This window comes from Lactuca saligna, chromosome 9, assembly GCF_052625555.1.
Source record: "Lactuca saligna cultivar CGN05327 chromosome 9, ASM5262555v1, whole genome shotgun sequence".
NCBI lineage: Eukaryota > Viridiplantae > Streptophyta > Magnoliopsida > Asterales > Asteraceae > Lactuca > Lactuca saligna.
Genome location: NC_136425.1, coordinates 4,517,187 through 4,661,365, shown reverse-complemented (window position 1 = coordinate 4,661,365; position 144,179 = coordinate 4,517,187). Strand labels below are relative to the sequence as shown.

The 144,179-nt window shown below is 36.0% G+C and overlaps 8 protein-coding genes and 1 pseudogene across 13 annotated transcripts; 5 read left to right on the top strand and 4 right to left on the bottom strand.

Moving 5' to 3' along the window:
* Window positions 1–12,070: 12,070 nt before the first annotated feature.
* On the top strand, window positions 12,071–15,748 carry DAL1 (E3 Ubiquitin ligase family protein). The gene is made up of 11 exons (XM_078975052.1): window positions 12,071–12,460; window positions 12,568–12,620; window positions 12,937–13,061; window positions 13,189–13,284; window positions 13,387–13,524; window positions 13,619–13,684; window positions 14,011–14,123; window positions 14,303–14,413; window positions 14,633–14,676; window positions 14,777–14,885; window positions 15,498–15,748. The coding sequence occupies exons 1-11, from the start codon at window positions 12,387–12,389 to the stop codon at window positions 15,598–15,600; spliced, it is 1,032 nt and encodes a 343-aa protein (XP_078831178.1). The 5' UTR covers window positions 12,071–12,386; the 3' UTR covers window positions 15,601–15,748.
* Window positions 15,749–83,343: 67,595 nt separating this feature from the next.
* LOC145018533 (RNA demethylase ALKBH10B-like) lies at window positions 83,344–88,412 on the top strand. The gene is made up of 7 exons (XM_078976409.1): window positions 83,344–84,027; window positions 86,639–86,778; window positions 86,907–87,024; window positions 87,120–87,236; window positions 87,340–87,455; window positions 87,561–87,715; window positions 87,801–88,412. Exons 1-7 carry the CDS (start codon window positions 83,547–83,549, stop codon window positions 88,252–88,254), a joined length of 1,581 nt encoding a protein of 526 aa, XP_078832535.1. The 5' UTR covers window positions 83,344–83,546; the 3' UTR covers window positions 88,255–88,412.
* Window positions 87,235–90,035, bottom strand: LOC145018534 (uncharacterized). Of its 2 annotated transcripts, none has more exons than XM_078976410.1 (2): window positions 88,562–90,035; window positions 87,235–88,342 (listed from the first exon to the last, which is right to left on the bottom strand). In XM_078976410.1, the coding sequence occupies exons 1-2, from the start codon at window positions 89,877–89,879 to the stop codon at window positions 88,308–88,310; spliced, it is 1,353 nt and encodes a 450-aa protein (XP_078832536.1). In that variant the 5' UTR covers window positions 89,880–90,035; the 3' UTR covers window positions 87,235–88,307. The 2 variants fall into 2 exon arrangements, with proteins under 2 accessions (XP_078832536.1, XP_078832537.1); XM_078976411.1 differs by having other exon boundaries at window positions 87,235–88,287; window positions 88,562–90,034.
* A 10,678-nt stretch (window positions 90,036–100,713) lies between these two features.
* BSM (Mitochondrial transcription termination factor family protein) lies at window positions 100,714–104,118 on the top strand. Its single transcript, XM_078974031.1, has 2 exons — window positions 100,714–100,844; window positions 102,322–104,118. Exon 2 carries the CDS (start codon window positions 102,345–102,347, stop codon window positions 103,899–103,901), a length of 1,557 nt encoding a protein of 518 aa, XP_078830157.1. The 5' UTR covers window positions 100,714–100,844; window positions 102,322–102,344; the 3' UTR covers window positions 103,902–104,118.
* Window positions 104,119–105,938: 1,820 nt separating this feature from the next.
* Window positions 105,939–107,397, bottom strand: RPH1 (resistance to phytophthora 1). The gene is made up of 4 exons (XM_078976181.1): window positions 107,053–107,397; window positions 106,476–106,686; window positions 106,219–106,388; window positions 105,939–106,121 (listed from the first exon to the last, which is right to left on the bottom strand). Exons 1-4 carry the CDS (start codon window positions 107,314–107,316, stop codon window positions 106,095–106,097), a joined length of 672 nt encoding a protein of 223 aa, XP_078832307.1. The 5' UTR covers window positions 107,317–107,397; the 3' UTR covers window positions 105,939–106,094.
* A 914-nt stretch (window positions 107,398–108,311) lies between these two features.
* LOC145015623 (piezo-type mechanosensitive ion channel homolog) lies at window positions 108,312–120,368 on the top strand. The gene is made up of 23 exons (XM_078974092.1): window positions 108,312–108,573; window positions 109,068–109,148; window positions 109,341–109,497; window positions 109,596–109,753; window positions 109,977–110,133; window positions 110,286–110,463; window positions 110,942–111,057; window positions 111,143–111,227; window positions 111,976–112,191; window positions 112,274–112,451; window positions 112,534–112,662; window positions 112,763–112,936; window positions 113,088–113,321; window positions 113,400–114,908; window positions 115,036–117,503; window positions 117,596–117,991; window positions 118,193–118,351; window positions 118,431–118,934; window positions 119,016–119,157; window positions 119,256–119,400; window positions 119,587–119,744; window positions 119,828–119,919; window positions 119,995–120,368. Exons 1-21 carry the CDS (start codon window positions 108,525–108,527, stop codon window positions 119,726–119,728), a joined length of 7,377 nt encoding a protein of 2,458 aa, XP_078830218.1. The 5' UTR covers window positions 108,312–108,524; the 3' UTR covers window positions 119,729–119,744; window positions 119,828–119,919; window positions 119,995–120,368.
* A 10,201-nt stretch (window positions 120,369–130,569) lies between these two features.
* Window positions 130,570–131,427, top strand: LOC145014883 (scarecrow-like protein 6 pseudogene; annotated as a pseudogene).
* A 600-nt stretch (window positions 131,428–132,027) lies between these two features.
* On the bottom strand, window positions 132,028–135,566 carry LOC145017503 (Major facilitator superfamily protein). The gene is made up of 16 exons (XM_078975527.1): window positions 135,402–135,566; window positions 135,250–135,312; window positions 135,079–135,168; window positions 134,938–134,997; window positions 134,717–134,848; window positions 134,551–134,626; window positions 134,212–134,276; window positions 133,982–134,074; window positions 133,836–133,916; window positions 133,614–133,698; window positions 133,414–133,520; window positions 132,944–133,003; window positions 132,771–132,824; window positions 132,619–132,678; window positions 132,427–132,541; window positions 132,028–132,308 (listed from the first exon to the last, which is right to left on the bottom strand). Exons 1-16 carry the CDS (start codon window positions 135,540–135,542, stop codon window positions 132,193–132,195), a joined length of 1,398 nt encoding a protein of 465 aa, XP_078831653.1. The 5' UTR covers window positions 135,543–135,566; the 3' UTR covers window positions 132,028–132,192.
* A 1,636-nt stretch (window positions 135,567–137,202) lies between these two features.
* Window positions 137,203–142,401, bottom strand: RKF3 (receptor-like kinase in in flowers 3). 5 transcript variants are annotated; one of them, XM_078975524.1, is made up of 4 exons: window positions 142,065–142,401; window positions 140,261–140,367; window positions 138,033–140,008; window positions 137,203–137,344 (listed from the first exon to the last, which is right to left on the bottom strand). In XM_078975524.1, exon 3 carries the CDS (start codon window positions 139,991–139,993, stop codon window positions 138,047–138,049), a length of 1,947 nt encoding a protein of 648 aa, XP_078831650.1. In that variant the 5' UTR covers window positions 139,994–140,008; window positions 140,261–140,367; window positions 142,065–142,401; the 3' UTR covers window positions 137,203–137,344; window positions 138,033–138,046. The 5 variants fall into 5 exon arrangements, with proteins under 5 accessions (XP_078831650.1, XP_078831651.1, XP_078831649.1 ...); XM_078975525.1 differs by lacking the exon at window positions 137,203–137,344 and adding an exon at window positions 137,772–137,874; XM_078975523.1 differs by lacking the exon at window positions 137,203–137,344 and adding an exon at window positions 137,772–137,913 and having other exon boundaries at window positions 142,065–142,400.
* Window positions 142,402–144,179: the final 1,778 nt, after the last annotated feature.

Sequence of the window (144,179 nt, the reverse complement as noted above, 5' to 3'; positions counted from 1 at the left end):
CATCTCTTAACTGTACAACACTCATAACATTATTTGAGAGTATGTGTCCTTTGCGGGAAGGGAATAAAGGAAGGGATCACTCATGGGGTTAGTACTTAACGATGTGAAGAATTTTTGGATCTGTTTTGAGATTACGCATGTTGTTCTCAGACTTTCTGTATGCAAATTCAATCGGTGATTTACAGTTTGAATTTTCTTCTCTATACTCCTGAGTTTTTCTTAAGTTGATTTGCTTTAAAGACTAATTTTTGTTTTAGGATAGTTTAAATTTGCGCATTTACTTTCGTTTATCTCCTATGCACAAATTTAGGGGGAGAAATAAAAACAAAAGAAAATTAGAAAATTTTAGTTTAAAAAAAATACAAAAACATTAGAAAATCAAAAAATCAAAAATATGGTGTTAATGGAATGTGCTTGCAGTAGTTATTATTGGGATATGAAATTAGCAACTGATAACAGGCAATCTGAATCTGCGTAACGTACCTAAGTTGAATCGTCTACGCTCTGTGCTCGATGCGTTGGTAGGCACAAAATTTTTTAAATGGAATTGACTACGGAAAGTTGAACTTAATGAATTTAAGGACTTGACAAACTCTGACCTAGTTATATCCGTTTAGCCTGACATCATGACGCTCGGATAGGTTGAGCAGTGAGATATACATGGGAATCTACCAACCACATTAAATAACCTGTATCTAGAACTGTAGGTTCACTTTTCCTCGATGTGCGGATTCTGTCATTAATTCCGGTTGGATGGGGTGACTGGGGAATTCCGATAAACTACGTCTGTAGAAGGTTATTTTCTTTCTTTCTGTCTGTTAGTCATATGTTTCCTCTTTTGCGTGATCGAGAGATCCGACCTGGACTATAACATATGCAACTCTATCTCTCTGCATCTTCTATCTATGCAATTCTTTCTATCTGTTAGTCGTATACTGTCTCCTTTGCGTGACTCATAATCTGACCTGGTACACAGTATATGCAACGTTCTCTTCTCAATCCCTCTAAAACTTCAGTTAGTCATATGTTTCATCCTTTGCGTGATTGGAAGAGATCCAACCTGGATGTACAACATATGCATTCTTAATCTATCTTCTCTCTTAATAATTTTCTGCTCACCCGGTGTAAGGAGTATTTTGGAAGTCCTTGATGGCTGGAGCATATCAGGAAGCGGGAAACACGTTCTAGTACAACTAAAAATTGAACACATACAAATTGTTTGTAGATCTCGCTGCTCAATTTAGGTGGACAACAATATCCCTAGTTGTAGTCAGTTAAATGGTCATAAGAAAAATGTATTTAAGAATTAGGGCTGATAATGATAATAAAAATTATATACATATATATATATATATATGTGTGTGTGTGTGTGTGTGTGTGTGTGTCATGTCATAGGTAAACTGTCCAAATTTAGTCACAAATGTTTCGTGATTAAGTGGACTACAATACCGACGATCGATCAGACATAGACATAAAGATAAAGGTACCGACAAGTGGAATAGGATTGTCCAACAACTTTGATCCCAAATCACTCTTAAAGTTAGCTATTATTTTTGTTTTTGTTAAGTTTGTTCATAGTGTTCCTCTAATTTAAATAAAAGGGGGAGAATTAAAAAAAAAAAAACAAACAAACAAAAATCAGAAAATTCAAAATCAAAAATAGTGTTATTTCTGTTGTATTTCTTGTTCAGAAAAATCAAAAATCCAAAAATATTTTTGTCTCTATTTTATTTTTTTGTTCAGAAAATATGAACCCCCCCCCCCCCAAAAAAAAAGTATTGTGTGCTAAATTTTCTTTTAGTTTTGTTTTGTCTTGAAAAGTGAATTCAGGTGAAGATGAAACTCATGGAGTTTGTGTCGAAGATTTATGAACCAAGGCTTCGTCCGTGAGCATCGAAGAACTCCCATTCAAATGAACAAGAAATGAAGATTATTCTTTCAACATTCAATCCTTCAACCCCAGAAGCAAGGTGAAGCAGAAATTGAAGATTATGTGACGGATTGCATTGAAGCCTCCTCAATCAGTCTGTTGTTATCGTTATACTTGTTGAAGTGATACAGAAGATTTGTTCTCTCTGATGTTCTCTCTGAAGATTCTCAAGCTGGAAGCGCTATCTTTCAAGAATCAGTACATCAAACATCCTCACCCAATGTACGTTCAATGCTAAATTCTGAAGAAAAGCCCAAGTGCTCAAGATGAAGAATTTGAAGATAAATTTTGAAGCCAATCTCCCAATGAAGATTAACAAAAAAAAAACAGCTACTTTTTAGGGGGAGCTTGTTGGTTCATTTAGAAAAGAAAGTTATAAACCAAGGGGGGATTTTTGGGTCAAAAATATGGTTTATACTTTACTTTTCTAGGAAAAATGTATTTTTGTATCTTGGACTGTAAACAACTTGGTGTTTACAGCCGTATATGTGTTTACGGCTGTGTTTATGGCCGTAAACAGGTTTACGACCCATGTTATCTAACCCATGTTCCCCTTGTATATATATATATATATGTGTGTGTGGGGGGGGGGGGGGGGAGAGTAGAGATTGATGAACATAAGAGAATAGAAGAACAAGTGTGTGTTAGTGTGTGTGAATCTTGTATCCAAAACTTCATTCTAATCAATACATTCAAGATTCATCATATTCTTCTTCCCCTTCTCTTCTATTTGATCTGACATCATCCGTTTGATCTGGATTCCGCACCATCAAACGGATCTGATTAATACACATACACTTTGGGGACTTACATTGAGGAGTTACGGGTATATTGTACTATGATAATAGGTGGTGGAGCCAGTGTCAAGTGATCCGAGAGTTGGAGTTTACTTTCCGAGTCGACATATGCGAGGTGAGTTATCCTCACTATATCGATATGGTCTATGGCACCAAGGTCGACCTTTTAGTTGTTATTGTTATAGTATGATATATGTGGTTATGATCTGTTAGATCGGAATCAGGGTAGACAGTATCCTATGCTCTTATGATCCGTAGGGATTGGTATATTAGTGACCTGCTAGGTCGGTACTCTAGTTACGAGAGAATTCTATGATTTATGACGAGTGATAGATATGCTTGATGTTTACATATGCCAGTATATGGTAGTTATGCGCACATAGTATTTGCTTGTTGGTTGGGTTGAGGCGGTCTTGCTTTGTGCGGTAGGCCAACACACCCTATGAGCGGTATAGGGAGACGGTAGGCCCACGTGGTGGACTAGTCATGCTGAAGGCTCGGGATAGACCCATATAGACTATAGGCCCTGTAGGGCGGACCAGTCAGGCCGATGGCCCAGTATGCATGTTGATTGATTGATTATTACTGATATGGTATTGTTAGTGTGGTATTGGTATTTTTGGGGTAGCTCACTAAGCCCTCGGGCTTACAATTTTCAGTTTACTGTTTTAGGTACTTCAGGAGATCATGACAAGGCGAAGGCGTGACCGTACCGCTCCTCATTCTATGTTATGATTTTGTGACACTCTGATGGATACTGATTTGAAAACATTTTTGTAAACAAGGCTATTTGGTTTTTATTTACGATTGAAAAGTTTAAATTTGGTGTAAAATTTATGGATGTTACATGTTGGTAGTTTTTCAAGCACATGGTTTTTGTCTATAATATACATATATTTCTTATTTTCAATGGTCATAGTTTTTGTGTCATATCCTTTGAAATATATGTCATTGAAACTTAGTAAGTTTATATTAGACATTAGATAAAATAAGGCATTTTATATATAAAAGTGTGTACCATTTGGTAATATAAAATAGGATTTCCTAGTTCCCTTTATCACGTCTGCAGGACCTGGTATTGTATGTATGATTGTTTTTGTTGGTACTAAGTTTGAAAAATATTTCTTTGATTTCAGAATAGTATGTGTACTACCACTATCTGCTATACAAAGATCTCCAATCTTTTCTTGGTGTTGTGCTCCAGTTGGACTCATATTAAACTTCACATATGAAAGGAATAATAAGTGAATAAACATAATCATAATTATTATTAAAAAGAAAGTTCATTTATTATAGGAAAGACATTACATGAAAAACAAACGAAGGAAAAACAGTTTTACTAGAACAATAATATATATTATTTTTAGTTTATGTCTTCCATGTCATCGCAGAAATCAACAACATTTAGCGGAGTGAATTCGACATTATCAATGAGGTTTGCTTATTTTCCTTTTCCTTTAATGGACTCTTGATAAAGTTGACAAAGATTTACAGGTATGCGACAGGTCCTTGACCAATAGCATGTACTACCACATCTATAACATGAACCATCGAATTTTTGTGATGTCCCATTGTCATGCCTTGCCACTTTGGCCTTATCCTGGATGTGGACATTGTTTCTTTGTGAATATTGGTAATTATTCCTTTTCTGGCCACGACCACGATTATTATCTTGTCCACGACCAGAATTATGGTTTTGATTATGGCTTTGGTTTCGATTAATATAGCCACGGCCTCGTCCTCAGCCATGACCACGACCTCGTCCACGTGTATTGTTTCGATGGACATCAATATTTGTAGCATTTGCTTCAGGAAGGCTACTGATCCCGTTGGACGAGATTCATGGTTTTTCATCAAGAGTTCATTGTTTTTCTCTGCAACGAGCAGACATGCATTTAGGTCAGAATATCTTGTGAACTTTTGCATCCGATATTGTTGCATCAAGCTAATGTTGCATGAAATGTGGAGTAATTTTTCTCCAACATATCTTCATCAGTAACTTCTTGTCCATAATATTTGAGCTGTAAACATATTATGAATAGAGCTGAGTTGTATTCATTTACTTTTTTGAAGTATTGAAACCTCAGTGTTCTCCATTTATCTCTAGCATTTGGAAGTATAACTTTCTTTTGATGATCAAATCTTTCTTTCAAAAGATTCCAGAGAATACTTGGATTAGTAACATCAAGATATTCAAATCTCAACATTTTATCAATATGCTTACGAAGGAAAATGTGTGCTTTTGCTTTGTCTTACGCCGAACAATTATTAAATTCATATAAACTCAAGATGCATTTTTACATCTATCATCCATCGCACATAGTTTTTCCCACAAACTTCAAGTGATACAAACTCGAGCTTGCAATGTTGGACATAGTGTAACTATAAATTTTAAACAAAATTAAAATCCATTTATTTCAATAAATATTACACTAAAAAGAAGTGGTAAAGCTAACATTGCATACAAGCCTAAAAGTAGATGGATTTTCATATTATCTTCGATGTTAATGATTGGGATGAAAAGTAACATGACTATTATAGTTATGATTATCACAAAGGGTAAATCTTTTTGATAGAAAAGATAAATATTTGTTGTGGGTAAAATAAGCAGGGTAAAGATGTTTATTTATGGTAAAAAATATAACCGTTGTTTTTGCTGTTTATAACCGTTGCATATATATTCCCGTTGTGTATATATGTATATGTATTTTATAAATCATTTAAAAAGATTTATAACTAATACATAACTTTACTTTGTATAATTTTACTAATTAGAAACATTATTAAATATTAGTAAATGTTTAAATAAAATCATGAAGAGTATCTAAAACATAAATAAACATTGACATGTACAAATATATATATATATTTTAAATGTTAATATGCATAAATAAAAGTTAGTTGTCTAATATAAATAATAGTATGCATATATAAAAGTTAGTTGCATAATATAATGTTAGTATGCATAAAAATTAGAATACATAAAAAAAAAAATGTTAGTATAAGAAATAAAAATTGTTAGTAGTCCATAATGTATAAGTATTATATGATGGATGTTTTTATAATTAATAGTGTTTTTACTAAATAATACATACATTGATTAAAATAGATGTGATTTCCACTTGTTTAATAACCTTGATTAGAGTTTTCGTGCTGATAACGTGTTATGAATTAAGCGTAATTAATGTAACTTTAAACCAAACCAAGCCAATAAACTTTGATAAGAACTTTAATTGTGAACAAAGAACATTTAGAGATAATATGAAAGTTATATCTCTTATGACTTTTGGTGTATCTCATTCTTTACAATGGAGGGGTATTTATAGTACAAATTTTACTAACATATAATTGTAACTAGTTAGAAATGCTGACAAATTTACCATGCACCAATTATTATGTCACTCCCCAATTATTTACAACAGAACCAATTATTTACTATATATATATATATATATATATATATATATATATATATATATATATATATATATATATATATATATACCACACACAAAAAATCCGTAATAAGCGTTCCAGAATGAGCAGATCTAAAGCACCATCTACACGCATTTCAGACTAAATTTTCAGCATGAATTCGTCAAACCAAGTAATTTATAATCTTTAACTTACTTTGCATTTGATTTTTCTGAAACAAATTACGTATTCCGAAATGATCCGGAACACGAGGAACAACTCCAATATATATATTTTTTATTGTTGTACGTGTATGAATGTTATGTAAGTACTTTGTAATGTGTTTCTGATCGGTTGTTTTAGTTTGAAATTAGGTATTGTAGGGTTTTCGGATTGGTAATGTACGTTCGAAAACGTTGTCCAAAACATGATGATCTATTCCAAAATATGACCTGGAATACTTATAATATACATTTTTTTCCTAATTATTATTTAATAACGCATGTTGGTCCAAATACGAGTTAGCGTGTATGTCGTTAAAAAAAGTGGGTTTTACGTACGACGAAGTTGTATTCCATTTACAGGAGCTTTTGGAATTGCGCCGGATAAAGGTAAAATCGGAAAACAATAATTTTATAATTCTAATTTATGTTTTACGGTAATATATAAAAATGTCATTGGATTTTTTTTTAAATAGAAAACGACGATGTTGAGTTTCAAAATATGATAAAATACAAACCAATAAGGACAACCATGAAATTAAGAAATAAATCAGAAATGGTGTTAAAACTTAAATTAAAAGTGGATAGGACCTCGAAAGATGACACTGGAGCAGATGCAGACAAACCTGTTATGATAGACTAGTTGCAATTATGTTTTTTTTTTTTTTTTTCCTGTTATGGATATGTTTCATGAAGTGTTTTTTTTTTATTATTAAATTATTTTATGCACATTGGTTTTTAAACAATACATTAATATAATTTAGGTATATTCTATTTTTAGTCTCCAACATCGAGTGACTCGAACAATCAAGATGAGTTGCCTATAGAGTATGTTATACCACGTCTTGAAGACGAGCAACAACGTCTTGTTGATACGACTGCATTAGAAATGATTCGTGATTATCAACGTGCTAAACAACGAATGATAATACTAGAAATCCCATTACCACCTTCACCGGCCGAGGACCGGAGAAAAGTAGCACTATATAACATGCAAATGCTCATTATTGCCATGTCTGAATATATACGACAATTTGTGAACACGGTCGACATCATTGAAGAAAAACATATGTTAACTCCAACAATAGAAGATCGAGTCGAATTGACTAATAATGGTTTCGAACTAATTGAGACTTACATGATTTTTTTTGAAAATCATGTAGACATGACGAGTTTGCATCGGATGCAAGTTCCCAGTTGTTGGCCATAAATGTAATCTAGTTTTATATATGGATATTGTAATGCCTTTTCAAAATGAATTTTGTAAAACAAACAATATGATTATCTAAAAATGACAATTATCATTTTTCATTAACATTATTGCAAAAAACGTTATTTAACCTATCACATACTTAGATTAGTTTCCACAAAGGGATGCATCTTTTGTTCCCGGTTAATAAAATCTCCTATAATTGTAAAGAATACATATTATGATCTCCTTATTTGCATTTTCAATCCACTTCTTAGCTTGTTTCACTTCTTTCATCGCTTCTGCAACCTATTTTTCCTTTTCATTTACTTGTTTCAATAGATCGTTTGCACGTTGATTTAGTGTGCGATTTCTTTCAGAGTCCCTTTCGTTTGCTTCTTCAGCAGCCTTCATAGCTTGGAAACCGTCATTAGGCATTTTATTCAGTATTAGGAAATTTAGGCCTTCCGAAAAAGTGTTATTATCTGAACAAACATAACAATCATCTTCTTCACAATACCAAACACCATCATGAGATGAAGTCATTCCAATATTATTTCAACGTCGAGGATTTATGCTAGGTGCATTTTAAGGTCGAAAAACAAGTGTCCGAAATAGCTATTCCGGAAAGTGGCTTCGGAGGGTCCAAAATACTATCAGGAATCTGACATTTACTGTACGGAATGACTACACATACTGTCAGGAATCTAAGACTTTTACTGTTGGCAAATGACTACACATATGTAAGGAATCTATGACAATTTATGTTCCAAAATATCAATTCTGGAATGTGGCTCTAAAATAGCTGGTCCGGAACCTGGCTCCGAAATAGCTGGTTCGGAACGTGGCTCTGGAATAATGGTCTGAAAGGTGGTCCGAAAGACTGTCATGAATGTATGTCATTTACTGTTCGGAATGACTATACATAATGTCAGGAATCTCTGACTTTTACTATTCGAAATGACTACTCATGTGTCAGGAATCTAAGACAATTATTGTTTTGGAATTAGGGTCTGAAATATCAATTCCAGAATGTGGCTCCAAAATGTGTTTCCGAAATAGTTTCAAGAACCATAACACTACTAAATGCCATTATATAAAGAACCATAACACTACTAAATGCCATTATTAAATTTACTACTAAAAACCCATTTATCATAATATAGAGAAATGACATATTGCGATTGTGGCGCTGAATGCATTATAAGGACATCAACTACTAGAAATAACCCTGGACAGCTTTTTTACGCTTGTCCTAAAGAGGTATGTTGATTATCCTTTTATTATTTTTCTCTGAATTAATATTAATTTATACGTCATGTGTTTGATCTTAATTTTTCAAGGACCACAATCTGGGTTTATCTGTTAGGTTGACAAAACAAAAGACAATATTCAGTGATAATCAGTAACTTATTTCGACCGAAGAAGAAACTTGAAACCAAAATATGCACTTGAAGATAACGTTAATTTGTAGTTGGATTTTATTTTTTGGAATCATTGTATACAAGTTGTAAGCTTTATGTTGATCAATTAAGTTTCCCTCTTGTAACGCTTATTAATCTTTTTAATATGTAATGTTTTCTTGTTTGTTAGTATTACTATGGTGCTTGTAAATTATGTTTTTTTCTATCTTCGTAATATGTAACAAATATTAGGGCAATAATAATATTTTTCATAATACATTACAAATCAATTACAAATACAACCATAAATAATTGCAATTACATTGACAATAAAACTGCAGTCAAATGGTCTGATATTTCCCATTCATTTGGAGGGGGAAGAGGGTGCACCGTTTGTATCTGGTAGGCAGTCTGAAACACATTAGCCCAATAATATATATGAACCATATCAGCTAATTCAAGGATGTTCGAACGACGTTATGCCGCAATAGCATGACCGCAAGCTATACCCAAACTGTGTCATTTCCCACATTAACATGTATGATGGTTCAGATTAATAACACAAGTTTTCTTAAAATCAAAAACTCGATAAATTTCAGACGGGAGCGGAGACAGGATCTCTAGCGGGGTCTTTGTTGCTTGCCACCGAACGGACTTTGCATCATTTTATAAAGCACCATTTTAACATATAAGGTGAGTATGATAGTTAAACTCGATGAAAAGTATATATGATCAAATAAGGTTATTGTACAAGTAATTAAAATAAATTTAATATTTCATCCGGTATTTTACCTGCCATTAATCTACGTTCATCGAAAGTCCGTTGAATGTAGTCACGAATTGCCTCGGTAAGCATTATTATCGGTACATTGCGTTGATTTACCGATAACATAATTTTTTTTGGGAACATCAATGTTGACTACGTTCCAACGGATGTTAGGAAAATAGACTCTTTCCTATTTCGCATGACCGGTGTTGGCAAGCATTCTACGAGCATCAGGGTCAGCCGACAGAAGTTTTCTTCAAAATTAGACACAATATATAAGATGTATGGAATCTAGAACAAAGGTTGTAATGTTCTGCTAGAGACGCCTCCTGTGCGCATATACTTGAACATACTTTTAGAAGTATACCAATGATAAGAATAAGGGAATACATGCTCTATGCAAGAACTAACAACATCGTCCATATTTGTTATGAACGATATTCCCTACCCTGTCTTAGAGCTTCTATTATCCTTATAAGGAACCGGGTACAACAATACATATTATTTTCCACGGACAAACCAAATGCTATAGGGAGGGTATGATTGTTCTCGTTGATAGCAACCACTACAAACATTGTTTTTAGGCAATCTCCTCTATGAGGGACATTACCTACAAAGATGACAAACAAGAAGCAACCTATGAATGCATGAATCTGTATTTTTTTTTTTGGAGAAAAATGAATTAATTTAGATGTAGAAACATTATATATTATAAAGAAACAATAGAAAAATGCAAAAAACAAATATACCATCCATCCAATAGCCACAAAGCAAGCTTCAAAACGCCATCAAATCAATTTTGATGTGAGTGTAAGTATGTGTGTTGGTTCGTCTAAGGTTGTGAAGGTAAACATACATGTTGTTAAAGCTTTCTTCGTGATAACTCTCTGAGAAGCTCATTTTCAAACATTTTTATAAAAGATAATTACAAATTACTTGATTTAAGGTGTGTATATATATATATATATATATATATATATATATATATATATATATATATATATATATATATATATATATATATAAGACGGAAATAAAAAAAAGGCTGAGGTTATAATCAGGGCCGGTTCTCTGATTTCGAAGGCCCGGTGCGAAAACTAAAAATAGGCCCTTAATATAATTTTTTATATGTATATAAAAATATTGTTAATACTACTAAGGTGTTCTAATCGATTAAGATGGAAGAAAGTCAACTAGAAAAAAACGAAAAATAAAATGGGCCCTTTATATATATATATATATATATATATATATATATATATATATATATATATATATATATATATATATTATGTATATAAACAAATTTCAATAATACTAATCTATTAAAATGGATGAGAGTGAACTAGGAAAAAAATAATACAATTGATTGACAAAAAAATGATCAATTAAGTAGGGTGAGGACATTAAAAAGGGAAAAAAAATTGGTTAATTAAAAAAAACAATTATATAGAAATGAGGAATAAAAAAATCACTAATAAAGAAAAGTGGGAATGAAGAATAAAATTCCGATTAATAGAAACACGTTGAAGACGGGGTAAAAGAAAAAAGAACTTATCAATAAAAACACATTTAAGGTTGTGTAACAAGAATTGAAACTTGGTCATTTGTTAAAAGGGTAAAATTTATTTGTTACTAAATATGAATTAATATAAAGAAGAGGAAGAGTGCGCAAAGCAGAACATCAATTAATATAAAAAAAACTATGGAAGGTGTACAAAACAGGAATCGAACCTAGCTCAACTAAAAAGAAATTATAATATGCGGCGCTCTTGCCCAATTGAACCAAACGCTTTTTTAGAAATGGTTTTCATAAATGGCTATATATTAACATATTTACTATATAATCTAGCTAAAATCGGGTCCTATTTTTTTCGGGGCCCTGTGCGGTTGCACACCTTGCACACCCTCAGGGCCGGCCCTGGTTATAATCCAGAAGTCCTACTCCGGAACGAAGATATAGCTCCAGAATGTTATGTTCCGTAGCAAGTGATCATTTTACTAAAAAGTTATTTTTATTTAAGTAATTATTTATAAGGATTAGATTACTCCATAACCATGATGACCCTTGATTGTTTTGGAGACATGTTTATTTATTTATTTTTCTCCTTCATAGATAACACATGAAACTATTAAGTTTTTGTAAGTTTTGATATAACTCTTGAAAACTTAATACGTTTTCTATTAATCTATGATTGTATAATTTAAAACTATGTGATTATATAATTTATAACATATTTTCTATAAATCTGTGATTATGTAATATATTAAAAAAAATAAAAATACAGGAACGCCATTTTAATTTAGCCCAAGGGTTATTTTCTATCCAAACGTGGACTCAAAGTGGACCCAGCTTCTCTGTTACAGTTTCATCTACATGGATTTTGCCCAACTCCACGAGTTCATGTAGTTTCTTCCTTCCCTCCCTCCCCTCTAAGCATCGGATCCCTCTTTAACTATCTATTACCCACAAATCTTTTACCTTTTTTGCAATCAGTCGTTGGAACAAACAAGAAAAACCCTACCTGAATCACCAATTTCTTGTATTTCAATCCCCCACCTTGAAATTCACTTCATTCTCTGCCATGCCCTATGTTTGTTCTTCATTGTTTGTAGGTTAATATTCGTTACTTTCGTTGATCAGTGTTCTAATTTTACAGATCGAGATGGTTCCGTGGGGCGGAGTCACTTGTTGTTTGAGTGCCGCCGCTCTCTATCTTCTTGGACGAAGTAGCGGAAAGTAAATATATCCATCCCTATTCTATGCTCTCTTTCTTTAATTACTGATGTATCTTAATTTCTGCTCATTCAAATTTGTATTTTTTTTGGGTTATATTGATGTTGCAGGGATGCAGAGGTTCTCAAATCGGTAACTCGAGTTAATCAACTGAAAGATTTGGGTTAGTCATTCATTTACCCTACCATTTTTTTACCCCTGTTCGAAAAAAGAGCATTTAACGAGAGTTTATGTATCAACTTCAAAATTGCATGCATAATGTGTTATAATCTTCAAGTGCAGCCCTTTTTCATGTTTTGTTATCATTAGCGCGAGGTGTTTGGATGCTTAGGAAATAAAATGAGAATCAAACAATCACGAGAGTTAGGATAGTTAGACAGTATTACATTTATCTCAATAATTAGTTACAAAGGAGAGTGATAGAGATTGTGTTACGTAATTGATGCATAATGTATTTTTTTTTTTTGTTAACATTTCAGCACAATTACTGGATGCTGCAAACAAAGTGTTGCCTTTTGTCGTGACAATATCTGGTAGAGTTGGTTCAGATACTCCTATCAACTGCGAGTATAGTGGTTTGAGAGGAGTAATTGTGGAGGAAACAGTAATGAGCCTTTTGAATTGCATACACTTGTGTCTTGTTATTTCTTCCTTTTCATGTTCAAATTTCATTGCTTTATAAAGAAGTTGATGGCATGACAATATGCCACTTTCTCTATTATCATTTCTAGGCAGAGCAACACTTTTTGAAACATAATGATGCTGGTTCATGGATTCAAGACTCTGCTCTTATGCTATCTATGTGTAAAGAGGTTCCCTGGTTCTTAGTAAGTAATTATACCCCTCTAACCCGCTGGCAATAAAATATAACCCAAATTCAACCCATTTTCTCACATAAACGGATCCAAATCGCCTCCCTTTTTTATTAGGATGATGGAAGTGCTCATGTATATGTTGTTGGAGCTCGTGGTGCTGCTGGTTTGGTGTTAACTGTTGGAAGTGAAGTATTTGAGGAGTCAGGAAGATCACTTGTTCGTGGAACATTAGATTATCTACAAGGTCTGAAGGTATGGAATGTCTTGATTTGTTACATTATTTTTATGTATGCATATAAATGAATTCATGATGCTAAGTATGGCTTATTATGTCATTGTTTTGAAGATGCTTGGAGTCAAGAGAATTGAACGTGTTCTTCCAACAGGCACTCCATTAACTGTTGTTGGTGAGGTATGTTGTTTTTATACAAGTGAGAAAAGAAACATTGTCTCTTTTGTTTGACTTGTTTATTATATCCATTTGGCAGCTGACCATCTAAAATTTAACTAATAGAAAACCTTTTTTATGTGAAGAGTGAATAAGTTTTAAGTGGGTGAAGGAAGGGAGAACATTGTTAGTATCTAACGTTTATTTTTCATAATGAGTCTAACTATAACCAATAATTCTGAATCTGCTTAATATCTATTTTTATCAGAGTTGATGTTAGTTTTTGGTTTGATTCTTGTATATTTAAAAAAAAAAAAAACTATCAGTTTGAGTCTTCCCCTGAAATGCAGGCTATTAAAGATGACATTGGAACAGTTCGGATCCAACGACCCCTCAAAGGCCCATTTTATGTCTCTCACAAAACCATCGATCAACTCATTGCAAATCTTGGGAAATGGGCCAGGTTATTTAATATCAATCAGTATTTTCACATGTGTGCATATTGGTTATATATTGTTTTATTTTTAAAGAGAGTTTCTAGCATTTTATGACTAAATTCAAAACGCAGGAAGCTGCTTTCATGTTTATAATAGCATTTAAAATTTATTTCTACTTCTGTTTACTGAATGCTTCCTTTTCCAGATGGTACAAGTATGCTTCAATGAGTTTTGCTGCATTTGGTTTTTATCTGATTGCTAAGCATGCTTTTCAATACATAATGGAAAGAAAACGTCATTGGGAATTGAAGAAAAGGTATGGGTAGTGACTAGTGGTAGTTAATTTAATTTGCAATGCTTGTAATGGTTACCAGTTTTACCCCAAGTAGGCCCATTTTTAAATAATTAAACTGAGAACTCTCATTCATTCCACTTCACCACAATTGTTGTTGATCCTTTGTATTTTTGCTCAACCCAAATTTTGTTGATATTACAATGAAATGAGCAGTTGTTTTCTTCCAAATTTTGTATGCAGAGTTCGTGATGCTGCAGCCAAAAGAGCAGCTCCAGATAACGAAGGTCAGTTGCTCTTTTTGCTATGCATCAATTTGGATTCTTCAGAACTTCATTGCTATGTCCTAACAACAATGTTCACTCTTTGCTACTAAAAAAATTTCAGGTTCAAATGGTAAAGCAGAAAATGGATTAAGTGGCACCCGAAAGGATGTGCAAATGCCTGATATATGTGTCATATGTCTTGAACATGAGTACAATTCTGTTTTTGTCCCGTAAGTTTTCTGAAATTATCCCTCCTTAGTCTTATAAAAACTCAAAAGAGGTGGTTACATCATACATGGGCATTTTAGATATGTAGGTAATTTTATGTATATATTTTTTTTAAATAATAAACTTTCCACATGCTTCTCCAAATCTGATCATTTTGACCCTAAACCATCAGACAATCAGACCTATAGTATAATCACTTTTACATGTATTTCAATAATAGCAAAGTAATTTTGTTGATTTGTTTATTATAGCATCCTATTGTTTTCATTTCTTTCTGTTACAAATTACCCAATTATAGCAATGCCATACAAATACAAGCTGCTGTAGCTGGTTAGATTTTTCAAAGTATAATGTCCTTACAAGAAAAAAAAGTGAACTTACAACAAAAGATAAGCCCAATCGACCCATTTCTATAGAAACGTGTTGAGATTGCCCCCTCTATCTTTTCACATTCATAATAATTTAAAGCTCCCAAAACAAGAAGTCAAAACTCAAAAGTTTATTCAACATATAACATACACACTTGTTGGCCTTTTTATTCGTTTTAGATCCTTATTATTATTATTATTATATTCAGAAAATATGAATTGAAGAAAAAGAAATATGGTTTTCAGGTGTGGTCATATGTGCTGTTGTGTGACATGTTCTTCACACCTAACGAGCTGTCCGCTATGTCGATGTCGAATTGGACAGGTGGTGAAGACCTTCCGTCATTGAGAACTGCATTTGTATGCATATCAATAACTGTGATTTTAAACTCAAACTCATAATTTTGTCATTGAGAACTCTATGTATCATGTATGTATGTATGCATGTATGAATAATTATGAGTTCTTAGCATTAGTTCTACATTAGAAGTTACATATTCTCTGTTCTGCTCGGTTTATTTTCAATTTTCTTTACCCGAAGGTGTAAATATATGTACTTCACCATCTAGTTTACTGTAATTTTCAACCATTGGAGTGAATCACAAGCCATGTTTATGACATTTTTTTTCTGTTGATGTGCGTTTGTTTGAGAACCCATCTCTAACTCAATAGAGTGTGCTACCAACATAGGGCAATGTACTTTTTTTATATACATAATAATAACAACGTACTTACATTTCTTTACCCATGGTAACAATGTACTTACATTTGTTTCAACAAATATACCCAATTCCCACAAAGATGTAGGTTTGTAAGGGGAAAGTTGAGATGTGGACAAATCATACTTCCACCCAAAACCATCATGATAGGATAGAAGAAAATGATTTAAGAAAATACGATACTATGAATAATAATGCAAGAAGAAATCAATGGCATACATGAGTAGAATTAACCGGATCTAAAATACTCCACTTCCTTAGTTTTATGTACTTACATTTGTTTATCCACATTTATTGATAATGGCAATATGTGACCTTTGCAAGCTATGTATCGGTATTATGTGTAAAACATAAGTATGTTGCTATCATGGGTAAAGAATGGAAGTACATTGTTATTATGGGTAAAAATTAACAAATATTTATCAAGTTTTGGTAAAGAAATCTAAGTGCGTTGCTATTATGGGTAAAAAAATAAAGTACATCGTCTATATTGGCAGCCAGAGTATAGTACGATCCTATTCCCTACAATATCCCTTTCATAGTTTGCAAGCTCTATTCATAAAGTAATTAACATTTGTGTGTGTGTGTGTGTGTGTGTGTGCGCGCGTATTCTGACATATGATCTGTATTGTAAATTTGTAATCATACTAGCGAAAAGTAGCAATGATATTATTACCATAAATAACTAGCTATATGTACATGAGAATAGTGGAAATTGGAGAATAGAAGACATGCTTGATGTGATACAGATTCTAGGGTTCGATTAAGCATCTTTAAAGAGATGTGGATCCTTCTCTCGCACCATGCATGCATGTACCATCCACATAGTATTTCAATTCGGCAAAAACATTTTTTTTACCTTGGAATCTGCTAAAATTTTGCACATGTGAATATTGACAGCGCTTCACCATACTCTAGGCTATAATTGGTCTATATGAATAAACTTCCATAGAGGTTTCCCACTTTTAAACAATATTCCTCCAACTTTGGTGGTTAATTTCTTTCTGACTTGGAAAGCTTTCCAAGAATCTGATTCTACACACTTGATAACTGATCACTAACAGGTTGTAGCACCATATATAAAAGCAGGTAATGGAATGTGATCCCCTACCAATAACACAATATAAAAACATTACTTAATGCAATTATGTGCCGAATATATCATGCATGCCCTTAAAGAATCCTAGTCTAACCTCTTTTAACCGTTTATTATTGATTGACTGGACATGATTGAACAAGTTGTATTCTTGAGACAAAAATTGTGATTTTTTGTCATATCCAACAAAAATGTACCAGGATCGGGTAATTACTCAACTATTGATCTTTTGTTTGTGCAAAATTTCAATATATCGTCTGTGCAAAACATGTGGATTCTCTCATCTACATCATTGAAAATAACTCTAGATAGTTTGTCTAGTATGACGTTTACTATGTAACAATAACAACCTCGATCAACCAATTAATCTCTAAAAGGACATTTAGTTCGTAGAATGTTTTTGGAAGATAAATTTAAAGCATTGTAATATAAAATGTCACATATATTTTTTTGAACAACTTATTAGTGGTTAGACGTTAGTATCACCAAGATAGTCAAATCGTCAATGTCGGGATTAAAACCCGATACCTCCAAATCTAAGAGACAAAACATTTACCAAGTGGCTAGTCATCGGGTTAAACGGAAATAAAATGAAACTCATTAAAAACAGTTTAAAGATTTTAATTTTTTTCTTGTATTTACTTTTTTTTTGTTACTGTAATTTGTATATATATAATTTTAATTTTTCTATATTTTTTATATTAGTTTTTTAGTGAGAAAATAAAGGATAACTCCTATGCAATAATCCTTCAAAACCCAAAACATGAAATTTGAAGGACTCCAACGGAATTGAATTCCAATTCCGTTCTTCGCAGTCAAACACGCCATAAAGTATAAAAACGGAATCTCAAAATTCCAATTCCCACTAACGAAATGCACATTTTCTAGTTACCAAATCAGGCAAATTCGTTTTCAATTCCTTGTTAAATAGCCACAAATTGGTTATTAGTTTTGAAGTTACCAAATACCCCCAAATCTGAACCTGATGGCGAAAGATCAATCAAGCAAAAGCCTTGCCAGAAGTTCATATGAGAAGATATCCAAAGTCACTTTTGGCTCTTTACGTCGAATTTCACACTGTCCTAAGAACACTAACATTCCAAATCCTTCACTGACAACCACTGATGCTCCCCAAATCCCATCACTCCCTCTTCACCAACCTGTTTCAGGCGAAGCGCTGCAGAATCAAATCCCATGCGAGTCCATTCCTCCCCCCGTAGTAAAACCCTCTAAAAAGTTTGTGCGTTTCTCTTCGAGTAACATCAAGAAAACTAGAGATGGTGATGGTGGTGCAGGAGGGAAGGAGTTGACCGGGCAGACGACTTTTAGTGAGCAAAACGTCAATGGTTATATCGATCGTACGAAAATGAAGATGAGAGCTCCTTCAGATGTTTCTATTTCTAGGCGTGAAAGCTTCAACGACAAGTTTTCAAGTTATATTAGCCGAACCAAGTTCAGGTTGAGAACTACTTCAACTGTGGGTGCTGATGGGAAGACTGTGTCCTCTGGATGAACGTGTAGATCGACACTTGAGCTGAGCCCCATCAAAATAAGCCTGGGCGGCTCTAGTATTTTAATATAACAACGAGTGTGAGTGTGTGAATGTGTGTATTTTGAATTTTATTCTATAGTTGTAGGTACTAGGTAGGGGTTTTATTCTCTGGGGTTATTTTATTTTATTTTATTTTTATTTTTATTTATTATTATTATTATTTTTCAATTTAATCGGTAAGGTTTTTTACAGTTTTTTTTTTATAGCTTAAAGCTACTCATAACCAAATCAAATAAGGTTCGGTTTACTCAGTTTTGGTTAACTCGGTTATAGTTTATTCGGTTCGGTTTACACTACTGGAAAATTGGTAATACTACACACTGTAATCTAATACGATTGTAGTAAAATCCGTATGAAAAAAGATGTAGTTACACAATTCATATACCAATAAACATATTTTATTAGGTTTTTATAAATATTTTAATTTCGTTGTCCTTTTTTTTTTTGGTGTAATCAAACGGGCGCAAAAGGAAAAAAGCGCTCGTCTTTTCGCCTCAACTTCATATCTCTCTGCAAAGCAACCACTCCTCTCCTCCTCCCGGCGACCCCCACACCACCATCTCTCCCCCTCCCGACGTTTACCAGAGCATCGCCTCTTTCCTTTTTTTTTCTGTGCAAACAGAAACCACCAGAACTTTCGCCCTAATACCGAGGCTTTCATTTTTCGGATATCAGATTTGATCTGATGTATGATAGATTATTGGAATACGATTGAATATGTAAGGGAAAAAGGATCATATGTACAACATATCAGAGCAGGACCGAGGCTACTCTCACTCAATGTTGATCGACACAGGTGAAGACGTGAAGCTTTGGTTGTTACGTGATCACTAAACTGGCAATCACTTTTGATTTCTCTTATCTATTGCACCGATGTACCACCATTGCTGAACCAGTAGCTTCTTGAAGGTATTTTATTCATATGCTCTTAATCGATTCTCAGTTTTTATTATCAATTTATACTTTACAATCCAGTTTGCTCTTATCGATTCTCAATTTTATGCATTTAATTGATTCTCAACTAGTATGCTATCCGATTCTTTTATTTTGTTTATTTTGTCTGCTTTTGATTTCTTAGAAATTGACTCTTAGTTTTCTAATACCACTAGTTTAACACTCTATTTATACAAACATGTTCTAACTTAGGAATTATTGACTTTTCTTTGTGAAAGTTGTCATTTATATGTAGTAATTGATTCTTGAGACATGTATCTCACAGTATAGTGATTCCGGTTTTTGATGCTCTGTCATCCTCTTTCTTTTAATCAGTAGAACTTAGTATATTGATTCACGGTTTTTTGTATGTTGTAGCAGTAGTACTTGTATTCTTTTTTGCTTTATCATTCTTAGCTTCTAATTTGTATTATCTATTCTTAGTTTTTGATTTAAATTATTTAATCAGTAGAAGGGCAGAACTTATTTGAGTTATAATGCACGGATTTAGTTGATGAGGCATTGAAGGCCTTAACGAGGGTTAACCGATATCTACATGTGAGGCGACAAGTTACATATTTGGTTTTGCTCTATTTACAAGATCATAACTTTCTTTCAATTCTGTTTGATGTCATATCTTTCAAATTATTGACCACTTGCAATGATGATTATGGTTTTCCTGATCATTTGCATACATTATCTAAATACAAATCTTACTCTGTACAATGCGGTACTGAAAGCTAATCAACATCAGACTCGAACAAGCTATGCAGCCAAAAGTTGCACGGGATATTCACATTGATTTTGAAAGGGTGGAATTCATCTATCTGCAGGTTATTTTCTTCACTATGATTTATAAGTACTACTATCTTAGCAAGTGTATTCACTAACTACACATTGTTATATGACTTGACTTCACAAAAAAGAAAGATCGAGTGAGTCAACTTAATATTGAAATCGCCAAATGCTTTGCATAGTAAGTAAATGTGATTTATATGATGATATACTTTTATATTCTAATGAACCACATATAATTTTTTGTTAGGTATAATGAAAATAAAGCCAAGGATCCATGCCATGTGGATATATATATATATATATATATATATATATATATATATATATATATATATATATATATATATCCAAGTAACATTATGTATACCATATAACTTACACCATCTTGTTAAGCCTATTAAATAGTAACACAACACGTTTTGAAATGATTGAGAATCCTAACAAAACCAAACATTGTGTCGGCTGCTTTGCAATGGGCATATGATGACGAGGTTCAATATTACTATTGTCACACCCCAAAACTAGGAACGGTGGAAACGTTCTGGGGCGGAGGACGTTATGTACAGTATCACAACACAATATAATAGTAAACAAGTAAACAACATCATCTATTGCATTAAACATATAATTTTAATACAAGAGTCTTCTGTAGTATATAAGACACCAAAACATGAATCAAAATATAAGATGAGTCTTGTATGCGCTCCATCTTCTTAAAAGTTGGCACCGGTACCTGTCTACTAATGACCTGAGAATACAAGTTATTTTGAAAGCGAGTATCAACATTAAAGCTGGTGAGTTCATAAGTATTTAGCGTCTATGTTTGTATGAAAATGTTTGAAACAATGTTTGAAGTACGAGTTTGTAACCGTTTGTAGTAAAAGTATGTGAATGTTTGTAAGTGTTTGTAAAAGTTTGTAACTCCTAGAAAATCCTATATTTTCTACCAAAAGTAGCCATCTACCAAGATACAGCTGTTTTGTATGTTTGCTTCTTGTAAAAGTGTGTAATTTCCCCAAGTGTAAGTATCATTATCAAAATATAGTTTGTACATTAATGTTTAGGTGAAGTGATCACCAAATATATGTAACGGGTAAATTAATGTAGTATTATAGTGTTGTATTATAGGAACTACTGCTGTACTAACCACCTTAAACTGGATTTATATCAAGGTATTATGTGATTAATCGTACCATACTATCGACTGGAAAACACAACAATGTAAGTCGTCAAAAGGTATGACATTTGGCACCCGAAGACCTGCAGGTCCCGCTGTAGCTAGCAGCAAGGTGTAGGATAGTCAATCTAGTATAGATCTATACGCAAACTCACGCTCTCCCTCCAGGAGATTCTGGTTACAACTCGGGACATGAAAATGAAGGCATGCTCCGATACAGTGGATCACATAAATGTTAAAGTATACTTGTATATGTAATGTATTGTTTCTCAACATAGTATCGTTGCATATGTTCTCATCCTAGTATAGTTGTATATGTTCTCATATTAATAAGTAATGACTCATGAAGGAACTGACTCTTGTATGATTCATTGGACTAGAAGTAGTAAGTAGTATAACTTTAAACTATACCTATTATAGTTTATTAGTAGACTTGTTTGTATGACTGAATGTACTGCACTAAGATAAAAGTCTTTATATCTATACATATATACAGAAAATATAACTAAGGATTCAACGACACTCGGACAAACAACCGGGTACTTTAAGATCACAACTAAACAAGGATAGGAAGTAAAGTAGGTTATCTCTCCTAAGTCCTTCAAACCTTATTCATATAACTATATATGTAGTAGACATGGTTTTAACAATATATAAGTTTGAAAACTGTAAAAGAAAGGTTTAGTATACAAAAGTGAATTTGATAAAGAGTTTGACATGTAAAATAGTTTGATAAACAGTTTGAAGTCATTTGTTTGGTAAAACAGTTTAAAGTATGATAAATCCATTTGTATGCTAGTTATTAATCACATGTGATTGATCTAATAACTAACCTAATTCAACTTGTATTTCCCCCATAAAGCATTTAAAAACATTTAAAAGCATTTCAAAGGTTAATTAAGGGGTATGAACTCACCTGTAGTGAATGATGCAACGGTAGGATTGGTTTAGGAGGTTGAGTGTCAATTGCGGACTTGAATACAAACGAATCTTATTAACCATATAATGACATATATGTGTACAATTAGTTCTTGTAACAACTAATGATTGAATTGGGACCACCTTAGGGACTAGTAAACACTTATTATGAAGTGTTACAACTATATAAGATTATATATGAGTGGTATATGACTATACAAGGGAGTGTATGGTCAAAATGCACAACAAATGTGTGTGTGCAGCCGCACACTCCTTATGGAATGTGTCAAAACGTGATTTTAAGCTATAAGGGACATCTAGTAAGGTTTCATTCTTCATGCCTTAGCCTTAAATGAAGTTTGTTGCCATTTTGGGACCTAAAAAGGGTGTGTGTGGCCACCATGGAGGTGTGTGTGGCCGCACACACTTGAAGATCATATGAAATGATGTTTTTCATGTATAATTTCAAGTGTTCTTAGCATATATCTAGTTGTGATAAGTGTATACACGTTATAGAGGCTTGAAAGGGGGTGATTATGGTCCAAAACTTAGTGTGTGTTCTTGGTGTTCTTGGAGATTTAACACCAAAAATGTGATTTCATGGATCAAAGTAGGGAAGAAGGCTAGTTAAGTTAAAGTATCAACAAATCAAAGGAAGTATTACATACTTTTTATGAAGAACAAGACGAAGATGTGGATGATACTTGAGAGAAAACGTGTTCCAACTTTGAAGGAGTGGGAATAGGGTTCAAAAATGACTAAGGCTGACTTATGTAGGTAGGAGTGTGTGGCTAGGGGGTGTGCGATCGGCTGTGTGCGGCTGGTTGGCCGCACACACCTTGCTTGGTGTGTTTGGCCCGTTTTTGCGATGTTACACACATTATAACCCTTCCTAAGACTCCTATCTTGATTATACTAAGCCTAATACACTTATATAGAACCAAAACTACATTGTAAAATAGCAAAATGAGGCTAAATTTGATAAGATGGAGGATGTAAAAGTTAGAAATTTCGGGTTGTCACAATTACTCTGTATTTTCAAATTAAAATGTCAAGGTTGACTATTTCTATGTTTTTTTAATGTTTATTTTTCATTCAGGTAAAGAAAATGACATATATTAAAAGTAATTATGTAACACACACAAATGTTGGAGTTCTTGATAACCTAATTGTTGCGCATCACGAAATTTCTTAGGTTATTGTTACTTATGTTTTTTAGGAGAGTTATTTTTTTCCTTTGTATATTTAATATGTCTATTAAATGTTTTTAATTTTCCCTCTTATGTATGCATGCAAATAATGGGGTATAGATTTTATGCTGACTATGCTTTTAATTCAAATATGGCTTCATCTTCGAATGTTGTATTATCGTTTTTAGTTGAGTTGAGTAAATCTGTACAGCCGAAAGCAGTGGAGATACTATCTTGTATAATGTTATTTTTAAAGTGAATTACATTTTTAGTCCATGAGTATAACTGATGTTTTTAATTTTGGTCCCATAAAGTTCTATTATGCAGTTTTGTTCCTCATTTGAAGTTTTTGCAATGTTTTTATTCCATCCCAAGTAAAATAACTAGTTTCTGAATCAAAATTGCAAAAATCAGCTATACTTGGAGGATCAAATATTGTCACTTTACTTGGAACATGAATAAAAAAAATTAGAAGAACCTTAAATACTCAACATTTCCTGTCCTTTTTCCATGTATTGTTTTCTTATATGGAGAAGATTTACATTTAAAACTTATGGATAAATTTTCATTTCATTGACATTGGAAACCTTCATTTCATTGGCATTTTAATATGTTTATGAAGTTTTGTTTATGTATGCTAGCTATATATTGTGTGTGTGTGTGTTTTTTTTAATGGAAGTTTGTAATTTTCAGGGGTCCTAGTGGAGGTGGCTAGTCATATATATAATAGAGGGGGAATGTAATCATCAATGGGCTGGAATGGAATGCAATATGGAATGACACTGATCTGGAATGGCTGGAAGGGAATGGGAATGGGGATAATCAAGTACGGTTGTATGAGTAATCTAGTACAGTTGTATGCTGTATTAGATGGGTGTATGCGATGGTTGTATGCTTGATAGGATTCATATAGAGTATGGTTAAATAGTCGTACTCTATTAGGAAATGGAATCTAATACACCCCTCTATTAATACGGTTCAATATATGCCTTATATTTATACTTTCAATTGTATTAGATTAGCCTTTTTCTAGTAGTGTTACCGATTAAAATGAATAAAATTTTGAGGAATTTACAAAAATAACCACTTTTGCTAATCACTGTCACACCCCAAAACAAGGATGATGGAAACGTCCGAGGGTGGAGGACTTCATGTATAGTATCACAACAACGAGTATAATAGTTCTCAAAGTACATACAACCATTATAAATATAATCGAGAAAGTTACATGGTTTTATAAGAGTACATGTTTCAAAATCGATTATAATATAATGATAAAATGTTTTGTCTAACGCCGAAACGTTCCATCCTCAAAAGCTGGTAGTCACCTGTTTTTATTGATTACCTGATAATACAAGTAAATTTTGAAAGAGTGTCAACGATTACGTTGGTGAGTGCATAAGCTTTTGTATATAGAGTTGAAAACCTTTCTTTGTAAATGTAATGTATGTACAAGAAAAATCCAATATTCTCCTTATAAAATGAGTTGCAGTCTTAAGACCCAAAGACCAAAATGTACAAGTATTTTACCATACTTATAATAGTGTAAATAGTTTTATAAAAATAAACCCATTTTGAATGTAGAGATCCCCGTAAACTATGTGTGTTGTTATTTCCCTATGTGAGTTATTATAACCATATTGATTGACATAGTAACCTACGACGACGTTCTTCAGGCGTCGGAATGTTATGACATTTGTCACCCCAGACCTGCCGGTCTAGCTGTTGCATGCAGCTAAGGTGTGGGTTGTCAATCCCAATATAGATCTATATACAAGTATCACGCTCTCCCTACAAAGAGACTCTGGTTATAACTACAAGATTTTAACCAGTACTCTAAAAGTACAATGAAGTAGTGCCTCACAACTGGATATAACGAGTTTACGTGTAGTATAATTGAAAATCCTTTTTGGTAGTAGGAATATAACCTTCCTTAGTAAGTTCATCGAGTTGATGTAACATAAACTATACCTATTATAGCTTATCATGAATGTACATAGTAATGAAAAACCCGTTTGTAGTGAGAATTGAACCTTTTCATAGTAAATAATAATTTAGCAAATCATAAACTATACTTATTATACTTCATCTTGTATGTTTGAGTCGAAATCTAAATCCGTAAAATCCAGAAGTTCAGAAAATGTGTCTAGTATACTCAAAAATTTTATTATGATTTTTAATGATTCCTAACTAGTGTCAAAATGACCATTTTCACGGACTGGTCCGAAATCTTTGTTGCAGTAATAGATAGTTTTGTAAAAATCACCATAAATTGTAGAAAAATCGTATGAACATGTTAAAGTAGTCATTTGAAAGGTATAAACCAGAAATATTTGAATATTGAACAGTTTTGAAAGTTATGGAGTTTAAGATGGCCAAAACAGTTCGTGATTGAGCCTTAACTTTTCTGTTGAAAACTGTCATTTGAGTTTAAGCATGTGTTGATGTTGAAACTTGTATTCTCCCCCATACAACTAGATGAAAACGTGAAAAGAAGGGGGTATGAATTCACCTTGAGTAATTCCTTGAGATGGATGTTTGAAGAAAAGGGTTTCCAAGTCAAGAACACTTGGATAATGCTTAAAGATTTGAAGGTCCTAAGAACAAATATAACGATATTTGTGTAAGAAATCCATGATCTGAGTGAAGGAATGTAGAGTATTACGATTAATAATGAAGAACTTACCAAGAGTGAAGGAGATCTTGTGACTTGCTGGAAGGTTTGAGTTCCAGAGAAAAGGAAAAGGAAGAGAGCGAGAGAGAGAGAGAGAGAGAGAGAGAGAGGGTTTGATTTTTGGATAAAGTAAATGAGACTTTTGGGAAATGGATAGAGTATATAGTTTTATGGTGATTTGATGAAAGAAATCTGGTAGAGTGTTGGGTAGTGCATAAAAGGACAACGATTTGATTAGGTAAGGTGTGAATAGTGACATAAAGTGGATATGGGGATGACTTGGTGTCATAACTTCTTGGAAAAGTCAACAACCCCATAGATAATATCTTGTACAAAGATATGATCTATATTAAGAATTTCCCTAAAATAGAAATAAAATATGAATTTATGGGGTCTTATATCTCAAAATATGAATTTGGGTGAAAACCCCCCATCAAAATCATCAAAAACGGGCTTAAAACGCGAAAGTGGTAAAAAACCGGGCTTGAGAAGAGAACCTGCGAGGCTGAGCGGTTCAGACGTGAAAGTAGGGTTCGTGGCAGGAGGGAAGTTTCGATCCGAGAGGATTCGAAGGCGAAGGAGAGGTCTCGTTTCAGGAGGATTTGCAGGCGAAGTTTGTCGAGGTGAAGTGAATCTCGACGTCAGGAGCGAACCTTCTCGGTGTTGTCAAGCGAAAGCGTCCGGAGTGAGTGGGGGATTCGTTCCGAGGACCATGGAGAAATTTCTCATCTAGGCATAAAGGTCCTCATCAGGAGGATTCACTTCCTCTTGAGGGTTTGCCTCAGGAGGTTCTCCTCCTAAGAGGGTTCACCTCTTGAGAGGGTCTTGCTCCTATTGTGATGTTTTTCGTATTTTCTTCCCGTTTCAAGGAGTTTTCTACTAATTGAAGTGTCGGGATGGCACGAATGTTTATGAAAAAGTTGAGAGAGATTTGGGAGAGAGAGAGAGAGATAAAGTGAGAGAGATTGAGAGAGACTTTGTTGGTGGCCTTTATTAGTGTTTACCTCATCATGCCTTATTATGAGTGTTTTACACCCCCGAAGGGTATGTAATAGTGCTTTAAAGAGTTGTTAGATCACTTACCTTGGTTAGAGTTTAGAATTTTTGAACATGTGAAACTTCCGAGCGATACTTTATATTATGATAGAGAGTTGTACATAAGAAAACATAGAATATACCCTATCATAAAAGCACTAAATGAGTTTATCGATTTGACCTTTTGAATTTTGTTGACTTTGAGTTTGCCAGAATTTGACTATTGTCACAATCACTTTGTAGAAAATTTCCAAAAAAACTAAGAATACAATTTTAGCCACTAAAATCATATATGAATTAGGAATATTTACAATTGCTCCTTCATATCTGCAAATGTACAAGTTAGTAAAGCGTGGACGTGTATCGATTGTTGTACGTTAACATGAGGGTCCATCTGCGAACATCGATTTATCCCCCTATAAATACCTTTTTTAACACTCATTTTCAAGTTTTTTGTTGGGGATAACACTCTTTGTGGGAGCCATGAACGAACACATGTACTCCCTTGAAAACATGGATCTTTACTGATTTTGTGTTCTAATAATCATTTATCATGTTTATGGTAAGTTTTCTTATGAATTATCCGACAAAATAGGGAAAAAACGCAAATCAAACTTGTTGCCCCACCGATTTTCATAGATCTATGTGTTATATTCGATGTTTAGAGAATTTCATAAGTAGCATTGCGGTTTTGAGAGCATTTCATACTTGGTATTGTTAGTATATTGCAAATCTATGATTGTACAAGTACGTGATGCGTAAATCGTGCATTATGAGGTTGTATATTTGGTTTTCATAGATTATATTGGTAGTAAACTGATTTTTTATACCAAAAGGCATTTGGCCTAGCGGTAAGGAGTGATCATCTCAAATGAGAGGTCATGGGTTCAAGTCTCTTAGGAGATATTTAATAGTATGTTTAGATAGTTTTCCGTTTAAAAAAATGATAAAAAAATGATTTTTGATGCAAGTGTTATGCAAATATGTTATAGAATTGTTATATAAATATGTTTTGTGTTATAAAACTGATTTATGATGCATCTTGAAGTTTCAACCTTTGCATTTCATAATATGTTGTTATGAAATTGATTATGATGCTATTATTGCAAATGTGATGGACGATGCATTCCGTAGTTGATTTTCTCATGGTAGTATGCCACAAATATGATGCTATGTGTAGTTAGTTTGTTATGCAATTATGTTGAAAAACTAAAAATAATCTTGTTGTGTAAATCTTATTTCCGATGCATTTCATAATTTGTATTGTAGATTTATGTAAAGTACGAATTGCATTGCAACTGAATTGTCATATTTATATATTTTTTTTTGATAGTTTTATGAACTTTTAGTATAGTTAGAAATAACAACTTACTTTCCTTATAAAAAAGTTTGTTAAAGTTATTACTAGTTGTGTTGTGTGATGAATTTAATGTGTTGTTGAAAAAAATTATACATTTTTTACATCTTGTTTTATTTTAGCACAATTATAAAAATGTTAAAATTGTGGTTAATCTGAAAGGATTGGGGGTGTAATATATGGGAAACATTTGAACAATTGAATGTTGCCCGATGTGAAGCATTTAGAAGGACTATTTTTTGTTTTTTGTTGGATGTCCCTTCATTACAAGGGGATGGGTTGCTATTCCATAAAATATTTCTTCATCAGATACGACTAGATGCAATATTATCTCAAGATGGCATAAAACGATTGTATTTTAAAGTGGACGATATGAAAATGGTTTATGGCCCTAAATAGTTTTGTTTGATCACCAAATTTAATTTTGGTGTGTACATATCCAAAACAAATTGAAAATAAAAATATCCAAAAAAAGTAAACTGGTAGTAAAAAAAGGTGTTTATTGATGGAACGTTTCTTTCTGAGCAAAACAAATAGTTCGGTGGCAATATATGATTTGAAAAGTTTCATGTTAAACAATCCCTTCTTAGTTGTTGATGACAATGACGCTGTGAGAACATGACTAATATACGTTTTGTTTCAAGGGTTTTGGGGGAAAGAAGCAAATGATCATATACAACAAGAATAGTTTTTTTGGATGAGAACTTGGATGACTGGAACATGTATAAATTATGGACTTAGAACTGTTATTCTTTTGTATAGTAAAGTTTGTTATAATTAAAAATTTTATATTGTAGGTTTCCATAGGGTAGTTACTTGTGGGAGTTCACCTTCGATGATCTTCAGGAGACTTGGAAGAAAATCAATAACTATTTATCACTACCTGAGCCTTGACGACTTTTCAAATACTCGGTGTTAGGATTTATGACACCATTCTAGGTATATATATATATATATATATATATATATATGTATATATATATATGTATATATATAAATTTGTATAATTTAATAAGTATCTTTGTTGTTTTAATCATTATTATTATAATTGCAAATATTATAGATATGGATTTATGAGATGTTTCCATCTGTGAAAGGTGCTTATGTGTTGCGTAGGAACATATATATATATATATATATATATATATATATATATATATATATATATATATATATATATATATATATATGATATTATAATTTAAGCTTAACGCTAAGAAGATATTAATTAATAAGATGCATTTAGGAATAGTTTTCATTTTCTGCAGCATTATGCTCCTCATAATGAAAGTTATGTAGCAGATTCAACCACATATGCAACAACAAATGCAGGCGGCACCACCAAAATTGTAGCAGCAGACACACTGTCATTAGTGTAATGTAATGTCATTGATTTTACCTTCAATGTGACAGAATCTCTATTGTATAGCGTATTATGTTTTGTTAGATTACACTTAATGGACCAAATGGCGATGTACTTTGATGTAAAACCACTAAATAACAATGCACTTTCAATTTGCAAATTTTTAACTACAGTACATTGCTATAAACCAAAATACATTGCTATTTGTTTCGATTTTTTCATATTTAGATGGTGAAAGCACTAAATAGCAACAAAGTACATTGTCATTTGATCCATTTTCCATTTTTACATTGTACCTATACTAAATAGCAATGTACTTTGATTTTACACTTGTTTTTTTGTTGCAATTTGTTTTCAACTTTTTTTTTACCAAAAACCAAAATTTATTGCTATTTATTATATTTTTCCTATTTTTATTTTTGTTTTTGCAACTTATTTATTGTTTAACCTAACCCAAATTACATTGCTATTTGTTGCATTTTTTTTTTCATATTTAGATGATAGTTACACTAAATTGCAATGTATCTTTAGTTTAGACCTTTTTGTTTCTATTTATGAAGAAATAGAATGTAACATCCCAAAATTTAAGACCAAAAATTTCATTTTATTTAAGTTATTATAAAACCAACAGTATAAGAAAACATAATAATAACATCCCATGTCAAAACCATAGTGTCAATAATCAAAACATGATATCATAAAACAATATCAGAGTGTAATCCCAAAGATCTCATTTACGGAAAACATAGTGTGATGTTGCGATCGATCCGACTTCTATCCTTTGAAAACAAAGTACCTGAAACCAAAACTGTAAACCGTAAGCATGAAACTTAGTGAGTTCCCCCATCATACCACATAATCACATACTGCTAGACATATATGGGTGCCTGACTTACCCTGTCAGGCATATCTGGGTGCTCGACCTACCCTTTCAAGCATATCTGGGTGCTCGACCTACCCTAGCATGCATATTTGGGTGCTCGAACTACCCTGTTAAGCATATATGGGTGCTCGACCTATCCTGCCAGGAATATCTAGGTGCCCGACCTACCCTCTGGTTTAGTTCAACCGGTTACGGGGACTGTTTCACCCCTAAAACTACCACATAATAACATAGCATAAACATAAGTCTGAATCCCAAACTGGTCTATCTCCCTGACCGACTACTCTTGCACAACCATCTGTCGGTCAAATATATTTTGACAGGAGGATCAGATAATCCTTCGAGTAGAAGATTGATCCCTGCAATGGTTTGACTCCGACGAGAGCTGCACAACAGGGTCAACTCCATTACTATGAGATTATTTAATCCTGTTGTAAGTAGCTTATCACTTCCGATCCACAAGCTACTTCACACACAAGAACCCTCATGATCGCCACTTCTGCCCAAACACCATGCCGCCTCTTTCCTTCCTTTCAAAAGAATTGGGACCTCCCAGGTCCGCACCTATCTGTCCACTACCTGGAATACTGGATTCCCTCTAGTTACTGAAGCCAAGCTCAAGCTCTCAGTCGCTCCCAGCAACTTCCGAAGAAACTTCGGCTATCTAAAACTGCTCTATCTATCTTGCCACTCTGGCTCCCTAAGTCCTGGGATCCTCGATCCCCCCATCTTGACCCTATAGTCCCTACTAGATCCCACCTGCGCTGCTATAAGCACACTGGACTTGCCCACGGGTCTTACCACACCTGTATCTCGGAGTGGCCTCCCCCAAAGGTCCCACCTATCTAGGGCTATACAAGACCAAATCCATCCTGAAACTCATCAAACTATCCTTTCTATTTAGGAGATACGAGCCTCGCCCTCACTCCGCTAACTAGGAGATACGGGCCCTTGCCCACACTCCTCTAACTCACTATTAATGAAATGTTACGGTTATCCCGTAACCTTTACTACTCTTCCCGCTCTACCTACTTCTGGGGAATGCTACGGAGATCCCGTAGTCTTACATCCTGACTAACTCGCATCATGCTGAGAAAACCTCCTACATGTTTCCCAACTAGTTATCATCTACCGCGACTACACGAACCCAATGTTGGGAAGTTTCCCAAACTCCTAACTCATGCGCTCCTCTATCCAAACAGCCACTTGGGTTGCTTTCCTTCCCAACAAAGTTGCGAACTCATCCCAATTTTGCACTTACTTTTGCTCCTGACCTCTCGGACAGTTCTCCCCTACTTCGATTCAACTAGATCCTTATAGCTCCTAGCTTGGAAAGGATTCCCAATCCTTCTCCCCATCTAAAGGGTCGATCTACTGACAACCAATGCTTACCACTTGCTAGAGCTCCAAACTAACCAATACCAAATTTGAACCACTCTTCAAGACTAATAGAACACCTCCTGAGCCCCACTCACACTTGTTAGAGTGACTGCATCCTGAGAACCGACTCTCAAGGGAAACATCTTCGAACTACTAGTCTAACATCCAAGGTATGCAGATGGCATATAATCTTAATCATAAGCAGGAACAAAATTCCAAAGTTCATTAACTAACATCAATGCAGTACCATAACAAATAAATCACAAATAAAAGCCTATATGAAAGTGAAAGATATGTACCTGCCTCATCAGGGGCTGCTCGCGACTCCTCTGCAATTAAGTGGAAAGTCGTGCTCCCCGTCATAGGTGCCCCTGCCCGGCCCTAATGGCCATTGGTGATCCTCAAAGTCGTAGGGGAGGGTGCTATCATCTGTCCTGCTGAAAGCAAACTCAGTCACTGGTCCTTCTTGTAGCCCTGCTGCCTGCAATGAAAGCATATCAGGTCTGATCCATGGGTGGTGGTAGCTATACATTCTCTGCTAAAATGACCAGTCCGGCCGCACTTGAAGTAACCATAATCACCACCACTACCGCTCCTGCACGCACCCTCGTGCGTCCTGCCACACTTCTTGCATCAGCTGTGGCTCTGGTAGTCCCTCGATCTCGAGTCTAAACCCTTGGGTCTCTTTCCTGAACCTGTGGCTAGCTGAATCTTATCCGACTTCCTCTTCCCGAGGTGCTCTAGGTCAATCTCCCTCTCCCTGCCTCGATCAATCATATCCTCCAACGTCTTACACCTAGACCTGATCACAAACTCCCTGATTTCAGCCCTCAGCATCTCGTGATATCGGGCCTTCTCCATCTCCTCATCCACGACATACTGCGGAACAAGAAGATCCCTCTCCCTAAACTTGGAAGTAATCTTCACCACAGTCTTAGTCATCTGCCGGAGGTCCTGAAACTCCCACGCTAGCTGCTGCACTTCAATCATCGGTGCAGACTCAGCCTTGAACCTGGCCAAGAAATCACTCCATTCCATCGCGTCCAATGCAACATCATCCCTAATGGCATGTCTAACCTCCTCCTTCCAATCCCGTGCTCTGTCCTTTAGAAGATAGGAGGCAAGTCAGACCTTGTCCCCCTCGGGACACCGACTTTTACGGAAAGCGTTGGCAACATCGGCCAACTACTTGCTACTAGCGATGGAGTCCCGAGCCCCATGATTATATGGAGTTCCACAAGCTCTGAACTCTCGGAATTTCAAGGTACACGCCCCCATCATGGCCATCATCTCAGTAGGAAAAGCTCCTAGCTTCTCATCTAGAAGCTCTAAAATGCCCTCATTGACCGAACCAAAGATCACAAGACTCTGGTCTAGAATACTGCGCGTAACCTCTGCTGAAATAAACTCTCTCATCTGCTCCGCGAGCTGCTCGACTCCTGAGCCTGAGCCCGATCCCTCATCGGCGCCTAAATCATCAACCGGTCTACCCCTTAGCGTCACCATTCTGTAACATATCACAATAATCATCAGAATACTTATCACTACCGAGGGATCACACGCACCCTACAAGTTCCTTGATTTTATCTCAGCCCTCTTTGATTCGAATACAGATTCTCTGCTTTCAGTAGTATAAGACCCTACTACCTTCCACATTTATCCGTACTTTCCTCAAAGACTGCCTCGACTCCACCAAATCCCTTGCACTACTATTATTTCTCCCAACACTAATCTCATCCTAGGCTTACCCTAGGGAAATTTATAACCCAATCCAGTCCTTAACTACTAAAGGTATCTTCTTAATTTCAATTATCCACTACCTGAATACAATCACATGTGACGAGGCTCATATAATCCTTCGAGTAAAGGACTCATCCTTACAACGGTTAGACTCAGACAAAAGTTACGTGATAGGACCAAATCCAACACTCTGAGATTATTCAACCCTGATCACATGTGACTTGATGTATTCACCTAATGGATAACTCCAATCACTCAGAGTCCCACAAAGCACAAATCAAGTAGTATTTAGGCAAAAGGAAAATCTAACCAGAACATAATCAAGCAGTTCTATTCACATGCCAAGAATCTGTACTAGAATGCAACTCATAAAGCTCATACACATAATAGGCACATAAGGCATCATTCCTAGATCCTTACCTCTAATCTAGCATGAAATTCTCATAAGAGTATCATATCTAAACAAACATGTATGGGTAATTTGGGAGAACTTACTTGAGCCCGGCTGATTGCATGCACCACACCCTTTTCTTCTTTTTCAAAGTTCTTTTCTCTTTTCAAAACTCATTTCCTTTTTCTCGAAGCTCGTTTTTATAAAAATATTTCCTTTTGAAAATTTTCATACCCAGTCCTTAGTTTGAGTTCAGACACACTCGAGAGTGTGCCTGAATCCCTCAAACCAAGGCTCTGATACCAACTTGTAACATCCCAAAAATCCAGACCAAAATTTCATTTTAAATCATTAATAAAAACCATAGTTATCAACCATTTCATTCATAAACAACAATCGTTATATCAAATCGGATTATCATCTCAAAAAACTATTCTTTTTATTAGAGTAAACATCCCAGGCTAAAAACTTCTTGGTGTGTGCCATGCAGTCATCCCGAGCTTCTCCCTCCGCTACCAGAAGTACCTGAAACCAAAACAAAAACTATAAGCACGAAGCTTAGTGAGCACCTCATACTACCACATATCATACACATAAACACATACTGCAAACATTGGGCCTAGCCCGCTACTTCGGGCCCCTCCTGACATCAGACGAATCCAGCATTAGGCCTCGCCTGGCATCGAGCCTTGCTCGCTATACTATAATTGCTAATCTCAAGGCCCCGCCTATCTTGGGCCCCGCCCCTACTCTCCTACTAATGAGATGTAGAACCCCGTCCACACTCAGCTAGTGATGAAATATGGGCCCCCGCCCACACTCATCTCCCCACCAGGCATATACAAGTATCACAAAGACAACAAATATAACTTAACATACACTACTACCTCGGGTACTACGGATGTCAACCAGACTAAACGGGAGCAGAAATAACTGTCCCCACCCCCACCCCCAAAATCAGTTGTTACCCCCGCCCCCATATCCCCCGTTTACGTAGCCCCCGGTTACCTCCATTGCCCTCGGTCCCGCTCCCCTTTCCCTGATTCCCACGATTTATAGGCTTAAAATTCGATTTTTTCCCTAAAAAATTGCTTTGTTTTAGGCTAAAAATACTAATTTTAATAACTTTAAAATCTTAAAACTTAATCTTTTAGAAACTAAAATATTAAAAATCTAACATTATGAATCCAACATTACAAAACGACAATTCCAACAATATTGCAAGTGTAAATACGACAAATCCAACATTACAAATACAAAATACTTACATGTCCAAAAATATATGATCAATTCACTATATCTTCAATATCCATTAATTGGAAACGCAAAAGTGAAATATAACGTAAACCTAAAATTAGAAAAATCTATTTTGTATATATATTTTATACTAAATATATATTTTTTACATAAATGTACAATCGGGGACCCCGCGGTAGTACGGGACGGAAATACCGACTCGTGACCCTGATGGGTTTTGAGCATTATAACACTCATATGGTGTACATGCAACCCTAGAAACCTTGGATCTATGTTTGACTAAGATAAATGCAAATGATTATTTTTCCAAGGTTCTTATCCTATCTAGCATGGCATGGGGAACTTGAATCAAATAAAGCTAGTAGAATTACTTACCTTGTAGTGGTAGTTGATTGCTTGGAGTTTTAGAGCCTAGCACCAATAGTGTGGATGCCTCAAATGGAAATCATAAATCACCACAATCTTTGGAACCTTGAGAGAATAGTCACAACTATCTTAAAATCGGCCCTCTTACTTTACTCACCACAACTAGTGTGCTTTCAAGAACCAAAGCCTCCTTTATATAGTGTGATGGATTAGGGTTACATCCATGTAAACCCTAATACCCTTGTCTTTTCATTTCCATGAGATCCATGGGTTAAAGCTCCATGGAGTATCCATGGACTTTCCATGCAAGCCTAGTCCACACTATATAAATACAAGAGCCCATATTTAATTATTCATACTTTTGATCTCTAAATTAATCCTAGATTAATTATAGATCAATACTAATAAATAATATGATTTTATATTAATATATTAGAACTTATAATATATTAATAAATCATAACTTATACTATTCTCAAAAGATTATCCATAAATTGTTCGGGTGAAGTGCAACCCAAATGGACCATGCCGGGTCGGGTCAAATACATACCAAATATAGTATAGACTTAGACACTATATCCAACAGTCTCCCACTTGGATAAGTCTAATAACTATAGTTGCAAGTATGACTTCAGGAACCGATCAACAATCATAGCTCTTTAAACTCTGTTGAACTAGAACGCGCCATTTTATATAAGTGATCATATAATCCTCTGTTCTAGATATCAGCCGGACAAATACATGGAACATGGTCTTGCTTATTGTCCAGCATTTGTTTCCCGATTTCCAATTAGTTTGACATAGAACTTAATTGAACACATCAATTTAGTTATGACCTGGCCCGGTACATAGGTCAAAACAAAATCATCGAGGGGCGCATATATCGCTTCTAATCCTAAAAGGAACAGATAAACTTCGACTCATATGTTTGCTCAACTACTTATTGAATTACACACAAAGGTTACCAATGCGTTTTCGTACAATCAATGCATAACCAACTCATAGGAAACAAATCATATCTCTAGGTTTGAAGACTTATATGATATTACCGTCTCACGATCACTCGAGATAAATTCCATAAAATGATACAAGTGAGCGTGGGTTGAATCCAACACTCAGAACTTATGAGCACTCATGAGTGTTGTATCCCTGCTTTGTCTAACATCTTAGACCTCTACAAGCCAACCCATGACAGTCTTGATTCATATCTACTTCCAACATATGACCAATTGTGGAGATTTTGAATAATATGATATAAACCATAACCTAATTATTCTGGAAGTCAAAACATGCAAAAGAAATATAATAAACGGTTGACAAGTGATAGCAACACTTTATTCATAAATAACAACTTTTATTTATCATCAAATGTCAATTACATTTTACAAATTTCAAGATTATCTAACTACTAAAACTAATATCATCTTTCAGCCCTATGCTCCGAGCATGCTGGAGATGCTTAGCCCGAGTCAGTCCCTTCGTGAGGGGATCTGCTGGGTTCTCATCCGATGATACCCTCTTTGCCACGAGGATTCCTTCTTCTATCCGATGTCTGATGAAGTGATATTTTTCTGTCAATGTGTCTGGATCTCCCATGATCTCTTGGTTCCTTGGCTAAGGTAACCACACTATTGCTGTCACAGAAAATCTCCATTGTCTCCTTTATAGCTGGTACAACTCCAAGGTCTCCGATGAAGTTCTTTAGTCATATAGCCTCCTTTGCTGCCTCGATTGCTGCTATATACTTTGATTCACAAGTGGAATCAACCACTATCTCCTGCTTGGATTTTTTCCAAGTAATTGCCCCTCCATTTAGGGTAAAGACCCAACCCGACTGAGAGCGGATATTATCCCTATCAGTCTGGAAGCTAGCATCACTGTACCCTACAACTCTCAAGTCATCACTCCCACCGAGTATAAGGACCCAATCCTTAGTCCTCCGTAGGTACTTGAGGATATTCTTTACCGCAGTCGTGTACCTTGCAAGGGTTCCCCTGATACCTGCTAACCATGCTCAAATAAAAGGCTACACCAGGTCGAGTACACGTCATAGCATACATGATCGATCCTACAGCTGAAGCATAAGGTATTCGACTCATTTCTGCTATCTCAGCCTCAGTACTAGGGCTTTGTGTCTTACTCAATTTGGCATTACTCTAGATGGGTAACTCTCCTTTCTTGAAGTTATGCATGTTGAACCTTTTCAACACTTTGTCCACATAGGTGCTTTGACTAAGTCCAATTAGTCTTTTACTCCTGTTTCTCAAAATCCTTATCCCTAGGATATAGGTAGCTTCTCTAAGGTCCTTCATAGCGAAACACTTCCCAAGACAGGACTTTACTTCCTGCAGGGTTGGGATGTCATTTCCTATGAGTAGTAGTCATCCACATACAATACCAAAAAGCTGACTATACTCCCACTAGCCTTGATATAGACACAAGATTCATCTTCACTCCTTGAAGACAAGTTATGAACTCCATTAAAACACATAATGACCATGAATTAAACTACCAAGTAGGTTACAAACAATTCCTATGATCATCTAATCTTCATAAGTTCAAGAACATGAATATGAACATTTCAAGAATCATAAATTACTCATAAAACTTGTAATTTTTTATTATAGTCATTGTAAATGGATTAGCATAAACATTACACCATCTAAAACAAGTTTTAATACACCAAAACATTTTAGGGTAATGTTTCTAGTCCATTTCCAGCAGCAAAAGTCGAAAATCTACATTCTGAAGCTTCTACTCGTCGAGTGCACGAACCCACTCGACGAGTAGGATGAATTTGGTCATGGACTCGGCGAGTCCCCACATGGACTCGACGAGTTCATCATGCAGACAGCAAGAAAATCGACTTTTTTTTTCACTATTTTGCATCAAGTATCAAACAAACAAGCCTAGGCTCTAATACCACTGATGGGTTTTGAGCATTCTAACACTCCTATGGTGTACATGCAACCCTAGAAACCTTGGATCTATGTTTGACTAAGATACATGCAAATAATTATTTTTCCAAGGTTCTTATCCTATTTAGCATGGCATGGGGAACTTGAATCAAATAAAGTTAGTAGAATTACTTACCTTGTAGGTGTAATTGATTGCTTGGAGTTTTAGAGCCTAGCACCAATAGTGTGGATGCCTCAAATGGAAATCACAAATCACCAGAAACTTTGGAACCTTGAGAGAATAGTCACAACGATCTTGAAATCGTCTCTCTTACTTTACTCACCACAACTAGTGTGATTTCAAGAACCAAAGCCTCCTTTATATAGTGTTATGGATTAGGGTTACATCCATGTAAACCCTAATACCCTTGTCTTTTCATTTCCATGAGATCCATAGGTTAAAGCTCCATGGAGTATCCATGGACTTTCCATGCAAGCCTAGCCCACACTATATAAATACAAGAGCCCATATTTAATTAGTCATACTTTTGATCTCTAAATTAATCATATATTAATTATAGATCAATACTAATTAAATAATATAATTTTATATTAATATATTAGAACTTATAATATATTAATAAATCATAACTTATACTATTCTCAAAAGATTATCCATAAATTGTTCGGGTGAAGTGCAACCCAAATAGACCATGCCGGGTCGGGTCAAGTACGTACCAAATATAGTTATGGACTTAGACACTATATCCAACAGACCCCGGTCCTGAAAATAAACGGGGTTTAATTTCTCTCTATCTCCCCCCCTCTCCTGCTCCCCGTTTTTTTTTAAATTTAGTCCCGTACGGTATCGGGATCCCACGGGAGCGGGGTCCGACGGGGGTTTTTGACATCCCTATCAGGTACCACCCAACATCGAACCGTATCATGGAAACATACCTATAATCCTTCCTTGGGCCTCCCCCGACATCGGACTGAAATCCGGAACATATAAACTGCAACGGGCTAACCCCCGACATCGGATCTAAATCCGGTATACACTAACATACATAAACGGGCCGACATTGGTGCCTTAGACCCGTTCCTAATGGAGAAAACTCACCTCGCAAAGTTGATTGTAGAATCCTGTGAATAACTCCTCGTTGCTAGCTGGCAGATCCCCCGAACTGCTGATCTCTCGACTCCTGAGCTATCAATTCCAAAATATCTCTTAGTCCAAAAAAAATAATCCTTCTTAGGGTAAAATGACCATTTTACCCCCCGAGCTATCAATGCCAAAATAACACTGGATGGGCTTCCCAAGCCCACTAATGGCCCAATTTGCTAAATTCGGCCTAATCCCTCTAATGGGCCTTACCCTAAGCCCAAACATCATATTGGCCCACATTATCTGACTCCTAATGGCCCACTAAGGCCCAAAGGACCAAAATCCCCTGCATGGCCCAAACTGAGGCCCAAAACTCACAAGACCCATATCTGATGAGTACGTTGGGCGTACTCCTATGTACGCTAAGCGTATTAGCCAAATGGTGTGTATGTTGGGAGTACCTGCATGTACGCTCAGCGTACTCCCCTGTTAAGTCACTTTCCCATTAAGTGCTTAATACTCTGATCCAGAAGCTTAAATCACAGATCCAAGTCCTTTTTAATGTCTTAATCCATAAAGTCACTAACTTGGTGACTTTGCATGCCCCAAACAAGTCCAAACTCCAAAAATGATATTCCATTCTCATAGAAATGCTCTTAACTCATGCATGAACCCAATAAGACATTCAAGATGGAAACTTTCTATCTTATGGACTCATTTAGAGCTGAGAGTAGCAACTCCAAGTCCTAGAAATCAGATTGAACCACAAAGCTTCAACCCTTGGACCAAAATGGTCCAAAAACTCAATCTAAGAGATCTAAGAAAATAATCACCAAGTTTAGATCTTTATACCTTGAAAAGGTTAGAAATGAAGCAACAATCCTAGATCTGCAACCTCTCCTTTGAACCACCACCTTTCCCTGCTCCTTTCTTGTGTGGAAAATGGATCCACAACACCAAAATGCTTCTCTAGTGATCTTCTAAGCTCCAAGAACACTCAAATATGGTTTAGGGTTTTGTAGTAGCTCCTGTAGGGTGGAAATGGAGGGTGGCCAATGAGACATAAGGTTCTTTATATAGGGCTCAACCCTAAATTTAGGGTTTGGGAACTATGAGCGTATGATGTGCGTACTTCTCCAACACTGGGTGTACGCCCCTCTACAACCACGATCACTTAATCCTTCTACGTTGGGCATACCCCAGCTTACACTGGGCGTACTCTTGCGTTGGCCACCTTGCATGCATGGTCCTTTCTTTCCATCTTTCTCCATTAAGGACCAATATTGCCAATAACTTCAAAGTGCTATAATTCCTTCATTCTGAGTCCGTTTCCGACGAACTTGATATCCATAAAAAGGTGGCGAGAAGCCCTACGCTCCTAACTACACACTCACGCCTTAAAACCTTTAGAATAAACCCCAGGAACCATAGAAGACCAAATATATTATATAATGGGCCTCCGAAACCACAACCGAAGAACTTTTCAAAACGGGGTGTGACACCATGCTTCAAAACACAAACCCGAAATACAGGGGGCCACGTCGTGGTAACGGTCAAACCATGTCGTGGTTCCTACAACTCAGCTTATTCTTGTTCTTCGTCTGACCCCTCTACCAGCAATCTTCCAAATTTCTTCAAATCGTCATCTGAGCCATACTCCTCATCTTATTGCTTAATTTCATGTACTAATTCCTTAAGAAACGCATCAAGAACATCGATACTAGGAAAATACATAATAAATAAAAATTAAAATAAAATTAAACTAAATATAAAAGAATCAATAAATTAAAAACGATAACAATTAGCAAATAAAATTAGCTATTTGAACCGTTCCCTATGAACGACGCCAAAAACTTGATGTGTGTGTGGAATGTACTAGTTTTAATCCTACTAAATTAAACACAAAGACAAACACACGAAAGGCAGTGTACTATCGATTAGCAGTTTAATTTAGGTAAGTAGGGTATCAAACACAGGGAATGGTAAACAATTAAAATTGCTACTAATATTATCTAAATAAAAAAAGTAAAAGGGGTTTTTCTCTAGTTTTGCAAAAACTAGAAACTTAAGCAAATACTAAACACTTAAACAAAACAACAATTAACAACTAAAAGAGGAACAAAAGACAACTAAATTCAATCAAATTAAAGAGACTTCCGTTTAGATTCGATTAACTTATTCCTACAGTTGATTTCGTGGCAAGTGCAATCGATTAATATATCAATGGTTACCAATTTCTAATATGATTAGGTTCATGTTAACTATTACTAATCCTTTAGCAAACAAGTTAATTCAAACAGTTATCAGTTGATTAAACTAACAAGTTTCCTAGTGTTCAGTTCGGATCAAGTAAGACTTGTAATATTAGTTAACTAAATTTATCAATTCAATCATTTATTCTATGGTTGTTCGTCACACAAGCTTACATATTAACTTACTTATTTTCTAGTTAATCCTAAGTTCATATTCACTAATACTAGGCATAAAATATTGTTTTCACAAAAACCATATGATACAAGAAATTAAGAGATGTTCATGCAACTTAATAAACTTGATTATTAACAGAAAATAATTATTGTCAACATATAAGGGTCTTTAACAAGCTTAACAAAACAATTCAACAAATCAAATTAATCCAAGCCATAAAATCAAACCATATTCATAAGTTTATCTAGTCTAAACAAAAGTAATTAGTTTTTAGCTCATATCTACAACAAATAAAAAACTAAAAACAAAATCTAATGATTTAAACATGGTTCATGCAAAAGATTAAGATAAAATTAATGTTTGTTTGCCTTTAATCTCTTCAAAATTGACTTCCAAGTTGATTTCTCGAAAACCACAGCTCTAAGAACCCTTCTGGCCTCTAAAAATCGTCCAAAGCTTCTAGAATTAATTATGGTTCCGAATGAAAGCGTTTCTATATATAAATTCTAAAAACAGATCCAACTCAATGAGTTTTTTGACCCAAATCGTGGAGTTGTTTATTAAAACCCCGTATACAGCAAGTCAGCGTCAAGAATCGCGAACTTTCTGATCAACCCGTCAAGTTGATGGCCAAATCGTCGAGTTCTTTCGGAATCAACATTTTCTCAAAACATGAAAGTCGTCCACAATTATGTCTAGTTTTCAGAACATTTTGAATCCCATCAATTGAAGTTACGGTTCAAGCGATATGGCCAAAGCACTAACAAATGGTCAAGCTGTCTAACAACATCCTTCTTTCGTCAAAATGAGGATCCAAGCTTCCAATCGCCAATTCCGCTTCCTTTTCCTTTCGAGCATGTCTTTATTGCTGAAAATAAAATTTTAAAACTAATTAAGCATCTTTTGTTCATTAAATGAGATAAAATTAACATAAAGTATTAAGATAATGCATGAATTTTATAACTAAATATGCCCATATCAACACACACTAAGATAAACGCACACACACAACCACCCTTGTGGTGGCCAGCGGTGGCACATGGTGGCAGCCACCACCTCACGGTGGTGGTGGTTGCTTCCTTTGTTTTCCAGCCACACAAAACACCCACAAACCCTAAGATAAACACACATGCTATAGATTTACGAGATGCACCTCAGCCACCCACCTGGTGGCTTACGGCGGCGACAACAACAGATTGCGATGACAGCCACCACCTCACGGCGGTGGCGGCAGTTCTTTTGATTCCCAACTCAGCAAACACATACACACACTTCGTAAACACAAACACGGTAGCCCTTTGGGGTGGTAAGCAGTGACCGGAGCAGCAAGGGAATTGCACAGGCGGCGATGATGGCTCGTGGTTGGAATGTAGCAATCATGAGAACGGGCAACAATAGTGGCAGGAGATGGCGGTGGAACCGCTGTTGCAGTAGTGGTGGCGATAGAGAAATGCAATACGGTATCTGGCAACTAGAGAGTCATGTATCGGCGACGTAACAGGTGGCGGATGAGGGCTCCACATGGCGGTCGAGCTTCACTGTGAAAGACAGTCGGCGAGTTGCAGCACTCACGGGCCTTGTTCACCGTATCTTCTCCGACTATATTGTCGGATCCGGGCTTCTCGTCTTCAACGACAGTGGGTGAAGCGGTGGTGATCGAACCCGACCAGACAGCGGCGGTCGGAGGTTGAAGATGGAGAGGGTGGCGGCTGGATAGTGGTGACTAGGGTTAGGGTTACCGGGAGGGTAACAACTATATACCCATCACCCTTTCAAACTTCATTCCATAATGGTAGGAATGGTACCTCTCTATAAAAATCTTTTCAAACCATTGTCCATAATTTACCATTTAAACCCTGCCTCCTGAAATCCTTTACAAATTAAGTTCGAATTTTACTAAGCAACCCTCCCTCTAAAAATCCTTTTCAATTTAGGTCAGGAATTTACTCTTTTTCCCCTTCTTCCATAAATCCTTTCATATTAGGTACAAATGATACCAAACACCCTCTGTCTTCTAAAAATCTTTACAAAATAAATCCCGACACTTACACTTTTAACCCCCAACTTCTAAAATTGATAATTAACTCCTCGAAACCAACACTTTGCTTAATTATTATTGATTTTAGGGCTATTATTCATTCATTAATTTGTTTATTTTATTATTTAATAAACGGGTATTACATGATGTCAAGCGGGGCCTAATGTCGGATTCGTCTGATGTCGGGCAGGACCCGATGTAGTGAGCTAGGCCCAATGTTTATAGTATGTGATTATGTGTGTGGTATGTGGTATTTTGGGGAGACTCACTAAGCTTCGTGCTTACAGTTTTTAGTTTTGGTTTCACGTATCTCCGGTAGCAAGGGGAAGAGCTCGGGATGACTGCATGTCACACACCATAATTTTCAGCCTGGAATATTTTAGACTCTAATATTTTGATACACGGTTTTGATATGGTGTTTGAGATACACGACTTGTGCTTTTAATATGTTGTTTTATGGATTATGGGAGACATAAGGTGGCAACTGATATGGTTCCTAGGGTTAGGGTTATGGAACAGTTAAATACCCGACACTTTTTAAACTTTATTCCTTAATGGCAGAAATGGTCCCTCCCCATAAACATATTTTCAAACCAGGTCTATAATTTACTATTTATACACTGCCTTCTGAAATCTTTTTCAAATCAAGTCCAATATTTTACAAAACAACCCTTCCCTCTACAAATTATTTTCAACTAAAGTTCTTATGTTACCAAATGCCCCCTGTCTTCTAAGAATCATTACAAAACAAATCTCTAATTTACACTTCAACCCCCGAATAATCCAAATTATAACATTTGGCTCCCGAAAACCAACACCCCACTAAATATAATGGATTTTACGGCTACTATTCATATTAATTTTATCTATTTTATTTATGTAATAACCGAGGTGTTACATGGAATTATTTCACCTTTCCATCTTTTTGGATTGGGTATGATAAATTTCGAAAAAAATTTGGAGTTCAAATCCTTTATTTAATCCCTTTTGTTGCCCAACTAAAGATTGCTTGGGATTATATTGCAGAAGGTGGTTATTCAGTTTTGCTTCAAATATATCATATTTTCAAATCAATTTTTCTTAATTCAAGCTTTCATCATTGCAGATAGAACACTAACATGTAAAGCCTTTGACAATGACAATCAATGAAGGTTACAAAGCTGGACATGATGATGATGAGGATAAGGCAATTTTCCTTTCCAAGGTAACAAACAAGTCACCAATGTACTCATTTTTCATATATTTTCTCATTTTTTTTTTATTAATTTCTTTTATTTCCTTTTGGTAACTTGTTGTTCAGGAGACTAGCAGTTTCATCGTCAAAAAAGGAAATTCAAATTGGATTGGAAACTATAAACGTGTAATCAAAATACGTTTTTCAATTACTTAATATGTCCTTTTCAATAAATAAATCAATAAAATACTACTATAAACTTCTTTCGCAAACGGTTGACTTGAAATCCGACCTCCGTAAAACGAGGTTACTTTCCTAGTTTTTATTAAAATGATACATTATTTCATGAGAAAAAAATTGAATTTTCACTTAATTAAATTTGTAAATTCAAATTCCATGTATAGATGTAAATTAGTCAAAATCAGGGAAAGAAATGATTAAAAATCAAATAATGAAGAACAACTTTGCAAATCAATATGGTGTTATAACACTCACATTTGAGTGTAACTTAATGAGAATCTAACTTTCTTTGATTTTATCTTTCAGTTTCGTTTCTAAAAGACCGTAACTTAATTTTTACACCTTCAACACAATATTTGTATGAAGTGGAAGTGGCCGAAACTCAATATATTAAAGACACTGATTTGGACCGAGTCATATGTAACCTTTTCTTGGAATCAATAAAAAGTATGTCAACAATGCCTAAATATGATGTAAAAGTTTTAAAAAGACTTATAAAAAAGTTTAAATATGTTGTAAAAGAATAATTGTAAAAGAAAAAGTATAATAAAAGTTTAAAAATTATTAAAAATATTTAAAAAATGTTGCAAAAGAAAGTGGTAAAAAACATTTGATAGGTGTAAAAAGTAGTAAAAAGTTTTAAAAGTATTCATAAAAAAGTCTATAAAATGTTTGTGAAAAAGGATTTAAAAAGCCTTTAAAAGCTGTAAGAATATATATATATATATATATATATATATATATATATATATATATATATCTTTTTTTTTTTTTTTTTTTTTTTTTTTTTTTTTTTTTTTGGGGGGGGGGGGGGGGGGGGGGGGTGGGGGGGATTTAGTAAAAAAAGTTGGGTTCAAAGTAACAATGTTTAAAAACGAAATTAAATGTCTTTTATATTTTTGTTCCTATTAATATTTATACCCATTTAAATAATGATATATGTTATATTATATTAAAATATTAATATTTATACCTATTAATATTTATACCCACTCTTTTAGTTTATTTTTTATATAATATTTATTGACAAATTGAAAACAATTTAAATTGTGCTATTGCTACAGATCTCATACATATTATCACTTCAGTAGTTAATTTATGGTTAGCGGGAAGATGTCCAACAATTTTGGTGGAGTTTGTTGCGTCCTCTCCTCTCACACCTTTACTTAAACCTGGCAATGGGATCCGTCCGATTGCAGTAGGCATTATATGGAGACGTCTGGTTTCCAAGGTTGCCATGAAAGGTGTGGGTAAAGAAATGGCCAAGTACCTTAATGATTTTCAGTTCGGGGTTGGTGTATCTGGCGGTGCCGAGGCTGTGTTACACAGTGCTAATAGGGTGTTGAGTGAACACCATGCTGATGGGTCTCTTGTAATGCTGACTGTGGATTTCTCGAATGCCTTTAACCTAGTATATCGATCAGCATTGCTCCACAAGGTTAAGAAGATGTGCCCTTCCATTTCTTTATGGGTGAATTTCTTGTACGGGCAAGCAGCGAGACTTTATATCGGAGACCAACACATATGGTTTGCCACTGGGGTGCAGCAAGGTGACCCCTTGGGCCCTCTTCTTTTTTCCCTCATTTTGCACCCGTTTATGCACAATATTAGATACAATTGTAAGCTCCTTCTCCATGCTTGGTATTTAGATGATGGGACTATCATTGGGGATTCAGAGGAGGTGGCTAGAGTGTTGAACATTATTCGGTTGCATGGTCCAGGTTTGGGTCTTGAGTTGAACATCAAGAAAACGGAGATTTTTTGGCCCTCCTGTGATGGTAGGAAGCTTTGTGTTGATTTATTCCCAACGGATATAGGGAGACCTTCTTTGGGGATGAGGCTCCTTGGGGGGGCGGGGGGGGGGGGGGGGGGGGCTGTTAGCAGAGACACATGGTTTATTAGCGGGCTGGCCATGCAGAGAGCGGTCAATGTTGTTGATTTGTTTGACCTTCTTCCACAACTATGTGACCCGCATTGCAAAACTTTTCTTTGGTTTAAAGGCATGCCAGTCGGTACACATAGAAGAGACAAATTTGTTTTTTGACAAAGGATTGCGTAGGTCTAACGAGGATATGGTGTTATGTGGACGCCCTTCTTTGGAGACATTTAGTGGCGCCTGGCTTCCTTACCTATTCGTTTCGTGGTTTGGGTTTGTACTTGGAATACGGGGTTTCCTCCTACGCATTTGGCATCGAGGGCCAAATCTTAGGCATTACAAGACCACATCTTATGTGACATCCCCAATTTCACGGCCAGAAAAGACCGATTTGTTTATGCTTTGTTTTATAAAATCAGAGTAATCTTTTGATTAAAAGAGTTGCGGAATTTGTTCCCAAAATAAAATATGATAAAATTTATCAAAACATTTCTCAAAGAGAATGTATTTTCATTAAATAATAAAACCTTGGGATGTCATGTTCGATACAGACCAAAAGCATAAACAATATAAAATAAATCTTACAACAGTTATTTATGACTACAGATCTAGAATCCAAAATCTCTCGTCAAGTCCACCAACTTATACTCTTGTGCCATCACCTGTAATGTAAAGAAAACTGAGTGGGTCAAGCTTGGGAGCCTGGTGAGCATATAGGGTTTTCAACCCACAATAATATAATTAGTATTTGTAATCAGCAAACAATCAACCCAATTACCCATCCCCATTATCTCCTTAAGGTTTTACCCTAAGAACCAACTATCCTTCATTCATTTATTCGTAAGGAATTTGGCACGAATTCCATTGCTGCCAAAGCTTATTTATCAAGTACTAAATCCATAATTATCTGGCACTAACTCCATAGTCACCAAGGTTCACTTAACAAACGCTAACTCCATAGTCGCCAAGGTTTACTCAACGTGCGCTAACTCCATAGTCGCCAAGGTTTACTCAAATAGGCACGAAGTCACATCGTCGCCAAGGTTTATACAATAGGCGTTAACTCCATAGTCACCAACTATTCCATCTATCTATGTTCTACCCAACAATTTTGTAGATATAAATACTTACACAGTTTAAATCATTTAACACCTGTATAAAACTCCAATTTCCATGCCCATCTCAAATAGACAAATAACATATAAACACATAGCACGTATCTTATAGCAAATACGTCATATTTATGTGTTAGAAGAAAGTAACTACACACTCACACATATAAACAACAATAAACTTAATACACTCAAACCATACTTGTATTATTATCGTGTTTATGAAAGGTAGTATACACTCACTTGATCAGAAGATGATCGGACAGCACTACGACTTGCAGAAGTAGTATTCTTCGGTAGATCTGGAAGATCTCCACAAAAATCGAACTTCTCGCGGGCAGAGCTTCGGCTCGGGAACCGCACCTCTCGGGATCTCGGGACTTGCTTCGGGACTCGGGAATATTATCGGGGCTTCGGGGTATTTCTGGCACGCAAAACGATGCAAAACGGGAGAGAGAATGGAGAAAAATAGCAAAGAAGCCGGCTGCCCTCGCATCCTATTTATAGGAGGCTGGAGCCTCGGAGTACGCGGGGCGTACTGGTTCGAAATCGTCACTGCGTTCGTCATCCAAAGTCCTCGAGTGCGAGTGTCGACATCTTCGCTGTACGCAGGGCGTACTTCGGATCGGACCGCTGACTCCTCTTCGGATAATATCGGGGTTTAATAATTAATTATTTAATAAACTTCGGAAATTCATATCTCCTTCATACGAACTCCGTTTTCGAAGTTCTTTATATCCATGCGAAGGTGAGACTACGCTCTACAACTTTCGTTTAGATTCCGTCGGCTAGTTTTGACTTTTATTTTTATTATTTATTTTTAATAGGTCGGGACAGAAAATCTCGTTATAAATTTATAACTTCTTCGTCCGACGTCCGTTCTTGCCTAACTTTTCGTCGTTTCGCTACTAACAACGAGATATTCGATTATCGTTTAGATTGCTAAGGCTAAATATCACTCTAACGTAAATTCACTTTTTACGTCATTCAGCGTTGTGCCGGTTCTGTCGCGAAACTTTAACAAGTCATAACTTCTTCGTTATAACTCGGATTTTGGCGTTCTTTATATGCACGGAAACCTTGTAACATATACTACAACTTAGTTAGGATTATTCATCCTAAATAATCTTTTATCAAAAAGTCATTTTTGACGCTTATTGTCTCTAAATTGACTAGCCCTGATGTACTGGCGTTACATCTTATGTGACAGTGGTGTATGTGGTATGGACTCGGATTACTTATGTGCTATGACTCGTCTTTGCGATACGATTCAGGGATTTGACTGTAGCGGCTTCACTAATAAGGACACCCCCCGGCTAAATCCCAAAAAGCTTTGGTGTGTGCCCTTTTTAGCAAAATCGTCCAAGATATGAAAGTCGACTCTGACATGACTGTCAGACATAAAGCAGTCTTTGGGTGTCTGTGGTGTAACACCCCAAAGTTTGGAGAGCCAAGAAAAGAAAGAAAACCTCAAGTTTAGGGGAGACTCGGCGAGTCCATGGAGGGACTCGGCGAGTCCGAGCGGGATCCGGGTTGTGGTGAAAGCGACCGACTCGGCGAGTCGGCCAAGGAGACTCGACGAGTTGGGTCTGAACGAGGAAAACCCCAAATCCGGGAACTTGGAGCCTATTTAAGCGTCTCATTCTCCTTCCTAGGGTTCCTTTACTGCCTCTTTACCCCAGAACACCAAACCCTAGCCGCCATATCCGTTTTTGAGCTAGATCTTGCCTTGAAGAATGCACTAAAGCTTGGAGGAGGAAGAAAGACCTTGGAGGTGCAAGAAGGGACTGTAGATCTGGGATTGTGGAGTCATTTCAGAACAATTGGAGGTAATAAGCTGTTGCTTGGACTCCCTTTGTACCTAGATCTATTCTTATATGTGAGTTTTGGTCATTTTTAGTATGATATGTAACCAATCCGAGTTGGAGGTTCAGATCTGAGGTTGCTACCTCAGATCCATGTTTGTTTTGGGTCTTGAATCCCCTAAAGTATCAGCCCTTGGTATGTTGAAGAAGTATGTTTGCCATAAACCCGAATTTAGGGTGTTTTGAGCCTAGATCTCTTTATCTACACGTAAAGTTTGCCACTTTACGTGGGGAATAGTCCCTAGAAGTATGGATCTATGAGTTGGAAACTCTGTTTGGCTCGAAAAGCCACTGCATGGATTGAGGACTGGATAGACTCGGCGAGTCCTTCGAGTGGACTCGGCGAGTAGCTTGAAGATGAGGAGGAACTCGACGAGTAGGATGAACAACTCGTCGAGTCGGATGAAGTTAGGTATGGACTCGGCGAGTTGGATGAACAACCCGACGAGTTGGTTGAAGATTGTCTAGGACTCGGCGAGTCTGTTCTTGGACTCGGTGAGTCAGATCGCGAAACCCTAAACCCTTCGAGTTGAGATTCGAATCAGTGAGTCGGGTGGTGACTCAGCGAGTTGGACAGGACAGGACTTGGAACTAGTTGGACTCGGCGAGTCATCGACTGACTCGGCGAGTCGAGTCACGAATAAGAAAGACCCTGAGCATAGGAACTCAGCGAGTAGGGTTGACCTGGAAGGTTGACATTGACGAGGGTTTTGACCTTGACCAGAGTTGACCTAGTGACCTTTGGAGGTCAGTTGGACTAAGTGTTTTATTGGCTTTTGAAGCTCAAAGAGTTAGTGGAGCAGCAGTTCGGAGTCAGAGGTCAAGTAGCAGTCAAGAGGATTAGCAGCATCAGTTCAGTAGTCTCAGGTGAGTTTCCTTCCAGTAGGGACGAGTCTAAGGCCACAATGCCGGCCCGTTCAGTTAGCAGTAGTTTCCGGACTTCGGTCCGATGCAGTAGTTAGTATGTTTGATGCCTTCGTGGCTCAGACAGGATTTATGTGCTATGTTTTATGTGTTATGTGTTATGTGTTCCGGGCTACGGCCCGATGTAGTATGCAGTATATGTGTTCATGCTAGTTGATATGTTATGCTATGCTATGTTCAGTCAGTTAGCCCGGACTTCGGTCCGATGCAGGGGACAAGGTCCCAGTCAGTTTCCGGACTTCGGTCCGATGCAGGGGGCAAGGCCCCAGTTAGCCCGGACTTCGGTCCGATGCAGGGGACAAGGTCCCAGTCAGTTTCCGGACTTCGGTCTGATGCAGGCGGCAAGGCCCTAGTTAGTCCGGACTTCGGTCCGATGTAGGGGACAAGGTCCCAGTCAGTTTCCAAACTTCGGTCCGATGTAGGGGGCAAGGCCCCAGTTAGTCCGGACATTGGTCCGATGCAGTGGGCAAGGCCCAGTATGTGCTTTATATGTTGTTGTATGGTATGTGTTAGATTGGGGGAGCTCACTAAGCTTCGTGCTTACGGTTTTCAGTTTTGGTTTCAGGTACTCAGTTTTCAAAAGAGGAGCTCGGGGAGATTGCAGTGCACACACCATAGTCAGTTAGCCTGGGAATGTTTGACTCTGATAATGATATTATGTTTTGAATTAATACTCGAGAATTTATGTTATGACTTATGATACAATTTTTATAAATATGATTCTAGTAATGCTTTTAAAGAAATTTTTTGGTCGTGATTTTTGGGTCGTTTCATGTGGGCACCTCATGCTCAGGATTTTCTGCTAACTATCCCTATTAATAGTATTAGCCAACATATGTCTCTTGTAGAGTACCGAACTATCCTTCGTTACCGCCTCATGATTCCCATATTCCCAATTGACAAGATATGCCCAGTTTGACGTAAGGCATGTTTGGATACCTTTGGGGAACATGCGGTTCATTATAGAGAGCTCCCCGGTTTCAAGTACAGACATGATGTAGTTCGGGATGTTCTCTTTGATGCTTGTCGGCGTGCTGATATTTCTATCAAGAAAGAAGCGTCGATGAACTTTTTGACGGACCCGCAGGATGAAAGGTCCACACTTCGATCAGCTGATATTTTGGTCTTTGGATGGATAGGAGGGAAGCATGTGTGCGCGGATCTTACTGGGGTCGCTCCTCTGGTTGGTTTGGGGAGCGGGGGTTTCGCAGCTAGGCATGCCGCTTTGAAAGCCGTTGCGTGCAAAGTGGTAATACACAATAATGCATGTATAGAAAATCAACATGTGTTTGTACCTTTTGCATTCGATACATTTGGTTTCTCGCACCAAAGGCGGTGGAACTCCTCAATAGAATCCAACGGATCATGCATTTTAATGTCATATCTCCTAGATCCACAAATGTTGTTTTCAAAAGAATTGGTTTTATCATCCAGAAAGGACTAATGGCACAACTTGTTGTTTATTTGCCTTCAATCGATATGTATTAAATCTTTATGTTTTATTTAAAAAAGAAGATAAATAATACAACTCGACATTTTATTAAAACTTTTTAATTGTTAAAATTACTGGTAACTTATTTAGAATTAATATTTAATACTATTTTGAAATTGAATTATAGATAATAAGTAAATTCCCTACATTTGATGAGAAATAACGAGGAAATGTTAAAAACGTGGTACTTTGCTTTTGGGCAATCTAGAATCTTGCGGAAAATGATTGAATCATTTTTGGCATTACATTTAATAAAAGTAATTTCCCTAAATGGAGAAATGATAAATAAATGAAAAAATAGTGAATTTTAATACAAGTTGATATTTCTAAATTAATAATAATAATAATAATAAAAAAATAAAAAAAAAACTAAGAATCGTAAAGCTCGAATATCACAACGGAATTATCTTTTTTTTTTCCTTGTTTATTACCTTATAACATATCAAAGTTAATAATTTTTATTTTTCTATATTTTTACAACATTCACAGTTTGTTAAAAAAATTTAGTTATTTAATTAAAATTACAAAACATGTAAGTCGCGTCGCGCTTCACTGCGGTCGTTGGTGGCTTGGATGCTCTCCAGTGCTGCCAAGTGTCCTTGTGGTTGGTGCGACTCTTGGCCTCGGTGCTGCAACATATCATTCATTGTAAGTTATTTTCTCGTTTTTTTCCATAAATCATAATTTTTGCATACGACATTCGTTTTCGATGTTCTTTACATCCTTGGTTCATAATTACGAATACTACAACTTTAATTTAAGATACTTTGCCAAAAATGTAATATGTTTCACTTTTAGTTTTTTTATAAACATATATAATATTTATATAATGAAATAATCTTTAAAAATTCATAACTTCTTCATACGTGATCCGTTTTCGACGTTCTTTATATTCATGAATTTGTATTTTCATCTACTACAAATTTCATATGGAACACATTGACTAAAACGAAATGTATTTATACTTTGAAATTCGTAAATAAACATTTATACTAAATTATACTGTAAGCTAAAAACGGGGTATGACAGATCACCTAATTTAAGATTAAATCCTTATAGTTAATTAACTGTTAAAATCAATAATTGTTTCAATCAACTGGTAATAAATAACAAATAATAGATCAGTTTCGTATTGAGATTTAATTATGTTATAAACTAAAAATCATATATTTTTATACGGGCAAATGTTATATTAGCCCATCAAATTTATCGTGTTTATTTTAAAAGGTCACTCAGTTTTTTTTTATATTATGGGAATGAACTATCGTTTAACTTGTTAAAAAAGTCACTTAAACCATTATAACAAGTTTTAATCTAGGAAAAGGGCAAGGGATAGGGCTACAAATTGGGCTTTGAACCGGAGCTGGAATCACGGATTTGGTCGTGGTCGATCTCGAAGAAGAAACTCAAGGTGAAGAGACACGAGGGGAAGAAGCCTAAGGTGAAGAGCCTGGAGATTCTTCACGAAATGAAGTATTTGCGATGTTGTGGCTTCGGTTTCTCAGCGATTGAACATAGTCGTTTCCATTTTGAGGGCTTGATGTTATGATTCTTCTACTGGATACTGGCGGAGACCTTGATGATGAAATGGAATTGCTCATGCATGACTCCGATGGAGGATAAATGGAATAACAGTCGAACAACAGAAGAGGAAGTAGAAGCGATCTTACAGAAGAAAGTGAAGGCCACAACACTACGTGAAAGGGTGTTGGCTTGTGCACAAACTCAACAGGTAAAACTCCGACCACCATACCAATTACCATGTTCATCTATCTGAAAATCCTAATCCAAAACAGGGGCGTAGCTAGTATAGGGAAAGAGTGGGCCTTGTCCCACCCATAATTGAATGAGATGATTGCATTCTTTAATTGTTAAAGGTTTCTATAAAGAAACACCTTGTACATATTCAAAATTTTAAACCCATGTTCATGCAATAAGACAACCAAGAACAAGAAGAAATGTATCAAACCTTGGGCACCACGAAATTTGGGTGACCCGAGTTGGATCAAAGGGGTGGCCATAAGAATCACCATTCTACAATCTACAACCTGGATGGAGAACTTGGGAAGAATAGGAGGGAACAAAGGAAGTAAGGAATGAAGAAGGCTCGAAAACCCATAGGAATCACACATTTTACAGGTTTACCCAGTATCAGGTCACGTAAGGATATTTTAAAACAGGAAAATGAGAGTTCATTCCCTTAATATACCAAAAAAAGTTGGGTGGTCTTTTAAAACAAACATGACAAGTTAGATGGGATAATATGACATTTTCCCATTATCATGCTTGCGAGCTTGTGAGAAATATTGGATATTGTTGAGAATTTTATACTGTTTATAATGTTGCTTTTCTGATTTGATTAAGAGTTTGTTTAATTAAGTTAGTGAAACGTTAGGACTAACTAAAGAACTTGCTTTGGCTAATTAATTTGTTAAAAGAGAACTTACTAGAGTTTATTAGTAGTTTTCAGTACCAGCTTAGATGGAACACATCTTAAACAACTAGATCCTCATTTGTTGCATATTTAGGGGAGTTGCAGCAGAACTGAAACACTTTTTATTGTTGGATTATATTAAGTTTATTTTCAGTTCTATTTTTTATTTTTAATTATAAACAAAAACTCATTTTTATATTTTATACTTTCAACTAGTATGTGCTTTATGCAAAGATGCATTGATTGTTAAGTTGTGTCCTTGTAGATTCGACATTGATTTCCCGTGCTACCCATTAATGCAACCAAGAGGTGACATTTTATTTGTTTAGATGTAACTAGAACATTTAACAAATTGGCACTGTTGGCATGGATACAATACTGCTAATATTTTTTATGCCTAAATCTTTATAAACACATACATTAGTGTTAGATCAAAAAATTGAGAGGAAAGTGTTAAAGTTGAAAAAGCTAGCAAAACTTCAAAAGCAACACACGAGTTTCTCAACTCCATCATCCTCTTTACCTTCAGAAATCACTACACCACAAGGCATTCCCTTGTAGAAAGAATATGAACCCACTTTCACATCCTTCCCGAAAGCACTACCATCTTCACCCTCTTAAAGTCGACATAAAACATGTTCTTCATCATCCGAAAATTTTGAAAACACCAATCCTTATGACCCCGACTTTGACAAATCAACCATGGGAGATCCAGAAATGGAAGAGATGACTCTCAGATAGTGGGCTACATAATAGGTCACTCAACAACCTCTTTGCAATACTTTTCCCGATGCCTAAAATTTTGAACTTAAATATGGGTTCATACACATCCTTCGCACATTCTAAGGCCTCTAAAACAAAGACTCGCACAAATTCCTCAAGGAGTTTAATGTCATATGTTTAGGAATGAAGTCACATGTTATCACGGAAAATAAGATAAAGTTAAGGGCATTCCATTTTTCAATATGATATTCAGCAAAAAAAATAGTTGTATGATCTCCCATCCGACTCTATAACCACGTGGAATGAGCTCGAAAAACTATTTCTGGAAAACTATTTTCCGGAAGCGCGAGTTTCGAACCTTCACCAAGAGATCCTTAGAAATAAATAATCAAAAAAGGAGGCTTTACATACATATTGGGAGCATTTTAAAAAGTTGCTTATTTGATGCCCACAACATGGAATAAGTGATTTGTGAAGGCTTGACTCCCGTGGAATGTATATTGATAAATGATTTAAGTGGCAGACCCTTAGGCGACATGACACCGACTCAAATCCAAGAATTGATCAAGAAACTAGCCATCAAGTCAAAACATTCTGGAAATAAAGATGAGTGGTATTTTTATCAACCAAGGGGCATAAAGGAAATTAATTCGCCTCACCTTGAAGCCCAAATACCTGAACTAAAAAAATCCATTATGCTGCTCACCAAGGAAAAATGAATTGTACATGTGACAAAGGCGTGCAAAATCTGCTTAAAACTGGGCACCCGACTGATATGTGTATGTTACTACAAGAGAACATTGTTGTTGTAAAAGCTATCAGAGGTTACTAGTAGAGAAATTTTAAGTAGCCTCAAAATAATTTCTAGAATAATAATTTTCATCAAAGACAATAATTTCAGCATCTGCCTAGATTTCAGCAACCTAGTTTTCAGAATTAGCAGCAACATAATTTTCCAAATCAACAACATCAAAATTTTCAGCAACAACAACTAATTTATTAGCAATAAAATTCACAGTAACAATTTGGCAGATCCAACATAATGTTAGAGGCCATTGTAAAAATCTTGGCTATCAGTACTCACGCATTCCAAAATGAAACCAGGGCGAGCATAAAAAAAGTTGGAACAACAAATGTCTCGGCTTGCAACCTCCGTGAGTTGACTGGAATCCCAAGGTAAACCGCCAACATAAACAGAAATAATTTGAAACATAATGTGAGTGCCATTACTTTGAGAAGTGGTAAAAATTATGAAGACCCAAATAAGCCTATATATATATATATATATATATATATATATATATATATATATATATATATATATATATATATATATATATATATATGAAGTCGTGGTTGAGGAAGAAATCGAGGAAATCGTGGGTGAAATAGAAACTAAAAAGGGAGAGTAGAAAGAAGCTCCAAAGCAAGAGATGCCAATTCTAAAAGAGTACAAGCCGATCCCACCATTCTCATAAAGACTAAGATGTACGAAGCGCGATCGTGAGGCACGAAGAAATCATGGACACCTTTTCAAGGTCAATAAGTTTGGTAGTGGACTACCAATAGATTTTGGTCCAACGGTGAACCTAACAACAACTCTAAAACGATCATCTAGGTGGCTAGAAATGTATAGACCCATATAAGGGAGAAAGTTCTGGAAGTAGCTGAGGCGGGAGAGAAAAAAAAAAGCTTGAGGAATCTTCAAGGCCTGATACGATAGGAATATTCTCGAGGTCTGACCTAAATGGCAATAAGTATGGGGGTAGCGATGAAGCCAAGTGGTGTGAAAGTGCAAGAAGAATCACTTTGAAAGATGCGACGGAGAACTTACCTACTACAAAGTGCAGAATAGATGCTCATTATTCCAAGGATTGTATGTTCAATGATAGGGTACATTACGAATGTGCAGATAAGGGGCATATTTCAAGGAATTTCCCAAAGAAAAATGAAGCAACAAGGTTGAATGCGCAGCTAAGGCCAAAAGTAAGATCATTCCAAATGATCCTTGATGAAGGAGATGATGATTTAAAGAGGTCAATAATAAGAAGCTCCCTACCCAAAGTTCAAGATATAAAGTAGTCATATAGAAAGTATTATGTGATGTAGCTTGATGAACGAGTAATGGTGTATGATGAACTTGAAAATCCATTTTCAAGAAGTAATATAATCCCTAATTATGTTACACTATCTGATGTGTTAAATCGATATATGACTTTCTTGTATGGTAACTTGGAGAAATGCGAGATAATTCTTGGGACGAGTATGAGTAGGTGTGAAAGGTAGTAGAGACCTATTGTAACATCATGTTTCGAGAAATTTCTTATTTTAGGATTTTAGACAAAAAAATGGATTAAGTAAAAGCCTCGGGCTTCAAGGGAATAGGGTTTAGACTTTATTGTACGATGATAATATTGGTTATGAAATCCAAGCCCTTGGTTTGTGTTTTGGTGCCAAAGGGTAAAATGGGAAAAGTGATGTTTCAGAATTATTTCATTAAATAAGGAATTTAGTTTGGTATGTTTTAACTCAAAATTAATTAGATAGGATTGTGGGGCTCTTCAATACCTTTACGTGTATATAAAGAACGCCAAAAATGGAGTTTAAACAAAGAAGTTATAGTTGTTTGAAGTTGAAGTGAAAATTGGGGACTTTTGTTTACGCATAACGTAATTTAAAGTTACACAGGGCGTAACAAGGGTTTAATGAATTACATAAAGTGTAATTTATGTTACATATGGTATAATCTGGGCAGATCAAAACCATAAATCTTCGGTTTTGAGCCCTATTTAAGGGATCTAACATGTGGGAAACCCTCTCATTACCAGCCTCCATCACCTAAGAACATTCCTTCCCTAGCCTCATCTCACTTGTTTTTGAGCCTTGCTATCGTTTATGAGTTTATTTCTCCATTGGAAGGTTAAATCTTGAAGAGCAAGATGGAGGCAAAGTGTATAGAAGAAGAGTTCAAATATAGATCCAATAAGATTGCATCATTCCTAGACCATTCTGAGTAAAAAACTTCTAACTTGCTCATTGGTTTCATAGATATACTCATTTGTCATATTTGCCACCTTTTGGTCATTTTAGTGCACAAAGCTCAAATCTTTAAAGTTTGTGACCTTGTTATGGATAAAGTTGGAAACTTTATCCATTTAGACATCATATCGATTTAGATCAGAAGGTGGAGACTTGGACTTAACGGATTAAGCTGAAAAAGATGAATTTTTGGTGTCTTTGAGAATTAAAGCCTACATCTTGGTTTTTTGAACCATCCTAAGGGATAAATGTGGAAACTTTACCCATTATAGAGCTATTAGGAACCATATCTGAGAATTTACATGGTTAACTTTATGTATTAACCACTTAATGGGAGGTTTGGTTTCAACACGAGTATGTAGGGCGTACATATGGGTACGCAACGTGTAGCTCTGTGTTGTCCCATAAAAGCCAAGAAATACTCTATACATAGCGTAGATCTGTAGTACACATGGTGTACTCGGTCTGATGTTGACCTTTGACTTTTGATCGTTGATCGTTGACTTTTTCCGAGTTTGACTTTAGGTCATTTGGGTTAATTTGAATAGTATATTGAGGTTGGGTCCCTGTTTGATGTTTAGGTGACATGTAGAGTCGGTATTCGAATCAAGTGATCAGTTAGCTATCTTCTAGACTACGAGGTGAGTTTTCCTCATTGTACTCGTGGTTCGAAGGCACCAATGTCGGCCCACTAGGTTGTGTTATGTATCTTAGTATATATAATATTGATATGATATAATGATCTTTTACATTGGTAGATCTGTATGATTACATGTACTTGTTGGGTATATGTTTATCTGTTGCATATTTGGACATAGTGCAGTTAGGTTAAGGTGATACTGCTTTGTGTGGAAGGCAAAAAAAATAAGGAGCAATCCAGACATAAGTTGAGGGTTGGAAGGGCAATCCAGACTGATGTTGTGGGTTCGGGAGTAATCCAGACATAAGCTGAGGCCTAGGAGGGTAATCCAGACTTATTTTATGGGCTCAGGAGCAATATGGACATAAGTTGAGATTCGAGAGGGCAAACCACACTTATGTTGTGGGTTTAGGAGGAATCTAGATATAAGTTGAGGGTTGGGTGGGCAATCCAGACATATGTTGTGAGCTTAGGGGTAATCCAGTCCGATAACTGTGGACCCGGGGGTAATCCATTCCGATGACTCTAGACCCAACATGCATGTTTTTATATGTTTTATGTGTGGGGTATTTTCAGGGAACTCATGAAGCTTTGGTTTACAGTTTGATTTCATGGTTTTAGGTACTTTAGATGTTCGGGGCAAGGGAAAGGCATGATTTTGCACATCATACTTGGATATTTTATTGATAAATGATTTTGGGATACTCTAATTAACGATTATGGCTTTTGGAACAATGTTTTGAATGATTTATGGATTATTAAAATGATTTTAAAAATGAAAATTTTTACTATGAGTTTTGGGATGTTACAAGTTGGGTTTTAGGTTTATACAACCCACCCATGTGCTAACACGTGGCTCCAACCAACTACGAACACTGAGGGCCCGACACGTCTCTTACCTATAAATAGGGGTTTTAGGTTTCATTTGTTTCTCACTCAAAGTTATCATATATCTCTCTATAGTTTTGATTTCTCTTTGAATTCTTGGGATTCTGAAGAATTTTTATTTAACAAATCCCTAAATATTTAGGATTGACTAGTAGAAGCTCTAGGGTCAGAATTTTGTCTGCGTTATTTCCTGGGTTTTTCTTAAATCTCTGTAAGTTAAGCTGCAATTCAAGTGTAACTTATATTTATAGTCTTAGTTGTTATTAGGAACCTATAAATAAGATTTATCAGTAATTCCAGTCATAATAATGATTGTTCTAGTTATGGGAGAAGTGTCTAGAATGGTCACGTTGGCTTGGTTGTTGGATTTTAGAAAAGTTATATGTTGAAATGATCTTGCCTCCCAACTGTCATGCCTATCTAATCCTTATTTGATAGAATTCTCAGTATTTGTTGGGATTAGTGAGAGATCTAGCCTTTCATACTAGATTCCCATAAGGGCTAATAAGTTATAGTAATATAGTTTAATATTTGTTCGATGTGTTATCCAACAGTTGAATCGTTAACAGGATCGCCCAGATAGTTGTTAATCTTATGAATAACTGTCCAGGTTATTTATCTCAATATACCATGTAGTACAATATATACATGTGTGTTAGGATAGAGAGCTAGTAGAGTAAGAACTAATAGTATAATCTTTGTGTGCTTAATTATTGTAGAAAGTATAAATATGCATGTACTAGTAGAATCTAGAGTGCAGTCTCTATGTTCGTAATTGTTGTAATATTAGACTTAGATAGGGAATGGTGGTGGAACGGTTAAGGATGTTAGGAGCCTATAGGCCCACATGTGGATGAAATGGCATGTAGGACGTAAGTACACATAGATACATGTTAACAAAATGACATGTAGGCCATAACTGCACATAGACTCGTGTTAACGAAATGGCGTGTAGGCCGTAAGTACACATATTACTAGTAGATTGTGATCCATCGTTGTAAGCATGTATATGTATTATGGTATATGGTATTTTGGGGAACTCACTAATCCTCGTGCTTACCCAGTTGAGTAAAAATGATTTTCATGTACTTCATTGATTCGTGAGAAGGGCAAGGTTCAATTATACACACCCTCATTCGCAACATGTTTCCACACAATGTAATCATACTCTGATATATTTTAATAAATAAAAATGAAAATTTTGGGTTGAAAATTAGGATGTTACTCATTCTATGTAGACCCAAAAAACAATTTCATCCTCCACCTCCTAGCTCATCTTCTGAACCCATGTGAGTCTTCAAGATCCAACCTTTATGCTTCATGATTCATGATATAGGTTTTCTTGCCTTATTCTTCTTGTTTGAGTTGGTTGGTATGGTTGGAATCCATAAAGTTGGCAACTTCATGGATCACTGAGGTCCTCTTGTGGTTATATGTCATGGATCTGAATAATAATTGATTTTTGAATCCTTGCATGAGGTTTTAACCTCATTTTCCTCCATTTTGATCTAGTTGGAGTTCGACATGCATTGGACATGCATGTCTATAAAGCACCGACTTTTATGACTTATTGGATGAGAGAAATCCTTCTGGAAAGTATAAATGAATATTTTTAAGGATTAAGAGCTTAATGAATTAAGTTGGTCTGGACAGATCCTACGACATGGAGACATAGCCTCCACGACGTGGCGTTATGCGTTCCCACGATTATTTTGTCCTGAGGCCACCACGACATGATAGAAGCTAGACCATGATGTGGCGGCCGAATGTAAGGTCTTTAAATGTTGATTTTGATGTTGACCATTGACTTTTGACCAAGTTTGACTTTAAGTTAATTTGGGGATGTTGAGTAGGAGTTTGAGAATCTGGTCCATGATTGTTGTATAGGTGACCTATAGTGCTAGTTGTGGATTATGTGAGAGTTTTGTTGTTATCTGCTAGACTACAAGGTGATTTTTCTAACTATACTTTATACGACAGTACGTGTCCTTGTGTGTAGGATGTTGTTATGCTATAATGATCTGTTAGATTGATATATCTATATGATTACATGTACTTTATTGTTATTGTTTTGGTGCATATGTCGATATAGTATGGATGGGTTGAGGCGATATTGCTTTGTGATGTAGGACAACATACCCAAGAGCAGTCCAGTTATATGTTGCACTCTCAGGAGTGATCTAACTTTATGTTGTAGGCTTACGGGGCAGTCCAACCTTGTGTTGTAGGCCTAGTATGCATGTATTGTATATGTAACACCCCGAATCCCAGGTATAAATTTTAAAGTTTTATAATTATGTTTTTAGACCTACTCGACAATTTGGATGCCTTAACTCGTCATGTAGAGAAGGTTAAAGCCACGTGGATTCTAGAATCTACTCGAAGAGTTGGAGGACCCAACTCGATGAGTTGGATATGGAATGTGAAACCCTAATTTCAAGGGTTTTGTACCGAATTTAAAGGCACATTAGCCACCCTCTGCCTCTCTTATCCTCCCCCTCAACATCAAAATCACTAATCGTGTATTACTCCTCAACTAGGGTTTTCACGATTCTTTAAGTTCTTAAGGAACTCGACGAGTCGGTGGCTGTACTCGACGAGTTGGGTCGGCATGCACTATGAACCTTGACCATTGACTTTGACTTTGACCAAGGGTTGACCAGTTTGACTTTTGGGGGTATTTTGGTAATTTAGGTATTTGTGGAAGTGGATCATTGGTGGTTGTAGGTGTTGGTGTTTGGATCCATGTTTCGAGAGTTTGATATTTCAATTCTGATCAACATTGTGAGGTGAGTTGTCCTCACTATACCAACAGGGTCGAAGGCACCAATGTCGACCCTTCTTTTTTAGATTTGTATTCAGGTTTATTGCATGTTGATATGCTTAGTGATCTGTTAGGTAGATATCCTGGAATATAGGATGATTCTATGTTAGTGACCTGTTAGGTTGGTATCTTGGTATATATGATGATGCTATGATTAGTGATCTGTTAGATTGGTCTGACTGTTTGTATATGCTAGCAGTTGATAATTATGTGTTGATTGTGTGATTGGGGATGAGTTTAGGTGGAAGGCCAACAAACCTAGGGCGGACCAGATAGATTGAAGACCTGGTAAGGGCGTACTAGTCAGACAGGAGGCCCGACGAGCGGTCAGGATAGGCTAAAGTCCCGCCAGGCGGTTCAGACGTGTCGATGGCTCGGAGAGCGGTCCAGATAGGTTGATGGCCCTGCGAGGCAGTCTAGTCAGGCTAATGGCTCAGTATGCATGTTGTTTGTTTGCTATGATATGATTATGATTGTATGGAGTTGGTATTTTAGGGGAACTCAATAAGCTTCGGGCTTACAGTTTTGGATTTTGTTTCGGGTACTTCGGATGATGAAGGCATGATCATGCACCTCCTCGATTTGTTATGATTTGATTTATGGTATACTCTGATATGGAACTATTTTGAAAACATTTTGTAATAAATAATGGTTTTTGAATGCTTGAAAAAGTTTTAAACTTTCATGAATTTTATGGATGTTACAGCATATGTATTATTGTGTGGGGTATTGGGGGGGGGGGGGGGGGGGACTCACTAAGCTTTGGCTTATAGTTATGGATTTAAATGTTTGAGGTGCTTCTGATGATCGAGGCAAGGCGAAGGCATCATCGTACACATCATCATGTTGATTTATGTCTTGATATATTATTTTGATACTCTAATTTACATGGATTTGTTTTGAAAACAATGTTTGTTTATCTTATGGATTTATGAAAATAACTTTTAAAAAAATGAATTTTTTTTTATCATGGTTTGTGGGTCATTACAGTAATGGAGTTACATACTCGTGCAACTATAAAAATGTGTGTTTTGGATTTGAATTCTTCAGTTTCAGCAAATTCAATCTAGCTTCCAGCTTCCTTAACTGTTTTACCTCCATTAACCTCTATTAATGAATAAAAGTTACTACCAGAGTACCGTTGCCTCCAAAATATCTAATAACGACATAAGAGTATGATCATTATGGTAATTCTAGCGAAAAACATGAGTTCACTATTATTTAAATTAATGCAGACATAAATGCTAAAAATATGATCCAAAATGATGCTAAAAACTACTATAAAAGATACATAAAATGGCATCTGACAAGCATATAAAACCCTAATGAATTCAAACTTAGGGTTTATCCTTACCTTATTTGAAACTTTTTGTATCCTTACTAAAGGCTATCAAAACGATCTATACATTTTCTCTAGGAGCTTCTGGAATATTCTATTTAATCTCTATTATTTAATTAATATTTAAGCTCTTTAATTAATTAAAATAGCTTAATTAATTCCAAAATAATTTCCAATTAATTTATTAATTACTTAATAAATTAACAACTTATTTATCTTCATTTTCTTTGTAGCATCTAGTTCCTGATACGTAATTTAATTCAAGTAATTATCATGTTTTGACATGGGACTCGGCGAGTTGGAGGCCCAACTCGTTGAGTAGAATCGACTTTGGACCTGGATGTTTAGTGACCTACTCGACGAGTCGGGAGACTGACTTGACGAGTAGGAGTTGTCTCGAAAAACCCTAATATTTAGGGTTTGCACCCTATTTAAACACTTTATGAGGCCTCCATCACATCCAGACCTTGTTCAATAAACCCTAGCCAACTTTTGAGTGGTCTTGAAGCTACTTGGTGCCATTCTTTGTGTTTGAAGTTTGAAGAAGGAAGAAAAGACTTGGAGGTTCAAGAGGAATTCAGTAGATCCAGAGATTTGGTTGCATTTCCAGCTTGTTTGAGGTAAAAAGCTCATACCTTGACTTCTTACTTGTTAGATCCACTTTAGGGCTTGAAACTTGACATCTTTGGGGTATTTCTAAGCCATTTCGGGTTTCAGAGTGTAATGAAGAGTAAGGGCTTCAAATCTTGAACCTTGGAGGGTTCTCATGGTATAAAGGTGCCAACTCTATGGACATGAGAGCCCCATGCAACTTGTAGACCTCATTTTGGGTCTTTTGAGCTTAAAGACCCATGCATGGATGTAAATTTCGTGACTTAATGTGTTATATCGACCCTAGGAGGTCAGTTCTACCCTTTGGATGAGATGAGCTTAACAGAAACCGAGTTTATGGACATGGACTTTAGGGGACTCGGTGAGCTGTTCTTGGGACTCGGCGATTCGGGTATTGGTTCCCAACCTTTTCTATTTCTGAGGAATTTAGTTGAGTCTAGAAGAGGACTCAACAAGATGGACGTGATTATGGACCTGGAAATCATGGGACTCGGCAAGTGTATGAGCGGTCTCGGCGAGTCCGAGGCAATCTCCCAACCCATGAAGATGGACTCGATGATTTGTTAATATAACTTGGCGAGTCATAGAATGGACACATTCATACGATGAAGACAAACTCGACGAGTTCAAGGCTGAACTCGGTGAGTCGGTTGAAGATGGTCCTTATATTATGGTTGAAGGAGGACTCGTCGAGTTCTTGCTAAACTCAACGAGTAGAGTCGGGGGTTGTATCATTTAGAAAGAATATGGACTCGACGAGTTGATGGACCAACTCGGCGAGTCAAGTCAGCTGGAGGTTGACTTTGACCAAAGCTGACTTTGACTTTGACCCGGGTTGGAATTGACCCTTGAAGAGATGGGTCCGGGTACGAATTAGTAATCAAGGAGGGTTGTTGTGTAGGGATTGAGGAGTTGAGACGAGTTGATACTCGTGCTGAGGATTGTGTGGATACTACACGACATCGAGGTGAGTTACCTTTTAGTAGAAGTGGGTCTAAGGCACCAAGGTCGGCCCACTAGTAGTTGATTATAGTTGATATGATTGTCTTTGTGATAACTGTCTAGTTTACTACTACCTGATATGTTTATGTTCTAGCATGATTATGTTGTATGTGATAGTGGTAATAGTAGGGGACTAGTCCCCGAGTTCGGTTGTTAGAACCGAAGGGTAGGTCGGGCACCCCAGATATGCCTGACAGTATGTTTATATTATGACATATGTGGTAATAGTGATAGGGGTGAAATAGTCCCCGAAGTTCGGTTGTTAGGACCGAAGGGTAGGTCAGCACCCCATAACGGCTAGACATGGGCATGTTAGCACCCCAGAACGGCTTGACATGGGTAGGTCGGCACCCCAGAATGGCCAGATCGGTAGGTCGGGCGCCCCATAATTGCCCGAAAATATGTATGCTATGTTATTGTGGTATGATGGGAGAACTCACTAAGCTTCGTGCTTACAGTTTTCAGTTTTGTTTCAGGTACCTCTTCAGTGAAGGGGAAAAAGTAGGTGCGGTAGCTGCACATCATATTTTTGCACTATGTGATTCATGGGATTGTACTCTGGTTTTATTGTTGTTCGATGTTTTGAATTTGAGACATGTTCATGATGTTTTATGGATTGATATGATACTGACAATGTTTTTAGTAAACGATTTTATAAATTACTTAATTAAAAACAAAATTTTTGTACTCGAAATTTGGGATGTTACATTCTTATTGTTATTTGGGTCATGAGGTCAACGCAAAAGGACAATACTATTATTAGAAATATTACCAAACCTTTAATGACCTTGGATATTATTTCCAACAATTGGGACTAAAATCATTTTAGTATAAAAATCAAATGATTTTATAAATTTTTTTAAAAGTACTCTAGTGAGGGAAGTTTTATTTATTTAGTGATTTTGAAAAGACAAACAAGCAACTTAATTATATTACAAAAGGAGGAAGAATGACTTCTAGATGGATGTGAAGTAATAACCCAAAACACACACTCTCTTATGTGTCCATGTACATAAATATATTCGCAACTCGGAAGAAATGCCAATATGTATTTTAGGCGGTCTAAGTGTTTTAGATAAGATATTAGAGGTCTCTGATTATATTGGTGGCTTATGATTTTTTAAATTTATATAATAGTTAGATAGAGGTTGAGTAACTTTCCTTTTTTTTTTTTACTTTTTGTTGTCCTAGTGATGGGGAGAGTGTGTCTTTTCGATTATGTATTATTATATGACTTATTTGGTTGTTTAATTAATGTTATATATCAGTTTTCATTCTAGAAATATATTATGTATTAAAGCAATCGTTTATGATTTAATGTAAGATACTTTTTAATTACAAAATAACGAACCAACAAAGCACCTACATACCAAGGAACAAAAATATTGCATTAACATGATGGTTGTCTGTAACGTCCGGTTTCCTGGTACGCATTTAATTAAGTATTTATCTATTTATTTTGAAAGAAGGACTCGACGAGATGGTAGCCCTGACTCGTTGATTAGAAGGCAGTTTGTATGCGAGGGTTTTAGTGATCTATTCAACGATTCGCAGCGCTGACTCGATGAGTAGAACAGGCTGGATGAAACCCTAATCTTTAGGTTTTGCACCCTATATAAGCATCATATCTTGCCTCTATTCCAGCCTCCATCACCTCCAAAACTCTAACTTCGAAACCCTAATCCTCCATAAGTGATCTTGAGCTATTTCTTTCCATTTTGAGTGTTATTTTGTGCCTTTTGAAGCTTGTGGAAGAAGTAGAAGATAGAAGACTCAATAGGGAAGGAGTAGATTCAGGAACTACACTCTGTTTGCTACATTTTCTGGTAATCAAGTTTCCAACTTGATCATTCTTCTCTTAGATCTATTTGTTTCAAGTTTATGAAAGTTTTTGGTTCAAGAACCTTGGTCCTTGGAGTTGGGACGTCCCAAGTGGCTCATATCTCAGATCTAGGACTTAAGGAGGGTTCCATGGCATAAAGGTGCAAACTTTATGACCATGGAAGCCCCATGAAAGCATATGAGCAAGTTTATGGTCTTTTTAGCCCTAAAAGACTATGCATGGAAGGAAACCTCAGAACTTTATGGGTCCAACAGATGGTAAGACCCTAGATCTAGGTTTGTATGCATGGATTTGAGACTCTATGGCCTTTTGGACAAGATCCATGTCTTATAGGAATTAGGGTTTTGTCTAAACCCTTTTAGAAGAGTTATGGATAGGTAAACTTGGAAACTTTACCCTTAGAAAGGCCTTTCCAGTAGGAAAACGAACTAAGAACCTTGGATCTAGAAGACAGGGGATTAATCCATTAAGTTGACCAAACAGACAGAAGGACTCATCGAGTCCATAAGGGAACTCAACGAGTCATGTCGTGTTGTCCCGATTCATTTAGTAGAACTCGATGAGTATGTAAAAGGACATGACGAACTCGGCGCATCGAAAGGTTGACTCAGCGAGTTGGTTAACCCAGAGTGTTGACTTTGACTAGGGGTAAAACAGTCCTTTTACCCTATGAAGAGTTATTAGTTTTTGATTAAGTGTTATTATGGAATTTATAGTTGGAGAGTCGCCGGAGCAGCAGATAGAGATTCCTCACTCAGGTTTTCAGCAGTCAGTCATACGAGGTAAGTTTCCCTTCAGTAGGAACAAGTCTAAGCCACCAAGGTCGGCCCGTAGTATGATATGTTAGTAGCCGAGTATGGGCGGGGCCCGTATCTCACAGTTTAGTTGGATTATGGATATATGCATGACTAATAGAATTAGTTATACATTTTGTCTGTGTGATACCTGTATGTTTGTTTAGTAGTTGAGTATGGGCAGAGCCCGTATCTCATAACAATTGAGTATGGGCACGGCCCGTATCTCATAGTAGCCGAGTGTGGGCGGGGTCCGTATCTCATAGTAGCCAGTGTGGGTGGGGCCCGTATCTCATAGTCAGTGGAGTGTGGGCAGCCCCGTATCTTCTAGTTAGCGAAGTGTGGGCGGGGATTGTATCTCCACGAGTGTGGGCGAGTCCTTATCTCTTAGTTGCATGTTATATGTGTATGGTATGTGCTAGTTTAGGGGATCTCACTAAGCTTCCTGCTTACGGTTTTCAGTTTTGGTTTCAGGTACTTCTACTAGAAAAGGGAAGGGCTAAGGATGATCGCATGGCACACACCATAGTCTTTAGCTTGGGACTTTTACTCTAATAGTTTGATATGTGACAGATATTATGATACTTTATGATACATGATTCACGATTTTATTTATGATTATGGATGATTTAAGGTTTTAATAATGATTTTAAAATAAAATTGTTGGACCATATTTTTGGAATGTTTCATTGTCAAATAGTAAAAAATAACGAATCAACAATACATACACTATGTTTCATTGTCAAATAGTAAAAAATAACGAATCAACAATACATACACTTGTGCGAGAGTCAAGACACAACATCAGAAACCGTATGGGATTTTAGAACCATTTCATGTGCCTATGGGTAAGTGGGAAGCCATTGCTATGGATTTTGTCACTAAACTGCCCAGAACAAAGAATGGTCACGACATGATTTGGGTGGTTGTTGATCGATTCACTAAGAGTGCGCATTTCATAGCAGCCAGGGAGAAATGGTCTATGGAAAAGCTTGTGAATTCTTATGTGAAGGAAATTGTGAGACTTCACGATGTTTCGCTAACGATTGTATCGGATCGTGATAGCCGTTTCACCTCAAGGTTTTGGAAATGTCTACAAGAGGAAATGGGTACCAAGTTATGCTTAAGTACAGGTTACCATCCGCAGACCGATGGTCAGAGTGAAAGAACGATACAAACACTTGAAGATATGCTGAGAGCATGTACCTTGGAATTCCTAGGTAACTGGGATGAACATTTACCTTTGGTAGAATTTTCCTATAACAATAGTTTTCACTCGAGCATTAAGATGGCACCTTACCAAGCTTTGTATGGACAAAAGTGTCGTACGCCGTCTTGTTGGCTTGAGGCTGGGGAAAAGCAGTTTATGGGACCGGAGATGGTTCATCAAACTGCTGAAAAGTTGAAAATAATTAGGGAAAGAATGTTAGCATCTCAAGATCGTCAAAAGAGTTATGCTGACAAAAAGCGAAGACCAATGACTTTTGAAGTTGGGGATTCGGTTTTGCTTAAAGTCTCGCCGTGGAAGGGACTTATAAGATTTGGTAAAAGGGGAAAGTTGAGTCCAAGGTTTATTGGACCGTTTAAAGTTCTTCAGAGGATTGGGAACCAAGCTTACAAGCTCTAACTACCAGAAGAACTGAATGGAATTCATAACACTTTTCATGTGTGTTATTTACGAAAGTCCACGGGGGAAGTTCCCGACATGATTCCACTTTCGGAGTTGAGAATCGATGAGAACAAAAGGTTGATTGAAGAACCAGAGGCAATTGTTGACCGAAAGACTAAGAAGTTGCGACGCAAGATGGTCGAGTTAGTGCTTGTCCGATGGAAACACACGAATGGGCCAAATCTCACCCGGGAGACGGAGAGTGACATGTTGAGTTGCTATCCGCATTTGTTTGTTGATGTGTGATTCCGGGGACAGAATCATTCTAAGGTGGAGAGAATTGTAACGCCTGTGTTTTTGGGCTTGCCATTTTTAGCAATGTAATGGTCTAGGTTAACCTTTGTAACCCGTTTTGAAATAATAAGATTGTATTATTTGAGTATTATGTGTTTTGTGCTTAATTGCTTAATTATGTGGTTTGATTAATTAAGAATAAAAATAAGCGTCGAAATTTAAGTGTAAAATAAACTCGATATCTTTAGATAATGTTGTAGTAGTTGAAACAAGCTTTCCGAAGATATAAAGAATGCCGAAATCCGAGTTATAACGATGAAATTATGACCTGTCGAAGTTTCGCGACAGAACCGACAACGCTGATTAACGTAAAAAGTGAAATTTACGTTAGAGCGATATTTAGCCTTAGTGATCTAAACGAGAATCGAAGATCTCTTTGTTAGTATCAAAGCGATAAAAAGTTAGGCGAGAACGGACGTCAAACGAAGAAGTTATGAATTTATAATGAATTTTCTGTCCCGGCCTATTAAAAATAAATAATAAAAATAAAGTCAAAGTTAGCCGACGGAGTCTAAAAGAAAGTTGTAGAGCGTAGTCTCACCTTCGCGTGGATATAAAGAACGTCGAAAACGGAGTTCGTATGAAGGAGATATGAGTTTTCGAAGTTTAATAAATAATTAATAATTAAATTTAATTATTAAATACCGGCCTTATCCGAAGACGAGTCACCAGACTCATCCGGAGTACGCCCAGCGTACTCGAGTACGCCCCGCGTACGGCAAGAAGTGTCGACACTTCGGATGACGCATGCAGTGACGACTTCGGAGCCCTGTACGCCCCGCGTACTCCGAGGCTCCAGCCTCTTATAAATAGGATGCGAGGGTTCCGGGTTTATTTGCTAATTTCCTCTCGTTTTTGTGCTGAAGCTCTGCACGTAAACCCCCGAAGCCATCCCGAAGCCCCGGTAATATTCCCGAGTCCCGAAGCAAGTCCCGAGATCCCGAAGATCCCGAGAAGTGCGGTTTCCAAGCCGAAGCTCTGCCCGCGAGAAGTTCGATTTTTGTAGAGATCTTCCAGATTTGCTGAGGATTTCTACTTTTGCAAGTCGTAGTGCTGTTCGATCATCTTCTGATCAAGTGAGTGTATACTACCTTTCATAAACGCAATAATAATACAAGTATGGTTTGAGTGTATTAAGTTTATTGTCGTTTATACGTGTGGATGCGTTGTTACTTTCTCCTAACGTATAACTATAAAGTATTTTATACGAGATACGTGTTATGTGTATATTTTGTTGTTATGTGTGTGAATGTGTATTCACTTTCTTCTATCTTACAGATATGATTATTTCTATATGAAATATGTGTTATGTGTGTGTGCCTCATCTGTTATATGGAAAATGTATTGATCAAGCATGCTATACAGGTTTTGAAAATATGTATAAAAATGTATGTTTTTATCTACTAATATGTTGGGTAGAACATGGGTAGATAGTTGGTGTGTAATAAACAGATGAGAGGCCTCGTTGTTGTTTTGATCCAGTCATCTAGCGGAATTTAGATGACGACCACGAACTTTTCTAGACAGTCTAGTGGAACGCTAGCAGACTCATAACCTGTAGGTGTTAATGAACTTGGGTGTTCATTCGTTGTATTCCATCCCCCTCATGGTTGCCTTATTTGACTTATATTGTTGAGGAACCCCCGCAGCATGTGTTGTCACCCTGATGAAAATATTCTTAGATTAGGTCCCTTGTGTTAGTTATTTTAGGGACGTAAAGTGAGAATAACGGGAATGGGTAACTGGGTTATTGTTGTTTGAAAATAATTAATTTAATTATTTATTGTGGGTTGAAAACCCTATATGCTCACCAGGCTCCCAAGCCTGACCCACTCAGTTTTATTTGTATTACAGGAAGTGGCGCAAGAGCGTAAGATGGACGAACCATCAAGTTGTTTTGTTTACAAGTCTGTATATGTATATATTTGTTGAATGACTTGTAATGTTATCGTTTATGTTTGTTGGTCTATATCGGAACATGACACCCCGAGTTTTGATTATATAATGAAAAATACATTTCTTTTATGAAATGCTTTGGTAAACATTGTTTTATCATGTTTTGTTTTTGGGAACAAATTCCGCAACTCTTTCAAATCAAAAGGATTTACTCTGAATTTATTTTAAAAGCATAAATGAAAATCGGTCTTTTCTGGCCGAGATTTTGGGGATGTCACAGAATAAACATATCATTATTTGATATGATGTTTTTAAAGTTAAAAGTGAAAATAATCGCATTTTAAAAGTTAAAGGGGGGGGGGGGGGATGTGTCAAATTGGCAAAGTATGTTGACCAAAGGGTTGGCTAAATTAATGAAAGAGACTACAAAAGTTATAAAATGGACGATGAGGGACTTATTATGCTAAAACTTAAGTTAAAATCATAAATATTGAAGTTTGGTGGCTTTTAGCCAAAACAAGGAAGCTTAAAGGACTAAACATGATAAATCCGAAAATTAGAATGCATCCTCTCCATTTCAGACAAATAAGAATTATGGAAGGAGAAGAGAGGATGTTAGACGGAGATTCAGGCTCAATAAAAACCTTAGGGTCGATTTGAAGCCTTCTTGGCTCATTTGGTGCAAGTTGTGAAGAAATCAAGTGGCTGAAGGAATAATTTCTTCTCCTTTTCACCTTGAATTCGAGTTTGATAAGTAAGTTAAACCCCAATGATGATTTTTATGTGATTAAGTGATTAGGGTTTTGGTTTCTAACCTCCTTTTAGTGGTTTCCGTGGTTATAATCTCAATCCAGTCATCTTATTGATGGATTTGATGATTTTGGTAAAAAGCTCCATGAAGCCTAGAAATCTAATTTAGGGATAATGCAATTTATGAGGACATTAGACTATATTCTATGACCTAGATGATGTTTGGATGACAATGAATCCAATTGGAATGCTCAAACACATCCATGATGATGGAATCATGTATAAGTTAGGATTGAAATTGATTTGGGGACAATATGATGAAACCAATGAAATACTTTGTAGTTGAGAGATTGATGGGTAAAAGGAGTTCATAATTATCAATGGATACTATTGGAATGATTTGAAATCAAAACATAAGGTTTTTATTGATTACTATATTGATAAATAGAGTTATTAGTCATAAGGGTATTTTGGGAATTCTATAATGATTGACATCTAAGAATTAAATGACATTCATGAACATGAATTGACACTCTAGACACGTTATTGGAACATTAACATGAAGGAATTGATGGGTTTTGAGCACTATAACAACCTTAAGCTGCACATACAACCCTAATGCTTTGGATCTAAGTTTTCTCTAGTTATACATGCAATATTGTTTTCCAAAGCATGAAGCCTAAACTAGCATACAAAATTTGGTAATTGAATCATAAAACTAGTTAGATAGTTTACCTCTTGTTGTAGCTTGTTGTCTTTGGCCTTTAAGAACTTAGCACCTCAAGTTTTTTGCCTCAAATGCTTCACAAAACACCACCAACAATTGGAGGACTTGATAGAGAGATTCTAGACACTAAAATCAACTATATGAACTCCAAGAACACTAGTGTATCCGATTTTAGGCTAAAGGGAGACATATATATAGTGTAGGATTCCAAGAGTCATGTGTAAACCCTAATCCATACACTTGGCTTATGATACATAACTCATGTGGGCCAACTTTTCATGTACACTTACATAAACTTAGCCCATCATGGATCAATAGCCCAAACCATATGTATCACTAATTTACATAATCAGTCCCTGTAAATTAAATTAGTTTCTTTTAATCACTAAATTAATTCTTGATCAATACTAATTAAATAATATGATTTCATAATTAATATATTATACTTATAATATATTAATAAATCACAAGTAACATCTTTCTCAAATATCTATCCTATCAGATTGTTCTGGTGAAATGCAACCCAAATGGACCATGCTACTCTCGGGTCAAGTACATACCAATTATAGTTGTGGGCTTAGACACCTAATCCAACATGAATGTTAGTGAAGTTATATCTCTAGTGATTGTTTTGACCCAAGGGTAATTTAGGAACATCGAATGGAATTGAGGATTCCATAGTTACATTAGGTACCTACAATGATATTGGTTGTGGTTTTATGTACTTGAAAACACCTAATGATGTATTAAATGAATTGGTAATGTGTCATATTAGGTAAAGAGTGTTCTTAGTCAACTTGAGCTCTTAACTCTTTCACTTGAGTGTTTGTAAGCATTATGAACTTTACATTTTGATAAAGGTATTAATGATTAAGTCTTCATGAGGATATATGTTAATTGAGTATTTTAGAAGTTAATAACCTTAATTTAGTCCTTAATAACCATTTTGTAAAGTTTGGTGGCCATTGGAGGTCTAGGGAACAAGTTATAAAGCTTTTAGCAAAATTCGGCACAAAATGATGACCTACACTTTTGACACTAGGTGTGTCAAATGGTCTGTTAAGTGTATTGTTTTCATGGAAAACCTAGTAAACGAACACCGATTGCCCTCAAACTTTATTTATAAGCTAATAGGAAGTAAATAAGCATATAAAGAATATCTAAATGTTAAAAGTTTATAAGGGGTTTTTTGGTTATTTTTAATGACTTATGTTATAGGTGGTGATTTAGAGTGTTGCTCTAAGGAAAGGAACTAGAAGAGGATTAACTAGCCTTCTTGTGATTGGGGTGAGTACGTGTTGGAATATTCCCACTTTGGGGTACATGGCAATATGATTTTATGATAATGAAATAAAATGCTTTAATAAATGAAATGTTTTGAAATGAAAGTGTTAAATGTTTTGAAATGAATGTTTTGAAAGGATGCTTTGAAAGTAAGAATGTTTTGAAAACAAAGAATATTTTGGAAGAATGAATGTTTGATATGTGAAATGTGTCTTTTCAAAGTATATCTTCCTAATAACCTATGCTACTATAAATGATGATGTGAGTATTGTTAATGTGGAAGTGAAAGCTAAGAAGAAAGTAAAAAAGGAAAGAAAGTAAATAAATAATGAAAGATATCTGGGCCATGATACCTTATAAAAGGAACTAGAGGAATCTACTGGGGTACTACCTCCCCGTCGCGTAGTAGATGTCCTAATGGAAATGATGGATTGGTGGATTGATTTTTTCTATCTATCTTGGTCTAGACTTGGGAGTTGTTCCTTTAGAAGACGTAAACCCTAAGTATAAAAATGGCAACGGTTTAATACCAGAATTAGCCCTTAATGGAAAGACGGAAATGGAATTGGAAAAGAAGCTAATGAAATGATAAGATAATGAAATGATTTTTCATATAAATGATTGAAATGTTTTATGGTATGTATGAAAAGAGTTTCGTTGAAAATGTTTTATGGTCTAAAACTATGTTATGTCATGAATGAAATGACTTTTCATGTAAATGATTTAAAATGTTTTATGTCTCAAACCCACTTATCTCACGAGATATTTTTGTTTTACATATCTCTTTTTAATGCTATGTATAGCATGTTATATTTAATGAGAAAAATGATAGATGGAAGTAGAAGTTATGAGATAGAGAATGGAGTGGAATTTGTTAAGTTGCTTATTTATTGTATTGATGTAATTCATATTTGCTTGTTATGGTTGTATTGATGCTTAATGGTAATACCCATGTTTTAAATATAAATCTGTTTATGCGACCGGTTTTGTTAAATGTGGGTTAACACCCGAAATGATTTTCTAACTATAGATTTGAAAAGGTTTTAAAAAGTTTGAAAATCTTGGGGTGTTACAGACAATAAGGGTAGATGGGGCACCAATAATTCGAATCGTCATCATAACGATTGTTTTATGGAAAGATAATTGAATTGAGCTCATAATGTTTGGCCAACCATTTGAAGGAATCCGACAATCACATTGTAAAAATTAGACAATTACCTAAAAATAAATCTCAAAACCCTTCAATATATAGATCACATCTCGATTCTTTATAGTTAACTAATAAAATTTAACATTAATACTCAGAAAAATGAAAATATGTCTTGGTAACCATCCTCAACCTTTATCAGACTAGAAAGAGTGACGGTGTATGTTTTAGAATGCCACATCATGTATTGTCTGTCACGGAAGCATAACATAATGCTAATGAGTAGTGGTGTTTTTAGAAGGTAAAACAATTTTTTTGTCCTAAATCAAATAAATGTTTATTTAAATATTTAAATAAAACAAACTTTAACGTAGTACAAATTGTTGAGTTGAAGTTACAAACATTTAAAGCTGAAATCGTAAAATGATCAAATGGGGACCACTTGTATTCCTCTCCCTTTTCTCTTTTATCTTGCTAAGGCTATTGGGTTTGGCAACATGTTATTGTATGTTACCACACTTAAAATGTGTCACATCATCATCCTAGTCATACATGGGTGTTATAACACCCAATGTGGAAATGGACAACACCAAATAACATATGATAACACCCATTATTATTATTATTATTATTATTATTATTATTATTATTATTATTATTATTATTATTATTATTATTTTGATGTTTTTAATTTATATATTTCCAATTCGTTTTTTATTTATGTTATAATATTTATAATTATCATATAAATTACATCATAAATAAAAATAACATTTAAAAAGTGAAAATAAAATTTAATAAATCCAAAATTAAAAAAAACATTTAAAAACCTGAAAACCAAAAAGAAGATGAGAAAAATTACATTTTTTGACCTAAATTATTCATCTTCAGTACCATCTTAGATATGATCTGTCAAGTCTTCTCGAAGTTTTTGTGTTTTCCTTGGTCTTGAATGTCAACAACTCTATGTAAGTATTTTGTTGTCCTTGGTTGAAATTAAATGTGTCTAGGTTTCGTAAGCGAATACTCTGCAATGTTTCGTCATTTATCTTTAATCACAATGTTATGCATTATGATACATGCATACATAATATCTCGTAGAGTGTCCAACTCATATGGTCGTGCCGCATGTTCAACTATGTGTCATTTTGTTTTTAGAACTCCGAAAGCATGTTCCACGTCCTTACGTGCTCATTGTTTTCTCTTGAAAAAAATTGTCTCTTGGTTCTATCGGGTGTCGAAACGCCTTGACAAACATGGAATATGGTGGATATATTCCATCCGTGAGGTAATACCCGAACTTATACTCATGGCCATTTACTATGAAATGAGCATCGATGTCTTTCCTGTCAAAAGGTCCTAAAATATTGGTGATTGATCAAGAACGTTTACATCGTTGTTAGAACCCGCAACTCCGAAAGAAGCATGCCAAATCCATAAGTCTTGTGACACAACAACCCTTAATACTAACCAAAGCGATACAAGATAACCACTTGTGTATTGACCTTTCCACACCACAAGACAATTTCTCTATATCCACTTTGTGCAATCAATGTTTCCAAGCATACCTGGAAAACCATGTCGTTTTTCATGTGCCACATATAGTTGTTGCATGTCATTCAATTAAGGTTTGTGCAAGTATTTGTCACCGAAGGTTTCGATAACATCTATATCCAAATTATACAAACTTTCTCGTGCAATTCTCTCTGACATTATCATATAATCATCAATAGAATCGGGTGACTCCCCCAAAGCCATAAGCTTGATTGCAGCAACATATTTTTTCAACCCTATAAAACCTCGTTTAACTCTTGCACCATACCTCATTTGGAAATATTCATACTTAAACATATATTTAATTTGTAAAAGCGGATGTACTTGTGTTATCTAAAAAACAATTATTTACTAATCTAAAGAATATATATTTAACTAGCTGAGACACCCTGCTATGCGGGTGCGGAATTGTTCAACCAATATACAATGTATGTTGGTTTTTGGTAAAAAAATTTAAATAAACATTGCTATTTAGCATATATACCATCTAAATCTGAAAAAATGTACCAAATGGCGAACCCGTTGCCCAATTTTTTAATCAACGTAACACCCTATAGTTATTATATATTGTTGCCCTCATTATCATCACTACAAATCATATCACAACCAATACAAATCACAAAATAAGCAACTTATTCGCCCCGAGACGGGTTTTTTCTAACAACAGAAAAACTATAACCTAATTGGTTAAATTGTAATGTTATCTGAATGAAAGTAACGTTGCCATCTTAAATATAAGATTTGTGATCCACAAATCTAGATAATTTTCAAACTTGTAGTTTTATACTTAATGGGTTATTTCCAAGTCGTAAATAATTGATTTTTTTTTCTAAATCCATGGCAATAAACGTTTTACCTAATTATAGCATCATAGTTAGATCAAAATATTTGATTACCAACTTATTTTAAAAGTGTTATTGTGTCCGCTTTTGATTATATCCTTACAGTAAGCCTGCAATTTTAACCCGTAGAACTGGTTACCAAACAAGATACCATTTCATTTTTTTTTTTGCTTTTTGCTTATGTGGAAGTCCAAATGATAATGATGTGGCAAACGATTACCAAATTTTCAAATAACAACACATAAGCAAAAAACTTCAAAAAAGAAATCCAATGCATTTGATACTATAAATGGATGTAATTCGCATACTATAATGCATAATTAGTGAATATTTGAAAGTGTAATGTTATGAAAAGCGGAAAAAAGTGGAATATTATGGCATAAATTGGTAAATGTGTGAAACAGTACAACCTGTCATTTGTCGTCCACCTGGAGTATTGGTGGACCCCTGCAGCACAAACAACAAATCAACAACAACAACATTAATTTCCAACATTCACTTTAACTAAATAACATAACACTACCTACCCACCATCACAATCCAAAGTATGTATGGATTTAAGATTACAATCAGACATGAATTTCATATAAAAGTTTGGATTTTTTTTTGTTAGGGTTGCAATGCATATCAAGTTGATGATGTCTGCATGAGAAATTTAAGGTTATTAGCCATAACTTACCGAAGTTTTATTGTTTATTCGAAAGTACAAGGGTATTATGGTCAAAAAAGTAAGTATACCTGTCATTTACCAAATGACAATAACACGTGTACATACCTCTGCCCCAACAGGGATATTCTACTTTCATAAGTTCTCCTGCAATAACATTAAACCATTATAACATAAGATAACATCATAAAACAGTGAAAAAAAACTCATGTCCTGATGCTAAGACAAAAAGAAACTTACTTGAGGCAACTTTGAAGCTGTATAGAAGGTACATCAAAGATTCAGAACCACTTAAGGGTTGTTATACTAAACAATATACCTTTCAGTTCCAACATGAATTAAGAATCATATCCCAATTGTATATTGACACTTTGATCTGTAAAGAAAAGACTAATAGTTAAAATTTAAAAAAAAAAACTACAAAAACTATTTGTGTAAATTGTTGTGTGGATAATAGTTAAAATTACATTTACAGGAATTTTGTCCACAGACAAATAGTAGCTCATCCTTTTGCCTACGGACCACAATCGCTAAATACAATTTTCACTTCTCGAGGTATACAATTCTACAGCAGTAAAAAAAACCTTATTAAAAACACTGATATGCATTGAAAATTCGATTTCACAGTTAATAAATAAACAAATAAAATGCTGAGCCAATTTACGTGTATATTACATTGGGATCCTTAGCCTCATCATCTTTACCAGGAGAAAATGCAGTTGATAAAGCTAAAAATCATTCTTCTGGATCCGTGAAATTAAGCAGATACATTAGTACCTTTATTTCTTTTGGTGCTATGCTCTTTAAACGACTATTTGTTGCTTTATATAACTCATACATTATCCTTTCAAACAAAAAGCTTACAAACTTTACGTATCTATGTCTTCATCTTTCTCCCAACAGCACCTTTTCCAGATTTACTGATGATGGAAGCTGGTAGAACAACCTATAAGAAAATAGACATAATTACCAACAAAATCTAAGCACCACAAACCCTAAATGTGTAAGCAACGCGAGAAGTCAGAGAAAAAAATTTGATGGTACCCTGTAAATGCATACGTGGGTAAACTGAAACAGATGATTAGAATCATCCCCACTTAAGTCTGTGTTACTCTTGGATGCAATAAAGAATGACTTAATCGATGCAAAAGTAGAAGCAGAATGACCATCATCCACATTCTGATATTTTCGTTTGTTGAATGAAGTGGAACTAAAATACGGATTAGGTCCTCTCTTTAGTTCAGGTTGAAGGAGCTGAAGAGACAAAGCATATTATAGAAAACATACCTCCAAGCCGACATCGCCAGGGTGCAAACCATTTCTCGTCTAAGTTGGGAATTGAGTAGGCATCTGAAATAGAAGATACAAAAGAAGAAAAATCGACATGCAATTGAACAACATAGTAGTCAAAGGAGCAAAATGGATCGGTGGGTTACCTTTAGGGCTTGTGGGGGACGTCGATTCTGAAACACGCTTTGTAGGAGAATCGAAGATTGTTGCAGGGAAAGATGAACCAAGCCCTAGTGCTTCCCCGAAACGAAGAGGTGTATTTGTTCAAAGATGAATTCTAACCAACAGTGGTTGCCGCCGCTATAGGGTTGTCCACTGACTCTACCGATTGGTCCTAAAATCAGAACCGGTATTAGAGATGGTGGGCGGTGCTTCGCTGTTCAACGACGCCATCTAGGGTAGTGGACCGGAACCATCCAGAAAGCAACAAAAAGAAACAAATATTAGAAAAGAGAGATATGGGGGTTGAGAAGAACCGAGAAGCCTCTGATATGCTACGATGATAAACACGTGTCCAGAAGAATGTATATAATTCCATAAAATGCCCATGAAGCCGAAACTGCAAATAAACCTAAAATGAAAGGACCATTTTATGTCAAAACTTCGTCAGTTCACTATTCATCTTGGTGCACAACTTTAATATATATATATATATATATATATATATATATATATAATTTGTAAAAAAGTGTAATTACGGTATCTGCTTTCCATTGCATTGATTATTCGTTGAAACATATTTTTTCGCAAATAAAACCTTATTTTAAAATCGCTAGGTTGGTAGACACAATTATCTGCAAAATAATTGTGTACTAGATGTCTATACCCTTCTTCACGATTTATGTTCAACACTGCACGTTTGGTCAGTAGTGGAGTTGGCTCTGACAGTAGCATGTTTGTAGCATATCAGTACATAATACCCACGAACATATCATCCTCGTTGATATCATGATTGTATAGATGGAATGGATCAAAAAGATTCATTTTTTAATTAAATAGAATATTAGAAAAGAAAATGAAATTGAAAGAAATGTGAAATTTTGAAAGATATTGTTGAGTTTTGTAGGTAAAATTGCGATAAATATTGTGTAATTATATTAGATATAAATAGGGATTTTTTTTAAAATTTTTTGTGACTGTTTGCAAACGGTCAAAAATGTGACCGTTCCCCAAGCCAATTTCAGTCGTTTACCCGAACGCCTAAAAACACCACCCCGAAATGGTGTAGCCAGCGTTATAATGCCATGTTTAGCATGCCACGTCGGAAAAACAGGTGTGCATATTGTTTTATACATATAAAAAAATTATTTATAAAAATGTTTCATTTTATTGTATCCATAACTAAATAAAGTATAACATGTTTTTTAATGTCCGATATCGAATAACTATATATAATATATTGATAATGTTTATGCTTCCATATTAAAATTATTAGTTCCGCCACTGGGTGTGCACGTTGCCCGCTCCCACCCATCTAAGCGCTTAGCGAGACAAGCTTGGTGCAATAACTCAGCTTGTGAGTATGGACCGGTGGTGAGGAAGCCATGTAGGCTTGTCGAGGCCCCTCCTTGCAGTCTTAGATGAGTACCTTTGAATATCTATATATTCTTTCGCAAACAACAAATTAAACCATTGAAAAGAAACAATATCATACATCCAATATGATTTTTTTAGTGAACAACTTACTGTTGCGAACTTTTGATATTGTATATATTAACACCTCAGCAAAAATAACCAATGAAAAGTTGACAACTCAATATGTGAAGACACACGTACGGACATGACAGTATACGCTCCTCAGAAACCTAACCCTCGCTTTCAATATTATATATAGTCCCCTTTTTTCATTTCTGTCTTCAATCACTCTATAATAAGCACATGCATACTCTCTCTCTCTCTCTCTCTCTCTCTCTCTCTCTCTCTCTCTCTCTCAAACTCCGAATTATCAGCCGACGGGAAATCCCGATAACTGACTGAACATCGTAAGCCATTGTTTCGAGTGGCCCGAACGGGAAACAGGTTTTCGTTTAGCTATTTTTTTAGTTAGAAGAGACTAGCATGGCACCGGCAGCCGGCGTTTCTACAGCTTCCGATCTAGCCCCGGCGGTACATCCAACAGAGACGTTCGCCAAGGACGCGATTATCTCCTGGTTCCGAGGCGAGTTCGCGGCGGCGAATGCAATTATTGACGCGTTGTGTGGCCATCTGTCTCGGTTAGAAGGCGGAAGGTGCGAGTACGAGTCAGTATTCGCTGCTATACACCGCCGCCGGATTAATTGGATCCCTATTCTTCAGATGCAAAAGTATTTTTCCATCGCTGACGTAACTCTCGAGCTCCAGAAAGTGGCCGAAACGAAATCGAAAGGGGTTCAGAAGATTGAAGAAGAAGTCGATGTTTCTTCGCCGCTGAAAGTGCAGCATCATGAAATTCCAAAAGAGGATCTCAACGATATAAATAGAAATCAAGGTGTTGAGGCTGTTGACGATGATTTTACCAGACTTAATTCACCTACAAATGAGATAAAAATAACCGATACAGGTAACAACGATTATACTTGTTATTGTTGGTATAGTCATGACAACAAATTATCTGTCTCATCTGATCTCTCATACTACATAGTACATATTGTTTTCTATCAAATTGCATTTAACTCTTGCCATTTTTTCCAGATTTCTTTCTCCGTTTCTCATTATTTTTTACATGTTCTATTACGTTGACGTCAAATTTCAATGTTCTGCATAATAATTTTAGTTTTTCAATATTGGGATCTGGATGTTTAAAGGAACGGTTTCTTCGTGTCCATTAATTGGAATTGAGTGAGTTCCTATATATAAACAGAATCATCTGGTCTCTTTTCTCTCATGCATTTGCATTGTACATATCGAGAATCAGTAAAAGCTAAAATTCAGATCTGTTGACACTTGACATCTTCCCAATGACTTTTTTTTGAAGCGAGATTGTCGAGGTTCGATTTCAATAAAAACTTAAAAAGTGCGTTTAGATATTGGTATAGCTGCCTGCCTGCTCATATCGGCTAGGCCGGCTTTATTTCCAATTTTCTGGTTAAAAAGTTCTAAGCATATTAATGTATCCATAAATAATTGAACAATTTTTTTTCAACAAAACATCATCATTATTATTATTATTATTATTAAAATTATGAAACTTTACATTTTGTTTTAATGATATTTTGTGACTAAAACGATTTGATTACTTACTTTATAATATTGCCTTTTTAAATTAATGGACTTTTGTAAAAATAAAATTAGTTGGTTTGTTGTTTTATGACATTAACCTTTCTCAATAACATAACAAAATTAAAACTCAAGGTTTGAACGTTTTTCAAAAGTTTGAAATTTCCAAGTATTTAGAGACATTGTCCTAAAACAAAACTGAAGTTTATAACAATCAGAAGTATTATAAGAATTTATAATAGTTTTTTAATTAAATGATGAGTTGGTAAACTATTCTTCTTATCATCATAAATTCATAATTACACCTTTTTGAAAAGGAAAAAAAAAGAATTTTTTTATGATAAGATGAGTGTATGTATTAAAATGGAATATAATTTGGTGGCACATGGTTTGGTGTGAGCTGCAGGAGGAGATCCGTAATAACGGATGTCACCAGTCACCACCTGTGAATTGTTTGTTGGGCGGAGCCTTTGAAATTTTGTGGTTGGATTATGATCCTACTACTATTGGTAAAGTCAACTCCCTCAATATTAACTGTCCACAGTTACGATGCTTTTAATAAACGGATTTCTAAAGTTTATTTTTGGTGATTTTTGAAGTTTAGAGCATCCACCCCAAAAGTACCAAATGCCTTTTAATTCAATTCTTCATGCAAAATGACTTCAGCCAAGTCATCAATGCTCTTTCATTACCTGCAACTGCAACTCTTTTTGCAAGGCCATGTCAATTTTATTATATATATAAGTATATAATTAATTACTTATATTTATTCATATAAAATTATACAACATAAGGACCACTTTGAATTACATTGATATGAATGGTTTTAAATGATGATAATTTTAGTGCATTAGACGTGCTTCAAGGGAAAGTTAAATCTAAATGTTATATATATATATATATATATATATATATATATATATATATATATATATATATATATATAATTGAAAAAAAAGGTTTGGTTTCTTGAAGAACCAATAATTATGGTTCTCTATTGAACTTTTTCATATATATATATATATATATATATATGAAAAAGTTTAATAAAGAACCATAATTATTGGTTCTTCAAGGAATCAAATCTTTTTTTTCAATTTCTAGAGCTTATTCTTTATCGAAAAAAATCTAAAAATATCTAAATTCATATATTAACATTGTGAATGTGAAAAATATTTTTCGGATTCACATTGTGCATTTGACGTAAAAAAAATCGAATTTGATATCATTGGAAAATTGATAAAAAGTTATGAATTTCTGTATTTTTAGTTTTTTTCTAAAAGTTGAGAAAAAGATTGGTTCCTTGGTTAATTATGGTTCTCTATTGAACCTCACCTATATATATATATATATATATATATATATATATATATATATATATATATATATATATATATATATATATATATATATATATATATATATATATGTGTGCGCGCGCGCGCGCGCTCTTTTTTTCGATCGATTAATCAATAGGATAAAAAAAAACTAGATTTTTAGGAGTAGGTAATAGTATTCTTGGAAATTCCATCCAACCTCTATCGTATTCTTGTAGTGGATGAAGGAATCCTAGTGTAACTGTATAGTAGTGCATTACTCGTTGCTTTTTTACCTTTGTTAGTGGGGAGGGTGCTAGTGCTAGTGCTCAGTGCTATGCTGTGTATGCATCCAAAAGGTTTTAATACAGGTAAAAAGTGTAACAGTATCTAACCCATATTAATTTTTATCCATTTTGATCGAAATGGAAGTGCTGCTATATGTAAATTACATCTATTAATTTCACTTAAGAAAAATGTCTAACAAAATTTAATTTCAATATTTAAGTTGGATTAATCATATATGAATTCCTTAAAAAAAAAAAAAAGAAGAAGAAGAAGCTATGTCTGGCTGTTAATCTTTTATTGTGCATATATACTAAATCTAATTCCTTATATATAACTTTGGACTATGTACAGGATCTGAAGATGCGCAGGAGGCATTGGTAGAAGTAGAAAACATAAAGATATGCTCAAACCAAGAAGATTGGGAGGTCTGGAGAGCTCAGATCAAGATGACAAAAGGGTTCGTAAGCAAGGAGTCTGTAAAAGGACATATGGCGAGTTCTTTTTTTTTTTTTTTTTTTTAATTATCTTAATTATATTCAACAGAATTGATATATACCTGTTAATTACTTCAATTTGCTATATATGCACATAATAATTTCGGACTTGTGTTGGTTGACAGGTCAATGTTGTAAGAGGTTTGAAGCTGTATGAGAACATACTTACCCATACAGAGTTAACTCGGTTAAATGAGTATGTGAATAAACTCCGAGTTGCTGGAAAAAATGGACAACTCTCGGGTGAGGGGATCCTGTGCTTTATAGATTCTTTTATAGCTAAACTAGTTCATTCCTTTTGCCAACCCAAGTTCTGATATTAATAAATGTCTCATTAGGTGAGACGTTTATCATTTACAACCAGCAGTCACAGGCCATCAAGAGAGAGCTTATTCAATTTGGAGCTCCCATATTTGGACAGATAAAAGCCGAAGCTACAAGTAAATCCCAGGATAGTAAGTAATTGCTTCAAAAAAAGTTTAGCTAAAAATTGGATAAAACATGCATGTCAAAATTCAAATCCTAAATCTGTTTAGTAACATACATGTATGCGTACAGGTCATATCGAGCCAATTCCAGATCCTCTTGAAGGTGTGATTGATCACCTGATTAAGTACCATCTGATTCCCGAAAACAGACGACCAAACAGCTGCATCATAAACTTTTTTGACGAGGTATTATATATGATCTAATCTTTCTATCAAAGATCTTACATATACATGTGTGATATGTAATTACATATAGTTCACTGTGTAAAAGCCAGTTTGTTTTTCCTATAGGGAGAGTTTTCGCAGCCGTTCTTGAAGCCACCTCATCTTGATCAACCGATCTCTACCCTTGTTCTATCCGAATCAACAATGGCTTTTGGGAGAACTCTTGTTTGTGATAAGGATGGAAACTATAAAGGACCACTTATGCTTTCTCTCAACCAAGGGTAATAACCCACATACTGTTTTTACTTCTTTTATTAATTATTACCACTAATAAAACATTGTAATCCTCTGTATTCAACTCCATAGGTCGCTCTTACTGATGAGGGGAAACAGTGCTGACATGGCACGACATGTCATGTGTCAATCTCCAACTAAAAGAATCAGCCTCACATTTTTCAAAGTTCGGACAGAAGACTCATACTACGAAAAGAACGTCAGATCAGCAACAAGTTCCATCACCATGTGGCAACCTAATGGTAACGTTAACGGCTGCTACGACTCCAAGTCCAAATGGGATGTCCTTAGTGCACCACAACTAGTGATGTTAGCCCCAGTTAATCCAATGGTTCTAAGCCTAAGAAGGTGGCCTCATGGTGGTGGAAGTGGCACCGGGGTTTTCTTACCATGGAACATCGGATCACAAAAACCAACAAGACATCTACCTCCTCGTGTCCAAAGAGGCCGTGTAACTAGTGTTCTCGCACTGCCAGCCCCATCTCAACCACACACACCAGATTCCACCTCCACTTCCAGTATTTAGCTTATGCAGTCAGTCAGGTCAGCTTCACTTGGTCTACAACAAGGCCGTGGTGATTAGACTTTCCTTTCCATGTCACCAGAGTGTTTTACTAGTAAAAGTGTAATTTAAAAATTGTGAATTATTATTAGTCTTTAAAAGTGAAGATTTTAGGATCAAAACTATGACACATGGCATAGAAACAGAATGCTTTTTAAAACGACAACAAGACAAAAAGCGTAAATACAATAACAAACAGATCTGATGTTAGTAACCCACAACACACAAATCGCAATGCAAAACACCTTAGGTGCAACGAAAAACTACTTACTATTACCGGCTTTCACAGGTGGTTCATCATCGTCTTCTATATCCCAATTCAAGTCCTCATCGTTTTCACCACTATTACTATTCAACTGCTTAAACACATCAGCTTTCTTAGGGGTGTTGCCTTGCAAGATTTCCTTTTCATCGTTGTCTCCAACATCCCCAATCTCATCCCACTCGAGATCTTCCTCAGTTACATCGTCATATTTACCAGCATTAAGATTTTGACTAACTTTCACATCAGACACATGTTCACCACTCTGTTTTGGCTCCTCACTGTTTTTGCTAACATCAGCAACAATGGTCTTCTTCTCCTCATCCTCATTGACAACATCAGAACTTTTATTTTTAGATTCATCAACACCATCTTCATCTGGATTTTGCACTGATTCAGCAACATTAGAACTCACAGTTATAGATTCATTATTAGAACTCTGTTTCTTTTCAATTTCAGGCAATACAGCTTCTTCCTCTTCTTCTTCATCAACATCCCAACTCAAATCTTCTTCATCATCGACTGTTAGAGATCTCCTTACCAGATTAGCTCTCACGTCCTCCTGCTGTTTAAGCTTTTGAACTCTATAGAAATACCTACACCAAAAGCTTCCATCATCAACCTCATTCGGAACAACTTTCCTGTAAATTGCTTCTACAGATCCATTATCTCCCATCAGTTTCTCAATCTCGCTTTCCCTGTCGCTCAACACAAACCCTAGTTTCCACTTATTATAATCATCTAAATCCTCAGGATCTTTGCAATAAGTTCGAGCATCACTTTGAATCGCATTAAGTTGAGAATCGAAACGACTGTACACTTTCGAATTTAAACCACTACGATCACTGTAATTCTGTCCTGCTTCCGAGACATCAGAATCATCAACATCGGAAGGTTCAAGAAGAGCGTCTTTACCTTGTGAGATGATATCCGCAGTCGACTTCAACACTCCATCGATCGCCGATGTGCCGACCTCGATCGAAGACGGTAGCTCCTTCACTGCTCGACTCGCGACTTCACGGAACAAATCGGATTCTTTCCTCAACCCTGAACCGAATTCCTTCAGATCGCGACGGTATGTCTCAAGTACTGATTCCGATCTGGTTGTTAAATTCTTCACCAGATCACCAAAGCTCCATAAACCACCGCTGCCGCTGTCAAACTCCCCGGATGAAGAAGAATTTGAATTTAAATGCTTTTCTTCAGCTCTTTCACTTCCTTCATGCTTTGGAGATTGATTTTGCCGAAGATCAGTCTCGGAATTCACGGAACCATCCATATTTTCCGGCTCGGTGTCGCCAGATAACATAGATTTGAAGAAATTCATCTACAATTCAACTGACTGGAAAAACTGTTATTGAAGTTTCGTAAGAATGCGTGTAGTTTCCCTTTCGTCGATCACGTAACTAAAAAGTTAAGATCATCAGGGGGATTGGGGATGACTGGAGGGAGACAATGACAAGATAACTACCGATTACCGACTGTTAAGATATGCAAGTTCTTCGAATCTCAGGCATTGGGCCTTAATCTTTAAAGCCCGTTATTTACTCCATATATTTGGCCTATAATACCCCTTTTCAACAAAACTGCGGTCCCCTTCTAAAACCTGTTTCGGACTTAATGTATTATGGGCATCTACGGGTTTAGAACGATACTATCTATTCACTGTTTAAAATAAATCAATAAAAAAAAGTGGAAGATAGGCTTCGAAACTCGTGATTTATACATATTTGTTTTTATTAAAAATACAAAGGTGGTTTATTTAAAATATTTAAGATAGTTCATAACTAATATTTTACATAATAATTTATAAAAATAAAATAAAAAAATTAATGAGCTAAATGACCACCACTGATGATGCACTGCATCTACTTGATGCAATTCTAGGATGCACACAATGACGCAGAAATATCACAAATTGTCATGCGATCACAAATTGTCATGTGATGATATTGAATATTGTACGTGTTGGTTTTGTTTCTTTATTTGTCTACGTATTTTTATCAACACTTAAAATAATTTGAGGTGTGTCTTGACGGTAATATCAAAGTTAAGTCATGACGAGTCATTACGTTTTTGCGTGACTATTTTATATACATTGAAAAAAATAAATCATATAATTTTTGAATTTTTCTCAATATATCACGTTTTTAGAATTGTTATATTAATATTTAATATAAAAAAATTCAACAAAAATTCAATTATTTTATACTCGATCAGAAAAAAAAAAAAAAAAACAAAAAAACTAGCGACTTAAAAAAGACTCACGTCATAACGCGATAAGACGCGCATTAACACATTATTTGGGTGTCATACTTAACAAACACGTCTTTGACGTTTCGTAACGGCTACATCATGTCTCGTATCATTGCATGCCATGACGCACTTTTTAAAACCATGGTTTCTACGGATTACTAACCGCAAAAACTAATTATTTTTGTTAAAAGCCTCCATTTTGAGGGTTAGTTTAATTAATATCACGATAAAAAAGGATATTAATTAACTAACAATTATACACGACTTCATAAACATTTTATTTGGCTTTTAAAGAATGAAAATTTTCTCTAGAATACCACATTTTGGACTAGTTATGTTCATATCAAAGTCGGTGGATGGTTGGTTAGATGTAACGTAAAGGTATCCCGAAATTTGACATTGTACGTTTTAGATGGGGAACATATATTCTCGACTAACATATGGACATCCGAACTACAATAACATTCTATCAATATTCCATACAAACTGAATTTAGCATTTGTATTCATTTTTTGATTTATTTGATGAGTTATTTTTTCAATTATTTAGAAGATCTTGACATCTAGATTTCTATGATTGATAATGAGTATATATAAAAAATATGTGTTAGATTTTTGCAGAAAGTTACCACTTGTCCTCAATTTATTAACCATTTTTTGTTTTTTCATTCTTTAATTGTAACATCCATAAAATCACAACAAATTTAAACTTTTTAAAAACAATCCCATATCATAGAATGTTTACAAAATAATTATTTTCAAAGTATTGTTCCATATCAAAGTCTCCCAAAGATCAAAAGTACATAAAACAAAGGATGTGTATGGTTATGCTTTCGTCTTACTGCGATCATCAGAAGTACCTGAAACAATAACTAAAAAACGTAAGTCAAAGCTTAGTGACTTCCGTTAAAGTACCAGTATATAAACATATAACATATACAACAACATATCGGGTCCAATCAAACATCGGGTTGGAATACCCTAGACCCAGTCACCCTCTAGGTCCAGTCATCCTCAAGATGGAATACCCTAGGTGGAATGCCAATATACAATGGGTCCAGTCAACCAACGGGTTAGAGTGTCAATATACAACAGGTCAAGTCATCCTCGGGATGGAATACCCTCGGGACTAATCAACCATCGGGTTGCAATGCCCATGGTTTGTTGGCCCACGTACATGGCAGTAAAGCCTTAACCACCAATCAAAATATATGCACATATAACAAATAAACATATAATCAGTCAACAGACAATCAGGAAGATCTACAGATCACTAAGCATAGCATCATCCTATATACAAGGATACAGATAATTACAGTACGATAACAAATTGTCACATAACAGGATATCTAATCTAATGGGCCGACCTTGGTGCCTTCGACCCGCGAGTACATTGAGGAAAAACTCACCTGACAGTCTAGAAAAAAAGTTGATGAGGTATCGACTCCGAATCTCATCTCTAACCTTCCCCTATCCGACCAAATGACCAATCATCAATCACAATCCTAAAATACCCAAAATAACCTTAGCTTAAAGTCAAATTAGTCAAGTCAACCCAGTCGAGTTAACTCGGCCAAGTCAACACAGTGAGCGTACGCGGGGCGTACTCGAGCGTTGACTATCATCGGGGTGGTTGACCTCGTACACGATGCGTACTCCAAGTACGTGGGGCGTACTCCCAGATTTCCCAAACTCTCATTTGGAGCTTAATGGCTTAAGCTCTCACATCCATCTTTCAAATCCAAGGCTAAAATACCCTCAAGAGTCATAAGTTTCCAACTTTATGACTTTACATATCCATTAAGTGCTTAACTCAACTTCTTAATCCATTAAGACCTTATAAAGAATGCACGGAGCAAAACCAACCATTTAGACCCCATTTTTATGACTTAAGACCCTTCAAAAGGTCTGAAATGACATCTTAATGGATCAAGAACACATTATGTTTGTTGGATTAGGTTTCTAAGCCCATAACTATATAATTATTGATTTCAGGGCTACTATACATTAATTAATTTATTTATTTATAAATTTATTTAATAAACGGGGTGCTACATTGACTTTTATCACACCCCTACACCGGAACGGCGGAAACGTTCGAAGGTGGAGGTCGTCATTGTGGCCTTAGACCCACCACTACTGGAGGGTAACTCACCTCAAAGTAGCTGCTGAACTGATCGGGAACTAACTGACTGCTGCTGCTCCGGGAGTCCTCCGGCTGCAATTCCCACAACATACTCAATCAAACACTGCTAACTGTCATTTAGGTACAATGACCATTTTACCCCTGGTCTAGCTCTAAGCCAATGCTAGAGTAAATTTTCAGTTGACCCGACTCGCCGAGTGGATCACCACTCGCCGAGTCCCTAGCAAACCATTGTCCTGGATCCCTGGTTCTACTCGTCGAGTCGGGCTATGACTCGACGAGTTCACCTTCTAACTGTCATTCAACTCCTTCATCCTACTCGCCGAGTTGTATGAACAACTCGTCGAGTTCGTCTTCATCCGAAGAACACTTTATGCTAAGACTCGCCGAGTTGTATGAACAACTCACCGAGTCTGTTCTTGATCTATGAAGATTGCCTTGGACTCGCCGAGTCAGGGCATTGACTCGCCGAGTCCTAACATGGGTGAGTTCAGCTCCCAACTCACCGAGTCACCCCCTGTGACTCACGGCTCAACTCAACACATCATGAAGGGACCAAATCGGTGACTCGCGACCGGACTCACCGAGTCACCTATACGACTCGCCGAGTCGTCTCCATGCATCCACCAAATACACAGATTTACTCGATTTCAGTCCATGCCATTCATAGATCTGGACTTCTAGGACCCAAATCACACGTAAAGTTTCCAACTTTACGTGTGGATATTCACTAATGTGGATTTTAGGGTGCAAAATGCCTCAAAAGGGTAGATCTAGGATGAACAAGCCACATGGGGCCATAAAGCTCACAGATCTGAGCTCCTGGAGCTCAATCTTGCCTAGATCTAAAGGTTAATCCACTTATTACGAAACATTAAGCACAAACAAGCTTGAAGAATTGCTCAAGAGTGTCCCAAATGAAATCCTAAGCATAGAAACAGGGGAAAACAAGATATACCTCAAGGAAAATGTTGAAATGACACAAGGATGACTGATCTCCTTCTCCTCTTCTTGATCTACTCCTCTTTCTCCTCAAAACCTTCAAGAACACACCAAGAACACTTCAACCTCTTAAGGAAATAAGGGAAAACGATGTTGGGGGAGTTCTGGGGGTGAATGGGGACGAGTTGGGGCGGAATGAGGGTTTAAATAGGGTGCAAACCCTTGAAACTTAGGGTTTCATCCAGCAGCGGTGACTCGCCGAGTCCAGGATATGGACTCGCCGAGTCGCCCACTTAAACGTGTCCTGAGTTTCGTCCCTACTCGGCGAGTCGGACCTTATGACTCGCCGAGTCCAAGGCTAAAATAGGGCAATGCTTAAATAAAATTCACATACCGGAAACCAGGTGCTACAAATCTCCCCCACTTATTTTAGACTTCGTCCTCGAAGTCTGCTGCCCGGTCCTGAAACAGCTCGGGGTAATGCTCCATCATCTCGTCCATCGGTTCCCAAGTCCATTCCGAACCCTTGCGGTGCTGCCATTGCACCTTTACTAGCTCTACCCTCTTGTTTCTCAACGTCTTGGTCTTTCTGTCAAGTATTGCGACTGGGTGCTCAATGTAATTCAAGTTGTCATCAACCTGAATATCCTCCAACGGTACTACTGCTGGATCGTCCACCAGGCACTTCCGCAGCTGCGAAACATGGAAGGTGTTGTGGATCTGACTGAGCTCGGCTGGCAGATCCAGCCTATACGCCACCTTGCCCACCCGGGCTGCAACCCTGAACGGCCCGATGAACCTTGGGCCCAACTTGCCCCGCTTCCTGAATCGAATGACACCTTTCCAAGGCGACACTTTTAGGAGGACCATATCCCCGACTTGGAACTCCAAGTCGGATCGACGTCTATTGGCGTAGCTTTTCTGCCGACTCTGTGCAGTCTGAAGTCTGCTCCGAACCTGCTGGATCCTCTCGGTCGTCTCTAGCACCACCTCGGTGCTTCCCATGACTCTCTGGCCAACCTCACCCCAACATATCGGGGTTCTGCACTTCCGCCCATACAACATCTCGAACGGTGGTCGGTCAATACTCGCATGATAGCTATTGTTGTAGGAGAACTCAGCCAAAGGAAGATAGGTATCCCAGCTACCACCAAAATCCAGCACACACGCCCACAACATGTCCTCCAAGGTCTGGATGGTCCGCTCACTCTGACCATCTGTCTGCGGGTGAAAGGCGGTGCTGAAATGTAGACGAGTGCCCAACTCGTCATGAAATTTCTTCCAGAATCTGGAAGTAAAACGCACATCCCTGTCCGAGATTACCGATACTGGCACCCCATGCCGTGCCACAATCTCCCTGGTATAGATGTCGGCTAATTTTTCGGCCGATATGCTCTCCTGAATCGGAATAAAGTGAGCACTCTTGGTCAATCTATCCACGATGACCCAAATCGAATCCACTCCCCGTGCGGTCCTGGGAAGCTTTGTGATAAAATCCATCGTGATATCTTCCCATTTCCACAGTGGAATGTCCAACGGCTGCATCTTGCCATGCGGTCTCTGATGTTCGGCCTTGACCTTCCTGCAGGTCAAACACCGCTCGACGTACCATGCCACATCCCGCTTCATGCAAGGCCACCAATAATCCGGACGAAGATCCCTATACATCTTCGTCGCCCCGGGATGAATAGAAAATCGGGACTTGTGCGCCTCCTCCATCAAAATCTGACGCACGCCACCGAGATACGGCACCCACACCCTACGGTGTAATGTCAAAAGTCCTCTGCCATCATAATCAAAGGAGGAAACCTGACCCACCACACGCTCGCTCTTCCGATGCTCCTCCTTGATAGCCTCCTGTTGAGCCCCCCGAATCTGCTCCAACAGGGGAGTCACCACAGTCATCCTCAAACAAACGTCCTTGATCGGCACCGTCTTGCGGCTAAGCGCATCGGCCACCACATTGGCCTTCCCCGGGTGGTAAAGGATCTCGCAATCATAATCCTTCACCACGTCCAACCACCGCCGCTGCCTCATATTCAGATTCGGCTGGTCCATGAGGTACCTCAAACTCTTGTGGTCCGTGTAGATGGTACACCGAACCCCGTAGAGGTAGTGCCGCCAAATCTTGAGGGCAAAGACCACCGCCCCCAACTCCAAATCGTGCGTCGGGTAATTTGCCTCGATTTGAGTCCAAACACTCCCGAAGGTGTGTCCGAATCCCTCAAACCAGGGCTCTGATACCAACTTGTAACGACCCAATTTTTACGTCCGAAAATTTCATTTTAAAATATTACTTTAGAAAACATTAATAAATAAAAACATTGTTTGATCACACCATAACACATCGCAATCATGTTCTAAAAGGTCAAACCATACATCCCATCAAAATATCAGAGTACAATCCCAGTGAATCTCGTAAATGCGGAAACCGAAGAGTGTGTGTATGACGTGCCGCTACTGCGCCGGCTCCTTCCCCTTCGGTGCAGAGGTACCTGAAAACAAAACTGTAAACGTAAGCACAAAGCTTAGTGAGCTCCCCAAACGTACCACATACCACACAAACACATAACATACGTACTGCCAGGCTATTCTGGGGTGCCTGACTACCCGGTACGGCCATTCTGGGGTGCCGACCTACCCATACGGCCATTCTGAGGTGTCGTCTTACCCGTGTCAAGCCATTCTGGGGTGCTGACTGCCCATGTCAAGCCATTCTGGGGTGCTGACTACCCATGTCAAGCAGTTCTGGGGTGCTGACTACCCATGTCAAGCCATTCTGGGGTGCTGACTACCCATCGGTCCTAACAACCGATCCTCGGGGACTGGTCCCCTCCCGCTACCTCTATCGCATAACATAACAGACCAACATACAAGCATACCATCACATACAGTCAGATAATTCTGGGGTGTCTGACTACCCAGCGGTCCTAACAACCGAACTCTACTACTATTGCATATAACGTATCATGATAGCATATAACATAACAGGTAATAGCAAACCTAGATGATATCACAAGACAATCATCTATCATACGTCTCCTACTGGTGGGCCGGCATTGTGGCCTTAGACCCACCACTACTGGAGGGTAACTCACCTCAAAGTAGCTGCTGAACTGATCGGGAACTAACTGACTGCTGCTGCTCCGGGAGTCCTCCGGCTGCAATTCCCACAACATACTCAATCAAACACTGCTAACTGTCATTTAGGTACAATGACCATTTTACCCCTGGTCTAGCTCTAAGCCAATGCTAGAGTAAATTTTCAGTTGACCCGACTCGCCGAGTGGATCACCACTCGCCGAGTCCCTAGCAAACCATTGTCCTGGGTCCCTGGTTCTACTCGTCGAGTCGGGCTATGACTCGACGAGTTCACCTTCTAACTGTCATTCAACTCCTTCATCCTACTCGCCGAGTTGTATGAACAACTCGTCGAGTTCGTCTTCATCCGAAGAACACTTTATGCTAAGACTCGCCGAGTTGTATGAACAACTCGCCGAGTCTGTTCTTGATCTATGAAGATTGCCTTGGACTCGCCGAGTCAGGGCATTGACTCGCCGAGTCCTAACATGGGTGAGTTCAACTCCCAACTCACCGAGTCACCCCCTGTGACTCACGGCTCAACTCGACACATCATGAAGGGACCAAATCGGTGACTCGCGACCGGACTCGCCGAGTCACCTATACGACTCGCCGAGTCGTCTCCATGCATCCACCAAATACACATATTTACTCGATTTCAGTCCATGCCATTCATAGATCTGGACTTCTAGGACCCAAATCACACGTAAAGTTTCCAACTTTACGTGTGGATATTCACTAATGTGGATTTTAGGGTGCAAAATGCCTCAAAAGGGTAGATCTAGGATGAACAAGCCACATGGGGCCATAAAGCTCACAGATCTGAGCTCCTGGAGCTCAATCTTGCCTAGATCTAAAGGTTAATCCACTTATTACAAAACATTAAGCACAAACAAGCTTGAAGAATTGCTCAAGAGTGTCCCAAATGAAATCCTAAGAATAGAAACAGGGGAAAACGAGATATACCTCAAGGAAAATGTTGAAATGACACAAGGATGACTGATCTCCTTCTCCTCTTCTTGATCTACTCCTCTTTCTCCTCAAAACCTTCAAGAACACACCAAGAACACTTCAACCTCTCAAGGAAATAAGGGAAAACGATGTTGGGGGAGTTCTGGGGGTGAATGGGGACGAGTTGGGGCGGAATGAGGGTTTAAATAGGGTGCAAACCCTTGAAACTTAGGGTTTCATCCAGCAGCGGTGACTCGCCGAGTCGCCCACTTAAACGTGTCCTGAGTCTCGTCCCTACTCGGCGAGTCGGACCTTATGACTCGCCGAGTCCAAGGCTAAAATAGGGCAATGCTTAAATAAAATTCACATACCGGAAACCAGGTGCTACAAGTATGCTTGAAAACCCTGGCTACCACCAGTACGTAGTGTATGTTCTGTTTGAAAATCCTGGCTACCACCATTATGTATTGTAGTCTTATTACTTAAAATAAAACCAAGTGTTGTATCCCTGGAATACCCTCCAGTGTATAGAGTAGTAGTAGTTCTATTAATTAAAATAAAACTGTTGAAGAGTGAACATCCCATAAACGAATGTTAGTTTATACTATTGTGAGTTCGTATAACCATGCTACTATGACTGATGACCTCCGCGACGTTTCTTCAGGCATCGTAGGGTATGATATTTGTCACCCCAGGCATGACTGCCTAACTGTAGCTAGCAGTTTAGGTGTAGGATTATCAGTCCCGAATAGATCTATTCACAAATCTCACGCTCTCCCTCGAGGAGACTCTGGCTATACTAAGTGTAGAGGATTTAACCAGTACCCCAAAGGGTACAATGAAGAGATGTCTCACAATCCTGTATTAACTAATTTACGTGTTGTTTTGTATCGTTTCTCATGTTTGAAATCATTTGTATACTTGGTAGAGTATAAATAATTATATGCAAAATAATTATTTAGTGTCATACTCTTGTTATCTTATTGTAGTCATGAATATCATAAACTAAACTTGTCATAGTTTATATGTTTGTTCAAGCAAGTAGTTTGTATCGAGTAAAACTGGTAATGGATTCCCCAAACCATACCTATTATAGTTTGATTGAAATGTGTTATTCGTGAATTGTTCTGAAAACTATGCAATTATGTTTAGAAAACGTCCCTTATGCTCCGCATAATACAAAAGGGATAAAATATCTAAATGTTTTATGGAAATCGTTGGTTTGTATCAATTGCAAAAGTTTTAAACTATTTGAAATCCTTTTTGATTTTAGTTCACAAAATCATTTGTTTTTGGCTTGTATTCCCCTCCTGAAAACGTATAAAATCCATAAAAGTGTAGGGGTATGAACTCACTGATTGATGTGTGGTCCGAATGTAAGGTCGATAGGAATGTTGGGTGTCAAGTGAAGTCTCGAACACAAACGGATCCTATTTAACATATAATAGCACATATAGGTATTAGTTTAGGGTATAACACCACTAATTATGGAAGGAGACCACCTTAGAGACTAGGAAACACTTGAAACTAAGTGTTAGAATCATATGTGATTGAAAGAGGGAAGTTTGCGGTCACACAAAGGTGTGTATGACCATAGGTTGGCGGTCCAATGGGGTTTACGGCCCAATAGTGTACGGCCCATGGGTTTACGACCAATGGGTGTACAACCAGGGAGTTTTCGGTCGTACACTCTTGATGAAGTGTGCATTTGAGGTGTTTTAAGGTCCTTTCTAGCCTCCCAGAAGTGTTCTAGGTCCCATGTATAGCTTAAAGAAGAGTTTAAGGCCAATCCTTGACCAAAAACTAGGGTTTACGGTCCATGAGGTGTGTATGGCCGTAAACCCTTAGTGTTCATGCCTTTTGGGTTGATTTCTAGGTGAAAAACAAGCATTTCTAGTAGATAACAAGCATAGGAAGCAGTTACTTACTATTAGGAAGATTGAACTGGGTTTTTAGCCACCAAGAACTAGTGTATGTTATTGGTATTCTTGGTGAGAGATGAAGATCTAGCAAATGATGAAATCTATGACATGAAACATGAATTCATCATTAGAATAAGGAATGTAGCAACAAATCAAGGTGGGAAAATACTTACATCTTTGAGGATCTTGAAGAAAATTCGATGGATGTAGAGAGAGAGAAAGAGGAAGTTCTAGACTTGGAGTTTGTAAAATGATAAATGAACGCCAAGTATCCCTTATATAGGGAGGAGTTTTCGGCCATGATGGGTGGGGTGGGGGTATACGGCCGTAAACTCATGTTTGCGGCCGTACACTCCTCTTAAAGGAATGTTTTGCCCGAATGTTTTGTTATGACTTATAATAACTCATCCCTGAACCGAAACCTTGATTGTACTGAGCTTAGAATACCCAAATAAAACCAAAACAATGCTAAACGATGGCAGAAATAAATCTGACTTGATTGATTTTGAACGACTTACACAAAAAGAAATTTCAGGTTTTCACATCATTCCCCCGTATAGGGAATTTCGTCCCGAAATTCAAACACAGACTACAAATCACAGACTCGGAAAGGGATGCGGATATTTCTGTTTCACTATTGGTATTTCAGTGAACCTTCACTATTGGTATGCGACTTTGTTTTGCTGGTTATGTGTTTGGGTAACCATACTTATTACACGTATAAGCAATGTTTGGATCGAAACTTTAAGAAAATAGCTTGTTTTGCTCCTTAGGGCTTTATTTTGCTCCTGTAATAAGTCATTTTTGATAATTTCACCTGATTTAAGAATTGACCGGTGTGCCCCTTAACCAGATAAAACCTTACTCCTTGTAGTTCCTACTATTACAACATCGCCTCTCGCTATCTGCTCCTCACGTCGATTCTCTGTCGCCTCCCTGTGAAGCCACTGGTCGGAGACATTCGATAGCCTCAATTCCGTCGCACCCAACCCCAGGTTCCATTCTTCCTTCTTTTCCGCTTTCTTTCTTCTTTTTTCTGCTTTCTTTGAAATCACTAATTGATGTTGTTGGTCGATTTCTTTTTACCCAAAAGGTTTTCTTTTCCTCTGATTTCCTTCTTCACATACGAAATTTCTGTAGTATTTTTTTAATATCAATCGCAAAGTTCAGGTTCTTCCCTGGAATTCTGTTAGGTGATTTCTTATTTTCATTGATAATTGATTTGCTACTACTATTTTGCTGCTACTGTTTTGCTAATTGTGTTTAATGTTGAAATGTATGAAATCTGATGTGTCTAGTGTTCTGTAAAAAAATTGGAATATGTTTGATCAAATGCCTGAGAGGGATAGTACTTCGTATGCATATTTTCACTTATCAATTCTAATGTACATGTTTTAATGTTGAACTTTTGAATTTTTATGTTGTAACTTAGGAATTTATAATAGATGCTACTGAGTTGCTACTGATTTCCTCCAGGTGTTTTTGAATGATGTTCTTAAGATGCTTATATGCTTATATGTTAAAGGAACCCATTTTTGGTCATTTTACCCATATAAGCTGTTTTTTCTTTGCCAAACACTAAAAAGTGCTTATCAGCTTATAGTGTTTTGAACAGCGATAAGCTAATCCAAACACTTTTGTAAAAAGTTCATTTTGACACCGCAATTAAAAAGTGCTTATCATTTTAAATAAGCTTAGCCAAACACCCTCTTAATATCACTTCTTATCAGCAATTTGGAACAGAAATAGAAAAGAATAGAAGGGATAAACTAATAACTCAACTACAAGCTCTATCATAATCACTATTGTTGTAACCGTTACACTTCCATGTTTCTTCCAAACAATTATCCTTGAATCATCTGTTTCGTGTTTGCAGTTTCGTTCAATGTGCTGTAAATAATTGTACATTTCTGTATGTTTGATTGTTGTTCAACTTTTAAATCTTCTTGTCACTGATTATCCTTAGGGTTTTATTTTTCTGTTTGTGTTGAATTTATGCTTAAAATTTACAGTTTGGAAGAGAAATAGAAAATAATAGAAGGCATGTATGCCTATAGCATAATTTCATGTATTATCATAATCTTTCTTTTAGAAATTACATTTCCATGTTTCTTGTACACAAAGGACCTTGAACTCATCTTTACTTTTGTTCTACGTTTTTGTGAACAAACCTAATTTATGTATGTTCAATGCACAGTTCAAATTTCTCATCTTTTTTATAGTGTTTATCCTTAAGCTTCTTAGTTTTCTGTTTATATTGCATTTATACCTAATATCACTGAGTACTAACAGTTCAAGAGAAAGTTATAGGTATTATCATAAGTCCATAACTATCATCATAATTGTTAAACTAAATTTTTTGTTGTAAACAATGAACTTGAAGTTCATCTGCTCTTCTGAGTAAGCCTGATGGTTCCTCATGTAGTCCTTTTGAAGCCCTAGACTCCTAATTTTGCAAATTTTGTGGTGCAGATTCCTTTGGATGTGCAGTAAGCATGAAGATGATAAGCTATAATCATATTCCAAAATCAAGTATTTTAATCGTGCAGCATGAGATATCTACCCTTACGTTTTGCAAGCCTCTAGCACCAACTATACTGATTTCAAATCAATACCAGAAGAGAATCAATTTCATCACGAAATTACAATGTTCGGTTTCCAGTAGACCATATGCATCAAACTCAGTAGACTCCAAATCAGACTCTGTTCGTATGAACCGAAAACAGGGAGGATCCTCATCAATATACAGCCGTGCTAGCTTACTAGAAATGAAGAACGAAAGGATTGCAAATCGAGCCCGTGTTTATGATTTCTTAAAAAGTATCGGGATACAACCAGATGAGCTTGATGGGTTGGAGCTTCCTGTAACAGTTGATGTCATGAAAGAACGTGTTGATTTTCTTCACACATTAGGGTTAACAATCGAAGACATTAACAATTACCCTCTTGTCCTCGGTTGTAGTGTCAAGAAAAACATGATCCCAGTCCTTGATTATTTAGGTAAATTGGGTGTTAGGCGATCTACTTTGACAGATTTCTTGAGAAGATACCCTCAAGTTCTTCATGCCAGTGTTGTGGTAGACCTTGCACCTGTTGTTAAATATCTAGAAGGCATGGACATCAAACCAAATGACATTCCTAGAGTTCTTGAAAAGTATCCGGAAGTTTTGGGGTATAAACTTGAAGGGACAATGAGCACATCTGTAGCTTATTTGGTGGGAATTGGAGTTGCAAGAAGAGAAATTGGTGGGGTTTTGACTCGATATCCAGAGATTCTTGGAATGAGAGTTGGAAGAGTGATTAAACCCTTTGTTGATTATCTTGAAAGTTTAGGAATACCAACATTAGCTGTCGCCAGGCTAATCGAAACACGACCCCACATACTCGGGTTCGGACTTGAACAAAAAGTCAAACCAAATGTCAACTCCCTAAAACAATTTGGTGTCAGGGAGGCGTCTATTTCCTCTGTCATTGCACAGTATCCTGAAATCATAGGTTTGGACCTTGGGTCAAGGTTGCTGAAACAACAAAGCTTCCTCAATTCCATAATCAATTTCAGTCATGGAGACTTTGGGAAAATTATTGAGAAAATGCCACAGATTGTGAGCTTGAGTAACACACCGGTTATCAAGCATGTGGATTTTTTGAAAAATTGTGGCTTCTCATTAGATCAAGTGAAAAAGATGGTTGTTGGGTGTCCACAGTTGCTTGCTTTGAATATGGATATAATGAAATTAAATTTTGATTATTTTGAAAGCAAGATGGGACGAGAGTTGGATGAGTTGGTTGATTTTCCGGCTTTTTTTACTTATGGTTTGGAGTCGACTATAAGACCAAGGCATCGGATGGTTGCTAAAAAGGGACTTAAATGTTCTCTTGCTTGGCTTCTTAACTGTTCTGATGCGAAGTTTGAGGAACGGATGAATTATGACACGATAGATATGGAGGAGATGGAAGATGATTCGTCATTTGATATGAATACTTTAATGGAACCCAGAAATGATGGATCGGATTCTGATTTTGATGAGGACAGTGATGAAGAGTACTTGTAGCATCTTGATTATGCTAGCACAAGAACGAATTTAATGCTCAAAATATTATGTGGTATGTAACATATCTTACATTGTATCACTTTATTTTTGTCTCTCCCCATGTATTAGTTTTCATAATCGATGACAGAAAATAGTACTTGCAAATTAGTGAACAGTTATGCAAAAATCAATGTCTAAATCAGGTTTTAGAAGTTAAAATTGTATTGGTTTTTCTTTATGTATTTTCTTGCACTCCTGTTTTATGAATACATATTAGTATAATTTTTGTTGCCCAAAAGACTTGATCTTTATAGATCATTATAACGACGCCCTTTTAGACAAAGGATGAGAACAATAATATAGTTATATACTTATGTACTTCTACTTAGGCATGCACAAACCGGTTCATTTTTCAAACCGAACCGGTTCGGTTCACTCCCTAGCCAAGCAAAACCGGTTCAGCCTCAAACCGGTTCACTCAAAAAATTAGTTGAACCTATCTAAACCGGTTACACCGGTTCGAGTCGGTTCCATACCGGTTCCAAATCGGTTCACACGATATAAACCGGTTCTAAAACGATTTCAACGACTAAAATCTCGAACAGGTGTAAACCGGTGGTTCGGTTCTCAAACCGGTTCGGTTCACTGTGGACCGGTTCAACGTAAACCGGTTTACCGGTTCGAATTTTGAACCAGTTTTTTTGTGCATGCCTACTTCTACTTAGGTGTTACGTGTAACACCCCAGGCCCAAAGCCCAAAGTTACAGAATAACCCAATAACTTCTTGACCAACTTAAAAACATGGTGGATTGGTGGTAGCCCACAATTTAAGGCTTATAGGGGATCAAAATTATCATTTTTGGTCCTGTAATGGGAGCCAAGTAAATGAAGGGTGAAATGCTTAAAGGAAGGCCAAGGGTTTAATACTTGGCACGCCCAAAAAACTACTGTGGTACCTTACCCTCATGTGATAGGCCTTTGGGTGGGTAAATCGCGAATGTTGGGCTTCAGGTTTAAGCTTCCTTGGTGAACTTGGAAGTTGGAATCTAATTGGTTTGTGATTTTTAACCTATTTTCCTTGACCTGACTTCTACTCTCATTTATTAAGTTGACGTTCTATTAGGTATTCTATCCTAACACTTTGGATCCAAATAACACCAATTTGATGAAATTAAATCTTAAAAAGAGCAGGACTCATGAGAGTAAAACCAAAGATGTCCGAGAAATTTGTTACTATACTTATCCTTCACTCCCTATAAATGGGTTGCGTAAGATTCTTTTGTTTTTAACAGCACAAGACTGTGAACTATTATCTTAAAAGAAAACATGTCAAATAAGTAAAAGTCGTCTCATCTATGTTCAAATGCTTAAAAACTATTAATATTCGTAGAAATAATTACATTAGTATTTTAAAAACTATGTAATATATCTGTCATATTGAAAATTGGACAAAAGGTGTTTTTGGGTCGATCCAATCTCACTTTAATCCATAAAAGCAACTTAACCATTTTGGCCCCAACTTCTTGATATATAGATTATAGACCGGAGAAAAAGAAATGCCTAAAACCAACGGCTTGTAATCCTAAAGGCTAAAGATACTGGATTGGTAATTTGGTATCATGTTTTATATTTGGATAATTCATTTACACTATGAATCACAAAAGTAGAGGTGACAATTTCAGCATATCAAGGAATTAAGCTAACCTAAAAATTAAACTGATATATGTCAATTGGTGAATGGCAAATGACTCGAAGATGGAAAACGATCCAATTTGAATTTAAACTGCATGGTAACTCCAAATCGCTCTATTAAAAGAAAGTGGATTATTAAATTATTTAATTCATTAAATCATTTTTGAAATCATATTTAATTCATTAAATTATTTGTAAAGTTAATAAAAAGTGTTTGTTGGTCAACCGACTTGGCCCAACCGTATAATTACCCGTTACTGAACCCACCTTCTCACCATATACATTTCATTTCATCCCCAGTCTTAAGACACATTGTAAACATACATACAGCACCTATGCAACCACATCCATACATCACATAGGGACATGAATATCATCATATCACATATACAACATTTCCCTACCCTATTGTAAACGGGCCCTGTGCCCTTGGCTTGAACAAGCTATCAACTTCCAAAACCCCAAATCCACTTTTTTTTTTTTTTTTTTTGAATAAAGATCTTCATAGCAAGACCTAGCTAGCTAATCAGTTTTCTGTAACCACCCAAGCTGCACAAAACATTAAATCCATATACAACAAGTTAATAAACAGAGAGAGATTACAAGTAGTGGTGTGAAAGAGGTGCAGATAAAGTAATTATGGTACCTTCCATGCATACATAGCAAAAAAAGCTAAAGTATCTGCAGACCAAACGAGTGCAAAAGATTTCAAGAAGAAGGGGATTGTAACATTCAGCAATGGGACAAGGAGAAACAGATAATTCAGAGCTTCCTTCTCATTCTTTGAACAGTCTCTGGCACGAAGGGAAGGAATAGCTGCATAACAGGTCATATAATAAGATTCAAAGACAATTTACTCAATTAAAGCGCTATGAAAGAGTGAAGAGTGGTCGTGGTACTTACTGAACATCCAAATTGACCACATTCCCATTAATCTCCAGATATCAGGTTCATTTGAGGGGAATATGAGGTTAAAAGAGAGAGCTCCACCCAACAGCATTGATGCATACGCTTGAACCTCGAATACAGTGTATAGTGTTGTTCCAGGTACTGCTGGATTCTTCGAAGCTGTGGACGCCCTGGGTGCAAATGTAGCAGCAGTTTTCTGGACAACCTGTTCAAACCAAATACAATAGTTTTCCATGTTTAATTATCCCAGTAAAAAGGAAAAACTCATATATCCATTCCTTCCTTAATCACAAGGATCAACTCGTCATCATCACAACTTTCAACCACTTCAACCAAAGATGAGTAGAATCAAATGTAATTCAGTAATTGCATTCATCAATTAATCATAGAATTTTGGAACTTGGAATGAGATTGTTTCAGCTTTCAAGGTGAAAGGATTAATCATATTACTCTAATTTCGAGTGATTACCACAAAAATGTTATCTTAAATTTGTTAACCGCTCTTTTATTATGAATTCACAACCGTTCGTATACAATTTGGAACAAATTGTAGATTAGGCTTTTGTATTACCTTTTTTAGGTCTTTCTCGATCGTTGGAGTGCTCGATGTTGCTCCAACTGAAATTTTCTTTGTTTCAGCATTCGTAACTCCAATCGATTCTTGATACTCTTCTTTGCCCTCATCCACCGTTTTCGTATCTAATTCATTTGAAGATGCGTGAACGTTGAAGCTTTTGCCACGAAATCGAGGAGTTAATCTAAGAGCTGAAGGATTAATGCAGAAGAAATTCGACAATGGCGCTTTGTAGACGGACGTTGGCAGTAAAGAGTTCATGCTCTTCACTGGAGAAGCGAAAGGAGGGATAAGGAAGGGGAGGAGGAGGATGTCTATAATTCGAACGCTCTATCGACGAAACGACGCCGCAAGAGGTCCATAGTCGGGCAACCATTATCTTTGCAACAAAGCCCCTATAGTTCGAGAATTTTGTTGAAAGTTGCTTTTTACTTTAAATCTTGAGTAAACTACATTTTTGGGCCCTGTAAGAGTAGGAGATGAGCATATTCTGCAAAATGATTAATTTAGAAAAACATAAACAAATAAAATGTTAACTTGGAAGATTCAGGAACCAAAAATGTAATTTGACAATGAAATCAGAACCATAAAGATAGAAGGCAGCTCAACTTTTAACAATTTTAAACAATCAAATTATTTTTACGACGTGTCACTCAATTTAAAGGCATATGAGATTCAAACGTTAATGCGATTCCTGCAAGTCACAGTGATGGTGATAAAACACAACTCATAAAATTCAAAATAAAACAAATTGCATGGAAAAGTGTATAGAAGCAGTTTTTAATTTATGATCTATACTTTAGGATTTATGGTTCATGCTTTCAGAAAACAAATATAATTAATTAAAATGCGACTCCTCCCAAGTTTGCAACATATAAATATATGGACACTACAATGTTGATTTTGTTGGGAATTCCTAGGTGGATCCAATCGACAATCCTAGGTTATCCAAAAAATTTCAACTGATACAAAATGCATTGAAAAAAATATCAAACATTTGGTCCATAAAAAATACAAACCCGGAAACTAGATACTTATAAAATTTAGGATACAGAGCAACACAATAAAAATGTCTAGTAACACAACATAAATTATACTAATGTGTGACAACGTAAATGGGAAATAAATCAATACAAGAGATATGAGCATTTAGATAACTAATTAGCTGTCCTTTTTTAGCCACGTGGTCTTGGACATGTCTTTTCAAATCAAAATTACGTAATCACCTTCCGTGATCACACTAATCGTAATGGAGCTCGCAATTTTACGTAAATCTTCCATCAAGATCCACTCGCCTTTTCTGATTTTTGCTGTTAGTTTACAGAAATCGAACCAATACTGGGAAAAATAGCTTCTTCTGGATTCAAAATTTTCGAATTTTTTGCTCGAAAAGAGAATTTCCACTGAAAGTCTGATTAAATAATCAACTGATGATATGAACGATCTGGCTTCGACCTTACGAGCCAACAATGGGGGTATTAGTCGGAGGATATCTGTTGTCATTGCTACTATTTACAGGTAAAATTTTGTTTCTTCGTTATTTAATTGGGCAAGTTTTATATGAAGATCACCTGAAAGTTATTTACAGAACATTCGACTGTGAATTAAGGGCAAAACGATGTGTATTGTGCATGCATGGCGTTTGATTTTATTACTGTGGATTGATGTAGGTACCTAATATTTGTCGTTAAAATACAGATTATAGTATTTGTTTTCTCTACATAAGCTAGATTAGCGTGGACTTCAAAATTGAAGTGACAAAACAATGCACTGTGATCTTTGTACTTGCGACATTGTTCGTGATTATGTCAAGTTATTGTCAATTCATATGACGTTTTTCACTGAGTCCTGTCAATTGAGATTGTTGGACAACTTTTCCGTACAAACAACTGACTTAGCTCAGGGGTAAACGTTGAAATAATTTGTTATTGTAGATTGTTAAATCTTGGACAATTTCATCTGATCACTCTATTACCTTTCTACACATATGCTAATCGTTTCTGTAACTGCAGCTGCTTTACTGAATTGGAGTTTGATCTCTCTTGGGAACTTGCTAGGTTCTCTACTTATTCTATTCGTTCATCTGGAAAGAGGTATTACTCTATATTCGTTCATCAGATACAGTAGGACTGCTTAAACATCTTTAAACTCTTTGAAGACGAGCTCCAATTTCTATCTGCATTATTCATGCACTGTAAATGCATCTGTCATAACACTTCCTTATAGTGTATCTGTTAAGCAGTTGATATCATATCAAGCTTACTTGATGTAATTTTCTTTTGTAGGATTTCACTCAAAGGGGAGAATAGTACTATGGGGTATTGTTGTTTACTCACTTGTTGTTATCCTTTCACAATTGACTTTTCTTTTAGCATGGGCCATTTGGTGTGGAAGATGCAGTGCAGAAGAACCTGTGTGGGCAAAGTTTATAGGATTCATGATGTGAGATTTTAAAATTTCAATCTCATCAGCATTAGCTGCTCTTGGCTCTTGCTATGTAATTAATCTGTCAGGCATACTAATGAAGTATGTTTTTGCAGAATCAAGAGACCTAGATCACCAAAAATAATTTATTATGTGATCTTGCAACTATTAGCAGCATTCACTGCTACGACTGAACTCCATGAAATCAGATTAGGCTTGTTGACATGGTCATCTTCATTTTTGGGGGATCTTGCAGAAGCCATAGAGCGAATAGGTTAGTACAAGTTAATAAATTTAAAGCTTTGCTTGATGATTTCTTTCCAACATACTGATCCTCAACTTCACATTTCCTTATGAAACTTGACCCCCTTGACTTTTGACCGGGATTTATTTAAACAAAATTGATACAAGTCGAATGTTTGACATAACTTGAGCTCTTAGAAATTATTGTCATAAATTGACTGGAATATTTGTGTCCCCATTTGGTGGTATGGAAGGTTCACATGTGAAGGTTGCTTTCTTCTTGCTGTTGCCTGCTGTTCAGTTGGTTGTGGGTATCAGCAACACTTCTTGGGTTTCTTTACCATTTTTCGTTTCTAGCTGTGTGGGTCTTGTGGATTGGTCATTATCAAGCAACTTTCATGGTGTCTTCAGGTGACTTTATAGTACTTGTTGATTATCCTAGTACAATAAAAAAATGTCGATCCTTGTCATACAAAGTGAAGATTTCTATCATAATATTTAAACTTGTTATACAAAGTAATATATAATGAATTTTGCTTGCATTTGTTTAAATTGTTATGAAGGTGGTGGAGAGCTCTTTGGCTATACGCGGGATTCAATATTATCTTTCTGTATATGTATCAGCTCCCCACAGGATCACCGAATATGATAGGTGATTTCATCGGCCTATACAAAATTTCTTCGGAATCTGATTGGACAGAAATTTGTTCTGGTCTTTCGCTGATCATATATTTCTTCGGGGTACACCAACTTGCCAACATTTTTTTTAGATTTCTATCAACATTATACTTCCCCCTCCCCCTCCTCCTTAAAAAAACCTACTTATAAAGAAAATGCCTATGGAGTCCAACAAACTATTAGAGAAGTTTCATTTAGGCAGCTCAACTATATATATATATATATATATATATATATATATATATATATATAAATAAATAAATAAAATCAAAGACCAGCTATGCAGTCTGGTTCATTTACACAAAATGGGTCAAAATTAAGGATATTTTCGTCATTTTCATTTCGTGTTTTATAGTGGAGTGGTTAAAATGGAACTTTTTCAATAGTTTGATTGCTTCCACGGTGAAGTCATACAAAATCAATACAAAAATCTTCAGTGTTTGGTGTATTTCTACTTAGTTACCCATGTAGATAACTGCAAATTTTGCTGCTTATTGTATCAAACTTTGGTACAGTTGATAATTTTGCAGCATTTATGCAGTTATCTTTTGTCAAACTTGACTTGGAGGAAATGAATTTGATCATGTCCATGAGAGAAGGCAACTTGGCTGAACATCTTCTCCCATCTACAAATTCTTTTTTTATCCGTGAATCAAGGTATCTGAGTTAAAATATAATGCAAAATTGGTTTATATGTATCAAAGTTATCATATGATTTAATTTAAGGCAATATCATATGTAGATCCGGTGAACGAGACACCAATGTTTTACTAAGAGGTGCAGTTTTTCGGACATTCAGCATCAATTTCTTTACCTATGGTGCTCCAGTACGTACCCTTAACTGGACATACTTATAATCTCTAGCAGTATAACAAACAACTGATCAAATCTGTTTACATCAAATTGGAATTCTAGTAAATCTCGCTACCTAGTTTCTTGCATGCATAAAACGTAATCAAATTCTGTTTCTGGAAAATATCACATGCTTTTAAGTACTATGATGTAAACTGTTGTAAAAATTTCATAAACAGAAGTTCAACTTTACAATCATGACTAGGCTATACTTGCAAAACATGAATCTAACATTTGTAGTTAATCTGGTTACTAACCAAGGATTTGGTAACATATGAAAGGCCCTCCTAAGTTTTATACTGTCATGGCCCTTTTTATTATTATGCATTAATCCACAAAATCTGTTATGATATAATTTTTATTGGATATTTTTCATGAATATACTACCTCACTAATACATGATTTACCATTGAAACCTAAATAGTATGTTTGGAGGTCAAGGATATGATCTGATGGAATCTAAATATCGATAAGCACTCTTGCGGTAGTGATGTTATTTAGGCTCTTTTTTTTTTTTTTTTAATAAGTGTAGTGTGAACTGTCTTTGGATTTGTTCTGTCTAAAATCTTATATGAATCTCTATAGTTTATAAGTGCAACATTTTCTTTTCACATGATTGTTGCTTCCTTGACCTAGTCAGTGTATTTTGGTTTCAGGTTTAGTCGAGCATGTCAATTATCTTTCGGCTTATTTTTGTTAAATTTTCAGTGATGAAATTGACAGGTGTCCTTGTTTGCTCTTTCCTTATGGAGCTTCTATTATGCAAGTGTGTGTGCATTTGGGTTACTTGGATATGTCGGCTACATTATATTTGTGTTCCCATCCTTGTTCCGTTTGCACAGACTAAACGGGCTGCTCCTTGTCTTCATTCTGTTTTGGGCTGTCAGTACATATATTTTCAATGTAGTTTTCTCAAACCAGAATGGGAAGCTTGGAAAGGTAATCTCTCTCTTTTTTTCATTCTATTTCCCTTTCATGAGAAATAATCTTGCATGTTTCTTTCCTTAAATTGCATATACAGGACACACAGGTTTGGGAAATGGTGGGGTTGTGGCATTATCCCTTTCCTGGTTTCTTTATCCTTGCTCAGTTTTGTCTTGGATTTTTAGTTGCCCTTGTTAACCTTGTCAACAACTCTGTTTTCCTCTACCTCTCTGATGAGGTCCCCAGTACGTCTGATGGAGACTCTACCCCTGAAGGTCTTTTTTTTCTTTTCACATTTACTTTCTCAATTCTTACCGATTAATTTGTTATTCTTACTAAAAACAATTCTAAATGCAGTTAAAGAAGAAACAAAAGTGCTGATTGTAGCCACAATCGCTTGGGTCCTACGCAAATGTAACCGGGCAATCATGCTAGTGCAAATATTTCTCATTGCAATGAAGCCTGGTTTCATCCATGCTGTATATAGTACGTTTACTCTCTAATTAATATAATTTTACTACTAGTACTATCTGATCTGATTATGGAACAAGCCCTTATAAGTGCTACTATTTTATCTGTGCTTCAGTGATATTCTTTTTTCTGTATTTATTGAGCCACCGCATCAGCCCGAGAGTGCAAGGCGCCTTACTTCTTCTGTGTGAGATTCATTTCGCAATCTTGTACACTCTTCAGATAAATCTCGTCTCTGGGGCCTTGAGGAAAAGTGACACCATAAGTTGGGCAATTTTATCTCAGTTAGGTATTGTCTATTTCTAATCGGTTCACCAATCCTACACATAAACTCAAATAAACCTGAATCTGTAACCAATGTGGGATTAGTTATCACACATGGTTTCCTGCTTTTCTATTTATTCTGTTAAATAATAAGAATTGTAACCAAATTGATGCAGGTCTCCTTGAATGTGATAGCACCTGGGATTTTGTGGAAATAGCTTTGCTTGCAGGTTTCTGTGCCATTCAGAAGCATGGTCACAAAGTTCTGTTTTCTTTTTCAGCAATTGTGCAGCACACACCTTGCCCTCCCATTGGATTTAGTATTTTAAAAGCTGGTTTGAATAAATCAGTTTTGTTATCTGTTTATGCTGTTGCAAACTCTACACACATCGATGATAACCCCTCCCAAGGTACATTCACATTCACCACCATTTCTTCTAATTTTTATATTATCAACTTTTCTAATAACTGTGTTTTTTTTGTTTCAGAGAGAAAAGTGGCATCATATCTCAGTGCAATAGGGCAGAGGTTTCTATCGCTATATCGTTCATTTGGCACATACATTGCGTTTGTAACTATACTTATCACAGTCTACATGACTCCGCCTAATTACGTGTCATTTGGGTACCTTTTTCTTCTCCTTTTCTGGATTACTGGCAGACAACTTGTTGAGAAGACAAGAAAGCGTCTATGGTTCCCATTGAAAGCATATTCAATTGTGATGTTTATTCTCATCTATATTTTGAGCATCTTCCCAAGTTTTGAGGGATGGATATCCACAAAAGTTGATCTTTATAAATACCTTGGCTACAATTCAGAAGCAGCAGTATTTGAAAACGTTTCGGAAGCATTAGCAATAACAATCGCAATGCAACTTTATAGCTACGAGAGGAGACAAAACAGGTATCCTAACTTAGAGGACACAAATCGGCTCCAGTTTGGGGTGATTGGGTTTATTAGAAGGCTTCTAATATGGCACAGTCAAAAAATCTTGTTTGCTGCTATGTTCTACGCAGCAATATCTCCAATAAGTGCATTTGGTTTTCTCTATCTTCTTGGCACTGTCTTCTGCTCAATTTTACCAAAAGCTTCCCGGATCCCATCAAAATCATTTTTGGTTTACACGGGATTTCTCGTGACATCAGAGTATTTATTCCAGTTGTGTGGGGAACAAGCTTCAATGTTTCCTGGGCAAAAACACTCTGCTTTTTCCAACTTTCTAGGGTTAAAGGTGTATCAGCCTGGAGCTAGAGGTTTAGAAGCAGGGTTGAGGGCTAAGGTACTGGTCATTGCTGCATGCACCCTTCAGTATAATGTCTTCCATTGGTTAGAGGTGCTTCCCAGTTGGCTTTCGGGTGTAGGTCAATGGGAAGAGCCTTGCCCATTGTTTTTCTCTCAAGAAGATGTGTTACCAGTTGCCTCGATTCCAGATGAGGATAATGTTTTTTCATCTATTAAAAAGATGGGGTTGAGAAGCATCAACTCTTGGCCAGCAAACAACCAAGAATCATCTGGTGATTCAGGTTCCAAGAGTAATAACAGAAGATACATGCTTGGGTATTTTTGGGGACAGGTTAATGAGAACCATAAATGGAAAAAGAAGCAGGTTCTTTTCTTAAGAAAAGAGAGGTTTGAAATGCAGAAGACTTCCTTAAAGATATACCTAAAGTTTTGGATGGAGAACATGTTCATCCTCTTTGGCCTTGAGATTAACATGATCGCATTGCTTCTTGCGAGTTTTGCTCTTCTTAATGCCATTTCTCTGCTGTATATCGCATCACTTGCTGCTTGTGTTGTGCTTGGCCGACAACTAGTGCAAAGATCATGGTCATTATTTGTTGTCCTGTTTGCTAGTGTTCTTTTACTTGAATATTTTGCCATTTGGAAGACTGAAAGGCCTTTAAGTGAATTTGGTGAAAGTGACAACACCTTACACTGCCATGACTGCTGGAGGACTTCGGAATTTCATTTCAGCTATTGTCGTCGCTGCTGGCTAGGTACTGTTCTCTCCTCTTCATACTTTTGATGAATTCATCTAGAAATTAACATGCTGTAACTTGAATATCAAATTGGATCATGAAATCATCAACATTTGCATTCTTAATTTTTGTTTTGTGTGTGTAGGACTTACTGTTGATGACCCAAGAGTGCTGATAAGTTACTTCATAGTCTTCAAGTTTTCATGTTTCAAGCTGCGAGCCGATCGATTCTGTAGTTTCTCAGGATCATATACATATCGCCAAATGATTTCTCAACGCAAGAATGCGTTTGTTTGGAAAGACCTTTCGCTTGAAACCAAAACCATCTGGACTCTTCTTGACTATTTAAGACTATACTGCTACTGCCATCTGTTGGATCTTGTGCTTGCCTTAATTTTAATCACCGGAACTCTCGAATACGATATATTACACCTTGGATATCTCGCTTTTGCTCTAAGTCTTTTCCGACTCAGACTTACAATACTAAAGAAAAAGAACAAGATCTTTAAGTGGTTGCGGATATACAACTTTGCTGTCATTGTTCTCTCTCTTGCCTATCAATCACCATTCGTGGGTGTTTTTAACGAAGGGAAATGCGAAACCATAGACTATGTTTATGAAGTTATTGGATTTTATAAGTATGACTATGGATTCCGGATTACCTCAAGGTCTGCTTTGGTTGAGATTATCATCTTCATTCTGGTATCATTGCAGTCATACATGTTTTCCTCTCCTGAGCTAAATTACGTATTCCAATATCTCGAAGCTGAGCAAATCGGTGCGATTGTACGCGAACAAGAGAAGAAGGCTGCATGGAAAACTGAGCAGTTGCAGCATATTCGTGAAGACAAAGAGAAGAAACGCCAGAGGAATATGCAAGTGGAGAAGATGAAATCCGAAATGCTAAACTTACAGATCCAGCTTCACACTACGTGTCCTGCTCATGAACATACTCATGATGATTCACCTCGTAACGAAGGGCTACGAAGAAGGAGAGCTGTCTCTTTAAATACCGATTATACCACACAGTGTGTTGTTGTTAATAAAGAAGAAGATAATCTCAAGAAACACGCGTCAGATATTAATATGGAGATGCCATTACCATTTGAATTCCATGGAACCGAAAGTTTACCTGCATTCGAGTCGCCCGAAAACTCGCATCTTATTGAAGTTGCTGAGTTTGATGAGGATATCGCAGAGATGGATAAGAAAGGTAAAGGGCCTATGAAAGAAAGCACATTGATATCTGCTGTACAGTTGATAGGTGATGGTGTTTCTCAAGTACAGTCGATCGGGAATCGGGCAGTTTCCAACTTAGCAAATTACTTAAATATCCCTCAAGAAGATTTAGATTCGGATGACCCGACTTCGTTATCACCCACTGGTAAGAATAGTGAGACAGAAAGCCAAAACGAGAGTCACATAGCTTCGAATCGTTCATCTTCTTTGCAATCTGAAAGAAGTAGAACTGGTTCTGAGTCGGCTAGTTGTGGGATAATCTTTCAACATATATGGGGACAGATGCAATCGAATAATGACATTGTCTGCTATTGTTGCTTCCTTCTTGTCTTTCTTTGGAACTTTAGCCTGCTTTCCATGGTGTATCTTGCAGCTCTCTTCTTGTATGCTCTTTGTGTGAACACCGGACCTAGTTACATCTTCTGGGTTGTAATGCTGATCTACACGGAGTTCTATATTTTGATTCAGTATGTCTATCAAATCATCATCCAACATTGTGGGATCACTATCGATTCCGTGTCTCTTCCGGAATGGGGGTTTCCTACAAACAGAATAACCTCTTCATTCGTTGTCAGTTTGTTGCCACTATTTCTAGTTTACCTATTTACCCTCATTCAGAGCTCTATAACTGCCAAAGACAGCGAGTGGATTTTCGCAACCGAGTTCAGCAATTTCACAGGGAGAATCGTCAACCCTACGGAGGTTCTTTTTAGTTCAAGCTGGAGAGAGAACACACAAAAGGTTCTTCAGATTGTAAAAAATATTGCTAAACTGATCATCGGGAACTGTGTTAATTACTGGAAATCACTGACACAAGAAGCAGAATCTCCCCCGTATTTTATCCAGTTATCATTAGATGTTCATTCATGGCCGGAATACGGGATTCAACCAGCAAGGGTAGAATCGGGAGTCAACCAAATGCTTAGATTTGTACATAATTCAAAATGCAAGATATCAGACCCTGACACTTGCTCTTATGCGAGTACTGTCCAAGTACGTAGCATTGAAAAGAGTAAAGACAGCCCAAATGTGGCATTGGCGGTTTTTGAAGTCACGTATGCATCGCCAAGGGAGGAATGTATTATGGCTGAAAATTACAAGTCTCTCACTCCTGCAGCTGATGTGGCTAAGGAGATAATAGAAGCAGAAGATGCTGGTCTTTCTAAACATTTTGGATTTCCTTATTCTATTGTATCCGTAATAGGGGGAGGCAAAAGAGAGATCGATCTATATGCCTACATATTCGGTGCGGATTTGGCTGTTTTCTTTTTGGTAGCCATTTTCTACCAGTCTGTTATAAAGAATAAAAACGAATTTCTAGATGTTTATCAGCTGGAAGATCAGTTTCCAAAGGAGTTTGTGTTCATCTTGATGGCAAGTTTTTTTAATCATCACTTGAATGAATACCTACATTAGTTAGGGTGGGGTGGGTGTAAGCTAATTAGATTTTATATATGTATATGCAGGCTATCTTCTTCTTGATCGTGCTAGATCGTGTTCTATATCTGTGTTCATTTGCGACAGGGAAAGTGATATTTTACATATTTAACCTTGTAATTTTCACATACTCAGTGACGGAGTATGCCTGGAGCATGGAACCTTCACAGCACCATGCAGCAGGTTTAGCACTGCGTGCAATATATCTTACTAAAGCCATCTCTTTGGCCCTTCAAGCCATGCAAATACGATCAGGGGTTCCTCATAAGAGTACTTTATATAGGCAGTTTTTGACTAGCAGTATTACTAGAGTTAATTATTTGGGTTACCGACTCTACCGTGCACTCCCCTTCCTCTATGAATTAAGATGTGTTCTTGATTGGTCATGCACCACCACATCTTTGACCATGTATGACTGGCTCAAGGTAAGTTCCTTTTTTTTTTTAATCTATCAATATGTGTTAAGAACCAAGAAAGCAAGTCAAATTTTGGGTTTATTTTCAGAAATTACAAAGAAGTCAACTATCCATAGAAATCTGAAAGGATTTTTCGTTTTCATGAATGATTTTCAGCATCTGGCATGTATATAAATAAACTGATTGATGTATGTAATTTTGTGGTTATAGTTGGAGGACATAAATGCAAGTTTGTACCTTGTCAAATCTGATGCAGTTCTGAACATGGCCGGTCGTAGACAAGGAGAGAGGCAGAAGAAAGTTACTAAATTTTGCAATGGCTTATGCTTATTCTTTATATTAATCTGTGTCATATGGGCTCCTATGCTTGTAAGTTATTTCTGTTTATATATACAAGATTTTGCATGGTTGTTGATATTTTTTTTAAACAAAAATTTTTAAATTGCAGATGTATAGTAGTGGTAACCCGACAAACATAGCCAACCCTATTAATGATGTAAGTGTTCAGTTTCACATAAAGACAAACGGTGGACGATTGATGTTATACGAGACGACTCTATGTGCAATTACACCATGGAACATGTTGAAACCTTCAGCTAATCTTGATCCCAATAATTACCTGGATTCTTATAATGTGGATGATATCCAAATGATATGTTGCCAAGCCGATGCCATTAGCTTGTGGCTTGTCCCTGATGCCATTCAAAGAAAGTTCATTCAGTCTCTTGATATGGCCATGGATATGAAATTTTCTTGGGTGCTGACTCGAGACAGGCCTAAGAACAAAGAAGTTGTAAAATACGAACAAACTATACAACGCTCAGATCTTCCCACGCCTTCAGAACTTGAGCAGGTTCTTAATGGTTCCACCAATAGCTTTAGGATAAATAACACTTATCCAAGGTATTTTCGCTTGACTGGTTCCGGGGATGTCAGACTCTTCGACCAAAAGGTACATTTATCCTGTATCCCTAACCCTAACCCTAACCCTAACCCTAACCCTAATGCTGGAATTTTCATTTTACATGTACAGGCAGGTGGGGTGGATGCGAAGCTTCTCCTACATCGCGGGAGTTCAGAATGGTGGTCATTTTACGATATTGATTGGTTCAATTCAAGTGCATGTGGAGATTTGATGGGGCCCATGGCCATTGTAGTGTCAGAGGAAACGCCACGTAAGTTCGTCTTTCTTTAAATGGAACATATATATAATCAAAAAGTTAAAAAATAAAATAAAATACATATTGATAATTATTTGTTGAATCTTATTAAGAGGGTCTTCTTGGTGAGACGTTGAGCAAATCGAGTATATGGGGTCTCTACATTACTTTTGTATTAGCAGTTGGTCGCTTCATAAGGCTTCAGTGCTCTGACTTGAGAATGAGAATTCCATTCGAGAACCTTCCTTCTTGTGACAGGTACGTTTTTTCACTATTTAACTCGTTTTATTTTTAGCTAAGCTATTAAATTTGTTATAGCCCAATATCAGCTGATTTAAGGTAAATTATGATTTTCCATCATTTTGGCATTTTTGATTTTGTGGGTTGCATTTATTATTTATATGGTCTGATTCTGAAAAGTAACTTTGGTGTGTGTGTGTGTAGATTGATTGCCATATGTGAGGATATATATGCTGCTAGAGCTGAGGGCGAACTGGTAGTTGAAGAGGTCTTGTACTGGACATTGGTAAAAATATACAGGTCACCGCATATGCTGCTAGAGTACACCAACCCCGAAGCCTTTTAAGAAATCACAAAAAAGGGTGCACTTCATTTTTCATCCATCCTTCTATCTACATCTATATTTGAATTCTTAAATGACTTATTCATCCTTTCTTAAAGCTAGGGTTTTGCAACTTGAAGAATGGACATTTGGAGGGATAAAGTTGACTTGCATTTGAACAAATATAAAGTCCCCAAACCTGACTTGGAGTGCAGGTTCCTAATACTTAGTACTTACTTACTTTATAATCCTGTAAAATGGTTAAACTGAATGTTGATGATCAAATGCAGGTGTTGTATCATAATCAAGTAGGGCTGCAAACAAGTCGAGCCTTTTGTCTGATAATTCGAGCTTCAGTACGTAGAAATATGAGCTCAAAACAAGTCGAGTTCAAGTTTATAAGAACTCGACTCGTCGAGCTGTTCAAGACCTGAGTTAACATGTATGTACTTAAAGGCCGGACAATTTTTTGGTGTATATTTTTGGGCTTGCTCATTTTCAAGTTATTCGACCTTGCTTTAATGTGCCAACAATATAATCCTTGCGGATATTTCTGATCATTTGAGCTCTTGATAGGAACTTGAATATTTCTTAGGGTTTCAATCAACACACTTAGTAATAAGATGCAAGGAGATAAACAACACATAATTCTCCGTGATTGTTAGTTACGTGGAGTCATTTACATTTACACATCTACTTTTGCTTAATGGATGTCACAATTTTAAAATCAGCCTCCTTTTATCTATAATAGCCAATACGATTTTTTTTTCTTCCAGAAGAAGCACTAATTATTATTTTATTTTTTTTCATTTAAGTAATTATTTACATACTAAAATGAAAATCGTAGTCCAAAACCACTCTTAAAGAGGAAACAACCTAATGTCCACTACGAAATCTCACCAAACAGTCCAACTAGCCTGATGTGATACACTTAAGTTGGTTAGAAATTATCATAAGCATTTGTAACCCTGATTCCGTAGGTTAATATGAAATATATATATATATATATATATATATATATATATATATATATATATATATATATATATATATATATATATATATATATATATATATATATATATATATATATATATCAGTGTTTTTTATTCAAACAAAAAGAAAAAAAAAATCCAAAAGTGTTAGGATTTTTTTCTAAAATTTTCCCTGATGGATTATTGTGGATATAGGCTTGTCAACTCAAAATATGGGCTCGTTTTCAATAGGCCAGTTCGATAAAGACATTTTACCTGAAGCCCAAAATTGGTGACCCCTGAGAGTTGAGACCCATAACTCGAGTTCGACTACTTGAGTTACTTCACCTTTTCCATTAACCCAATAACGTTTGTTTATTATATTCTTTTTTCATTTGTCGAAGTTTTTCTCATTCTAAATTTCATAGTATTGTATTTAAATGTAATAATTTTAATAAATATAATAATAAATATATATTAATTTTATCAATGTAATTTTCTTTTCAATTTCAAAATTCATAAATTAAATGTCCAATTATTTTCTTTGTTTATTTATTTAAATTATATGTTTAAATTTAAAGGAAAAATAAGCATTTCAATTTCAATAATTTAATATTTTATTTTTCTTATAAATTCAAACTTTAATATTTTATTTTTCTTATAAATTCAAACTTTTAAATGTTTAGACCTTTATATTTACTTTTTTTAATAAACTCATATAGTATTAAACTCATATAATATAAAATCTTACAAGTATAACATGTATATACATATATAAACTTTTAGAGAAACCCTTCAACTTTAGCTATCTTCAACAATATAACATGTATATACATATATAAACTTTTAGAGAAACCCTTCAACTTTTCTATTGATATATATTTTTTCATATGTAACAAAATCTTCTTAAATAATATATACAATAAACGTTTGTTGCTAGTAAATAATAATCTATAAACACATCTTGTTTAATCCTTTTTAGACATGATTGTCTATATCTATTATCGAGTATCACATATTATATAAATTGATGAACGTTAGACGAACCATATGATATAGATAAAACTGTAAAAATGGTCCCGATGGTATGTATTTTTTCCGAAGTTTAGTCTAAACCTCGACTTTTTTGGCTTTGTGGTTATTTTGAGCTGGTTTTGTTGCGGATTTGGTCCATCAGTAAACTGAAATGACTTTAATACCATTGGGGTATTTATTTTCTATTTTTAAATTCATTTTTTTAAAGTTTAATAATTACTTATTCATTTTAATAATTAAAAATTTGAGCGGGCCCACCTTCTCTCTCTCTCTCTCTCTCTCCCCATTGACCCAAGATTTCTGGGTTTTCAAGAACTCAAAAATAAACACTTATTTTCATTTCTGAAGCAACCCACCACACTCCTACTCCACCAATACATTAGAAAACATCCAGATCTCAGCTTCGTTGAAGTCGGAGGCAGAGATGAAATCCATTATTTCTTTTCAGAGCAGAGAGCCACATCACCATCATGATCGTTGTTAGAGGCTATAGATCTACTTGACGGTTGACTGATGTTGCACCTTGGTCCTTCTGGTTTGTTATTGTCGGCGACGAGGAGTAGAACCACAAAGGGGTTCTCCAAAGATCAGTTATCCCATTCACCTTTGCATGTCGACACCACAACAAAACACCCCCTAAAGTCATTGACACCACATCACCACCATGATCGTTCATCAGAAACCCGCTTTGATTGAGCACTTCCCTAAAGTTTGGGTTCTTCGTTTGAGCACTTCTCAGAAAATCATCTTCTCCATCTACGATCAATGAATGTCTCTCTCTGTGTGTGTGTGTGTGTGTGTCTCTCTCTCTCTCTCACTCTCTATCCAGATTTCTTACTCCGACGGGTAAGGATTCAACATAAACGCATTCGGTGTTGGGTATTATAGAGTGAATCTGAGTTGAATGAAATAACCATTTGTTGGCAACCACGATCCGACAACCAAAGGTTGCAGACAAAACATTTGAAAATCGATATGTCTCATTTCTGTTTTGGTTATCTATTCCGCTATTGTACCTGGATTTGATTCTGAATCGACAATATTACAACGTTTCTTTTGAAAACAGAATGTCACATGGATTGGTAATAGAAGAAGGGTTTTTAGAGAGGGAAGATGAAAGATTTTGGGATGAATGGGTTTTGATTTCTTCTTTGGTTCTTGTCATTGGTGTGTATAGTTTATATGAATCTTCGGTGACGGAACAACGTTTCTTTTGAGGTTCTGTTTTATGGGTTTTGATGTTCATTGGGTTTGTTATTAAAATAGTTGTTCAAGACCAAATCCAAAAGATCGAAGAACACAAGAACCATGAAGAAGAACACATCTGGGATTTCATGAACTCAAAGGGTTTTCACTTTCATGATGTTTATCAGAAACTAATTCATGTTTTCCTTAATAATTATATTTGATATTCTACCATAGATACATACACTCACATACAGATCATATTCTACCATAGTTTCTTGGTTTCAATCAAGAACTGATGTTGGAATGAAAGATCGAGGTCGTGGTCTGGGTTTTTGGAACGAATTTTATGTTTGAAGCTGAATGATCCAACAATGGTAAAGAGAAAATGGTGAAGAAGACATAGCGTTCATTTTTTGCTGATGAGGTCACAAACCAGGAGAGAGAGAGAGAGAGAGAGAGAGAGAAAGACCCAAATTAATTATTTATTTATTTTCTTTTCCATTTAAATTAAATAGAAAAATAGAAAATATATATCATAAGGGCATTACAGTCATTTCAGTTTACCGAGTGACTAAAACCACATACAAACTATCTCAAAAGGACCATGAAGCCAAAAAAATCAATGTTTGGACTAAACCTCTGAAAATATGCGTACCAGAAGGACCGTTTTTGCAATTTTGTCTATAATATATTATATATTAATATTAATATTAATATGACTTTAGAAAGATTACGAGTTGAAAACCATATTATTAATCATATCTAATAGATTACTAATGCTAAATAGATTTATAAAAAAAAAATGCAAGAATAGTAACATTTTTATATGGTTTTCTAAATCTTTTATGAAAAAAAAATACAATTTTATAAATGAAAAACTTGGATGCATGAAAACAAGTAAACACAAGTATTAAAATATAGTAAGTGAATCATCATATTTTATTAAAAGTACATATCCATTTGGTAGATCCCAACAAGCAACTAGTAAGATTTATTTATTTGTATTTGATTGCTTTAGAAAAAAAAAGCAACTTAGATAGGTAAAAAGTGGTTTTCTTTTATGATCTTTAGAACCTAAAAAGGTTTCTTAGAAACTCATACCAAATCCATATGTGCATCTTTCAGAAGCCACATCATTACTCGACCGTTTCTTAGAGGACTCCTTACTAGCTGCGAACAGTGGTATGGTACCATGAATATCTGTAACCGTCCATTCTCTCTCACTGTCACGAGTTCAAATCTCATCCGTCCGTTAATGTTTAAAACTGATAAATTTGGAGGAAAATTGTAGACTATTTCATTGGGACTCTTGTCAACTCCGCTCTGATTAGGCGAAATCTGCACCACCTCATTGGATTTTCCTCCCACCAGTATATCAGTGACACCTCCTTTCACCACCTTATCATCTCCAAACCCTAAGAGATCAATTTTCTTCAATGTCACAAGAGTTTTCATTGCCATATTGTTTTCCTTACCTTCTTGAATATTATTGTTCTTGTGCTCAACTGATTCTGATGACCGAGGAACATCAATCGGTGGTAGATAAGAAATGACAGCGGTGGAACTCATGATGAAGAATTATGCCGTTGATATTTCAATGCTAGTTAGAGAATTAACACCAATAACTTGTTTTGATCATGCTAGTGATGAAACTCAACGATTCTTTATATAGAGATTACTTCGGTTTCATCAATGGATTGATCAACGAAAAAAGAAAGGAATCCAAAAAATTGAATACATTTCTACTAAATCAATGGATTTGTTTTAATTTATTTCATAGAAATTCGGTTCCAAATTTTGACCAATTTTGGATATTTCCATAAAGTTGAAATAAAAATAGGTTGTAAATTTTTTGAAAAATAACGGTGTATCCCCACGGTTCCATATAGTTATATCTTCATTTGATTTATGAAATTAATTAAGTACATGTTGTATATAAATTGCATTTGTTTTAATTAATTTCGAATTATGCTGTTAAATTGTCAATTGTATTGCTTTTTATTTATTATTACACACAAATAAGTTAGTAGTGTTGTTTGTTTGTTAGGTTTTATAATCCCTAAAAAGGTAGTTTTTTAAAGTTTGAAATATCATTCACAATGTAATAATAATGATTATTGGTTTATGTAAATATATTTTATGAAGAAGATTGAAAATTGTAACATCTGGTTAAAATAAAGTACACCAATAATTTTTTTTTTAACAATGTACTTCATACTAACCATTATCAAATCATTATCATTTACATCAAAAAGAAAGTTATATAGGATCATAATTAGTTTGGGTTTAAAATTTTACAAATAAAAAAAACATATCAAAAGTTTGATTATTCAAAATCACATTATGGCTACTTCATTATACTGTAACAACCAGTTATTTTGGGTGAATAAAAGTCAAAGAAAGTCAATAGTTAAAAATTAAATCAAATCAATAAGTCTTAATGCATAAAAATTTCATTCTTGCTTTTGAGGATTTCGGTTTTAGGAATCAAAAATCAAAACCTCATATGCCTTGATAGAGAACCCTCTTGGCCGAGAATATGAGAGGCCGAAATCTCAAACTTTAGACCGAGAACACTCAAGGCTGAAATCCCTCCCATGACCGAGAACCACTTGGACCGAAAACCCCTTAGACCGAGATCCTTTAGATCGAAGACCTTTATTTCAGTTGGAGCCTTACACCGAAATCATGTGATTTCGGTAAAGATAATGTCACACCCCGAAACCGGCAGCGGAAACGTTCCTGGGCGGAGGACGTCATGCGTAGTATCACAACCATTGTACATAGTAAGTATAGTAAACACAAACATTACATTACATATGAATATTTACATTTGTTTGAAAACGAAGAAAATACTTAGTTCATATACATCAGTATAAACAAAAGTATAGACGAGACTTCTATATGCTCCGTCTTCTCCAAAAGTTAACGTTGACCTGAGAAATAAGCAGTTTTTGAAATATCAGCATAAAGCCGGTGAGTTCATAAGCATGTTTTTGTATTGAAAAATAGTCACTGAGTTTGTATAAATGTTCTCTTCCATTTATAAGTAAATATCGTATGTATCGAAAATCGTTGTTACTAAGTTCTGATATATGCATGCATGCTTACCAAGAAAATCCAATATTTTCTAACATGTTTGTTGTTTTCTATATGAAAAATACGTTCTGTTTGAAAACCGTGGCTACCACTAGTATTAATGTATAATCGTTCGGAAAACCCTAGTTACCACCAGTATGTAATGTATAATCGTTCGGAAACCCTAGTCACCAGTATGTAATGTATGATCGTTCGGAAAATCTCTGGTTACCACCAGTATGTAATGTATGATCGTTAGGAAAACCCTGGTTACCACCAGTATGTATAGTAGTTTTATTACTTAGAATAAAACCATAGAAGAAAGAAATCTCGTAAACAAAGATTAGTTTATACTTATTGTGAGTCGTATAACCATACTAATGTGACTGATGACCTCCTTGATGTTTCTTCAGGCGTCGCATGATTACCAAAATTTGTCACCCCAGGCGTGCCCGCCTAACTGTAGCCAGCAGTTCAGGTGTGGGATTGTTGGTCCCGAATAAATCTATTCACAAATTTCATGCTCTCCCTCCAGGAGACTCTGGTTATACTACCGATAAGGATTTATTGGTACCCCTAGGGGGTATGACGAATATAAGTCTCACAATCTTGTATTAACTAGTTTACGTTTGGTTCGGTCGTTCCCGAGTTCAAAATCATTGAAATGATGCAGAGTATGAATAATTATACATAAAATAATTATTTAATAAGATACTCTAGGTTAGCAATGGATAAACTAAATCTGACATAGTTTATATCTTTGACTTTTCGTGAAATTCGAATCTGTAAAACAAGTAATGAAAATCCCAAATTATTCCCATAATAATTTGAATGGTTTGATAAGTTCCCACGTTGTTTTGAAAACTATGTAATTATATTTAGAAAGCGTCCCTTATGCTCCGCATATTACAAAAGGGATAAAGGTATCTAAAAGTTTGATAGAAAATCGTTATAATTACATCAGCTTTTAAATTATGAAATCCTTTATGATTTGCTTGTATTCCCCCTGAAAACATGAAAAACTCGGAAAAGTGTAGGGGTATGAACTCACCTGCAGTGAATGGATGGAAGTGTCGGGTAGAATGCTAGGTGTTAAGTAAGGACTTGAACACACCCACGGATCCTATGTAACATATAGTGATACATAATGGTATCTAATTAGTCATTTAATAACTAATTATACAAGTAAAGGCATACTAATACACGAAACACTTTACCACAAGTGCTAGGAGTACCAAGGGTTTCATATAAAGAGAGTATGACCTCACATTGGAGTTTACTCTTCAAATGGATGACCTATAGAGGTGTTTACGGCCCCAAGACCACTTCCCCCATGATTTTACGGTCGTACACTCATGGAAGTGGTGCCATTTGTTGCTTAAAAGTCCAATATCACTTAGGGAAGCAAATTAGACTCAATTATAAGGCATAGGAAGTGACTAGGGCTCCAAATGGACTTTGGGGAAGTTCACAGCTGTAAACATATGAGTTTACGGTCGTAAACTCATATTTATCCCTTCATTTCATGTCTTGGTGTTTCTAGGTTAAGCTTACAAGTTTCTAGTCATTTATACAAGCCATAGAGGGGTGTTAGTGCACCATATGACCCCTTTAGGGAGTTTACGGCCAAAGGACCATTTCCTTGGGGGTTTACGACCGTAAAATCTATAAGGACTTGGTTTCTTTGATGTTTAAGGTCCCTACTTCAATGGTGGTTGGTTCTATGTTGAGTTCTAGGCATAAGGAAGGAAGAAAGGGCAACTTTGCACCCAAAAAGGGAGTTCACGGCCCAAGAACATTCTTTGGCCGTAAACTCTCATTCATCCTTGATTCATGGTGTTTTCTAAGCCCTAAACATGTTAATCCTAGTGTACAATGAGTTAGGATAGGAATACTTACAATCTAGGAGCTTGAAATGGATGATTTAGGCCAAGAACACTAGTAGATCAACTCAACTGAATGATTTCATGGATGGAAATGGTGTAAGATTACTAGTATAAGTGTTGCATGAACAAATTAGGGAGAAAAACACTTACAATTGGTGATTCTTGATAAAATAAATAAATAAATAAATAAATAAATAAATAAAAACTCGAGTTTGAAGAGAGATAGTAGAGAGAGGGACTTTCAAGAGTGGAAAAAGAGTGCAAAGGAGGACCACTCATTCCTTATATATGGTGAGTTTACTATCCAAGAGAGTTTACCGCCCAAAGTTTATCGCCGTAAACTCCATGTTTACGGCCGTAAACTCCATCGTATGGAGTTTATGGCATGATTTTGGATGTTAGGGCTTTAGTGGTGGTTTTCTAACACTTGATCCTCAAGTGTAGTCGGCTCAGAGTACTAATACGAATTTTAAATTGGGCTAAAAGATGGCGGAAATGAATTTGATTTTCAAATGAAGTGATAGACTGCTGAAATTATATATACGAAATATTCGGGTTGTCACAGATAAGCTGGAAACAACCGACTTATCCGATGACACTCCTTTCAAGGTGATAAAATACACATTTCAATGCAAATGTCACATCACCTTTATATATATATATATATATATATATATATATATATATATATATATATATAGAGAGAGAGAGAGAGAGAGAGAGAGAGAGAGTTACGAACATCACTAAAAGGGTTCGAAATGTGCTATTTGTTTCAATTTTTGTTTTAGGGTTATCACAAGATGGTCTTTATTTTGGTTATCGAATGGATCAAATCGATTCAGATTCTGGTTGTATAATTAGTTTGGTTGGTTTTTGAAGTTCTTACACTAAAATTAAAAGTCACTTCTCCTTATGCCTAAGTTCATTTCCATATCAAGCTTCTCATGAGTTGTAGGCATCATTTTGGCTTTAATCACGTATATAAATTCCAATTATATTATAACAAATTTGCAAAAATGGTCCTAATGGTTGTTAAAAATATATGGTTTTTGTCCAAGAACTCTTAATGGTGCATCAATGGTCTAATTTTGAATACCTTGTGTGGTTTTGATCATATCGCATTAACTTTAACAACTTGACTATTAACTTTTTAAAATAATAATTTTTTCCATATATACCGTTTCTGCAGTTATGTCTTTTTAACAAACCAAATGGACCATTTCTGCATCTCTTCTTTTTAAATTTATTGAATTGTTATATGTTAATTCTTTTATTTTTTAATTTCTTTTTTATTAGATTAATTCTTTTTTATAGGATTATTATATATTAATAAATATTACTTTGTTGGATTGTTAATTCTTTTTAGTTAATTCTCTTTTTTTTCATTTTTATTGGATTAATTTTTTTTGTCGACCGAATTTTGAGACATATTTTGAAGAACACCACTACTGCCAGACCGGGTGATTGTGGTAGTATTGTCCAAAATATGTTATCTTCCAAATATTTAAAATAAATTACGAGAGGTGGGGTGTGTGAGATTTTTTTTGATTTTTTGTTTAAAATAATAAAGGTAACAAATAAAAATTTTAAAAATAACTAAAAGAGGAATTAATCCAATAAAAAGAACTAAAAAAAATAATGTATACTATTTTAATGAAATTAAAAAGAAGAGATGCAAAATTAAAAAGAATTTATTGATGTATAATAACTCAAAAAAGTGTATATATATATATATATATATATATATATATATATATATATATATATATATATATATATATATATATATATAGTAATCCAATAAAATAAATCTAATACAAAAATTAAAAATGATTAATTAAAAAAATAAATCCATTAAATAATATTTATTTATTAATATATAAATATTATGTATTAAAAATATTATTTATTAATATATAATAATCCAATTAAATAAGTTAATCCAATAAAAAGAAACTAAAAATAATTAAAAGAATTAATATATACTAATTCAATAAAAATTAAAAAGAAAAGATACATAAATGAATGGTTTGGTAAAAACACACAATTATAGAAATGACATTGAAAAGGTAAATTTGTGTCTTAAAAAAATGACAAAATTTCAAAAATTATCGTTGTGGTTTTCGAAAATATCAAGTTTAGTCCGTAAGTTCAAAAAACCTCACAGATCGTCCCTGTGGTTTCAAAACTTTTAATATTTGGTCCTTCCGGCTAACTCCGTTAGCATTTAGCCGTTAAGTCAGATATATTTTTGTCATTTCACTACACAGGGACCATTTATGAGGTTTTTAATTACTTTTTTTTAATAAATAAATATATAATATTTAATATGAAAGGGGTCCCACCCCATCTCTCTCTTTCTCTCTCTCTGCATCTTATCCCTATGGTCTTCTTCTTTATGTTCACCTGCATCTTTCACACACATACACACTTGACAAGCCTTCACAAAGCCACCGATTTAACACAATGAATCTTTGTTTAAAGCCACGATTACAAGTTCATCAGCAAAAGAATGTTCATCAAGAAGAGAATGACGAAACATCATCTCCAAAAATATTTATATGAATTCATGTTTACAGTAACAAAAACAAGGAACTAAGTTTAAATCAGTTAGGAAAATGATTTCTTGGCTAAGTAAAAAACTTTATATGTACTAGGTTTGATTTATGCTTAAGCATTTCAGCAAACACATCGTGTGCATGAACACTTGATGCCACCGCAACCCAAAAGGCACAACCCAGGAAGCCTAGAGTACAACCCTTCAATGCATAAGAACCCATTTATTGATTCGGGTCCAACTCCGAACCCACTTCAATTGCTTCAAAAATCTTCATCAATGAAGAAAATGGTAGCCATTAATCATCATCAGCAGCAACACCAGCAAGGGATCATTGACAAGCTTTTCAAAGCAGCATATTTGATCCAATCTGGGAACAATAATCATCAGCTTTCACCAGCCGGTAAGCCTTTTGAAAGGGCAACTTTTTATTTCAAAGAAGCTCTTCAATTACTCACAAACTCGATACTCAACAATATTAATCCCCAAACTACCCCTACCGCTTCACCTTTTTGTTTAATCTTCAAGATCGATGCTTATAAATCATTCTCAGAGATCTCCCCTTTCATTCAGTTCGCTAATTTCACTTGTAATCAAGCATTACTTGAATCCCTTAATGGGTTTGATCAGATTCACATCATCGATTTCGATATTGGTTATGGAGGTCAATGGGCTTCACTTATGCAAGAGCTTGCTTTACGTAACAATGGCGTTTCCTCGTTAAAAATCACAGCTTTTGCTTCACCTTCAAGCCACGACCAGCTGGAATTCGGGTTAACCCGTGAGAATTTGATCCATTTCGCTAGTAAAATCAACGTTGGATTTGACTTTGAGATTGTTAACATCGACGTTCTTGCTTCTTCTTCATGGTCGTTACCCTTTCATGTATCTGACAACGAAAGAGAGAAGCCTCGCTGCTTCGTCCATTCTCTTTTCTTCGGACCAACTAAGCAATGGAGGTGGTACCTCCTCTGTGCGATTAAATCTCTCCACGAATCCATCTGATTGGGCCTCTAGTTTCCTCTTCCCTTTTGCACAAAAGATGAACCACCGAAGGCGCACATTTGTTTCGATCGTATTCATTTTTCGCTTTCATTTCCTTCCTTTGATCGATTATTAGAGAGAGAGGGGGTGGGACCCCTTCCATATTAAATATTATTTATTTATTTATTTTAAAAAAAATAATTAAAAACCTCATAAATGGTCCCTGTGTAGTGAAATGACAAAAATATCTCTGACTTAACGGTTAAATAGTAACGGAGTTAGCCGAAAGAACCAAATGTTAAAAGTTTTGAAACCACAGGGACGTTCCGCGAGGTTATTTGAACTAAGGGACTAAACTTGATATTTTCGAAAACCACATGGATCATTTTTAAAGTTTTATCTAAAAAAAAAATTAAGAGTCAAACTATAAAGTTAATGAGATGAAACCAAAATGCATAAGATATATTGATGTTTTTAGAGCAAAACCACATTTTTTTAAGTGAAAAAACATTTTTGCAATTTTGTTCACTGAGGTTACTCATGGATTGCTCTAGCCAAAGTCTCAAAATAGACTCTTAAATTTGGAAGATTTGGATGCGTCGTCTTCGCCTAATTCCTAGATAATCAAATATGTATGGTCGCATTCAGATTGGGTGGTTCTTCTCAACATCTCCTTCACTTAATCACCCGTTTAAGGTAGAAAAATTCAAAAACTTAAAAACCTAAAAAAATAAACAAAAGCGCTGGGAAACAACAAGTCAGAACGAGGTCGATTTTATGTCGCTTCTAGCCATTAATGGCAGCTTGTATCTGCTCCAATGTTCTTCCTTTTGTTTCAGGTACCATCTTTATCACAAACACAAGGGCACACGCATTTATCGCGGCGTAAATGATGAATGTCCCTATAAAAGCAATCACACAAGAAAACACATCAATCACACACACAATCACACCTGAAAACGTGGTGTTATGTATATAACTGACTTAATTGGTATCGTGTATATTGTTGCGTAAACTTACCGTATGAACTCCAGCTCAAGAGAAAGTTGAAGGTGAATGAGATTGCCCACGCACCAAACCAGTTTACCAGAGTCGCAAGGCTTCCAGCCGCTCCTTTTATATTGATCGGGAATATCTGGATACAAATTAGCAAGAGTTGTTATTTCCATGGACCTACGTGGAATTAATTAGATATGTGAAAATTAATGGTACCTCCGACATTATAACCCATGGAATTGCTCCCATTCCAGCTGAAAATGACCCAATATATAACTGTGTGTACGTGTTCAAGAAAGCTATTTTAGAGCTCGTATATCAAATTAATAGTTTTATTTTTCAGACATATAGCCTTAGTTTAAAGTTACCAGTATGCCGGTAACAGCAAGTGCAGGTACTGCTGATAGTCCAATTTCATAAGTCTGGTAGAACAAGATGACGACGTTACACAATTCAACATTATAATTAAAGACTGAAAAATATTCATTCATTACAGAATGAATAATAATAAAAAAAAAATGAATGAAATGTGAAATGTTACCTTCAAGTAGAAAGAAAGCGCAGTTAACAGACATCCCATAACCAATCCCATTGCCGAAACCTAAAAAAAAAAAAAATATATATATATATATATATATATATATATATATATATATATATATAGTTTTACCTTAAAACGGATCATGGTTGATGGTACACCGAACATGACACATTGGGCTATTTAGTGGACCAGTCCAGTTAAAGCCTGGTCAAGGTCGGTCCGTAAAAGACCTGATGATCTGGTCTGGATCAGCCACATGAGTCCTTTATCCGGTTTGGTTGGGTCATATCTACTCCATTTTTTCATTAAATTAATTACAAAAACTAGAATGTCACGAATAGTATGCAACACATGAAATTAAAAGGGTCAATATAGAATAGTATGGCAACACATGAAATTAAAAGGGTCAATACAGAATGGTGCTTGTGTGACCAAATGTGTAGTTACTATGTCGAATGTGTTTTGATTACCAATAAAAGCGGCTTTCTACCGGCTTTATCTACAAAGAGTGCATTTAGTGCAGTAATAACGATCTGTAACAACGCATAGATTATTGTACCAAGATCCGCAGGAAATCCTATAAAGCAAACAAAGTACAGTGCGTAAGCTATCCCTCTGTATTGAAGGATAAATTAAGGTTGAATGCATGCGTTGTATATACATAACATACCTGCAGACTCGAAAATGCTGCTTGTGTAGAAACAAATACCATTGATTCCCCCAAATTGTTGGCAAACCATTAGCCCCACTCCTATCTTCAATTCATATCACAAGACAAAAAACAGTAAACTTAATTATATATATATATATATATATATATATATATATATATATATATATATATATATATATATATATATATATGTTTTGGCACCAAGATGCATGAGCTTACAATGACAGATCGCAAGTATCTTTTCTGAAATAGATCCAATAGTTTGGCTTTCGGAAGCTTTTCAAGTGTTTCTATATAATCCTGTAGTACAATTACGTTAAATGGGTTGAAATGCCTTATAACAAAACTCTTTATGAAACACGAACCTGGATTTCAGCGGCTTCTTCGGATATATCGGCATCTTTCCCCCTAAGTTTCCTAAGTGCAGCCTGAAACTCTTTATGGTTCCCTGTCTTAGCCTGCACGTTTGTCAAACGTTGTTTATTGATCTTTTTTACAAGTATATAAGGGTGTCCGTATACCAAACTTCATTTTGATATCCGAATTTTTGAATTCGGATATATGGTTTGAAAAACAAGCAGATGGAAGATCTTACCAGCCATCTTGGAGACTCGGGTATGAAAAACAATCCCGTCACCAAAACAATGCATGGAACAACTCCTGCAATCATACAATTTCATGGTTCAAGGAGTAACAAAATCATGACTAGTGACCTTTGGCTCGTCTGGTACTCGGTCCAAATTAATACCCGGAGTTAGTCCCGACTGGTTCTGGATTATAGGACCCCGGGTACCCAAATTTTACTAATTTTCTCACTTACAAATTTTATAACTTTAAATGAGTAATATATATAATTAAATTAATGCAACAAAATTTATACAAAATTTTGAGTAGTTATTAATAAATAGTTTTGTGTTTTGAAGGTTTGACAAACCTGTCAAGGCCAATATCCTCCATGGCGTCACGTTTCCAATCACAAATGATAGCGACACGGCTGCAACGATCATAAGCTGGATACATGGTATATAATACGTACATCGCAAATTCAACATAAATTTATTTCAGTTTGAATGTACTATATAGTAAATAGCGATCTGAACCTGATTTGCTGCTGTCAACGAGCCTCGTAGATCTTTTGGCGCGATTTCAGCTATAAACACGGGTACAACATACGAAAATACTCCCATCCCATATCCTGTTGCTAGTCTTCCGATATCCAAAGCCACAGGCCCCTATATATATATCGTAATAAAACAAACCTCTTTCATGCATGCCATGCATAACTAGTTACAATTTCAAAAGGATAAGATTATGTACGTACCACAGCAAAGTAAATCGCTAGCCAACCCACTGAACAGAAAAAACTCGATACCCTCAATGCCTGTACGTAAGTGTATACATGGATCTCGGTTATGATTTTTTGCATTATATACAAGATTCGAACCCCAAAGCATGCACTTACCCCTTTTCGGCCAACAAAATCCGCTATCGGTCCACTCGTGATCGCCCCGATCATTGCACCAAATGTCAAGATTGATCCAAACAATGAGTACTGCAAAAAGCGATACTGTTAGACGCGTCTCTAGTATTATTTAGACATTATAAAACTTGTGCTGAATCTGAACGTACTAACCTCAGCCAAGGACAGATTTAGATCCTCTGTGATGGCTGATTGAGTAGGCGAGGAGTAACCCGCCTGAGAAATAAACATACACAGGCGTCTACATAATTACAAGCAGTTTTAATTTATGGTTTTAGTGTGTATGGTGCGAACTTAAAACTTACGCATGATCCAAACGCGAAAGAGCCACAAACAGCAACGAAGGTGCTGAGATAAACCATGAAGTTGCTCTGCTTGATGCTTTCATGTTTTTCATCAACAGTTTGAGCGATGAGTGGGGCTCGGATTTCATCTTGATTCGCCATATCAAAATTGTGAGGAAACTAGGATCTAAAATGAAAGCTCTTTAGATTTATTGAGCTAGCTAGTTGCATTTATATATGAAAATGAAGCAAAACAACACAAACTGTTCTTTATTTTTTTTTTGAGAGGAATATTATGGACAGGTCGACTAAAAACAAGTTTGTTTGTAGTGTTTAAAGATTAGATCGATGGATGTTTTTAAATTTGCACATGGGTTGTTCTTTCTTGGTATCTTGTGTGCATCAATATAATGGCAGTTATCTGGACCTATTGTGAAGTACTGCATGCCAGCATCTAAAACTATATAGCGAAAGATTTGGAGTTTCGAGTTTCAACGAAGGGCTTTTTCCTTTTAGACGGATTTCCATTGCACAAAACTTATTTTGCTTTTAGTGCATCATAAAGTTTAATAGATTAGTTTAATTATATAGAACATTTATTTTCCCTAATAAACTCTTCAATGGTATAACTTTGCTCGACAAGATACCAAACTACTCGGAGTTCTTTAGGAATTGCACCAATCTCTGAAAAATTAAGAGAAGGTAGACTTCGGTGGTTTCGCCTTATCCATAAGGCTTCCAACGGTGACAATTACGACGTGGAGAGAGTGAAGAGTTCCAGGAGGAGAAGACCACCTTAAAGGAAGTGAAAGGATAGTATTAGGCTAGATATGGAGTTAGGCCTTTCAGAAGACATGACATAACCTCCGATAAGAGTGAGTAGCGCTTGGAGACTTAATACTAGCATGGGGGCTTAGAGGGGGCAAAGTGGGCAGCTGTACAGGGCTCAATTTTTTTCATTATATATTTTTATTTAGAAATACAAAATTATAATAAAGATAAGGGCTCTTTTTTTCTTGTTCGTCCTAAGTCTTTAAGAATATTTCATCTTTCAGGACCGGTCCTGAATACTAGGGTAGCCGAGTAGACTGAGCTAGATCCTTTATTTATGTTGTTCTAGTTTGTGTTACCGTATTGTACGGGTATTTGCTTATTGTCGGTATTAGCTTTGGTTATATATGTTGAAACTTTGTTTTTTTTTTCCTATTTGATGCATTTGCTCACCAACTCTTTGGCGTTTGGTGTTTGATGTTGTTTGTTAATAGGTGGGGTTTTTATGTGTCTAAAGGTCATATATGTGAAGCAAGTCGTTTCTTCATTGACAATTTGGTTTTATACATACATATATTTATATGAGTAATACTCATTCATTTGAAGAAAGAGATTATTACTTTCACAGTATAGTTTTTATAAATATATATAATACGAACTATATTTTTTTCCCAAAATAACAAATAAAATTATTTAAGTCGAGCCAATTATAAAGCTTATTTATTATGTCAAATGTTGTTCTAAAAAACATTATTAATGTCAAACCAATAAAAAAATATCTTAAAAAACATTTTCTAACACGTTTTTTTAATAATTAAGCACGTACTATAATTATTTGAAATATTATTTATTCCTTTCTGTTTGGCAAAATAAATAGTTTTCTCATAAAATTGTTTCAACAAATATTCCATTTTTCGCATTCTTCATCATATCAACCACTAATCTATTGTTTAGACGAATTTATTTTGATTATTAAGATTTTTTAAGTTAATTTAAAATTTTTGGAATAAAAATATTTGGTTTCCAAAGATCTTGAAAGAGATTAGTTGGTAATTTGCAAGTTGTGTTATGTTGTCGTCATGGCTAATACAAGATCCTTTACCTTTAAAATATGAAATATCTATACACAATTTGCATAGATTTTTGTCATTTTCATTAGTTTAATACTATTTTAGATCTCAAGTTTTGCAGGCCTGCAAAAAATATATATTAAAAGGTTAGTATGGTTATAGATAATGTGACAAACAAATGCTACTTCGTCTCATAATATATCATTATCTTAACATGTGTTTTATAATATATTGTTATTAATGAGTGTTGATGTTGATATAAGATATTTGTAGTTGAACACTTCTCTAACGACATGTCACTATTGAACAAGTGTTAGAACAAACCAGTGAACAAAACAGACAGTACATTGCCTTAATATATTAAGATAAAAAAAATAAAAATAAAAAGTACAATGTATCAAATAGGAATAAGATTATGCATCAAATACATTGATGTGCTCAACAATTTGTTTGAAAAATGTATTATGATAATGAAATGCCATAAGATTCAACAAAGTACGCCCAAGAATTGTTGTAGTTTGATCACGTGTTGACATTCAATATATTTCAATTTAGGACAAATTCCCCTATTTATGTGCTCCTTTGCAAAGAAAAAAAAAACCTTGTTTGTTCTTTTACTTTTACAAATCGTAACGAATCGAAGTGGAAATTTCCTTCAAAGACACGATGAATGCCATCAGATCAGGTTTCCTCTGTTTACAAAATCGTACTTTACAACATAATATACAAGTGTATGATTCAAACTCATAGCTTAATTAACTACATAAGGATTCGAGTGGGAAAAAATAAGAATAAAATCATGTAACAGTACCTGTATGAGGTGTGCTATCTGCCACCCGAAAGACGGGCTCCTTCGTGCTGCTCCCTCTTGGTGGAAAATTGTCCATCTCTCTCAAACGACTGATACCCTCTAGGAGTAGACAAACGACCCGATCCACTACTACTAACAGATTTCTCGATATCCTCGATTCCAGCTATAAGCGGAATAGGCCTTTCCGGTATCGAAGGAACTGGCAAATCCGTGTCTAACATCTTCAACACCTGATCCATTGTAGGCCGAGCATATAACTGAGGATGAGACGCAAGAACTGCCGCCAACACATACTTCTCCATGATTTCAGGTGAACCACATTCCGGCATAGTATCATCGATTACCTCTAAAGGTGTACCTTTTCGCACCATTGACCAAGCCCAATCAGATAGAAGAACCGGTTGACCATCACCATCCCCAACCCCAATAAGAGCCTTTTTACCACTTAAAAGCTCCAAAAGCACAACCCCAAAGCTATAAACATCACTTCTTTCGGTCAGTTGCCCGTATAACGCGTACTCTGGGGCAACATACCCCATTGTGCCGGCCACCCTGGTGCTCAAATGTGTGGCTCCTTCGGGTGCGAATTTAGCTAGCCCAAAATCAGCAACTTTAGCCTCGAAATTTTCATCCAAGAGTATGTTACTAGCTTTGATGTCTCTGTGAATGATTGCAGGTTGTGCTCCGTAGTGAAGATAGGCCAATCCACGAGCTGTACCCAAAGCGATTTTTCTACGGATCGGCCAACTGAGGTTGGCTCGTGATGAATACTCCCCGAAAAGATGATCATGGAGGCTGCCATTTTTAACCAAATCACAAACGATGATCCGTTGATGACCTTCAAATGAAGTGGTGGCGGTGCAGTATCCTCTCAAACCCACCAGATTTACATGGCGGACGCTCGCGATTACTTCCACTTCGTGTGTGAAACTTGCATCGCCAGCAGCCGAACAGTTCTTGAATCGTTTCAACGCGACTTCAGTTTCATCAGGTAAAACGCCTTTGTATACGTTTCCGTAACCTCCTCTTCCAATTATGTTATCTCTCGAGAAGTTTCTAGTGGCTTCTTTGATATCTTCAATGGTGTATCTGGTTAGCGTTGTGCTTCCGGTAATGGAGTCCAAAGCAGAGACGGTATTGGATTCGTTTCTTGTTCTTCGATTCCTTTTGAGTTTTCTGTTCCGATAGAACAAAAATCCAATTGCAATTCCGAATAGAATGATTGAAACGATAACCACCACGATGACAATTATAAGTGTTTTGTTTTTCTTCTTGGATTTTGATAAAGCGATATCAAGGGAGAATAAGCAGGCTGCGGTACCTCTGTCGGTGGGGCCGAATGGATTAACAAAGGCAGCAGCGTAGATGAATGGATAAGCGCGGCAGTCCGTTAGGTTTCCGACAAAGTCGCCGTTAAGGTATGATGCCTGGAGAGTAGAAAGCGCGACAGTGCACGCGGAACAAGAGGAACCAGAGAGCGACTGGTTACAAGCTGAAATGACGGGGATCAGTGATGATCTAGAAACATGGCTTTCGAATTCTTGACGGGTACTTATATTCATACAACCGGGGACAGCAATCCAGTTCGTTTGGAAGCGGCATGTTTGCCGGAGATCAAAATTCGGGAAAAAGTCATTAGCCAGGATTTGGTATGACGCCCAACATGACTCCGCGGAGTTCAACGGTGGCACAAAAGAGTTTGTACGAAGAAGGTAATCAGCTTCAACCAACCGGAGACCTTGCTGAGCATACCGGCAAGCGGTTGCAGGATCGTCTGTAGTAGGGCGACGAGAGCCAGCGAGCCGACGGAGTAAATCAAAGTTCAGAGGACATGAAACGTTGCTGCTTTGTAGTAGAGTCCGGTGGTGGTGGTGGTGGTGGTGGTGGTGGTAGCTGGTGGAGAGTGGGAGTACGGCTAGAAACAGAAAGGGTAGAAGTAGGTACTGATGGTGGATACCCATGGATTCAACTGTCACCTTCAGGTAGAACAAAAGCGCAGTTAATAGACATCCCATTGCTGAAACCTAAAAGAAAAATATAACAGTGGACTGGTCCGGTCAAGGTCGGTTTGGAAAAGACCTGTCAGCATAAGCATTCTTTATCCGGTTTGGTCAGGTCCATTTTTTCATAAAATTGACAACAAAAACTAGAATGTCACGAATAGTTGGCAGCATGAAATTAAAAGGTGCTTGTGTGACCAAATTTGTAGCTAAATGTGTTTTGGTTACCAATAAAAGTGGTTTTCTACCGGCTGTATCTACAAAGAGTGCATTTAGCGCAGTAATAACGATCTGTAACAACACGTAGATTATTGTTCCAAGATCCGCAGGAAATCCTGAAATGCCAAAGTAAAAAGTATGTTATCGCTCTGTATTTCCGATCACAGCCTCCTATTGGCTGACTTTTTATGTTTTAGTCAACTATTTAGTTGATTTGTTTCCTGTTTGAATTATTTTAAAATAATAAGAGATTTAGTGGAAGATAATATTTGTTTACAGAATATAAATCTTAGGAGTATCTTCACTGTAAGATAAATATCATATTAATAGTAGTAAAGTAGTAACGAGTGTATCCTGCAAAGTGCTAAGAGATAAAACTTTTGTTTTATTGTTTCTGAAATGACTCAAAAATTTTGTATTTGGAAAATAGAGTTTAAGTGAAAACAAAGATTAACTTCATCACAGTATTGTATACTGAGATAAAGTTAGTAAATAATATATCCAAGTAGTGAGTAGCAAAGACCAGTGCATGAGTTCCTGAGTTTTCAATGATACCCCTGTGTGTAAAAGAATTAAAAGATCAAAGATAGCTGTATGCATTTAGAGTCTAGACAATCTGAATAGCAAACTATTTGATTTTACAAGTTTTCTAGAAGTTCCCATTTGTTTATACCGTTCTCCATTAATGAAAATGTTACTTGATCAACTTCATTTGAGATGAACAATGCAATGGAAGTAAGAAATTTATCTTGGACAAACAACTAAGCATCGTACCATTCTCCATTAATGAAAATGGTAAATGATCAAAGGAATTTACAAACGTTATATGACAACTGAAAGTTCTTAACAAGTCCCATATAGTGGTACATTCATACTAGAATCTAAAAAGTTAGGGACCAAACGTGCAATTTTAACCAAACAATCAATTTTGAGACCAAACGTGCAAAAGAAAAGTTAATGATAACTAAAATCATTTTACTAAATAATCAAATAATTTAGTAAAACTACAATGTGCAAGTTCAGATACTATTCATGCTAACAAAAAATGAGTATTTTCCAAGCTTCATGGTGAAAACGTAGATTAGGACAAATGACTACCAATAATAAAAAATGAGTATTTGCTGCGACTGGTCTATTTACAAGTTTAGTGGAAAAGGACCATTCTACCCTTAGATGCCCTATAAAGCAATAAGGGCTCATAATGGTTCATTGCATTTATATGGACGACAACATGAATTGACTAGAATGTTGAAACTGTTTGTATCTGGACTTGAATGAGAAAGTATTGTCAACTCTCCATTTTGACCAAATAAGCAAAAAATTGGCAGATTTTTAACCAATCCAAAACAAAAGTTGAAACTGTTTGTATCTGGACTTAAATGAGAAAGTATTGTCAACCCTTGGGTTACAAATTGGTGAAAAAACAATTGGGGATTACCAAAAAAGATGAGTAACATTCAGATTTTGATTTCCATATCAAGTTGATTCATAGTAATTAGTAACAACTCAAAGAAGTAGATTATATATACCGGATAAACTGAAACCAATTTGAAGTCAATGTAACAGTAAATAAACAAATATTTATACCTAGCTCTGTAAAGTAATTCATAGAAATATATTATACCGGATAAAAAAGTTGTCGACAACTGCAAACTACCTTTTGTGTTGCCAAATTGAAAATTATAATTGGAAATAAACCCAGTAACAACCACCATTAATAATAACATTCAATCGATATATGGTCCTATAACAGTAGATGATAAACGAAGAATAGAAGCTTGAGGAAGAAAAACAGAAGAAAAATAAAACTTACCTTGTTGCAGAGACGAACCAGCGGCTTGGAAGATTGCGCAAAAAGCTCCTTGTAGTTGTATACGTGCTGTGTTATTTGATCTCGTTATATAGTTATTTTAGGGGTAATTATGTAATCTGAATATATAAAGATCAAGAGACGATTTCCTTCCTTCCAAATCCCCCCAATTTAGGAAGATTAGGATAGAAGGGGGAGGCGGAAGCGGCTGGAGGCCGGAGGAGGAGGTTTCGTCGGTGTCGTCGACTGGATGCCGGAGGAGAAGGCCTTGTCGGCGTTGTCGATTGGAGACCGGAGGCGGAGGTGGAGTCAATGACTTCGTGTAGTTGATGTTGTCGTTAGTAGTATTAGCAGAAAGTGAACGCGATCTACAGGGGCAAAATGGGAACATTAGATCCAATTTTAACTTTTGGGTCAAATGAATATGTATGATGATTTTTTTACAAAAACGTGGTATTTATAAAAAGAATTTACCAAATGATGGTAGTTTTAAAAATATTTACAAAAAGATGGTAAAATAATTTAATGGAGTTTTTTTACAAAACGTGTTAATTACAAAATGTAAGCTCAATAGCTTATATTTTATTACCAATAAATAAAATGGCCTCATCAGTTTACTTTCAACATTTCTTCTTCCTTCAGTTCTCATTTCTTCGTTGGAAAAACTTCTTTCCATCAAGATATGGTTGGAATTTCAACATTTCTTTTTCGTCGGCAACAACCAACAGTGTTTAAAAGATTATAACCTGAGAACTCAACGTGTGACATGTTTAAAATCGAGCATCTAAAAAGATCATGGAAAATAAACAAGGCTTATATATTTTTTAACTAGGTAAAATCAAACATCACAGGAGAACTAGTTGGACGAAATCTCTAAAAGACTAAAACAATTAGTCAAGAATTTTCCGATTACTCCATAATCACTCTAAGAATGTAAGAAGACAACTACATTTAACTTAAGATAGGATAACAAGGCTCGAAACTGCTACAAAACACAAATCTTGGAGAAATTTTGTATCTCGGATAATTAATTAAATGACAAATTACAATTCAATAATGGTCGTAGAGAAGAAAAGCGAGCAAGTAGGAACTCCCGCTAGGAGCGAGGATGCCGCTAAACTGAGAAACAAAAGCGACTCATGGCAATGTTGTAAGTTACCGAAATATGAATTAGACTAAGATGCTCCAAAGATTGTGGATCCAAGGGATTACCAGAATTGTATTATGAGATAAACCCTCTTACTTTGAGTGATTTCAAGTGCAACAAATTATTTGGCCACTTGTTGTGTTGTATTATTATGATTTTTTTAATAATAAATAACAACACTCATCTTCTTAAACGGACAGTCATTAAGAAGGAGGGATAAAGTTATTCTCCTCTTGTGTATTTATTATTCACCTGCACGGGAAGGGGCTCTAGTTTAATGCAAAAATGGCAGCTCCGGGAAATAAACCGTAGTTTCGACGAAGAAGAAAACAACAAGAGTAGAGAGAAAATGGTACATAGAGTCCATTTCAATTATTTATTTTTTAATATAAAAAAAAGGACTTATAACTATTTTATCATGGTAATTACTTTTCAACTACAGTTACTTAGTAAATATTTTTCATAAATATCATGGCTAAGTTATAAACTCCATTTAAGCATCTAAAATTCTCTTACCAATTTTATTTTCCTTTAGTGTTTTATATAATAAAATAAAGAAGAAATTATTGCATTAAAAAGTATCAAATATATTACAAATTTTTTTAAGGAAAAATATAAAAGATAACTTGTACTTTAATCATTTTATCACTTTGATAACGTGACTTTATTATCTTAGGAAGTGATTTAACCATTATACTTTTTAGACTATTTATAGAGACTATTATAATTTATAATAACTGTTTTGTTGATTTGGCCGACGATAAACCATTTAAGCTCATTTTACAAGTGAAGCACAATTTTATTTGTGTTGCAAGATTCTCAGTGAATCCAAATTCCATTGCATCTCCTCGTGTTCTTAGTGTAACATCCCAAAAATCATAGAAATTTAATTTTTTCAAAAACATCACATTAATCATAAAGTATTTACAAAAACCATTGTTTCAAAGAGTATATGTAACATCCCATTTTCC

What these genes read in the sequence shown, in the direction of transcription:
- DAL1 (XM_078975052.1), top strand. Translation starts at nt 12,387, where the DNA reads ATGGTTCCGTGGGGCGGAGTCACTTGTTGTTTGAGTGCCGCCGCTCTC. An exon ending in CATTAACTGTTGTTGGTGAG is followed by an intron (nt 13,685 to 14,010) that starts GTATGTTGTTTT and finishes CCTGAAATGCAG; the next exon opens with GCTATTAAAGATGACATTGG. An exon ending in AGCAGCTCCAGATAACGAAG is followed by an intron (nt 14,677 to 14,776) that starts GTCAGTTGCTCT and finishes AAAAAATTTCAG; the next exon opens with GTTCAAATGGTAAAGCAGAA.
- LOC145017503 (XM_078975527.1), bottom strand. Translation starts at nt 135,542, where the DNA reads ATGGCGAATCAAGATGAAATCCGAGCCCCACTCATCGCTCAAACTGTT. An exon ending in CCGAGTCTCCAAGATGGCTG is followed by an intron (nt 134,075 to 134,211) that starts GTAAGATCTTCC and finishes ACAAACGTGCAG; the next exon opens with GCTAAGACAGGGAACCATAA. An exon ending in CTTGAGCTGGAGTTCATACG is followed by an intron (nt 132,309 to 132,426) that starts GTAAGTTTACGC and finishes TTGCTTTTATAG; the next exon opens with GGACATTCATCATTTACGCC.
- RPH1 (XM_078976181.1), bottom strand. Translation starts at nt 107,316, where the DNA reads ATGAACTCTTTACTGCCAACGTCCGTCTACAAAGCGCCATTGTCGAAT. An exon ending in TCGAGAAAGACCTAAAAAAG is followed by an intron (nt 106,687 to 107,052) that starts GTAATACAAAAG and finishes TGGTTTGAACAG; the next exon opens with GTTGTCCAGAAAACTGCTGC. An exon ending in TTGCTATGTATGCATGGAAG is followed by an intron (nt 106,122 to 106,218) that starts GTACCATAATTA and finishes TGTTTTGTGCAG; the next exon opens with CTTGGGTGGTTACAGAAAAC.
- RKF3 (XM_078975524.1), bottom strand. Translation starts at nt 139,993, where the DNA reads ATGGGTATCCACCATCAGTACCTACTTCTACCCTTTCTGTTTCTAGCC.
- LOC145018533 (XM_078976409.1), top strand. Translation starts at nt 83,547, where the DNA reads ATGGCACCGGCAGCCGGCGTTTCTACAGCTTCCGATCTAGCCCCGGCG. An exon ending in AAAAAATGGACAACTCTCGG is followed by an intron (nt 87,025 to 87,119) that starts GTGAGGGGATCC and finishes ATGTCTCATTAG; the next exon opens with GTGAGACGTTTATCATTTAC. An exon ending in TCATAAACTTTTTTGACGAG is followed by an intron (nt 87,456 to 87,560) that starts GTATTATATATG and finishes TTTTTCCTATAG; the next exon opens with GGAGAGTTTTCGCAGCCGTT.
- BSM (XM_078974031.1), top strand. Translation starts at nt 102,345, where the DNA reads ATGAAGATGATAAGCTATAATCATATTCCAAAATCAAGTATTTTAATC.
- LOC145018534 (XM_078976410.1), bottom strand. Translation starts at nt 89,879, where the DNA reads ATGAATTTCTTCAAATCTATGTTATCTGGCGACACCGAGCCGGAAAAT. An exon ending in ACCTGTGAAAGCCGGTAATA is followed by an intron (nt 88,343 to 88,561) that starts GTAAGTAGTTTT and finishes CACTTTTACTAG; the next exon opens with TAAAACACTCTGGTGACATG.
- LOC145015623 (XM_078974092.1), top strand. Translation starts at nt 108,525, where the DNA reads ATGGGGGTATTAGTCGGAGGATATCTGTTGTCATTGCTACTATTTACA. An exon ending in TGATCATATATTTCTTCGGG is followed by an intron (nt 110,464 to 110,941) that starts GTACACCAACTT and finishes GCATTTATGCAG; the next exon opens with TTATCTTTTGTCAAACTTGA. An exon ending in TTTTTTATCCGTGAATCAAG is followed by an intron (nt 111,058 to 111,142) that starts GTATCTGAGTTA and finishes TATCATATGTAG; the next exon opens with ATCCGGTGAACGAGACACCA.